General features: G+C 43.9%; 8 protein-coding genes across 11 annotated transcripts; 6 read left to right on the top strand and 2 right to left on the bottom strand.

The window, feature by feature from the left end:
• The first annotated feature begins 21332 nt into the window (after nucleotides 1-21332).
• LOC120837765 (ninjurin-2-like) lies at nucleotides 21333-38944 on the top strand. Its single transcript, XM_040207336.3, has 4 exons — nucleotides 21333-21611; nucleotides 24650-24916; nucleotides 36109-36263; nucleotides 37515-38944. Exons 1-4 carry the CDS (start codon nucleotides 21540-21542, stop codon nucleotides 37552-37554), a joined length of 534 nt encoding a protein of 177 aa, XP_040063270.2. The 5' UTR covers nucleotides 21333-21539; the 3' UTR covers nucleotides 37555-38944.
• LOC120837764 (kelch domain-containing protein 10) lies at nucleotides 37285-52914 on the bottom strand. The gene is made up of 8 exons (XM_040207335.3): nucleotides 52820-52914; nucleotides 52564-52688; nucleotides 52390-52474; nucleotides 47152-47306; nucleotides 45810-45946; nucleotides 41755-41906; nucleotides 39359-39406; nucleotides 37285-38101 (listed from the first exon to the last, which is right to left on the bottom strand). Exons 1-8 carry the CDS (start codon nucleotides 52872-52874, stop codon nucleotides 37749-37751), a joined length of 1110 nt encoding a protein of 369 aa, XP_040063269.2. The 5' UTR covers nucleotides 52875-52914; the 3' UTR covers nucleotides 37285-37748.
• Nucleotides 52915-53138: 224 nt separating this feature from the next.
• On the top strand, nucleotides 53139-54108 carry LOC120841500 (protein N-terminal glutamine amidohydrolase). Its single transcript, XM_040212403.2, has one exon. The coding sequence runs from the start codon at nucleotides 53264-53266 to the stop codon at nucleotides 53864-53866; it is 603 nt and encodes a 200-aa protein (XP_040068337.1). The 5' UTR covers nucleotides 53139-53263; the 3' UTR covers nucleotides 53867-54108.
• A 2117-nt stretch (nucleotides 54109-56225) lies between these two features.
• On the top strand, nucleotides 56226-58814 carry LOC120841489 (lysosomal alpha-mannosidase-like). The gene is made up of 3 exons (XM_040212393.3): nucleotides 56226-56410; nucleotides 57262-57364; nucleotides 58654-58814. The coding sequence occupies exons 1-3, from the start codon at nucleotides 56300-56302 to the stop codon at nucleotides 58812-58814; spliced, it is 375 nt and encodes a 124-aa protein (XP_040068327.1). The 5' UTR covers nucleotides 56226-56299.
• Nucleotides 58815-63572: 4758 nt separating this feature from the next.
• On the top strand, nucleotides 63573-112442 carry LOC120841464 (lysosomal alpha-mannosidase). Of its 4 annotated transcripts, none has more exons than XM_042286835.1 (22): nucleotides 63573-63700; nucleotides 64767-64872; nucleotides 67660-67775; nucleotides 69994-70044; nucleotides 70131-70247; nucleotides 73871-74077; nucleotides 76611-76668; nucleotides 76746-76785; nucleotides 76845-76914; nucleotides 77856-78128; nucleotides 82352-82478; nucleotides 87319-87395; nucleotides 89554-89772; nucleotides 95418-95536; nucleotides 97309-97407; nucleotides 100885-100966; nucleotides 102550-102636; nucleotides 104421-104642; nucleotides 107180-107308; nucleotides 107618-107862; nucleotides 112167-112310; nucleotides 112374-112442. In XM_042286835.1, exons 1-22 carry the CDS (start codon nucleotides 63584-63586, stop codon nucleotides 112381-112383), a joined length of 2715 nt encoding a protein of 904 aa, XP_042142769.1. In that variant the 5' UTR covers nucleotides 63573-63583; the 3' UTR covers nucleotides 112384-112442. The 4 variants fall into 4 exon arrangements, with proteins under 4 accessions (XP_042142769.1, XP_040068292.1, XP_042142771.1 ...); XM_040212358.3 differs by having other exon boundaries at nucleotides 112176-112310; nucleotides 112374-112441; XM_042286837.1 differs by lacking the exons at nucleotides 63573-63700; nucleotides 64767-64872; nucleotides 67660-67775 and adding an exon at nucleotides 68845-68942 and having other exon boundaries at nucleotides 112374-112438.
• Nucleotides 112443-117859: 5417 nt separating this feature from the next.
• LOC121046085 (chymotrypsinogen B-like) lies at nucleotides 117860-118649 on the top strand. Its single transcript, XM_040499806.2, has 2 exons — nucleotides 117860-118162; nucleotides 118329-118649. The coding sequence occupies exons 1-2, from the start codon at nucleotides 118063-118065 to the stop codon at nucleotides 118547-118549; spliced, it is 321 nt and encodes a 106-aa protein (XP_040355740.2). The 5' UTR covers nucleotides 117860-118062; the 3' UTR covers nucleotides 118550-118649.
• Nucleotides 118650-121448: 2799 nt separating this feature from the next.
• Nucleotides 121449-136889, bottom strand: LOC120841466 (eukaryotic translation initiation factor 2 subunit 1). Its single transcript, XM_040212362.2, has 8 exons — nucleotides 136741-136889; nucleotides 136195-136459; nucleotides 133550-133629; nucleotides 132475-132623; nucleotides 132294-132400; nucleotides 127264-127361; nucleotides 126046-126189; nucleotides 121449-121682 (listed from the first exon to the last, which is right to left on the bottom strand). Exons 2-8 carry the CDS (start codon nucleotides 136430-136432, stop codon nucleotides 121518-121520), a joined length of 981 nt encoding a protein of 326 aa, XP_040068296.1. The 5' UTR covers nucleotides 136433-136459; nucleotides 136741-136889; the 3' UTR covers nucleotides 121449-121517.
• Nucleotides 136890-137077: 188 nt separating this feature from the next.
• LOC120841469 (40S ribosomal protein S12) lies at nucleotides 137078-140047 on the top strand. Its single transcript, XM_040212366.2, has 4 exons — nucleotides 137078-137198; nucleotides 137389-137514; nucleotides 137606-137708; nucleotides 139838-140047. Coding segments are annotated over exons 1-4 (399 nt in total). The 5' UTR covers nucleotides 137078-137196; the 3' UTR covers nucleotides 140006-140047.
• Nucleotides 140048-142565: the final 2518 nt, after the last annotated feature.

Consider the following 142565-nt stretch of genomic DNA (forward strand, 5'->3'; position numbering starts at 1 on the left):
ATAAAAGTTAGGTAGAATATGGATACAATTATGGATATGGTCATGAATGCAGTTAGCAGACTCAATATGAAGAATGTGTGTTAGACCTACGCTCAAAGAAACCTGTTGCATCTATATTCATTCAAATTACTTCGCAGAACCCAGCGCTGCAGTCTCAGCTGGGAGTTCGCTGAATGAGTCTACCGAAAATGAGTGTAGACGGAAAAAGCAGTTTGATCTGCGACAATGAGCATTACATAAGTGACATGTCATTATTACTGTTACAGTGCCCAATGTTTCAAACTGTCAGTCGCGTCATTCTGTGAGTTCCCTCTGTACATTACACGGTTTGGCTCTCTCGAATGGTTTGCGAGAAAAATGATGAACTGGAAATATCTAGCGTAGTTATAGAAAAATGATTTCCAGAATCTTATCTCAGCATCGTAAAGAATATAAAAAGTTTCTAGACACAAGGTTAGTGCGAGAGTTAAATAAACTAAATACTTCGTTTTGCGAAACCATCCTGCCGTAGTAAACATATAAAGTTCCCCTAGGTAGAGCAGCTAGTCATTACGGATGATTGTGCCCATATCATACCATAAAAATTTAATTTGCAACCTACAATACTTCCAGACTCAACCAACACTGAATAAGTGGACCACTTGGCATTAAAGATTGGTCTCACCATGACTGTCTGCAAACATCTACATAATAATTTCCATGAACCTATGTATTTCAAGAAAATATTTGGTGCGAGCTGCTTAAAACACAATAGCATTTTTTAACACTAATAGAAAGCCTGTAGTGGGCCACAACTTAAGCAGTTTTCTCATCATTATCAAGAAATATTACACATATGTGAACCATGAATATAGGCCTGCACTGAATTGTTTTCTTAAGTTTAACGTGCTATGCTCTGTTCACTATATAAATCTTTGCAGAGCTGACAATGTGCAAGTTCCTGTTTTTTTATATTTCACATCTCCCGACTGCTGGGTGTGGTAGGTACATAAGATTGATGACACCAACGTAATATAATGATTATTTTAAGAATTTTTTGGGGTATAGCACGAGCAAAGCGATCTGCGGGAAGCTAATTCTGTGACTCCGTCGAACCTACATCCGCGGGCTTTAAGTTCACATGTTAATCATGTCTGCAGACTCCTTTTTGTAATTGGAACTCCATCCAACCCAAGATTTGAATGTTTTTTTGCATTTTAGGCTTAGTAGTGCTTTCGCTGTTCTATTAACAGGTAAGAAGAATGCTTATTTCAAGTGGCATACCTAACACCTGATGGCATGAGGACTCCCCTGTCGTGACGCTGTTCGAAAGTCACAGGCAGGGAGATACTGCGACGCTCTTGTTGCTGGGATTACCTCCCCCATGGTCCTGGCCAGACCACAGAAGAAGATTGAGTCCAAGCTTGTGACCACTAGGATCTCCAGATCTTGAGGCACCCAATGTGCGTGCCAAATAGAAATATTTTGTGTTTGCTTTATGTACGCTAACCTCCTGCTGACGACGAAGCACGGAGGAATTACAATGAAAAGTTGAGGCTGACTCTGCGTTATGAGTATTGCTCCTAAGAATTTTTTTTTTCGATAACGATGTAAATTTGTGCTTGCTTCAACTTTCTTTGTGCTAATCTAAGGTTGTTTGTGTTCGTCAATATTTTTGTTAGGTTGCAAACTCATTGCAGAACGCGACATTCAGAAGCGTTGAGTTTTTCTAGAGCCACCATTGTTTGTTTTATTTACAACTGGGGATTCTTCAAAAATAGTTTCGTAACTTAGTGTTGGTAATTTTAAACTGTTATTTCAATATTATTTGCATCATCATATTTGTATTTCGTATTATACTGTATTAGTATATTGTCACGGGTGGTGACCAAAAACAATAAATAAGCAAGAAGAAATAAACGTTTAATGTGGCGAACTTGGGCCAAAAATAAAAGGGTACAAAGATAATAACAGAGCGTCGCGGGCGTCGAAGTCGGCGTAACAGCACAGTCGAACGCTGGGGCGAAACTGAATCCTGCTTGCCAGGCGGAGCCGCTTTTGTACACGCGTTGGCTTTTGGAGCATTCGATGTAGAAGGTTCGACGCGTAGAACATTCTAACCTCGAATCAGCTAGACGGTTCTCGAATTCACCAGATCATCACATTACAGTGTAAACAAAAATGCGTAGCCGCGGCCAGGAATCGAACCCTGGCCCTTCGCGTGGGAGGCAAGCGCGATAACCGTTAGGCAACGGCCGCGCTGCCACCTTGGCGCGCGGCAATATGAATACATTGCGTATCTGTCGCAAAATTTGTATACACCAGTATTCCCCTGCAACGTTTCCGAAACTGAGGATCGACAAAGAATTATTGGCGTGTGATATGACACGAAATACGAGGGTGAAGCTTCCTTCACGTACACGCGGGACCGCGAGTCCCAAACATGACAAACAAGACAAACATACCACAACGAAGAACTACGCTGAATAAATGTTAACGCTCGAAGTATTGTGAACAAGATCGGACTCCTTGAAACCCTAATATTAACTTACTCGCCGCATATAATTGTAATACCATAATCATGTCTCCGTCCATAGATCGGCGATCACGAAATTTGTCCACCAGGCTGCCGAATTGTACGCAAAGATAGAGAAGGTCAAGGGGGGGGGGGGGGGGGGGGGGAGTGTCGCTATTGTATGCAACAAATCCCTATTGAGCAGATTGGAAGATATCGAGTAAATAGAAGGTGTCTGGGCATCAGTGGCCCTTGACAAGAAACAACGTTGTTATCGGTGTGGTTTACCGCCCCCCTCAAACGGATCTCGATTTTTTTTTCAAACTCAATGAGTACCTCTGTCGAGGTTGACTAAGTAATCGTAACCTCATAGTCACGTGCGACTTCAATGACCGCAACATCAACTGGACAAGTCATGTCCCTTTTTTTGAGCCTTCAGCAGAGTTAATGGTTGACATAGCACTTTTACACACCCTACGCAATTGGTTAAAGACCCGACACGAGAAAGTGGGGAGTCAGCATCAGCGCTGGATTTGGTTTTTATCAGTGATAGGCTTTCAAGTCATGTTACGCAGACTACGTTGCTCAAAGGCATATCTGACCACAAGGTAGTTTTGTTCAGAATAGCTGCCGAACTCTCTCCCCACAAACCACGCGAAACAACTTGGGTACTTAATTTTCTGCAGGACGTAGCTGTTCTTGACAGGTTAGACCTTTATTTTTCTGAGTTCGAAACAATGAGCGAGCTAGACTGCAATAGCGTGAAATTGAACGGCGTTTTGCAATGTTTTCTCTAAGTGTATCACAATGACTTGTGCGAACCGGCTTGGTGATCGGGACATGTACTTTTGCGTGAAGATTGGTGTATTTTGCTCTACCACAGTGTTTACCCTGCTAAAACCCCAATGAGGTTGCCGTATTGAATGAGTAAATAAAATACATAAATAAATAAAAACAAATGCACAAATTGCATGCTTAATAGGAACATAGCTGTTGTGGTTAAAAAGTTATGCTGTTTTTTTCCGTTATTAGATTTATTAAGTATTTCAGTATGGGGGCAGCTGGAATTTAAATGAGGAAGACGGGTTGGGGTGGATATTAGCCCAAAGTACCCATATTTTTTTAACCAACTCAACTGAAACGGCAGCAACAAGAGGAAGCTTCCGCTGAACAATACTTCATCATAACCGACATTGCTGTAGATCTGTCGATAAACCATCGGAAGCAGCTTTCACGTAAGCATTTTCTCAATGAATCAGTAATTGTTTTTTATATCAAAGCGATAGGAAAGGCTGGGGGAAAACAAAAGTGAAAAATCAGCTTGGCAAACTCTCTCTTCTCCAGAAATTGTACAATGAAAAATTAAGAAGGTAGAGTGTGCACTGCATAGATTGTGCGCCCAGGCAACATCTGATCGACGTGCAAAAAAAGGAAATAGCTGAACAAATAAATGAATGAATGACTGTGCGGGGCTGCATACGCGGCGTCCACAAAATATCAGAAACGGCCGTTCCTCTCGTTAGACCAAATTTCGAGGAGGCGACGAAAACGTGCCAGACATTGACGAAACGACGCGGCTTCCTCCAACTTTATAATTATTCACTTCCCGCGTTGGAGTATGATGTTTGTGAAGACTTCCGAAGGCGGAAAAGACGGTCACGCGTGGGTACAGCAACGGCGGCTCGCCAACGCGCAGGCGGTCACGGAGGAGGGGGGGCGCTAGCGTACTCGTACGCTCCTTCCCGTGAGGTCGTGGAGTACGTGTGCCGTGGATAGTAGACCGCGCGAAGCTGGTGCATATGCTCATCATCTGGACTCCCCTTGATGATACAGATGTGGCAGGAGTGAATGTCATGGCATCAGAAGTCGCCTTGGAACCAAGTGGGTCGCCTTCGAACGAGTGGGGTCCACTGATGGCCGAGGTAAGTTACAAGAACGGAGTTAGTTTACCTGGGTGGTGCTTACACATGTGGCGCGGATAATGAAGTCCGGTAAAAGGTACCCTCACTATCGGCACGCGGTGGTTTTGAATTTGGTTCAACTTGAGTTGTTGATGAAGACATTTCTCGCCGCGATACCGAAACATTCTTGATTTCCCATTCTTTAGGAAGGATAAAGCAGTGCTGTAGAAGCAGACTTGTACACGTAACTCAGCAACTCGACTCAAGTTACTGTAGCTTAACTACTTTTCTGAGTTATTTGGTAACTTTGAATTACTTTTTTTTTATTTACTTTAAGTACATTTCCCGAGTACACAAATTACAAATTACTTTCAAAATTTGGTAGTAGGTTTTCACTATCAGCAAACATTCGCGCACAAAAAAAAAGAGAAAGATGATATAACATTATCTAGTTTCTGTTCTGGCAGCAAATATATCGTTTATGTTTATTTCACAAGATGTTTCGCTATAACCCGAATTTGGTTGTACGTTATTTTTAGAGTCATCTTACATATCGTCGTGTATAGATCACCAACTAAAACCAGGCATCCTCCATTGGAGCACCTCTATTTTCAATGTTTTTTTTGTTTCTTCCCCAGACATCCATTGATTGGAATCGCCTTCCCGCACATAAAGTCTCAATAACTGACAGCGAATATTTTAAAACTGCAATTACATTTTTTTCCATGATGTTCCTTAGTTATGTTAGCACTCATGTTCTGCCTGGTTCACGTATTTTCTTGTGCCTTGTTCATTATTTTCATTCTTGTATTGATCTATTTCATTGCTTTGTTATTTCTTGTATTGATCTATTTCTTGTCTTCTTCATTAACATTAATGTATTTTTACTTGTTTAGCGTTGTATTCTTGTATTTTTGAATAACTCAACTATTCTTCTCTGTAATGCCATTGGGCCCTGAAAGTAAATAAATGAAAGTAAATGAAATAACACGATGTCGGGAAACCAGCTGGTATTCGCAAAGAAGGGGAGGAATTCAAGTCAACACAATCGAGACAGAAAGATATTTTTTCATGTCTCAGCGACGATTGGAACAGGACACGAAATGCGCAGGTCTGTCTCGAGTGCATTTCAATGTGAGGCTGATTAACTGCGCATTAAGTCAGCGACTGTCATTTCTTTTCTTCCTAAGCTCCGGAAAGAAGCACGTCGCGCATCTGAAAGGCTTGCTTGCCCCTCTTCCCCCCCCCCCCCCACCTCTTCCCCCGTCCCCCTTTGCCACCATGTCTGAAGTCTAGCTCATCAGAGGTGTTGCCAAATACTTGTTGCCATTACATACTTTATCCTCACCCAAATGAGTCAACAAAATACAGCACCCACTCCGAAGATTATGTGGTGCTGATCTGTTTTGCGCTTTACTTAAAAAATCGCTGCAAGAGAGCGACGCAAAGGTGACCTATTTGCACTGCTTTTTTCTGTCAAAATGCAGAATATGCAATTCTTCCAAGATTTGAAAATCGTTCACGAATCCTTAGTATTACCCCCCCCCCCCCCTTTTTTTACATAAAAGACAATAAACAAGCAAACAATGTGTGTAAAACCCGAAATAGTACAAAACCTCGAAATAAAAATGGTACATGCTCAGTACATCTACCAAAAACAAAAACAAAAATACTAAAGCAGAGATAATATAGTAAGGGCGCAGGCGAGCTGATGAATGCTAACCATGTTGAATAAACCTGAGACTGGAGCAGAAATGAACATGTAAGTTGAAGGAACAGAAAGGGACAGGACAACGTCTCTATTGAGACGTCATCCTATCCTTTTCTGTTCCTTCAACTTATATGTTCATTTCTGCCCCAGTCTCAGGTTTATTCAACATGGTTAATACTAAAACACATCGAATCAGAACCTTCAGACAACAACTTTGAGAACAAATTCTTCAAGCTAAAAAAAAACAACATTTTAGTGAAAACACAGGTCAGAAAATGACTTTCTTTATATCAGGCTAGCGTGATTTCGCTAACAAATCAGAGCATCTGTACTTTCTTACTGCCATAAAGAAATCTAAAAAGTAACTTCAAAGGGATTTTGATATTTTTACGGTAGTTGATAATTTACTCAATTACTTTGTGTAGCGTACGTTTGGGGGCGCTATTAACGGTCCGACGTCATAACAAGCAGTCCCTGAAATCTTTTTTGAACGGTAGCTTAAGTAGACAGAAACGCAAATGGAAAGAAGAGAGGGGGCACGCCTCGGTGCCGAACACAAAGAATGCCACAGTGAAAAGCAATCACTTGGCTTATCGCAATACTATACGTTCCTCTTTCATCATAAAAAGAACGCATCACATTTGTACACTAGCCAAACATCAATTTAGAATATTGTCAAAAAACACTAATGGGACGATCTGTTGGGTGTCCTTGTCCGATGTGTCGTCTTGCAACGTGTTTGGCTGGAAAGGCTCGCCTTTCCGGCCAGTTGAGCCAGTTGCAGGAAAGTTGCAGTGTCGTCTTGCAACGTGTTTGGCTGGAAAGGCTCGCCTTTCCAGCCAGTTCCAGGAAAGTTGCAGGTGTTGTCTGTTCCGCCGAAGAACTTTGTTGCCCTCGGTTCAAACTTTATAAGTCCTTGGCTAGGCCTCGGCGAAGGCTGGCCTTCTTAGCTCATACCTTCTCTTGGCTCTGACGACTTGGCCCTTTTGGAGTGGCGGCAGCGAACCCAAATCTCAATTGTCTTCCTTGTAAAATCACTGCATGCGAGCGTCCGTTTCCAGGGAGGGTAGATATGTTACTGAGTAAGCCCAGCAAAAAATCTTTGCGCGTTTCTTTTGCGTTCCTCAGAATTCGCTTCACCACCCACACTCCTTTTATCTGCTATACCGGTCGACCTAGGGGACTCTGGGCTTAAGCTAATATGTCTAAAGTTATACTTGCCCGGAAACAGGGCAAACTCTCGATATAAAAACTGAAGTCCTTTGTCTGTGAAAATTTTTAACGGGATGCTGTATTTCGCGAATATAGCCCCCGGTGTCTTGATGTCTGTTACTAACAACGTGTCGTCGAACTGCTCCGATTCTGGAATATTGGAGAGAGTGTCATACACCGATAAATACGATTCCCACTCCCCCTCCTCTCCCCCCCCCCCCCCCCCCCCCCCCCCCCACCTTCCCCTACTGGAGGACACGGACGCCCGATGCATGGTTCGCTGGGCTGATTGTGTAAGCACAGCGTCTGCGCACTCCGGACTCCTTGACGAACGCTGTAATGTCTTCATTTATCCTTGGTTAACATACGAATCTGCTTGCTCTCGCTTCGCGCTTATTGAGACCCAGGTGACCTTGGTGAACCTGCTTCAGCATCTCACCTCGCATGACCTCAAGCACCACAATTGTGTAGCCTTTCAGCAAAATTAATTTCACTACTCAAAAATCGCATTCGAACAGCTTCAACTTGCCCTCGATACTCGCACGGGTTTCCGGGCGTGTGTCCGGATGCCACATCTGACACCATGCATCGTGCTATACGTGCATCCGTGAACGATATTAGAGGGATGGTGAACCGAACATTTCAGTGTCTATAATAAGCGGCGCACTATCTTTTCATAAGTAAGCAGCCCCTGGTGTGCGCGAGCATACTCAACGAAATCGACGTCATCATATCCCCCATTCACGCTTAGTGGAATGGGGGATTTGAGGAATGGGGGATATAATGACGTCAATTTCGTTGCTTGTGCTCGCGCACACCGGCGGCTGCTGACTCATGGAAAGATAGTGCGCCTCTTTTTGTAGACACTGAAATGTTCGGTTTACCAACCCTTTAATAGTCCGACATCATGGCAAGCAGTCCCTGAAATCTTTATTGAGCCGGTTACTTAAGTAGTAACGGAAGAAAAAATAGAGAGGGGGGCGTCTCGTGCCGAAGAGAAAGAATGACACAGTGAAAAACCATCACTTGGCCTATCACAATATGATACACTTTCCAAATCAATAATTTCTACTCGACTCAAATCACGTTTAAGGCCGATACTGACAAAATTAACGTAACTACTATTTTTGAGTAACCTCTACATGTCGGTACAGAAGTGGTGCTATGGAGAACCGTACCTGGTCGGTTTTCATGAAGCGGTTAACGTTGCATAATTGTGGCGTCGCTTTATCTTATTGAAGTGACGACATGATTAGTTATTAACGCTAATGGTCCTTGCGTTAAGGGCATTTAGCTATTGAAAACCGTATTAAAAATCTTGTTCTTTTTCTTTTTTTTTACAATGTCATTAGTGCAGAGGAGCGCACGTAGAGCGAATTATGTTTGCGGTACTTGTGAAGTATAAATAGAGATGGCAAGTTCCAACCAAGCTGCTATAAAACGTTTTTCGGCCGCTATTGTGCTGCTGCTGACGTGACACAGGATTATGAACTTGTTATCGTAACCGTAGTTGTAATCGTAATCGTAAGTTTTAAAGACTCAGGAAAGCCACGGAACCGCGGAAAGGTGACAGCCCGTATTATAGAGGCCCGAGCTGCCGCGTTTAGTAAGGGTAATTATGGGATGATAGAAAATACAAGGTGCATGATTGTGCATATTGAGTGCACTATTTATGCTTCTCCATGCCCTGTCAAGGAATTATGCTTTTTGAACATCATGGTTCTTCCCCTAATATCTGGTCGGAAAGTCATTTAGAATGCCATACTTGAAAACCGGACACAAAATAACAGGTGCGTTGCAAAAAAAGAAAAACATGTTGAGACGTGGGTAATTTAGGCTAGTCATTTTTAGCTCCTATAGCTCCGAAACACAAGCTTCTGGGAATGAAAAAAAACTAATCAAAGGTTGGCGTTGCCTCGTTTTGTGTACGAACGTGGTCGAACTTCGACTGAAGCTACGCTGTCTGCCCAGTGAAGTCCCAGGCGACGAGTTTCCAAGGGTCCATGAATATTTCGTGAATGTAGAAGGCGAGGAAAGGAAATTTTGTCAAGCGTTGTAGAATCAATATCACAGCAAGTTCGTGACAAGAGACCGACTGCCTCACCGACTGTGGTTTCTTCATGCCCACGTGCTAATAATCGTTCCAGTCAGGGCATCCGTCTGCCTGCGTTGCCTGTACACGAGGAACGTTTGTCGAGACCGTCGAGTGTTGCGATGTGAGTCACGTCACCGTTATAGTCACCTCGAAAAGGGCTTTGTGCAAACCTCTCCGGCGGTCATCGATGTTCCTCGTGAAGAACTCTTCTCAAATTGACGCATGAACAAAGAATAGGCGGAGTCAACCATGGGTATCAGCAGAACCCGCGGAGGCTGTACGCGGACATTGGCCTTCCTCTCCGGAATTGGACAATTGGACATCAACAATACTTTCTGAAGTAGATGAGGAAAAATAGAGTGAAACCTTCGTCTCCACTCAAAACCAGGTAGCAGGAGGTGGTTTCCATTGGTGCCCAAAGCCGGCGGAAAGGAGGACACTCCAACGAGACGATCATCTGGGTTTCAAAATGTGTTACTATAATGCGACCCATAGACCAGGCAGAGACTGATGAGGGTGATGATGAGGGAAACCTGGGCCCAACATACCAGCGTCCAAAATGACAAATGATAATTATGAGAAAGTGTCTCGTGAAACTCAGTGTTCAACCAGACGACCGGCACAAGGTCCCGCTCACAGGAGGTCGTATTTTGGACCCCAACGTTTCTCGGGACTTTTAGCGGTTATCTGAATGATTAGCAGGCTCAGAGCTATAATGCCTAATTCATTTTGCTTGGTTGTTAGGAGGCGTGGGCAAACACTTCTGAACATACTTCTCAAAGAGCAAGCAGATGTGGCGTTTCAACAGAGAACGTAGCTTGCGCTTGAGCATCTAGAACAAGTCAGATAGATTCTGTAACGTCTTTTCGACCACTGTACTGTTCCAATGGAATCTCGAGATAAGTCTGGCACAGCAATTCTTGCACGCAGGATGGAAGTATATTGCATGCTCTTCCTAAAAGGGGAAGCTTGTCGCTGCTGTTGAGTGTCTCACGTAGCACGAGAAAGTTCTGAGAACATTCCGGGAATATTTAAAACAACATAGGCAACATTCTTGGAATGTTGCAAATTTACGTAAGAACATTCTATCAACGTTGTCAGAATGTGGCGCAGACACTTATCGCTTCCTTCAGGGAACGTTCTAAAACGTTCTGAAAACGTTCTTAGAACGTTCTGAGAACGACATAGAACATTACCAGAACATTCAATCAACATTCAAATATCCTAACAAGATTCTAAGAACGTTCTCAGAACATCCAAAAAACTTCTGCAACTTTCTTGAAAAGTTCCAGATTTATGCAGGGACATCCTTTCAGTCTCCTCGGAACGTGGCGTGGTCATCGCTACATTCAGGGAACATTCTCTGAGGGCTATTTACAAAGATTCCCCAACTACGACCTGCTTAGGCTACAGCCCCAATGAATCGTACTATTGGCGACTACAGCGAAATCGATGCCGCGTAGCGGCAACACCGAGAAGCTCAGGAGAGGAGGTCGTTTCGACTCTGTCGTCTGCTATCGCTGCTTGTTTTTGGTTCTCGTAGACAGCCCTGAAACAAACATCGTTCCCAGTAATTATTTTATTCATCCGCTCTTTCATTCCTACGCACTGACTAGAGGCCAGCGAACGTTCCTAGAATGTTGAGCAGCTTACATTGTAGGGAATGTTCGCATACGAACGTTCCTAGAACGTTCGCAGTCAACTGATGTGCCATAATGAGTGGCCCAGTTATAACATTTCGGCTATAACTGGGGCCCAAGGCAGAGCAGGGCTCTGCTTTGGGCCCCAGTTATAACCGAAATGTTCTTTTTTCGCAGAAACTGTCCGCTCTAAAGGAGGAAGTGTGTTCCATATATTTCTTAGTTTATCCAAAATATTGTTTCAATAAATTGTAAAGATGACTGATGAAACAGCGTTACACATATTTACATGTTGAAAGTTGTTCACATCAGAGATGGCAAATTTACTTTCAAAAAGTAATTAAATTACATTACTAATTACTTTTCTGAACACTACAAAATGTAATTAAATTACATTACATTTTGCCGCAGACTGAAGGTAATGACATTACATTACAATTACTTTGAAATTACTTTTACATTACTTTTTAATACCTTGAGGCAGTAATTCGCGCTCATTTTATTTACCGCATGCACCAACACAGTGTGTACAAAACAAGCCCTCGTTTGCAGACACGGCGCGTGTGCAGGAACCATATCCGGGAGAAGCGAGGCGCTGCGCATGCATAGTGCTGACAGCAGCGCCACCACAGTGATGTGACGTCATAGAGCTGAGTTGGTCTATACGTACCAAAACTCAGATCTTCCTGTTTACACCACAACAAACTTGTGTGCCTCAAAGTGAACCATACTGAACAGTGGGTTTCCTGGTGCACACAACCTAAAAAGTTAAACATGATGAATAGCTTCTTTAGATCTGACTCAGAAAGACAGTCGACTCACCGGTTTTGCTGTTCATTCAGTGGGGAAGGTTCTTACTAAAAGGGTAATATGCTTCCGTCTTCCCAATTTAGAAGTTGTAGTCCGTGTCAGTTTGTTATGTCGGGCAATGGCAGCTCGCTCTTACAAGGAGTCCTCACATGGAACATTTCCCTTCCGCCTCGGAATAGAGTCTAAATCTATTCATTCAAGAGCACTATACCCGGCAATAACTTTTCTTGGCAATACAGTGGAGAGGAGGAGAGCCCGCGCACTGCTTTATTCAGCGCTCAAAATGGAAGAGGGAACGCGTGCCTGTACCCTCCACTGCATTGCCAAGAAAAGTTGTCGCCGAGTATAGTTGACCTATTCTCGGTCATTCCTTTCAATGAGCATTTTTTCCGAAACACCCGAAGAATCCAACTTCCTGCGCATCGTCACACAAAGAGCCCGGATAATTGCTAAGCAGAAGCGTCGCCAGTTGAGGAATGGCGCGAGCTTCCTAAATTGTGTACTTTCCCAACATACGGTAGGCGATATCTGCTTTTGGGCTTGTTCCCCAACAAACTTCCAAAGGGAAGGAAGTGAGGCATACCGCGAGCGGTACCTGCTTTGCTCGAGGACGCACGAAACGTTCTGGGGCTTTGACAAGGCATTTGGAATTAACTATTTAATCCGGTCGTTTTTTGTTCATAATGGTCGAAGCTTACGGTTTGACCTTGCGTGACGAAAGTACAAGGTTGGGGATCTGTTTATCCTGTCCTCTCAGGTTTTAAATTATTTTTAACTCACTGGTGATGTGCCCGCCACCTTGTAGCCTATCAGCCATTCATCCCTAAGCTGACGCACTGTCAGCTTAGGGATGAACGGTGGAAGCTGCGTGTTTGTTGGAGCAGTCACTCGTCTATCATTCGCCACGTAGCCACGCTTTCGTTCATACCCACGCGTAGAGAAAGGGACGGGACACGTGATTAATAAAGGTGTTTGAATGGTTCTGGTTAGCTTACAGCTCCCACAGCACTGTCAGCTTAGGAATGAACGAAGTATAGTATCGTCGTTATGACGCGACGCCATGAATCAATGCGTGCCAGAGTTCGTAAGCCGTTGCCTTCCAGCAATGTCTGCACGCAAGCTTTTCTCCTTTGCCCTTCCAGCAATCCTTTGTGCGTCTGTCCAGCTCTTCGTACAAGGCTTTGCGCTAACGTGGCCGTCGATTATTTCCTCTGGTGCTTATCACAACATTTCACCATGCAATGTAATTTTTCTCTTCGTTCTTAAAGCTTGCAAACGAATTTTCTAATTTAGGACAAAGGTAATTTAAAAAATAATAAGTAATTTTCTCGAAATTGCTGCCTGAAAGTAATTCGTTACATTACTAAATTACTAGCACAGAAAAGTAATTCATTGCATTAATCATTACTCGAAAAGTAATTTAATTACTGTAATTCCAATACAGTAATGTCGTTACTGCCATCTCTGGTTCACATACATCAGAAATGATGTTAACTGAAACGGTGTTCCATGCAATGGCACCCAGAACACGGACGTTCCAGATTCTTCCAGGTAGCTTGAAGTCATCCTTGTGGACCATTCTAAAACGTTGTTATAGACACCACATGGAAACAAAAAGCGGTTAAGGAGCACATCTGGCTACCCCAACTTTTCTTGCTGCTGTGGTATTTATTTTCCCCCCACCAAAAAAAAAGTCTTTACACACCAAAATGGCCCGCAAAAATCAACGACTTGGCGTATTCAGCTGTAACTTGTTTCTTAGACGTATCGTACTGGCACAACTAACATACTAAACTTTCAATTTTCTAGTCCCAGTAGAGCTAAAATGCTAATTACAACACTGATTTCTTAGGGAGGCTGTAGTGAGGGTGGGCGCAACTCAAAACCTGGAGAGCGTTTGCAATTTAATGGCGGCGCCTGAGGGAGAGGATTCGTGAAAGGATATGCTCCAGTGTTGCCTTCACGAGAGCAGGCGCCCGCTCTGTTGCAACTCTGTTGCTCCATGCGCCTTTCCTCCTCTCGCCTCCCATTGCAAGCAACGAGCGGCTTGGCGCAGCCTCTCTCGCTTCCTTCTCGCTCCGAGAATTGCAAACGTCGAGCGGAGAAAGCAAAGTTGCCAGACAAGCAGCAACGTCCAAGATGGCGGAATTTACCATTTTTCGCGTTAAAAAAATACTTAACCTATCGCAACAAAACTGGTGGCTATGGAAAAGTAATCATTTATACCTTGTGTAAATTATTCAAGCACCTTAATGGGCTTTTATGACCCGAGTTAGGAAAGAAAACGACCCTTTGCCCCATAGACTCCCAGCAACATTTAGCAATTAAATGGCGTCCATGTGCCGTGATCGCCGATCTAGCAGTTGCACCCACCCTCACTTGAGCCTCCCTATGATTTCTCCAATGCTGGAGCGGCAGCTGTCGGAGGAAGATCGAACAACGTCCATGTTTGCCCAGTTTATTCAGAGATGGCGCCATTAATGCCGACAAGCTGCGCCTTTTCGGCGCGGCGGGCGTCACGCAATGGATAGTGATAAATAAAAACTGCTTAAAAAATTACTTACATTATTAACAATTGTTTCTTGTTTTCTGCATCTGCTTTCGCACTTTTGTTGGTCTCAAGAGACACGAGAGGCGTATTTTCGCCAGAAATATTGACGGCACGCGCCTCAATGCCCACGTTCACCCGTACCTGCCGGCATTGGTGGCGCCATCTCTGAATAAGCTGGGAAAGCATGGCCATCAATCAGCTTCCTCTGGCAGCTGCAACTTCACCACTGAAACAAAAAAATTGTTTGTTTGTTTTTTATTGAGAGCAGAGAATTGAAAATTTAGTATGTAAATTGAACCACGAAAGACGACTATTAGAAAATGTGCCAACATCTCAAAATAAAGATGCAAAAATGCGCTGAGAATTTTATAAGGCACAAGAAGCTTTCGCTTTTAAATTTAACAACATAGAAAATACTCCCTCATAAGATATGAAATCAGCATGAATGAAGAATGGCATGTTCTTAGTACGGTTGAGAGCGTTATGGTAGAAAAAGACCGACTAAAAGTAAACATTGAAATGCTGAGCAATTTCACTTTGGATAGAAATCAATGCGTCATCAACCTTAATTTAATCGATTGTTTTTTTCTTGCCACGGAGGTAATTCCCAAATTTCTGGGCATCCTTCTGTGTGAAGCTTGTCAGCCTATTGGAAAAGTAAAATTCTTTGGCGGTGCTGAACTTGCGTCGTAAGTTCTTTTTTACATCCTAAACCAAACCTTGATTACAGTTTCTTTTCTTTTCTTCGTTCGCTTAATTTTATATTTAAGAGGAATAGCTTCCCGGTTAATCCAATGATTTTGTTTACCTATGGGATTGCGCTTGGTTGGAACAAAGTTATCTAGGCAATAACTACATACTGACTCAAATTTGTTCCAAAAAACATTTGCATCAGAAACTTGAAAATCATCCAAACAGAGTGATCAGAGAGACCATGTTCAACTGTTACCATGCAGTCATTTACGTAACAACTAATAAAAACAAAATCTAAAATTGAGCTATTAGAACCTTACTCAGGTGTCACTTCATTTACTTGACCTAAGTCATAGGCAAATATAGTATCAAAAACAAGCTCAGCATTTTGGCAAGGTTTAGAAGATACATGTGAACAGTCAACATCTGGAAGATTGAAATCACCAACCACAAGAAACTTAGAGTTACGATGAGCAGATATGTGACTGTATACAGTCACATATATAGTCTATACGAAAAAATCAGGGGGAAAGGGGGGGGGGGGGGTGGGACCGGGACGCCTCTACACGGCGTATAAAATAACGTTATTTTCCCAACAGTTCACTTTCAAACATAGACTCTAGTGGTCGTCCAATTTGGTTTAAAAGTACTACGTCAATACATTTCTTACAACTGTGACATTGCCCCCACGGGAACGGCGGTTTCTGCGGAATATTTTAGGGGAATCAGATACCACAATGTCATTGCTGATGTTATCATGGAACCAGGTTTCAGAAATAACTCCTATATGGGGGTCGTGGCTGAGTAATGAAACTTTTAGCTGCTCTACTTTATTTACTATACTTTGGGCATTTAAATTGAGAAGCCGTGGCTGCTTCTTGGTAAAACTCGCGTCTCGTTATTCAACGGATTCAGCTTGTGTGAAATAAGGGAGTTCCACCCGTTTATTGGTCAATTCATCCCACACGTAGAACCGATTATTTGCCCTAAGTTTATCATTCACAAGCGATACCATTTTTCCTGCAATCTTGTCAGTCTTCACAGTTTCCCACAAAAGCTTAAGTTTAGACAAGCTACACTGTGAGTTATCATTTCTGATGTAGGTTTTAGTGCCTTTCAGTTTTCTGGCGTTTCGGAGAACGGCCTGTTTTTCAATGTAATCTTGAAAGAATATAACGATCTTTTTCCGCTAGTAATGCCAAGTCTGTGTATTCAAGCAATAGATGAACATTGTACGCCCAACCTGCTGACCAGCACATCAGAGATGACTTTGTTTCTCAATTGCCTCTCAGTTTTATCAGTTTTCCAAAGCTGCAATCTTCTTGTTTTGGACATTTATGCTCCTTTCAAGAGAAGTAACAATACTTTCGAAGGCATCGATCTTATCACCCTTAACCCTGAGTTCCTGCAGAAGCTTGTCTATATTATTAAACTTTTTGTAAAGATCACTGATCATACTTTCAGTTTTACCCTGTTGAGCTTGAATGCCAGCGATTTTAATGCGTATGGCGTTTTGGCCATCCAATACAGCAAACATTTCCTTCGTCGTAGGACCAGGAAACAAGTAATTTGCACGCATTCAAGCAATCGTATGCTATACCAAGACAAGTCCGTGGGCAGAGCACAATCAGAAGAAACGTATTGCTAGTTCTCAAGCATGAAATATATTGACTAATCTGTGCAAAAGAAAAAAAAGAACGAATATTTGGCAAACATTCTCCCTTCAGTCTCGCCGTGGCCATTCAATATAGCAGTAAATGTTTAAATCGTGGCGCATATGATGAAACTTGAAAATGAATGAGAACTGAAAAAAACCTCTGGGTTTTATTTAGAGCAAATACGATATAACTTGGTGGCTTGGTGTCAACCCGTTATCAATAGCTGAGAAGAACAACCCCTCCGTGTGCATTTTGGTCATAGACTTAGCAAATGCAGAGGTGCCCAGATGAATTGTCACCTAAAGCACGACCACGTTATCTTCAGTTTAAAGGGGAAAAATATCAAGATTATTTAGATCGTGTTGTAAAGATTGACTGATGCATTATAATTAAGTGAGCTTTTAAGAATGACGTAATCAGCGAGTCTAAATTTACATTTCTCATTAGATTAGTTCACTGCCAACGCCTACTAAATAGGTAACTTCTACTTTGAGCTGTTCGGACAAAAAAAAAACACACTATATCCAACTTCGTCGAGTAGTAAAATAATAAAAATTACTTCTATGGTAATCCCAATAGACCGATCTCACCAAGCGTTCCACGCATGCGTGGCGCCGCCATAGCTGTAGTTCGTAGGAGGTAAACGCCAGTTCACGAGACAGCTCATGCCGCCTCGTGCTCTGCTCGCGCAGACCTCCAGCAGGGTTGTCGCGCATGCAGAAAGACTACAGCTCCCACGATGCATGTCGGCAGCGGTGGCGTACTCAAACTAGCTGCTGAGATCGGTCTATTCGGCGGCCTATATGATGCTGTTTTGTCTTGACTGGTACTAGCATTGTTAAATTTTATAATTTATGTTGAGTTTACACCCGAACGCCGCATTTACACTGGCGAGTCGACTGCATCCGCAAAGTGGTTGTGAACGCGGTTGCTTAAAAGAAGCGGTACAAATTCACGCGCATTTGATGATGAAATCGAGCTGATCCGCTTCGCGGTTGCGATTCGAACGCCAGTGTGAGTGCAGCATAAGATCTGGAAGCGCGCTAGTGTACCCGTTATTTAAAGGGGGAGTAAAATAAACGGGAGAGACAACATACCGCTATCCTCTGCCGGGGATTTCTTATATTGCTTTAAACTTTATTGCCGCCATCACAAAAGCGTATTTTTCTGTCATAAATTCGCTTTAATTAATTAATATCAATATAATATTAGGGAGCAAAAAATTAAAAGTTCTTGCTTAAAGATTTTATTGGTATTCTGAACATAGCCTGACATTAGACTACATTGCTCTGTTTTCATTTGATTGTTTTCTTTTATAAAACTTCGAACTAATTTGACGTACCTCGATCAATCAAAAATGTTTAAAAATAATAATAAATGTATTAGGTTTTAGATAATACATTGTGGCTATATTATAGATATTTTTACAGAAGTAAGGTGGTAGAAATAAAACAATGTGTAAGTAAGGGCTGAATTAAGGAATTACTCAGAGTGGCATTCTTGGCTTCATTGCTATTTAATAACGTTGTTACTTAGCTAGAGAACACTAATAATTGTTTACATTTTCCCACCAAAAATAACATATTGCGGCTACAGGTTTAGAAGATCCTAAAAATTAAAACAATAAACTATATTTAAAAAGTTATTTATAGCAAAAAGAGAGCAAATTACTCTTTTGGAAACCTACATAAACACAAAGTTTTGTCGACTTTTTCTCCTATTACAACAAACGGGCATCAGGCCCACATAAATGTATTATTAGCATACCACGAAATATGTGGGGCTGCATTCTGATGTACACGTGATATTAAATCATCCTAGTTTCCAAGGTCGATGTATTGAGACCATATAATCTTTCGGGAAATAGAATGGCACAATCTGATATTGTTCTGCAACAATCTGACCCTAATTGAAAATTGGGGTTGTGAGGCCATTGTCTAATAAAGCTAAAGAGCCGAACGTAAACCTATGGGAGTATCGTGTACTCAGTTTTCGTACTACGGTTTACACCTAAACAGTGAACCTCCCGGTTCACTGTACTTCTTTGTGTTCACGCGAAAAGTGTTTTTATTGTTGCATGTCGAATACGTAGCCTGCCACCTGTGCGTATCTCGTCAACGCAACTTGCCAAAAAAACATGACTCATGGGAAACCCATCACGTAATACCATATGAAAGAATCAGTACGGTCTTGTCTCGTTAATATGGACCCCGTTCATATAAACACCATGCTAAAGAGAACAAAATTTGGGGGACCGGCCTTTCCTTTTACAATTCTACCCCGTTATTAGAGAAACCCGTAGAAAAAAACCTTGGTAAATATGCAGTTTTGGTCTCGTCAATATGAACCCGGGTTTTCTCATTGTTATGAACAAGTGTTTTTTATAACAATTCACAAATGCGAGAAAAACACAAGATACTTCAAGCCCTTGGGTGACATAGCACGTATTCAGCACTCCACGTCTGTTAGTTGTTTCTGCCCGTCCCGAAAGAAAAAAAAAAGGTAAGAATTGCGCACAAAATAATAGTTTGTTTTATTCGGGATTTCTGTCTAAGTGAGTATCTTGTATCATGCTCCCTTGTCTTGTCTACGGTAATGGATGATAAACAGGCTCTATGTTGGTTCTTGAAGTTCGAGTTTGTTATTATTTTGTGGTCTATAAATCTTCTGGGGAATTAACCAATTCTGCATTAGTTCGTCTGAAATGTTTTTTTTTTTTATTTACATCTGTTTCTCTTTCCCTAAAATTTTTCTGGCGTAGAGATAGCACTAATATTACCGATCCAAATTTTTACATTCAGAAAATGGGTACTGAGTTGAAATAATATTATTTTAACTTTTTTTTATTTCTTTAATATGCTCAGCAGTTGGCCTATGAGAGTATTCCAATTCAAACTGACAATATTATCTCCGATGAAAGTGCCTTATGCACTCCATCACCTGCATATTTCAACAATGGCAACATTACCGTAGATAATCGACTGGTACACAACTCAGGAGACCACCACTTATCGGGAGTCCAGCACGTACTACGCATATATATAAAAGTGAATCCTATTAATAACGTCGATCACGTTCTTGAATCACCCCTCTCTTTCCCGGGCGCAAACGTGTGACACTAAATTTAGAGGCACGTAAACCCGCACGGCAGGTAACACCCAAAGCCCCCCACGTGACCGAAGACATCCAGGATGCCACAGATCAAAACGTATTCTAAATACAACAAGATTTGTCAGCACCGATCACAAGTAGCAACTCTGCAAGCCGAGGCTTTAAGTTTTTGTTTTTTTATTCCACGTACTAACGGCGGACAGATGTTACATGCACGAACGCGAACAAACACAGCCCACGGGACACGTCTGTTTTGACAGGCCACTTGCGCGCGTAGGCAGCAGCAAAGGTTCAAGCACAGAAACAAACGTGGAATAGAAATAAATGGCACAAAAGCACGCGTAAAAAAGAGGCTAGCACCAGACAACCGGTTTCCGCCAAGCCGCGGACAGACACTGATCTCACGCTAGGGAATCAGGTGGTCTGGCCACGCAGCAAATCGGACGCCTTCTCTCGTTTCCCTAAAAGAAACCCCGCGATGTCCCTAGAAAAGGACTTGGTACCTAGAGAGGGAAGTTTTAAACCGGCTGCAGAAGCGTGCTCGTTACTCGAGAAAACAAATCAATTAAAAATACAATTACTCTCGCTTAAAAAGTGTTTAATTGGGTTATTTGGTTACTCGAGGCGAAAAGCAATTGGCCGTTACTTGAAAAAGTAACCGCTACTTTTCTGATTACTTCGGATTTTCAACACGACAAATTTTGGTGCCAGTTTGAAAACGAGTCTTTCGAGGATTCCTTAGTGGGAAACTTGTACGAAGGGCATCTTAGAAACGGAAGAAAAAGAGTAAGGCCCGCTTCAGACGGGGCAATTTCACCCAGCAACTTGACGTCGCGAAACCAGCAACACGGGCCGCTCGCTTTCACGCGCAGCAACCAAATGGCTACGACTTGCTATCATCATCATTCAATTTGATTATTTTTTTTTTTGCTCTAGTTCGACGCACATTCATTCTCCCAATAAAAATTGGGGGGCATAGAGTGTGCACCGGGAAAGCGCGCATTTATATAATCTTATAAGTATTTATTATTCTCATAATCTAGATATAAATAACCTGCGTTAAAAATTGTGTTCTAAACACATTAACCGTGTCCTGACTCACAAATAGCACAAGTATTTCTTCACAACCTCAGGGACTAATCAATTCCCTAAGCAAGTTTCTTTAGAAAAGGGCGTCTCCCTTTGCACCCCTTACACAAATGCCTGCCTAAATGTTGCCTTCGATAAGGCAGATACCAAATGTGTGCAGGTCAACCAGTACAGGCCTACGTACTGTATGACCTACATCGGACTCCTCTGAAACAGAACCAATTAAATAAAATGAAATAACGCACGAAACACACCAAAGATCTCCGGACACCTGCTGTCCCCTGCTAGGGAACCCTTATAGAGTTTTTCTCCCTCTCTATGCTTCTTCGTCCCTCGGACCTCCTTCGCTTTCCCCGGGTGATCTCTAGATATTCCCTAGGCGTTGCCGTGGAGGAGCGACCGCGTTGTTAGCGCACGCTGCCCAGCGCACACGGCGTGTTGTGGGATATCCGGCGCAAATTTGCCCGATACTCGAGTCCGTCGTTGCACAACCCGGAGGTAGTTTCGCGAACCTGGCTGTTTCCTGGACACCGTCACCATTGCACGCTTCAAGGTTGTGCGGGACGGCAGCGGCATGGCGAGCGGCACGGCGACGCTCAGCGAGGAACTGCGCGAACCTCCGGATCGGGGCCTTCTCGAACGAGAGGTAGAGTGGACCACCGCCAGATTTACACGCTTGGGCCAAACGCTCCACGAGAGAACGCTATCTTTAGTCTCTTGCAACAAGCATATAGGATCTGGAGCAGACGCTCCGGCTGCAGCGGGAGCTTCGTGTATATACCATCGATAACGCTTCGTTCGGCGTCTCGAAAGCACGCACAGCCGAAGCACGACGGAAGGCGTCTTAACCTGTCACCAACTATGGACGCGTGTATAGTTCCTGGCAGGATTAGAACGGCAGGGCATCTCCTTCAAATGCCCCATCTCAGGCACGGGCTCGTTGCCTTCTGTAGTGCTTCTGCTACGCGTGTGTGCACGCCTGAAGCTCACGGGACGCCGAAGCATTGCCGAAGCTGAGAGAAGCTCGCGCTGTAAGCGGGACAATTGAAGCACCACCCTGCCGATCTCATCCTGTGAGTGAGCATAGTAGTAGATATTCGAAACGCAATTGGTTCCAAGTGATCCATCGCCGCGGTGGTGGAATTGGCGGTCTCAGATTCCGCGGGAAGGGTGCGGGAATTGCGATGCACGACGCGACCGATTGTATGTGGCACACTGCCGCTTTTTTGTTCTATTCCGGGATGTTGCCTCGCCGGATCCCGTTGGCTGCTTTCCACAATTAATTAGCCCGAGGCGCGCGGACGGAGCGAGTGTACTTTATTCGTGTCGCGACTCGGGAATGAATTAAAGTCTATTTTAAATCACCAGAACCTGCGAGTTACAGCATTCGCGATACGATCGTGAAAAAGTATTTTGTTTGTATTAAGTGGAGACGTTGATTCACTTATATAAGCATACCGCGTATTGGTTCAGTGCTCGCACAAAGCTGTATGTCACCACGTGCTAACGGAAAAGAGGGATCACTCTAATTTACTTAAATAAGCACCCCACATCCAGGCCTCATTTGAGTCCTGGTGTGAGCATGATCAATCATGACTAAACATGATTTAATTTTGAGAGAACATTGTTTTTCTTCGCTTTATGCAAACTCTGTTTTTAAAACTGGTTGGGGATTACACTGAACTGGCGGTATTCGCACTAAAGGGTAGTGAAACAGTACTCCGTGATGACAGATAAATACACTAACTTTCCGTTGGACAGACTTTTTATATTTACTTTTTATGATGTGCTCACTAAACATACAAACCAGTGATCTCCCTACACTCCTAGGGGGGTGTACAACCCCCCCTCCCCCCCCCCCCCCCTCCCCCTTGTCTTTCTGAAGGCACCCTCTTAGTTCGCAAGGACTCCTCTATTCTCAATGCCCCGCCTAACTCCCCCCCCCCCCCCCCCCCCTTAAACATTTAGACACGCCCCCTAATTTCAATTCCTGGGGAAACCCCTGATACAAACACTTACACGAATTCTATGCCGTGTATAGGTTGTTATACCATCTTACATATACTTATACGTTTATTGGACACATTATTTTCTTTTTTTTCTGTAGAAAATGTTGGTTCACGTAAGATAAAATCAACTAAGGGACTGCACTCTCGCGCGGGGCCGGACGTTCAGTTCAAACGCAACAGTTCACGACACCGCCTCCGTACGATAAGAGAATTCCGGAAGTAGATCCAATTTAAGGGGTCACTGCGCGATGAGAGAGCGTCACCATGGCAATGAACCGAAGACGTCGTATGCATTGTACGGATAAAAACATAATGTAGTTTATATAAAAAATAAAAGAAAAAAAGAAGACACGAGAGGAAGAGCCTTCTGAAGAGATGCATGGCGCTCTGCGTGACTCATCGCCATCGGCGGGCGCCGCTCGGTCTGCGTGGGCGGTCGCCAAAGAGGTCGATGAGAGTCTGCGGCAGACTTCGCGCCGCCAGCTCGGACGCGCTCTCATACCGAAACCGAAAGAGAAAAGGACAAACATTGCGTGGCTAACGAAACCGAAACGTTAAGTGCGGTTGACAAAGTGTCCTCCGTTTGGGGTGGTTCGTTTTGCGGGATGTATTCACTCCAAATCTTTTTCTTAATGTTTGCGTCCGTCCTTCAGTTGAGATCGAATCGTGCGGCTGACCCGTAATTAGGCAAACGAAACGCTCATTAGGGCGCCCCTGGTGTCCGTCGTTTCGTTCGCCCCGCGGGAAATTCTTTGTGCGTTCAAACTGTTCAAACTGCTCCAGTAGTCCGTTCACCCCTAAGCTGAGACTGCGGTGGAAGCTACGTCCTCGCTGGCATACGCCACTCTTTCGCCACGTGGTCCCGCTCCCGCCCGTGCCCACGCGTAGGGAGCTGGGTCACGTGATAAGAGGGAGGGCGGTTGATTGGTCCGGCGGGCATGTAGTTCCCTCTGCAGTCTCAGCTTATAGGTGCAATGGCTGCTGTATATTGCGCTGCGAATCTTACGACTTCTACCTTGTACGTGTTTCGATATGCGCTAAGCGGGCGTGATCTTGACGAGCATTGCATATCACTAGGTGTATGATCCGAAGCGATACCCTCCATGGGTAATTATGCAGGTCACAATTCCCTTTGTTCGTCTTTTTAAGCGGCTTGTGACTTCGACAACCGGCACAAACACGCGCTATCTGAGGTCTTCAAAAGCCCGGTGATGAAGACACGAACTCCGGAGTGTAGCTGTGTGGCTCCACGGCCGTCCGGTTTGCCGTAGAAATCCCGTCCAGCGCGCTATAGTCCAGCAACGGCTGTACACAAAAAGCTTGAAATGCACGAGCCCTCACGTAACGAAAGCACGTTCTAAAATTACTTGCTCCTACCCCTGCCCGGCTCTGCCCCTGCCTCGTGTAGCCATGCACAAAACTTTGAAAGCGTATTCACGTGCCAGACGTCTATACGCGTAGGTAGAAACTTTGAGCGACGAGTTCGATGACATCAGACTTTTTCTCTTCTACTAATGCAACAGAAGACATACCAAGGCAACACCCCACAGCTGTTGTTGTGAACAGTAGAATAGCGTTTTCGATAGCGCCCATACTGAATGCATTTACATCAAATTCCACGAACACGTAAACCAAGATCCGCGGCCTAAACCTCCCTCGCGAACCCACCTTGCAGGGCAGTCCGGACAACGGCCGGGGATTCTCTGAGCCCCGGTTTCCCCCGATGAATCCCGGTAACTCGGACGGACCGGTCAAGCCCCGTGTTCGCTGCATGGACGTGAACCTGTACGCGACCAAGAAGAGCATCGCCCAGGGCATGATGGACATCGCCCTGCTCACTGCCAACGCGTCCCAGCTCAAGCACCTCCTGCACGAGGGGCCGGAGGTCAACCGCTTCTTCGGGCTCACCGTCGCCTGCGTGGCGCTCTCTATCGCACTTCAAGTATGTTCATAGCTTTCCAGGCGACAAGATTGCCGGGTCGGTGGGATGTGGACGTATGCGCGGAGCCTGAGGTTCCGTAGAAGAGAGCCACTGCACGTGATCAAAACCCGTTCCATAGCCCGGTAGGCAAAGATGTAACCGCCAAGATGGCGGTTAGCTGAAATGTCTATTGACCTTTGCAAAACAAAATGCCGTCACTGGGATAGGAAGGCTTGCGTTGCGCCTGACAATCGACAGAAGAGAGCAACTATACGCGTGCTCAGAACGCGCAGCCCAATATAGGCAAAAATGGCAGCCCGTAGAAACTGACTATTGGAATGGCCTCTACCGCTTTCCGGATACAAATTGTTCAGACATTGGGATGTGGACGCAGGAGCAATGTCTGAATTAGCTCAGGAGAGTCACTGCGCGTGCTCAGAACCTGCGCCCCAGCGCGGTAAACAAAGATGGCAGCTCGCAAGAGACGATTATTGGAATGGTCTGCATCTTACCATATCCAACGTACTCGGGTCGCTCTCTACAATACCAGCTAGGCGTCATTCTAACGCACGCCATGCCAGTTTCCCCACCATTTAGAGCTCCGTAAAGCAAGTCACGAGAAGAAACGGTTATGGAGCGAGGTCGCGAGACAGAACGGTTACCATCGGGCTCAAGGAAAAGCCTCGTAATTGGCCTCAAGAGCTGAAGTTATTGGCGCGGAAACGTCCGTATTTTTTTTTCACTACTTTCTGTAATTTGTTTTTGCATAGAAAAAAACTTTATTAAAAAAATAACGAAGAGGTTTACAATAAACAAGGAGCGTGTTGCTAAAGAGAAAAAAAAAATCACCTTTCTCCCTCTGTCGTGACAAGGCAGTGGTATAAATGTGATGCAGCGACGACTCATATTTCGTTTCACCGGACGCAGCCGACGACGAGCTGGTCGGACAAATCAAACAGTGTCCCAAGCGCAAATCACTGGGCCTTCCCTGTACATGATGATTGGTTCAGCGATGATTTAACAGGTACAGAAACGGGACGAACACCATGTTGGCGTGCTTTTGACGACAAGATTGGTCCAATCAGCTCAGCGTCGGCTAAGTAGAGATGCTCAGCGCTGCGTCCCACTCTTGGACTCGTTTGTATACGCAACAAAGCCACCAAACATCATTTGCAAGGTTGTTTCGGCCTAGTTGTTTTCAGGTTTATTTTGCACAAAAACACCGACGCCGCGCGTTGTGAAAAAAATGAATAAATAAAGTTAACTACTCGACCCATCACAACTCGTCGCGGTAGAGTAAAAACACCAGGCGCATCGTCTGTTTTTTTTTTTTTTTTTTTTTTTTTTTTTTATGCAGTGTTGTTGGTAACGCGTTACTTTTTTTTCGGTAACGTAGTAACCTACTCATTACTTTTTCAAAAACTTCTTTCCAAAACTTAAAAAAATAGACTTTAATTTATTTTTTATTTTTTTAGGAGCCGTATGCAAGTGATTTTTTTTATTTTTTGCGTTATTTTGCTTTTTTTCTTACTTGAAACCGTAAAAAAGATACGGTAATTATGTTCAGTGTCTGGATGGGCATTATGTTTCTTGAAATGTGGCGCGGAAGCATATTTGCACCGTCAAAACAGTATTCATAACGAAGTAAAGCAAGAGTAACGTGAGTTACTTTTTATCGGTAACGGTAACGTGTTCCTCTTATTTTGAGGTAGCGTAGGTGAGTAACGCTTTCCTTTTAATTGCAAAGAACGAGTAACGTATTTCGTTACTTTGTTTCAGTAACGCCTACACTCTCAAGAAAAAAGGGTGTAAAAGGGTGTATAGTTACACCCTTTGTCCCATATAATACACCCCAAAACTTCAATTCGACGTAGAGCGCCCTACAGTCGAACAGACGGCCCGAAATTTTGCGAGGGGCTTGATAGTCGTGTGGTACAACTTATTAAAATAGCTAATGCACGTGTTACTGACTACAAAAAAAAAATAATAATCGGGGTTTTCTTGGCCCTACTGTAAAAACTCGGTGTTTCCTTTATGTGGTCTTTGATACGTATACTTTAGCTATTCAAAAAGTTATATCGCACCGTTATCAAGCCCCTCGTAAAATTAGTTCGACTATTGTGCGCTGTACGTGGGAATGAAGTTTTGGGGTGTATAATATGGGACAAAGGACATAACGATACACCCTTTACACCCTTTTTTTCGAGAGTGTACAACACTGTTTGTATGTATGTCGCCCTCTTTTGCGTTCTGTCTCTCTCAAGGAAAGCCCGAAGCTCGCTCTTTTAGCCCCTGCTAACGTCGATCTATGTTTGACCACGTGATGTGACACGCGGGGAGGGAGGAACTTCGCACTCAAAAAAAGGGGCGTAGCCTTTTCACCCCTTATCATTAAACGACTTAATTTTCGCAAAAACCTAATTTTCGCGAATTTCACGAATCGCCTACAATTCGCGAAAAATGCGTCCCACGAACAATTCGGGCAATCTGTGAACGCTACGGAAGCTACACTCGATTCGCGAAAATTAGAACCCGCGAATAATTTCAAATTTTCAGCTTTGGCCCGATTCGCGGAAATTTGAGCCCGCGAAAATTAAGTCATTTACAGTATACGACACCCCTAAACTTTAGTTTGACGTACAGCGCATTGACGTTCAACCGACGCTATCAACTTTCACGAGCGGCTTCATAGCCGAGTTGTACTACGTATTAAAATAGCCTACGTAAGAGTAACTGACTGTAAAATAAGTTATCGGGGTTTTCTTGGTCCTACTTCAAAACATCGGTGTTTTCTTTCTGTACTCTTTGGTGCGTACTCTAGGTGTTTAATATCTTACATCTCACCGTCATCAAGCCTCTCGTAAAAGTTGGGGCCGTCAGCTTGATTTCAGTGCGCTGTACGGAGAACTAAAGTTTTGCGGTGTCGTATATGTGACAAGGGGTGTAAGTTCTACTCCTTTTTTTTTTTAAGTGTTGGATATGCAGCATTGTCTGTACTATACTCGGCATCCAGGGGCAAATGTGGAGTAAAAAAAAAAAAAAAGTGTTAGGGTAGTTCGCATCTGGTGCTTAGCCGACACGAAAACCGTATTATACGCTGCACACTTTGACAAATGCCTGCTTTCTTAGCTCACAGAGAAGCTGATGTCATACCGAAATCATCCCCAACGTACCCTTTCACTCGCGAAATTCGTCACGTCTGGTCATGACGAACGATCTTGAAAAACAAAATTCCTGTAAGTTCGCACCTATGTAAATACTCCGGACCACGTAAAATTTAAACTTTCGTATACAGTGCGGACTAGAATCCGTAAAATACGGTAGTCGAACAGGACCTTCACCTGCGACATCCAATCAGTGAGGAGACTAGCGTTGTGTGAGCTTTCGGCTGGCAGTCGGTGTCTTGTTCTCCGTTTTAGGAATGCGAACCGGAAACGGTTAGGTAGCAGCCATATATGAATATTCGACGACGAATGACGAAAATAATCCCTGGAGAAGGGAAACAAGAGGGACAAAGGACAAACACAAATTTCCAAACACAGCTAGGTGAGTGGTGCGCGCGACTGAAAAAATCCGCCTGGTACGGGTATCGAACCCGGGACCTCTCCATTACAGGTGGAGCGCTCTACCAACTGAGCTAACCAGGGGTTACCAAAGGTCCCGGGTTCAATACTCGGACCAGGCGGATTCTTTCGGTCGCGCACCAGTCACCTAGCTGTGTTTGGAGATTTGTGTTTGTCCTTTGTCCCTCTTGTTCCCCTTCTCCAGGGATTATTTTCGTCATTCTTGCCCAGCTCGCTTGCACCTTTGCATTTAATTTCATTATAAATGTAAATATTCCTCGTTTAAAAAAAATAGAAACATACAGCGACAGAGGCAGACACTGTGTTCTCTGTCTTCGTCCGGCTGGGTATCTATTATTTCGCGTTTTCCCAAAGGAGTTATGCCACAGAGGTTTCCAGAATCAGCTATACCTCCACTGGAGTAGGGAAAATGCCGTATGTATCGCAAACAAGGCTGAAACCGCCGCAAGAACCAGCCTTGGACGCTTTTTCCGCTACACGGTGATATACCGTGGAGCGCGAAATTACACATTTGGAACATCTACATTTTTTGCCGATTTAATTTTTGCGAATTTTGCACCCTATTAGCGCCAAAATGTTGTGGTTTCCGTTCGTGACGTCACGACCATAATTTTTCTCGCCGCACGTCATGCGGTGTAATCTTCGACCACGTAACATCAGTCGCGAACTACAACTTCGGCGGTGTGTGTAAAGATAACAATAGAGAAGCTTCTAGCTAGTCATCGTATTCTTAAACCATGCATCATCACTGTTGACACTCTGACATTGCGTTGATTTCCGTCGATTAAGCAAAAATAATCCAGATAACGACGTCACAGTGAGCGTTTGGCCAATCCTGAATTGCGACCGCAGCGACGCTGTTGTTCGTGCACGCCGCTAAGAGTCACACATATATCTAAAGAAAAGCAGTGCGTATTATGCTCGCGTTTCCGGCCTCGTGAGTCGTCCCCCATCGTTCGTATCTGCTAATGCATCAATCTAAATGCCGCCCTTCCCCCCCCCCCCCCCCCCCTCCCTGATGCTGAACCGAAATTTGGAGCTCACAAAATAAGGCTGGAGCGATAAACGGGACGCTGCAAAACAAAAATTAAAAAAACAAAACATACAGCGTTACCTCTCGGTTGGCCGTATTTTCGGAAAAGAAGTCCGCGATTGAACATGGCCGACGAAGCCGACGAGACCCGTCTCACTCATTCCCTTTCCTCTTCGCTTCGACCCCTTGAGGCGAGAAGGAGAAAAGCAAAGACGCTTCCCCTCATTCTCAACTGTTCCAGGGGAATCATGACGTCACAGTCTTCGCTCGATCGCGCCCTTCTTTTCAATAAATACGGCCATTTAAGATATCGATGTATGAGTGATGTTTTGAAGCTCGTCCCGCTCAACGCTTCTGTGGGATTTTCTTACGAAATCCAAATTTTGGTTCAGCGTCCCCTTAAATCCGCCCCTAAACCATGGTCTCCAAGATCGCCTGCGAACTGCTCGGAGGCCGTGCGTGAAGTTCCGGGCGAAATTTCTGAGGCCTTTGGAAGCAGACATGGATTCAAAAACACTCGAAGCACGGTGCCGCACAAACACCTACGGTGAATTGCCGTCATACGTCTGATAAACGTCCTGTATACCCGTGTGACGCAATTTCATTGTATGCGCAGCTGGGCGCGTCCGAAGCAGCCTTTATTTTGAGGAAGTTACATGCATCGGTGCGATACATGTAACTTGCTCAGCCGCAGGTTGCACCAACCTGCAGCTGAAGACGTGTAAACTGCAAAGCGGAGCGCAGAACACAGCCATTGGACGGCACGCGACCTCGAGCGAACTCATTTATTCTATCCCCTAATTTCGTACCAAGGTTTATTTCTAATGTCGCGTCTGAATCGGGAATAATCTCTTAAGACTCGATGCAAAATCGAAATAGTTTTTTTTTTTTTTCGCCGGAGGTTTATTTTTATACAACTCGCTTATAGTTGCTTTTTTTTTTTTTTCGTTTGCCTCGCAGCTGTGTTTGCGTACAATCAATACAAAAATGACAACATAAAAAGCACGATGTGTTAATCGCTATAAGTGCATACCTGCTTGAGCCTATCTTTTTTATACAGTAAGTGGTCGATCTGCCCTTGACGATGGCGATACTCGAACGCTCCGGAGGAATATTACAACCCTTGGAGAACGACTCCTAACCTTGGGCTTTCGACGTGCATCACACTGTAGCGCTTACACGAGCGCACGTCTGATCTATATCAGAACGAACAGGAGTGGAGACTGAGCCCAGAACCCCCGTGTTTTCCTGCGGGAGCTTTCGCTATGAGTACTCCGAGCTAAGTTGTGCTAGCAGACACAGCCACCTCTTTTTAAAGTACAGCACGCTTTTTTAATGAATCTCCCTATATAATATCGTAAAGCTGTCCGTCCTTCCGGGAATTTTCCGCTAGATTTAGCGGGGAAATCGACGTCAAGCGACCTATACACCGATTCAGTTTCCTCGCTAAATTTAGTGAATAGATTGGTGTCATGGGACATGTACATTAATTTAGTTTTCCCCTCAATTAAACGGGGTAATTGAAGTCACCTGACCTGTAAACCAATTAAGTTTCCTTCCTCAATTTAGCGGGGAAACTGAGGTCAGGCCACGTGACTTCATGTCGCATTACAATTTCCCTTTCCCTTTTAAACAAAGCTAAGCGACCGCTTCTTAAATACTGCGCTTAAAAATGGCTGCCATTTTTTTTTTTTTTTATAAGTTGTGTGCAATGCTATCGTCAAAGGCGCAGACGTGCGAGCTTAGCACTGCGGGATGTTCGTACAGGAAATCGCAAAAGAAAAGTGCATTCTAAAACTAATCCCAAACTCCCGTTCCTGCCAAAGCACTCCAACATTCTTGAGCCGAACTCGGACTGTTATAACATACCAACATAAGAAAAAGGTTCGTACAAAAAAAAAAAAAAAAAAAAAAAAAACGAGTTGATTACTGGGGTATCATTAACAAAAAAAGTCTACAATAGTAATCTTACAAGAATCGGAAATACGGAGGCGGTCAGGTTAAGCCGGGGTCATACTGCATGGTCATACATTATACAAAAGATAGTCAGCAAACACAAGTCACCGCAATATCCGAGGTTTGAATGCCGCGTGCCACGTTTCTCCTTGCCACTCATTGCCATGAGGCATTCTAAGCTGGGATCTCGCTGTGATTCGCGTTCGAATCTGTACGCTGACTGTCTTTTGTATAACGTATAAACAGTGCGACAACGGCTTTAGGAAACATCATTATACAAATAACTATAACAACACGATACAAAATATAATATGTCGAGTTGTCAGTTTTTTTATTCATCTTTTGTATCACGGCTCAGATTCTGACTACAGAAATCTGACGCTGAAACGCAAAAAAGGGGGCGAACGTAATAAAAAAAAACGCAAAAACAAAAACAAAACGTTCCGCACGCACGATACGCGTGAAGTCATATGCGCGCCTGCCAGTTGCAGGAAAACAAAAGCACTATTTTTTTAGTCGCTTTTCGTTTTCTCGTCGCTTTTTCGTTTGCCCAAAGTAAGTAATGAAACCAGTGAGCTTCATATTGCGTTTCTAAATCACGCCCCAGTTGACCGCTTCGTTTCTCAAAACACGACTCGCTCACGCCCGCAACAATGCGAGGTCAGCTGGCGTGCTTTGGCAACTGCAAGGCGTGCAGCGAAACGCACGCAAAAATCGTGGGAGACGTTGTACATCGTCGAGAAGAGGAGGCGAGAGAAGGAGCAGGTCAGGTCGGAACAGGCGGGTCAGAAAGAGAAGGGGAGAAGTGACTTCCACTGAAAGAGGAGTTTAAAAATGTTTGGAGAAGGGTGTTCTGCACTCTTGTCTATCGCGACGGCCGGCTTGTGCCATGTTCATATGTCACGCGTGAAAAATAATTTGTTTTAATTACTATTCACAGTACCGCATTCACGGTTGCAAGTGTGTGAACGGCGCTTTATAGTAAAGTTCCCAGCAAACGCCCTTCCTCAGTAGATCGATCGCGTCGTTTCTCTGGCTAAATGCCGAAAAACGGTGGAGAGGAGGAAATTAGCACTTGTGGCGAACAGGGGCTTGTTTTCCTTAACTTTCTGTAACCTATAAGGTTACTAAGCGGGTAAATTGAAAGGGAAACGCTGGGCAAGGCCTCCGCACTTTATTTCACCACGCGATTATAAAAACTGGGAGGCGAGTTCTTGCGATTCCTTATTTACTGTTTTATGGGTCAGTCCGAATTGTGCATAAATTAGAAAATAGTAAACTTAGGAAATACGTGCTACTAATTTTCAAAGATATTCCGACACCATCTCATCATCGTGGTCAAGCAGCTGTTTTCCCCGCTGCATCACGACCTGTTTTCACCTCAAGAAAAAAGCAAGTTTTGCGCGTTGTTCATACGCGGCGCGAAGTAGTGCTTAGGAGATTTCGTTGTCGGAAGAAAAAGGAATGCTTTTGGCGTTTAGAACGTGTACGTCTTGATAAGGTAACACATATCTAATCTCAAATTGACCTATATATATATATATCTTAATTGTCAACATAAAGGGGGATATTTGTAAAGCTCCGCGAGGAGCCGGACTACTTTTAGTACGGTTTTTAAAGTGTTATTTTATTAACCTATCAATTTATTGGCATTCATCAACAGTTAATTTCTTAATCCTTAAGTGCCTAAAGAGAATATATTTCCCACCTTCTTAAAAAAGAAACCACGAGTCTTGGAGGGAAATACTATATTCCCTTTTAATATCGAAGTTACATAGCTAGATATAATAAACATTTTGGGAAGTTTATATGCATGTCTCAAGGGGCCTGCAAAACATTTGTTAACCTGTACGAGTTTCTTTCAGCATGAGGCCCCTCTTATTGTAGGAACTCCGAAAAGCGAAAAGATAATTCACCAAGAAACAAGAGAAAATTCCCAAGATAAGAATAATTAAATCTCATTTAGTAAATACTGTGTACACTAAACAAGGATATCGTTCAGTTATAATCATACTTGTGATCTCTGAGTAAAGTTACAGGTGGGGACATTATTCCCTACGAGTATTTCGTGAGTACTTCTCCATGATCTCATTATTCATCTACGAGTCTACGAGTACTTCTCCATGATCTCATTATTGGAAGGACGCAGCCTCGAACTTCTCGTACTCCTGTACCAAAAAACATATATAAGCGAAACTACAGGGAGGGCGAGAGGTCACTATCTGGTTTTCAATACATAGATCTAAACAAAGTACGATGAGCTTTTCTGTCAAGCTCATGGAGATATTTGTGGTGCACCACGTGCGCACCCGCATTGTTGCGTGGCAAGCACTGATCTGCTGAAAGCATCGCACGTCGTGCCATCGCGCGTCCTGCCAGTAAAATCCTGCGGAACATATGCAAACACAACATTGATGCGTTTCTCTAGCTGACATGTGGCAATTTCGAATCTTGTTGAGATGAAGTGTAGCGTGTCGACCGTGAATACCTCCATCATCGCAGCACAAGGGCAACTTATCTTCAAACTTGAAGCTACCTATGCACGGTTCACCCCTACGCTGAGACTGCGGTGGAAGCCAGGTCCTCGTTGGACGCGGTCCTTGTTGGACTCTTTCGCCACGTGATCAGGCTCTTGCCCATACCCGCGCAGAGAGCTTTCAGGTGATGAATGTGAGGCAGCTGATTGATCCGGCGCAGTGTTGGGAAGTACAGGGAGTTCCCGAGAAATGAGAACCGTGTTTTTCGGCCGGGGTGAAGAAACTACTGTAAACGACTTATTTTTTTCGCGGGCACAATATTTCGCGATTTAGGTCAAAGTTGAAGTTTTGGAATAATTCGCGGGTTCGAATTTTCGCGACCCGGTGGGATCTCAATATAGATTCCAATATGTTCACATATTACTGGAATTGTTCGCGCGAAACCTATTTTTCGCGAATTGTAGGCGATTCGCGAAGATTAGGTCCTCGCGAAAAATTAAGTCGTTTACGCTATGTATCTCAGAAAGCTCAAACTCCGTGAGAATGTGACACTAGCGGTTGAGATAAAGCACTAATTTTAAGAACATGACGGTGAGAAAAACTAAAATTTTCTACGAGCCGGCATCCACATAAGCCTAATATCGTTAAAACAAGAATTGCCATTGTGGGCGCCGGTAGCATCTATATCTGTGAAAAAATCTTGTCAGCAAGAAAGGAAACAATTTTATCTATCTTGCTGATAAGTCCTTTTCACTAATATAAATTCCACAAGCGTCCAGAATGCCATTTCTTGTTTTGACAATATTAGGCTTAGGTGGACGTTGGCTAATGGATAAATTTCATCTTTCTCATTATCTTTCGATCCAGGTAACGTCATGTTCTCAAACTTTCGCGTTCAATCCCAACCGCTAGCATCACATTCTCGCAGTTTTAACTTTCTAACATGCATAGTTTGCTTAGATGGGCCGAAAAACACGATTCTCTTTTCTCGGGAACTCCCATGTACTTTGTGTACACTGTACTTAAAGTACTACCTTCATTAGGTTTATAAAACTTGTACTCAAGTACACTTTCTTAATGTGTACTTGTACTGGTGCTTTCCAAGTACAACTCCAAATTCAAAGCACGTTCATTCCCCGAATTCCGTGAAACCTTTTGCCATAGAAGCGGGGTATAAGGCCCCTATAAAGACAGCGGTGCACGCGCAGACACGTTTGCACACACCTAGTGTGGGCAAGCACGTCTGCGCATGTGCAGTATTGATAGCAGCGCCACTGCAGCGGTGTGATGTCACACAGTTGACTTGGTGTGGCGAAGGTTTCGGTATTATTTAGCCATTCAGTGGGTCGTAGGGAGACACCTCGAGGAGTCCGTAGTGTTCGTTCTTTGCCAAGTTACGGGGAAACAAAATATAGTTGATGTGCCGTCCGTCCGATAGAGTGGTGCTTACTCGCGTGTGCCTCGCCATATGGTCTCACTCGGCATACGAGCAGCTCACTCAAGTGCACTGGAAGAGAACTGCCTCAGAGGCCGCCCATAAAAACATTGCATCTAAGAAGCCTAAAATAATATGGATTCATAATTTGGATAAAATCTCACCCTGAATAAGTAAAAAAAATAATAATAATAAAACAGTACCGTGGAAAGCGGATTTGCCGTGACCGCAACCAGCGGTATCAGTTACTGTGTCATGCGAGACAGTAGCGAGTTTTAGTGTTGTGTGTGGGATCAGACGCAGGCACTGTGCGTTTGCGTTAGCATTGCGTGTTCCACACCGCGCGTGTACGGAGCCGTAACTGCCACCTTAAATTGGCGCTTGGCAACAACGCGCATGCGAAGCGTGGAGCACGCAATGCTAACGAAAATGCAGTGCTTGCCTTTAATACTAGAACTCCCTAGTAGGGGGGCCCTTGTGCTTATCGCCAATGTTTGATCAAGTATTGCCGTCATGTCTCGAAAGATCGCCCACCCTATTTTGTTATCATTAATCTCTTCACCATGGGTGGGCATTAGTCGGGAATTTTGGTTCAAGAACATTCATTTATTTAAATAATTAGAATATTCTTCTAGAGTTTTATCTGCTATATATCACTGCGAAATTTGAAAGATTTCCCACATTTCATTTTTTAATTTTCCAATAGTAGAGACTGCATTCCTGCGCAGGTACTCGTCGGCGTACTACTCATCTTCAATGGCCGTTACAACATCAACAAGACCCACCAGCAGCGTCGTGCCGAAACCCTCAACAACCTCGTCATTATCGGCGTCTTCCTCATCACAGTCATCAACATTTTTGTGTCTGCATTCAGTGGGCCAGAGTAAGCATATACAACTATAGACCTTTATCGTGTACTCTCGTTTCGCCCATACTGGAAGTGACAACAGTTCAAGATGGTGACGCTCTTGTGTGAAAAGGGTCTATACCGGGTGTTTTAGCAGACTTTCAAAAATTCCTATTAAAGCATTGTTAAAAAAAACACTTTCCGGGAACAGATGTTTAGCTACGGCGGACGTCAAGGATTGTGAAAACCGACGAATTAGTCAAATAATCAAGTTTTTAATTAGTAGAAACAAACCTATAATTCCAAAAACAAACTTGCTGAGTCATCAAGAACGCCTAGATTAGTCAATTTTAGGAAAAGTAAAGCATGTTTCAAGAGTGGTAGTGCTCTCAAGTTGCCACCTGTGCAGCAGGCATAAAGCTGGTGATGCAAACATGCAAATAAGAATATCCGCATTGCAAATATTGGCAATGCGAATATAAGAATATTCACAAACCTTGTTTCCCTGAAATTGAGTGGTTTATGCATTTTCAATGACGCTCAGCAAGTTTCTAATTAGAACCATTTTTGTTTTCTCAAATTAAAAAGTGAATTAGTAAATATTAACTAAACATTTCACTCAGTATGTTTATTGTAAACCCTGACATCCACCATGACTGAAAGTTCTTGAAACCTTTTTTTTTCTCCACCACTCTAACGGTAGGAATTTTTTAAAGTCTCCGCTGAAACACCCCATATATCATGCTTCATACATGATTAACAATAAAACAAGCAAACAGTAAAATCACAGGGGGCCATATGTGTAACATGTCATTGCGTGCAGCTTGATCCACCAAAGCTGATTATACTCCGCGACAACTTTTCTTGGCAATGCAGTGGAAGGTAGAGGCCCGCGTCCCCTCTCCCATTTTGAGTGTACGCAGGCTCTCCTCCTCCCCCATTTCCGGGGAGAGGAGGAGAGCCCACCAAAATTTGAAATTTGAAAAATTTGACTACAATAATCATAAACCCCAAGAGAAAAAATGTATAGGGGAGTTGCAGCAGTGAGAGGTCGGTATGACACTCTTTTAAAACAGTTTATTTGCACGCAGAGAAAATGTAGAAACCCAGTCACTGTTCTCAACAGTTATGAATTTCATTCTCAAGTCAATGCTGGAGCATACAAACCATGCAGGTCTCAATGCTCCCACATTTTTTGTGTAACAAAAGCTCCCCGGAAAAACGGAAGGCAAAGGAACGTAGCCCCACTCTCACGTCCAACCTCTCGTTTTTTTTTTTTCTCAACAGCACTCCACGCTGGGTCAGTGAAAAATCCAGAATACCCTGAGCAAGTTCAGTCAGTGACGTACTATTTATCGGTCCGCGCCTCCAACGCCGAGACAACGTTCGACAACTTGTCGAGCGGAACGCCATTTTCTTTTTGTCTCGACGTGCGGCCAACAAGATAGCACCGTTGCCCAGACCAGCCGAGCCGTACGTCCACACCGTTTTGAAATGTCATCTTCCGTGGCAAGCCGTCGTTCATGGCGCGAGTTTGGCAAGGAGAGACCTTGGCACGCCGGCCTGCACGAGAGGCTCGGCCGGCATTGTGACAAGCCACGGACATGAGTGCAAGAGGGCGAGCCACGCCATCTCCAGGAGACTGGGGACCGCCACCCAGACGGACCAGAGGCTGTTGCACCGGGAACTGCCGTCGACGGCCGTCACGCCGCCGAAGACGAACATCTGTCCGCTCTCGGACACTGCTGCGGAGTGGAAGTAGACTGGACTCGGGAGGGACATAGGCAACTTGGTCCACTGAAGTTTCCGCAAGTCCAGCTGCCACAGGTCATCGAGGACTTGGGTGCCGCTGTGGCCACCGCAAACGAAGGCACCTGCGTGTGGGTCGGTGTGTGATCGTGGGACGGAGCTTAAGAAAAGGCGAGGCAAGGTCTTAGTCGGTTTGCCGGAGTGACCTCTTTTTTAGGCCTCGAACTTGGCCTGTCTTCGTTTGGCTTGTACCTTGACGAGTCGTAATGTGGCTCGATTACAGGCGGGACAGAGTTTAAGAAAAAAGAAAAACAAGGTCCGAGTACTCGCAATTATTGTTTTAGTCTTTTCCAGCAAAGGTGAGAGTATTGATGCTTGACACTGTGATTTTTTTCTCCCCTTTCATGTCCTTAGGCAGTACCATTCTATAAGTCATAAAGATGCTGCCACGTAAGCTTTGTTAAGCAGAACAAGAGCTTGCCAGATTTTATTGTGATGTTTTCGCCTAACACAAGCTAGAGGAAATGAGCACTAAAAAAATATTTGCTCGACGGCTGAGACAAGAAATTACACATTGCTTCGCTGCCTCTTGCTGCTACGACACGCGGTTACTCAAGAAATAAAAGATGCCAGAAATGCCAATGATTAGCTTTTGCACTGCTGCTCCAGGCCCTGTAACTGTATTGTGACTTTACCTACAATAAAGGGGCCTATGAGGCATTTTATAATGCAGCTAGCACTGCCTATGAATGGAAATCATTGCCATTAAAGATACCATGAGATGTTTTATCTCGATTTAACCGATCATGGTCTAAAGGTACCTAATCTCCCATTTTTTTTTAGTTCTCCACATTAAAAGGTAGCACTGCCAAAAACCTAGCAGCGTTAACCTGGCTAGAATAAGTTGTAAGTGTTCTTTTGCCAGCTCATACCAACAATTTGGATAAATAAATGAATGTTCATCACAACCATATGCCTGGATTAGCAATGCTCGGAGAAAATGCTTTGCCCCAGATATTATTACAGCTTGGCGATTTCGGCCACTGTGCTAATTAGGCATGAATGTGAGCCTAAAGATTATTTAGTAATGGTTGATTGTTACCGTGGTTCCGGCCGTGACATGCCCGGAATTATTTGGACTCGCCCAGATCGCAACCAATTAAAAAATGCTTATCGAAATAAAAGAAAGAAAAAGAATTCACTCTTAAATCTTAAATTTCATAGCAGAAATCCCATTTCTGGCTCATTCTCCTCACATTCTAGCTCTCTTCTGCCCCACTACATGACATACAGTCAATATAATCAAACCCAAGATCATCTCATGGTCCCTTCAATAGAAAACAGAGCTTGAACGATCGATTTTATAAAAATGAGTTACTTACGGTCTTTGTACTGAACGCAGCTGTGACACCTCCGTTTTGAAGGGAAACCTGTAATAAAATTGTTAAAATATTTGAGTGCCTACCAAACATACATTATTTCTTAATTTCTTTTGATCACTCTTTCCTTGGTGGTTCCTCTATTCCTTTCATGGTCAGCTGTACCAGTCTTATTAATTTAATTTTTAGTTGTACCAAGAGCAGGACTGCACTTACACTGTGCTGCAACAGTTTTTCTCAATTTGTAGTCTTGCCGTGAACCTGACAGGCGCTAGCCCCGAGACCAATCAAATTTACTTCATTACGCTTCATTTTAGTGATTACTCATCCAGCTGATCAGATTAATACAAAGGGTGAGTGTAATAACCCAGCGATGATGTCGCCTCCATGACAGCAGCAATGGTAATAAACAAACGACACAACTGCATGTAAGACGTGACAAGTGTGTGTGTTCCTTTTCTTAGTCTTTTTCTTCTCGAGCACTGTTGAATTTCTACCATGTTTAATGTATGCCTACTGTCCCAATACTCGATTTTGTTGGGCAAAGTAACTACATGTCTTTTATGATGGTAGAATGGGGCTGAATTTGACCACACCAACATTCACTTTTTCACTCAACAAACTTTTCAATGTATTAGTTTGTACAGCATTAACAATACACAGTAATATGATCAAATGAGGGGAATGATTCAGAATGCACATTTAGTAAATTATAGAAGGGCCACTTTTGCCACATCACAGACTTTCAAGAATAATACCATAAGAGAAGCCTAAAACAATGTTCCAGTACATGATGTAAATAACAATGCTAGCGGAAAAACAAACATTTTGTATCAGAGCAGTCTTTCTAGACAATGAATTGTACAAATGCAAGCTACTAGTCTTATACAACCTGTAGTCAGAAAACCCAAACAGTCCAGAGCCACCCGATATTCTCTATAGTCTCAGTTTCAAGAAAAACACCCAATAATGTGGCTCTTGCTCACAAGTATCTGACAGTTTTTGAGTGTCAGTATTAAAGTAAAGAAAAAGCTTACTAAAGCTTTCTAATCAAGGGAATAATTAATTGATAATGAACATCCCCATCCAAGTGCCCGCAAGAATAACGTTGTGGACGCTTACAGCAGGGGTTCTTTCTTATCTTGAGGAATGCCTATCTCTCGTCTGACATTCAAGGAACCCCATCCGATCACGCCATTGATGCATTAAAGCAGTGTTGAAGTGTTGAGCACTGAACTCGCTGGATCCTGGGAAAGTAGCACCATTGTGTACCCTGCCTGCTAGCCAGACACAAACAAATATCAACATACAGACTACCATTCCTCGCAAAGTGACTGGTGTATCGGTTGCCATGGCAATCGCCATTTCGGTCCATCCGAGTCTTTCGAAGGATGGTTCTAAACCTTTGGCGCCAAAATCGCTACGGAGCACCGTCGTACCGGAAGCGTTCCTCACCACTGTAGGCGTCCTTGGCACTCTGCATGCAATCAACTTATCAACAGTGCTTATCTCCGCAGATCTCTTACAATGATATGGCTCTTCTTGGATGTTTCAAGAAAGGAAAATTATTTTTCAATGCCGCCAAGCATCAACGCTGCGTGCGGCACGGAGGTGTACGCTTGTTTTGGCGTGCGGATAGTAAAATCATGGTATATAAGAAACCTCTCCACAAAACTACCCGTCACCAGCGAATTTAGATCGGCTCACCCAGATCGAAGGGGTCAAGGAGAAATTGCTCATTTCACGGACCAAAATGACGACCATATGGTGGGCTTGGTGCTACTTTCCCAGGATACAGTGACTTTAGGTGGTACTAGTAGGTGCAAAAATATCTGTTCAATAGACCCTTTCACAAATTCGGTGCCATCTAGTGGCCGACATATCAGTCCAAATCGTAGTATGCTCCTGGAGGATGAGATCTGGCATATTTAAGATACAATGAATTTTTTTTTTACATATCCCGCTCTTTCTTTTTAAATTTCAGATTCTTATTTTTTTATTTTCGGGTTCCATGGTCAGTGCTGTTGAGGTCGTGTCAAACGCAAATGCGAGGTGCGCACGCAAGCGGTGGTGCTCGCGGTTATCGCTATCTATGCTTTAACAAGGTTTTAGCATATTTAATGTTTCTTGGATTTGCCATTTGGTATGCTCCCATTTGTCAAGGTCTTCGATATTAGCGGAAACACGCGAAAGCTTCAATTGAAGCTTAAAGAGCATATTTTTGTAAATCGAATTATCAATATGTTGAACCATCATGCAAGCCCTTTTGAATTAGGTATATCCGGGTTTGACTGTACTTGGAGAACCCCACGTTCCTTAGGAACTCGGGTTGAGAGCCCACGATCTAGAGAACTGTCCGGGGACGGCTGGCCGCAAGACCGCGGCCACCTTCTCCTCACCGTGGTGGGGATCTGCGATGCTGTTGAGCGTCTCCCAGGTGTGTCGTTCTGTGTGAAAGGCTGGCAGCTTGCGAAGCGACAGACTGCTGTGGGCGGTGCCACCGCCAAGGACAATGATGTATTCTCCGTGGGTGGCTAGCTCGTGCCGATACCTGCAAAGTGGAGATGCGCAAATGGTACCCAGAGGCGTCTTTCTGAATACTAACCACTTTTGCGGCGATTACTGTAATGACCAGCATATAATGCAGTTTTTTTTATTTGTTTCCACGGTTTTGGTCTGTAAAATTTGCGCTCGAATTATATGCTGATCCAACCAATTTTAAGCTTTTGCGGGGTATATGCGATTGAGGGTACGTGCAGTTTTGGTTCCCAGCCATCATCATCATCAACAAGTTGCGCGGTTAAGCGATCACCAAAAAGTTTTTGCCCCCTTTTTTCCCCGTCGTCGGCAAAGTCTCTAGTTCTTTCACTAATTCAAGCTTCAGGAAGCACAAATTCTGTTGAAATTATGAAAAATTCATCTAAATATGATGTAAAATAAATCTATGATCTGTTATGCGGATGGCTACACATAAAAAAGCAGATACTTGATGATTTCCTCCACACGTGCCTACTGATCAAACCCCACACATCAAACATTGGTCAAATGTATGAGTTAAGTTTATTCATCCCTCAAAAAAAGTTGTCTGTCGTGAACTGTCCAGACAGCACATGACACCTCAAAACAAAATTAAGTTTGTTTATCCAGCAAAAAAGTTGTCTATTAGCCCCGTTGGGCACGCTAATTAAAAAGACACTAACAACCCGCAAACACATTTTTTTTAAATATTTTGCCAGGGAACCTAATATGATGCCAGGAGACTACCCAATAAGTATTTTTCTACAGTCCCATATATTTTTATATATGGGACATGAGCACGAAAGTTTATGGCCGGAAATCACGTGGCCACACACACTCGCTTTCCCCTGCTTCTTTGGCATTGAAGCAGACGACAACGACAATGTTCTGTGTACTGTTTGCCGTGCGATTGTTTCGCACTTATATTGCTTCTGCTCAATATTCTGCACTCGTAGATCGATTGCCCGGTACCACGAATGACAGTTCTGAAGCAGCGGCCTCACGTCTGTCGCAACGTTGGTCCGTCGTGCACCACCATCGCATCGTCCAGCCGGCGGTACATCGCCATATTGAGAATGACGTGTACATGCAAAACTTTCTGGGATCTGCGGAACATCTATCAAAGTACTTGCAGCTTCTTGGAGGTCAATTCTCTAACTGACCAATTCTCAAACTGGCCAATTCCCTGCCGACTGTTTTCTTTGCGTTCTGGTAGTTGGGCTCTTACTGGTCATGTTCAAATAAAAACCTTGGCGAGCACAAATACCCTGTCAGTGTTTCTTTAACGAGCATTGGTGCACTGTGAAGAAGTCACACCCATGGAAGCGAACTCCACGAATGTTGCTTCTCTGCAGTGCATTGGTGCTCGTTAAGAAGTGCACTGAATGAGGCTGCAAGAAGAAAAAAGTATGAATTACACAAAAAAAAACGTTCAAATTATGTGGCTTTTAAATACATTAAAAACGTAGCGGGGCAATTAAACATTTTTAAATTTGTTTTAATCAACCAGAAGTATGAAATATAAGAGTTTCAATTATTGCGAGCCTACTGTATTATATGTGGCTTCGTATGATATGCAGATTTTTACCGGTTGACTGCTGAGTCATTGAGCTGTGGGATGTATGCATGATGGCTGATATTTCATATAAGCGAGGTATTGCGCATGGTGAGAATGCACCCCATAGCCCAGTAGAGAAAGATGGTAGCTCGCAGAGGACAATTATTGGAATGGTCTATACCAAGGTTTACTCGACTATTGCAGGAAGTCTTCCAAATTTCAATTCGGGAAGCTTCCTGGAAGCCTCGAAGTGCCAGCCAACATTTTTGCCAAGACGCTCAACTTCTTCATGGCACCAGATCAACATACATCTTTTAGAGAGTTCTTACTTTTTCAAGTGTAAAATAATTATATATCTCAGACCTCCTTTAAGTGACCAATGATGATCCGACGTAGATATATTTTTGGCAGTGATTATTTTGACATTCATTGGCAAAAATTAACTAGAAGCTTTATTTTAATGTCTGTGACGCCACTTCCAGAAAAAACTGAAAATATTTTTAAAACCATTACGACGTAAGACGTACGACGTAAAACGTATCACGCAAAATGTAAAAACAATTGACTGTAGATTTTATGACCAGAGCTTTTAAATCATGGGAAATGCAAGGAAACTTCTCAAAGTGCAACTCAACTATTGGGTCATTCGTAATGTTTGCTTGGTTGTGTTATATGCCTGAGAACAAGGCAAAGTTACTTCTCACAATAAATTTCACATTAATAACACAGACAAAAGGAGTTAACTGAACCTTTTAAGAAAGTCCGGTCACCAAAATTGAAGTTTGACTACTCAACAATTTGCTGTCACAAAATGTTGTATCTCGTACAACTGCAACACAGACTGTAATAGGATAATCGTTTGCATGGTGCGTCAAAAGTTTTGTTGTTCGTCTGCACCAATCAAAAAACATAAAGGAGGCAATTTTTGCATTTGAAACAATTTACCTAATGTCCCAATCATTTAGTAGTTACCCTACACTCGTCGTCATATATATATATATATAAATTAAGCAATGAACCTACGAAACCTAGGTAGAGGCCATATTCAAAACAAGATTTTGCAATTGTTTGAAGACACACTTGCGTGGTAGAGGAGGCATGGAGGCACAAAAATCATTTCAAACTCTCAGTGCTACGTAGTGCGTGCACTTAAATACATTTGTTACATGCAGGCAAGATAAAGAAATAGCCAGCTCGCCTTTCTTGCAAATTCAAAATCTTGAGTGGCAGTGATATTGTCCGAAAGAAATTTTTCAAATGTCAAGCACACACACACGCTGAATAGGTCATTTCTAGTGCCAAGCAGAAGCGAAGTTGCTTAGACAGGCGACAGAGCGATACCTTACTCCGTCAACGCAACACCGACAACACCAGCAGAAACCAAACAGAATGAAATGGCTACCACACTTACCACTGTGACGGCTACATTGATGGGGGACGTCAAAATGAAAAAGCTACTATTTTGAGAAAGACACAACGTCCACAAAGCCGTTACTTTGAAGGGGGACGTCAAAATAATTTAAAAACCATTTTCGTGTTTTACGGAAGTGATGTTACAGACGTCGAATAAGTTTTGGAGTTATTTTGACGACGGACGTCAAAATAGTCACCGCCTCTTTTTTCTTTTCTTAAATAATAAGCCCATGCTAAGCTTCACCTTTCCTATAGTAGGTGACAGGCCAAGTGTGTAGTGTACTGCTTCCAGCACGTGCTCGTTGCCTTCTGCCGAGCTTTGGCTTGAAGGCAAAGGCAGAAAACTCGTGCTGGAAGCAGAGCATTTAACGCGCTTTTAATCGCCGTTCGCACTCTTGCAACCGAGTAAGACAGAAAGAGACGAGACCGGTTTTTAAGTCCCTTGCAACCGCCTATCCCCAAATGCGCTGCTGCGGAGCAGGTCCTACACGGTCGCAAGAGACTTAAAAACTGGCCTTGTCTCTCTCCGTCCCACTCGGTAGCAAGTGTGTGAACGGCGCTTTTACCTATCACCAATAGGCATGTGTGTGTATATATATATATATATATATATATATATATATATATATATATATATATATATATATATATATATATATATATATATATATATATATATATATATATAATGATATTGAGTGAAGATTGACAAGTGCAGCCGTAGTAATATTGAGAACGAAGAGGGGAGAAGGTGATTATTGAATTTATAGCATTAAAGTTAGGGAAAGGGAAAGGGAAAGAGAGCTGGCGAAAAATTGGGCCAGGAGCGGGGATTGTATATATATATATATATATATATATATATATATATATATATGTATATATATATATATTCATTTCATCAGTTTATTTGTTTATTGAATCGTAGGAGAGAAAAACTAGGTCTGGAGACCAAGGTAGCCTGACCTGCGTGTGGGCTCCATGTCCGCAGGTAGCCTCTTCCAAGAGAGGTCAGCCAGGGAGAGTTGGTGCACGTCCATAGAGTATTCGAAGCCCGTCGTGCCTCCAAGCACGTACAGGTGACCCTTGAAGTAGCACATGGCCTGGATGACAGAGGGATGGGTTAGTATCAGCACTTGGTTTCTACATATATTTTCTGCTACTCAGTAACGTAAATAAAAAATGTTCCTCTCTTTCTGTCCCTTCAACTGTTTGATGTCTCCCTTTTCTTACCGCAGTCTCAGGGTATAATTCATTGTGGTTAACCGTCACCAGCTCTCCCGCACACTCACTATTTATTCACTAATATCTAACACTTTGATGAAAATAAACATGCATACTGTAAAATACCGGGCAACCACCCATTCAAAATTTGGAGATAATTGCGAAAAAATGGGGGATGGGTTCTTGTCGGGTCATCAATTTTACATATAAATGTACTGTACATATTTTCTCAGATCTTACAAATTTGGGAATGGGCGGATGCACGGTGTTCTACGCTAGTTTCCTGTTTTTGCTATTTTATATTTTAACTTAACATTAAAACATGAACTGGCATGAACCGCTATTTTTTTTCTTTTTTTTTTACTCCGAAGCTGGGCCATATTTGAAACCTTTTCTCCAAACAAGAACAAAAAGTGTAACGAAAAGATCAGAGTACATTTAAGCCATTGAATAACATGCGTGCCACAGCATCGGCCAGTGCTCGCGTAATTCACCATCGTCATGGCGTTGTTTCTGCACCTCCTCCCAAGAACAATTTCGAGGATTTTCACGCAATTTTCGCTTATGCTCTCGATTCCACTCCCGCGCCCGATCCGTGCTCCGTCAATGACGAGCCTCCTCGCCGAGCCGCAACCGAAAGTCCTGTTCTTCGAACCCGCCACAGACTTTCCGAGGTCTAGCCACACGGTGTGCAAGTTCGTCTGCTCAAATGGCCGCACGCGTGCACCGGCTTGACGGGGTATCGGCTATGACTACTCCAAAAGTCAGAACGACGGGGCATCTCTTTCGAACGCCCGTCCACCAGATGCACTCAATGCTTTTCTTCGAATGCCCGTCCTCAACGTGCGCTCACTGCTTTTCGACGCGTACCCTGGTTGCACGTGCACGCTCGGCACGCATTTCGCGAAGGACGACGAGTCAATACCTCGAGGAGGTTCCAAGTTACAGATGCCTCTGTAAAACATCCGGGTTTGACTCCCCGTAAAGCGGAACGAAGCCGCCTCCAAACCGAGAACGGAGGGGCAGCAAACACCCGAGCGCGATCCCTCGTCTGCCCCAGCCAAGGGTGTCTGTCTTCTCTTACCTGACCGTACTGTTCGTACGGGCGGTCCCCGTTGGTGGGAACCAGGTCCCAGTGCCTGGAACGCAGGTCGAACATGTACAGCCTGTTGGAGATCCGCTCGCCAAAGGGAACGCCTGTGCCGCCGTACACCAGTATCTTGTCGCAGTGTAGCAAGGCTGCAAAAAAAGTTCCGTGTCTAGAATTTTCTGTACTGCATTTCACTTCGAGTGCGAACAATAGAGTTATTGTAATAGGCTCGTTCGATTTACCCGTACTTCCAACACCGGTGCAGAAAAGTGTACGGCAATGTACTTCCGGTCGTATCTCAATACAAATACCGGAAGTGCACTGCCCTTACACTTTTCTGCGCCGGTGCAGCAGGTGAAGGTAAATCGAACGAGCCTAATGTATGCTAGAGGTCCAACTGGCGCGACTGTGCGGTTTCAGATTGAAGCAGACAGCAACCGGTTTCAAATTGACATCCGGTAATGCACTTTTATGAAAAACAGTGAGAGCATTTTCTCCCTGTGCTACTTATAAGATCAAATATCACAAATGATTTGTATGTAATAGATAGCTTGGGAGATTTCTCGGTCATGTAGATGAAAATAGTCATCAGTTACGGCATTTCTGTTTCAAATTCGCTGCATTAAAAACGGTGCTAAAAAGGTTTCCTACATGTATTTATGTCCACTGTCTGACACTGTTGGCACAAACACGGCGTCGGTACTTTTCTGCGTGGAGGTTTTCGTGCCAAAGCAATAAAGAGCATTTCAAAAATCAAGAGAGATGTCAGGAACTATACACTAACGCTTCATCTGTGCATGTAGATGATCAAAATAAAGTAAAGCCAAGTAATGAGTGTGGTTTGCAATAAACAACATTTGTTTTATTCACTCTGCTAATCATGCACGAGTGCAAAGGTAAGTTTGTTCTAGTATTCAAAACTCAAATCTGTATGCTTGAAAAATTTTAGAAATTGGAAAATGCCAGGAAACTCTTATCACCCAATAAATTTAGCACATAAATAAAATAAGAAACACTTTTCATAGTGCGCATACTTTTACTGTTTTACGCATTTGAACCGCTTGTAGATAGGGATCGTTTTAGTGGCATATAAACCTTGCAGATCATCAGTATCAGTATCGTTGACATGGGGGCACTCCTTGAGCAAGCCCTACATTCTTTTCAACTGTTACTATTGCTTAGATTCGTCGCTTGTACACACTTGCTGTGGAACATAGAACAGGGCTCGGAATAGAGGGAAGTTTAGCATTCCTCACTGATTGTAAAAATCCAGTAACAGACAATAATAGGGTCATGCTGACAACAAAAGAATCGGTGCTTTTCTGCAACGGGGGTTTATGTGCCAAAGCAATGAAGAGCATCTCGAAGATAAAGAAAAACGTCAAGAACAACGAACTAACACTGGGTGAGTATTTAGCTGTGCATGTATAAAATAAAATAAAGTAAAGCCAAGTAATGAGTGCGATTTCCAATATATAACATTCCTTTCATTCACTCTGCTGGTCATGTATCGGTGCAAAGGTAAGTTTGTTTTCGAGTTCAAAACTTTTATCTGCATGCTCGAAAACTTTTAAAATGGAAAAAAGTCAGAAAACTCTTACCACCCGATAAAATTGGCACAATAATAGAAAGAAAACACCCTTTATAGTGGGATTACTTTTACTGTTTTACGCATTTCAACCGCTCCTAGGGAGTCATTTCAGTGGCCCATATATCTCGCACATTGTTAATATTAGCGTCATTGCAATGTTGGCGTTCCTTGGACAAGCCCTACATTCTTTTCGACTTTTACTCCGCTTGTCTTTGCACACTTGCTGTGGAACATTGGACTTGGCCCAGAATACTAGGAAGTTAAACATTGCTCACTGATTGTAAAAATACAGTAACTAAAGCAATTTCACTTTTATAGTGTTAATAAAGCTATCAACTAATGGCTACGACCCAATTAACAAAGGCAATTCCTGTAATTATTTGGTGAAGAGACAAAATGCACATGCATTTTCCCATAGGAATGCAGAGGAGCACTGAAAAAGTGGACTGGTTGCCATCTGCTTCAATTTGAAACCGGAAGTGCCATAGACACCAGTTGAAAATCTAGCACACATTATAATAACTCTATGGTGTGAACATAGCAGAAGCTGGAGAAGCGGGCCCCAGGCTTTCCACGTCCTTGCTAGGCATGAGCGCTCGTACAGTGCAAGCATCCTTCAAGGAAACATGATAGTGCTTGCCGCTTCGGCATCACTCGCACATCAAGTGAAACAATCAATAGAAACTATACTAGTTTTCAATAGAGGCAACCTGGAACTCTTTTACCTAAGGTACTCCCAGCATATTTGCAACAGAATCCAGTGCAAGTCTAGAGACACAGTTTCAATAACAAGAGAGAGAAGTTCTACGTCACAGGACGATACAAACTAACCCAATGAGAAATGAGTTTGTAAAAACTTGAGGTCTCTGTCAGTAGGCTGATCACATAGCAAGAAAGAGGTGGCTCAGTCACACTTACAAAAACTCTGATAAACCATTTATAGATGACTAGATTTTTACAAATCACCAAAACACACCACCACAAAATATTGATAAAAAAATATTTGTAACTTAAAAACTTTTTTTTTTTTTTTATGAAACAGGTAAATTGAGACCTGGCTGCATTTTTCCTGAGTTCCATGTAATGAAGGCACAGAATTTGAAATATCGTAATGAGTCGTCCAAGGCACCATCTTCACCAAAAAAAATAATAAAATCCACCAATCAACACTCTTCTGATGTCCAAAACACAGAGAATATGTTGGTTTAAACAAAATCTTGAATGTGACACAGTTAGCAAAAACAAGCAATCGCTAGTTTTTCCTTCATTGCTCTTAGAACTAAAAACTATCCTCAAAATTGCTAGTGTGGTGGAATGTGCTCATCTAGAACATAGGTGGTAGAATGTGGTGTTCATCAATAACAAGTTCAAGCAAAACATAAAAAAGAAAAAAAAAAAAAAATTTACAAAGTCATGTTTGTGATAACTGTGTCGTGCAGTGCATAAACAAAATGTCTAAGGCATGGCTCGCTCATCAACTACCATAATATTTCGAGGAATAGCCCATCTAAAATCGAAAACCAAATTGGGAAAAAATAAGGAGTAAGCTAACTTCCGAGGTGCAACAAAAAAAAAGTTTAAAAAAATGCTAGTTTTAAATTTTGTGACCTACCAAACTTGTGAACGTAGGAAGGGTCGATGAGCCAGACTGTCTTTCCCAATCGGCAATGTTTCCTTATTTCCCACCGTGGCTAAGTAATACCATTAGACCGATGTTACCATCAGAAAAGGCCCTGCTGTAGCTATAAATGGGCTATCTTTCGGTGTTTTTGGAAAGACAGCAAATCATGCCATAAATAAGGGTGGGTTATCTTTCGGGGTGGGGCATCTCACATGATATTACGGTGCATAGATCATTGATGTCAGCTCACTCGATAGTATGTTTTTATAGCCTTCCCCTAGCAAATGTAGAGAGCTCGGCGTATAATAGCAAAACAGGTTCCTGCGCCCTTTTGCAAACTGTCACCTATCTCTCCGCGCCTGCAGATCTGAACCTGAATGAGCGGCCGTCGAGCAACTCCAACCAATCTGTGAAGTGGTGGAGCGTGCCTAACTGCTGGGAGAAGCTTTCTGCACAGCCATCAAACATTGGCTTGACTCCGATAATGGACACTCCACTGCCATCTTTCTGCAAACAAACACGGCGCAGAAGTATCATTATCGGGGGTATCGGAGGCGTTGAAACGAGCTGCTAAAACTCTATTGGCTCGTACCAGGGAAGCTCACTCTGTAGAAACTCGTAGCATTTCAGTCTCAGTATTTATGCTGCCATGCCTGCCCTGGCCACAACAGCAATCGCACCCATTTTGATACAAATCAAACCAATTTTGACACAAATGCCCGAGCAGAAAATTTACGAGTACGTCAGAGGCAGGTGAAGTTATCAGAAGCCTTGAGTTGCGAAGTTCCCACCAAGCAGCTGAAGTTATGATGGAAATGTGTAAAAGGTACCTCACTACGCAACTGGTGATGTGCTGCGTTATTATCTTGGCTGTGTCTAGAGTGCCGTCTGATGGCACTTTGTTCGCGCCTTCAAGTGCCACATGAAAGTGCTAAGCACAAGTCACGCTTATTCTGACATGTATTCCTCAGCCGCTCGCCGATCTTCTAATGTAAAGCGTGAGCGAGACAAATGCTAAAGAAGCGAGCAGCATGCTTTCTTATGCATGTTTATGCCTGCGCTGTGTAGGCGCACAATTTGCCAAAGTTTGCCGAAGTGGCTCTGTCTCGAAGATTGCGATTGTGATTTAAGATAAATTCAAGTTTAAATCTCATGTCCTCGAGGGGCGGCAAAAGCCTCTACAAAATATATATATATTTTTTTTTTTTAATCATAAAAAAATGGCGATGCTTCTTTCTAAGGCAAGCACTGGACCAAAATATTTGTGAAGGCATCGACTACTAACCAAGCAGAGATGTCATTATTTGGTTTTCAAATATTATTTGTTATGAAGAAAGTTTTATGAAATATGAGTATACTATAATTAGAAAATTTAACACAAAAAAAAAGTACATCGAAAGTAGGCATACTAATTTCGGCCACGAAGTGCAAAAACAAGATATTCTTCACTGAAGGACGGCGTTTGTTCGGTAGAAGCATGGTACAACGGCACTCGAATCCGGACGTAAAGTGCCGTCGGATGGCACTTGAATGCTCCGCAAGCGCGCCTTCGGACAGCCCTTTTGTGACTGCTTATTACTATCTTATGGAAGGGTATGTCACCCAGTTGCCTGTCAATGCAAGGTAGGGGCAGGCAGCGATAGCACAGCAGCGACATAACAGCGGCGTCGCTGCCAACTATCGGAGCTGATCCGTTTGCTGCCTTGTGAGCACTCGCAGTCTTCACTCTGTCTCGCTTGCCGAGACTAGGAGTTCGAAATTACGGATCCGCCCGCGCCCGCTATTTGCCGGGGGATGGGGCTAGCTGTTAGACTGTCACATTTCGGTGCAGTGACTGCTCTATTTCATTCCTATATTCTTTATATGAACCTACAATGGGCGCATGACTCTCCAAAAGGAGATAGGGGTTGTCAATTTTCAACTGTCAGCGTTCGCAAGAAATCAAAGCTCGAAATTTGCAGTCACGCAAGATCGAGTGAAGCATAGTACGCGTGCCGAAAGCAGAAGTGTGTTCACCAACCTGCATGTGACGCTAATTCCGACGGGACTTCGCCGGACATCTTCAGGTTGGTCCACCTTTGGGTGTATGCGTTGAATTGCCACAACTGGAAAACCAACAGACCTCATCAAACGATCGGAAAACGGACGCACAGACATGCACAGATTTTTGTCAACGGGCAGTCGATGCACTTACCTCCCTAAACAGAAAGCTGGTGGGGTCGTCGCTCCCATTGTCGGGGTTGTAACCACCGAATGCGTACACGTTGTTTCCGTCCGCCACGATCCGATGTCCGCTCCGGGGTTTGGGGACCGAGTCACCTGGGTGGAATTTTCGGGCGTCAGCGAGTGTTGCACCGCATCGCGGCCCGCGGTTTAACATTTTAGCCAGAGCTGAGGCTCCGCGTCATGTGACCCTTCTTTGTTATGAAACGAGGTGGCAAGAAACCTACCCTTTGATTCGAAAGTTTTGATCACCATCGGGCGAAAACAAAAACACGCCGCCATGTTGGCTCTTCCATGTGACTTGGCTCGGCTTGGCTCAGCACTTGATAAGGTTTTATTTAAAAAGCAGCTGACGGCTAACCTAAAAGGCATTTAGATTTACAAAAAAAAATTATGTGAGCATCACAGGTGTATTTTTATATACTACTAAATATAATTAAGTTATATATATTAAGATACCAAAAGAAGGCTTATTCGCAATTTTAAGAGCGATATGGTACCACGGCAAGATCAGTGCCACGGCACTTCATGTAAGTTTCGTTTTCATTCAGGCAAGACTGTCAAGATGGTGGAAAGCGTCCCACTTGTCGAGTTTAGGATCGGTGGCGGTTATCCCGTTATCCCTTGTGCGTGATAGGAGCCTTCTCTGCCTTTCCTGCCCATCACCTGCTATGGAGATGTCAGTGTTGAAGGATCTGAGTATTCCAGCGGCCGACGAATGTGTATACACTGCGTGCTATTGCGAAGAAAACGTGTGGAAGCTGTGCGAACTCACCCGGGCCACCCGACCCGAGCTGCTCGCACAGTGCTCGGTCGTGTTCGTCTCCAACCGCCGCCGGGCCGTCCCGATCTGGTGTCAAAAAAGCGGCTCGGACAGCACGGGCCTCTCGGTTTGGGACTACCACGTCTTCTTCGTCTACAGACCCGCGGACGGCAGGCCGTGTCAGGTCTACGATCTCGACACTACGCTGGACTTCCCGGTGGACTTCGCGGTGTACGTTGAGCACTCCTTCCACCCACAGACGAACCTGAGTCCCGAACTAGCGCCGATGTTTCGGGTGGTGGATGCTTCGCAGTTCTTGGACACTTTCGCGTCAGACCGGTCTCGGATGAGGGCTCCCGACGGGAGCTGGTTGAAGCCACCGCCTCGCTACCCATGCATCAGCACCCCTTCGGCGACGGACAACTTGGACGAGTTCGTGAGCGTCGACGAAGGGGTCGGGGTGGGCAAGGTGTACACATTGAGACAGTTCGTGCGTAAACTTGACGAGTGAATGCAGCTTCTCGCAATTTTGTGGAGGCGCAATTCAGTTGTATGTCGTAGTAAACCGGCAGTGTGGACCCGCGTACTGGTGGTATTCTTTTTGAAAGTGACGTCGCGGAGTAAAAAAGTAGGACACCTCTGAACTAAACAGTACCTTGGGAGACTAATCTATATTTTGCTGCTTAATCGAATCTAACAACAACCTGCCAGGAAGCTTTTTATGTCTAGAATAAAGTTGTATTCTATAAATATTATATGCCGCAGCATTTCTTGATTAGTCGTTTCCCTCTCTTAGCAGTGAACTGGCAGCCTCATTCACTAAAGGCTCTTTTACTCCGACGTCGACCGCGTGCTTGTGTAGGCATTGTAAGAGAGTAGGAAGGAAAGTGAGAGCCAATTGTGCACACGCACTGCGTGCATTTGTCACTGGCCCAACATTGAGCGTAGCCAACAAGGCGTAGCACAGCGGGCACCGCTACTGCTTGGTCGCAGATATCGAGTTCCTGCTCGCCAGCCAACGAAAGGCCCCCATTCTGCACTACACTATATTTGTTGTGCTCAGCGTCGAGGCAGTGACAGGCCTATGAGCCTGCACCCATTGATTGCCTCTATTTCCTCTTTTACATCGCCAACAAACACACACACTCAGCGTTGGAGTGTAACAGAGCCTTAACCCATACATGTGCAGGGGAACCCTTGAAAGCAAGCCTTCTGGAAGCCTGAAAGTGGTAGCCAATGTGTAGCTAAGAAACAACTTCTTCGGGATTATACTTGTAATTTTGGTGCCATGTTTTCTGTATAGTATATGGGTAAAATCCCGTCCTGGTTTTGTCAAAATTGGAGAAAACCAAAAACCGTGAATCGAAGTGGTCTTTGGATATGAGAAACCGAAGCTTCACAGGAAAAGTCCTTGTCCACGGCTTAATTTTGTTTTGACCGAGAACACATCCCGCACTCAGTTGGCCGTAAGGCATTCTCCGTGAACCATGCCCCTTGTCTCGTCTGCTTCTCTTATTGGTACCGAAACATTTTACAAGTATTCGGGTCATGCGCATGTTCCCCTGGAGGTTGGACTATCCCATGGTCATGTCCTATTTTCTCTAACGTAATGCCCGATAAATTCCAACTTTTTGTGCAACACCAAAAATAGACTCCTAATCTGCGGGAAACAAAATAGATTGCTTCAAAAACACCTCCGAATTCTGAACAAAATGAACCCCAAAACGTGGAACTCTAGTTGTAAGTAGGTCTCTTAGGAGAACATTGACTGCCACAGGCTTCCAGGAGGTCCTTTTCAAGTAGCGAAGCCGCCTTGGTGGCTCTCGGGTGAACCGCCGGCCTATGGGTTCCCAGGTGGCGAGTTCGAATCCCGGCCGAGGTGTCCGCAATCTTACAGAGGCTTCTTGCAGAGAAGGTGCCGTGTAACCGAGATTTCAGTTGCACATCAAAAGATCCCCAGGTGGTCCAAATTAATCCTTGGTTCTGGGGCAAGCCAGGTGCCCTTCATTGGTTTGACACGTGAAACCCCCAAATTTAACTTCGCCTCCTAGGGTAGTTCTTTAACCAGCTTGGATTACCTCCATGTTTTGTCTAAGGATATACCCTGTGGATTGTGTACCACGCCCAGCAACTTTGGCAAGACCTTGCATGTCTCTTCCCTAGTATATCTAACAATTTCTTTACACACTTCATCTATCAGGCTAGAGCTTTGCAGGCCCTATTTGAGAACCATTGTACTTGAACGCAGATCTTTACCAGGCAAGTTGCATGATGCACGAGAGGTACTGGACTGGTGCAGACATGCTCATAGTTTTCACCTCCATTCGGGGGGAAGAGCGAACGGAGTATTGAAACCATATGTTTTATTCTTTCTAATTTGTTCACCTTTCTTTTTACCTTGTTTGAAAACCTGTTTTAAAAATACTCTTCAGAGATACCTGTACCAAACTGTCCAAAAATAGCAATAAAAAAAAAGCAATGTTTAAGAAATTTTGGGCACTAGCCATATTAATTTCTTTTATCATGGCAACAAGCAGGAAGCCAGCATCTTCTCGGCTACTTTGAGACTGGTCACAATGAAAGCTGTGTTGCAGGCTCTGCTCTTTCATTGGCATCGGGTAACCACTGTGCAAGGTGAGAGTCTGTGTGAAAGCACGTCAGTATCCCGTTGCATTCCATACAGACCTCATATTCTGTAGTAAGGCTTTTCCAGCAAGCAAGCCCGTAGATGTTGCTTGCAAACCCGTGAAACAGTTATGTTGATTCCACCTGACCCCCGTGCGTCATACTGCATTTTCAGTGAAGCAAGTCATCCTTTTGTGTAGTGAGAATCATTTTCAGTTGGGTTCTGCTCCAAAAGGCTTTGCATCCTGCTGTGTGCTCGTGTTTCACGGTATCTGGAGACTTCTTGTAGTGCCAGCTTGGCATTCTGGGGGCAACAGTGATGCTGCAGCACTGGTCAGCATTCCTGCCGCTTTGTCTCTTGGCCGTTGGTGGCAGTCTGAGTGCTCCTAGGCATCGCAGGCAAGAAGGCGGTGTCAAATGCGGGCTTCAGGTGATTCAAGCTTTCCAATTTGTGGTATTATTACCGTAAAACACAAAGAGAGCACCCACCCTACTTACCCTGAAAACTGGGTTAACCGAAACAAGGGTGCTTGTTTGATGAAATCGAGTGCTTAATGTAAAATTAGCAGAATTCACAAGTTCGGGAAATGTTAATAGTGAGCGCTTGAACAAAGTGGGCACTTCCATGGTATTTTGCGGTATGTCAAAAAAAAATATTTTTACTGTAGCAGTATATTAACTGAATTAGTATTTCGTATGCTTATACCAGCATTGTAAGCATACTCCAACCTTTCATTATTAATGTTCTTACTATGCAGTAGGTAGAAGTCAAGTGCACCAAGGCTATGTTTCAGGAATGTTTGCTATACCAGCATGCTTTTATGAGTACTTTCTGCAACATTGTGAAGAAAATTGCACCAACCTGTCTTTAGAGCAAAAAGGATTGCTATAAGCCTGTTTCTCATGAACTTCATTTCAACCTGACAAAAGGCAAAACCTATGATCAGTGTGAGGGGATTATAATGTCAAACTAATGCACGTGACCCTGTCGTCAGAGCGAGCCTTTTCTGTAAGAATTTGTCACGTGACTTGCTCTTTTGGTTGGCTCATGCAAGTAAAAGCTTTTGCCCTTCGTCAACTTATGCTTAAACAGGGTATATATATATTGCATTAGCATTCTGACATATGGTAGTAAAGATACAAGTATTTTTTTCATAAGTTCACTTTCGTGTAGAGAGAGAGTCTGCCATATTGCAACTATCTGCGGTGTAGGGAGGTTCACCACCCCTTCCTTGAACGAAGCTGATGAATAGAAAGTGACTGAAAAAGAAATCTCTGCAGGGGTGCCCCAGCAGTGCCCCAGGCTACCTTAACGTTCACATCGTCTGCCACAGTCACAATGACGCAGGGTGGGTCGAACCCGTGGACATTATGTACGACAGTGGTGAGCATAATGAACATGCCTGTCGCAAGGCCATTTCATCCTCGGTTTCCTGAACGTTTAGCAATTTATCTTCTTATATATGTACAGGGTGTTTGGAATCGAGGAGTTTGCTGTAAAACAAGCCAAAAAAGATTGTCGCCTGCATGTTACGAGCTTAAATTTTTATTAAAGATGTATTTTGATGGTAGATGCTATCTTGTAAAGTTTGAAGGCATGACCTTATTTTTTTAAAGTTACAATAACATCTTTCACATTTTCAGTGGCAGTCTTTGGCGTATCTAGATGACTAAGAAGAAAGCTTGTAGTGCCCTCCCAATGGAGACCTGAAAGCAGGCGATGACACTGTCTGCTTTCGAGCGTCCATCGGCAGGTGGCGCCATGAGCCCATATACCGATGAACTGGGTGCATCAGAGCTTGCTACTGAAAATTTAAAGGATGTTGTAATTTTTTTCAAGAATATAGTTATGGCTTCAAACTTTACAAGGTAAAATCTACGCCTAGGACCCACGTTTTATGAAATTTTTGGGTCGGCATTTGCAGGTGCAGGTTTTTGCGGCTCATTTTGCAGAGAGTTCCTTGTTTCTGGACGCCCTGTATGTTAGCTGTTGAAATTAAAAGCCCCGCATAGGTGGGGCAAGTCATCGTTCGATTTGGAGGGTCCATCAATTACCACCAACTGTCTATCATATTTCGCATTAAATCTGCAATCCATTAACGATCTGCACTTGACAACCTTGACTAATCTTTCTCCTTTAAAAGTCTTGAGTTGCAGCAAAAGAAAAAAAGTAGAGTTGGTTTCAGAAAATCCTGAATTAGCTTAAGTACAAAAACTTGCTCTGTGTCTATAATTATAAGTGGCATCAGTTCAGGACTCCGAGTCTTTTTCTTCTCTGTTGGTAACACGAACGACCAACGTGGAATAGTAACGTCGAGGGCACGTGATTGCCACGAACAATTCTCCCTATATTTAGGAGAGCCTGGGACTTCGATTACTCAAATTTAAGCAAAGATCACTCTCACTTTTTTTTAGCTTGTGCTACGCATGATGATGATTTTGTCACTATCCCACTCTGTTTGGCCAATGCCGTTATTGTATGATATCACTAAATCCTCTTGTTTACAACTGACCAGTGCTTCATTCCAGGCTTCATATTTCTTCTCGGTAGTCTGTGCTGTTTTCGAGGGCTATTATTTCAATGATTTTAATGGAAACAAGATTGCTGCACAATTTGAAAACTCGAGTGACTCAAGGAGAAACCATAATATGTCCCTGTTGTCTGCTGTCCAGCTGTGCAGCACATCTACAACAATGTCATGGACAGCCTGTCTCGGTACCCCGAACGTCGGTACGTGAGCGCGGAGAACGTCTACTTCTCACGCTGGTTGATGGAAAACCAGAATGTGGGCAACCTGGCTACTGTGCAACGGCTGGTGGATTTGGGCAAGTGAAACAGTCTTTTCCATCCTGCAGGTCGTTGGTTCTCAAACTGGGTTCTTAGAAACCCAGGGGTTCCCCCAGTGCGCCCTTGCGGGGTTTCCAAGCACTCAAATTTTCACGGCTGTATCTGTCCCTACATTTTTTTCAAACTTTTTACAAATTACTTCATCGCCTGGCTTCTTTTTTTTCTATTTTTTTAATATAATATTTCAGTTGTGGATCAGTGCATGTGGGTTGTAGCACAATTCCCCCGGATGCCAAAATCCCTGTCTTGTGTCAACACTCCCCTCGAATATTGACAATCAGAGGGAGTGTCAATACTCCTGTGCCCCATTCTTCCGCTATGCCAGTGCTGCAATCCCCTTCATCACCTCTGCTATTTTGTTATTCAATCGAGACGCATTGTCTTCCCCTGTGATTCTGTGTCTGCTTGATGCCTATCAAAAAGCAAAGTTATAGGCTGTCTATTCGCATGCGAGAATAAAGTGTTTTATAGGGGCAATGTCTGTGCTACCCAAATGTCGTGAAATTGCTGGATCAACCTCAAGATCTCCCGAATATTCGGCTCGCCATTAGACAAATGTTTCTCGAGCTTCTCAATGGCGTGATCTTTCCTTTCCCCCTTCTTTTGCCACTTTCGGGCTTGGCCACCGTTAGACACCTAAATGAGTGTGACCCTTGTTGTTGCCATGTCTTGCTTGATGAGGTCCAGAAACGTGAAAACATTGGGATGTGCTTTGCCGAGGACATTGTTGATTTTTCTGTAATTGAAGAGTACAATTATTACAACTTCTGGCAAATAAAATATTTGATCGCAGAGTGGCAGAATTTCTAATGCTGACTGTACTCACCAGTGCGAAGCTTCCTTTAAGTTGTTTGTCCGGGTTCCGTCGTTTTGGTGGTGGTTCCACTGGTGGATATCGTAGCTCCCGAGCAACCAAGTGTCCTTGAAGTACAGGATGAGTTTTGGGATATTAGGGGCGGATGGTGCTGTAGTCTTCAAACTCTGCCAAGCGAAGTGTTCAAACGTGGGCGGGACGAACGCTTAAGTAATTGTCTGGTGAAGAAACATTGTTATCAGAGAGCTTCCTGATTGACTTTGGCAGGACCAAGTTTTTTAACGTTTTGCCAGATTGCCTGAGCAAAGTGAAAATGAAAACCCTGATGCCGATTGGCAGGAAACACGAATAGGAAAGCCTGGATGAGGGCCAGTTCAAAGTCCGTGCGGCTTATAAGTTTGTCAGCGAGAGGTAGACTTTATCAAAAGGTGCGGCAAAATTTTGTAGGCACGTGTCGGCATGCTGGGGATATTTTATTGGGTTGATTGCTTTGTTCCTACCTTTCCCATCTTTTGTTTATTCTTTGTTTTATGCAGAAGTAAAATTTCAGTGGCTACTCTGCACTGTGTTTGGGTGCTCTTTCCTCTAACCCTTCGTTTTCTCATGCTGTTTTTTTAAGCTATTTTAAACTAACTAGCCCAACTCCACTGCTTGTTGTAGAAAATGAAATCATGTGTCAAACTCTTCAACATTAATATTCAAACAATGCACATAGCCGCAGTTTTCTGGATTTAGCGGCACATTCGATAACAGAACTAGGGGTAAAGCAGGGAAAGCCAGTACGGGGAAAGGGGTGGTCCATGTGCGTGGTTTTGATAATGTGGGGGATTGGCAACGGGGGTTATGGGATTACATTATTTCGTGCAGTTACCCCTTTGAGTGCTGCGTTTTACTATGTTCAACAACTACAAACTAGCCCAGCTTACCACCTTACTGTGTTCCTGTCCAATAAATAAAGTGTTTCCCCAGTTTAAGCAGTAATTTAGCGGATATGAGCCAATCATTGACACACTACTTGTATAAGCCGAACACTTCCTAGTATATGCAGTATATTGTGGACAAGTTCTGTAGGTGCCTTCACTGCTTTGTTGTACCAATGCTGGTATCAGAAGGGGTTCTTTGGCTCAAGGTGCATGGGGGTTCCAAGGGTTAGAAAAGTTTCAGGACCTCTGCTGTAGGTCATGGGTTCTTAAACTGGATTTCTAGAGACTCAAGCGTTCCTTAGGGATATCCTCATGGGTTCTCCGAGCTCCCAAAATTTATCGGCCGTTCCTCCCCTAGGCAAAGCGTTTTTGCTGTTTAAGCACTTTTATGGTAGACTTGAAGCCACCCATTGATGCATAACTATGAGTCAGATGCTCCTTGGTGTGTGTATTATTGTTTACAAAGTCTAAGTTTCTACACATCTTTATTGAATCAGTGTCAAGAGGAGCAAGGGCTCCTCGGCTGCAGAAGCTCCTTGAGATTGTTTGAAAACCTCTGCTCTAGGCTGTTCTATTTTTTAAGAGCTGAACTTTATCTCAGGCATGTGCCCTTGTATAACTTGTCTACGAACCATGGCGATTTCCCACTTTCATCTCCCACCTGTCAATTGTCTACCTGTCTGATGATTGCTTCTCTTTAAACCACTTGTCTATGCATGCTTAACTTAAAGGGAGGTTCGACAAAATGAAACGTGACTTCTAATGTTTCAGCATGCTTCAGTATAAATCTGGCATCTTTGCTATGGGCAGCTGACATTCAGATGTAAAATTTATTTCGTAAGTTGGCCTCTTTACTGACTAACATAAAATAGCGAGCAAACACCTACGCAAAGGTTGGAGGTATAACCACGAAAATGGGTGCTTGTTAAGTCCGAAACCAGAAATACAGAAGGGTCATGCAGTTTTTTTTCCGATGGAATGGTATAGGAGCTGTACAAGTGTCTGGTAGAACCCCTAATTTTGAAAGCAGCGCTGTCACTTTCGTCAAGCCCACTTTGCGCTGGCGCATTTGCATCAAGCTTCACAGCTTCACACCAGTGTGCGTGTGTGAAGCTTTACTGCTTTGCGCCAGTATGTTTAGAAAAGCAGCTGATGCAGGAGAGCATCTCAGTTGGCTTGGTGGGATCGGAAGTCTGTTATGGTGGGCAATTATATGCTCCTTGACTATATTTTGAATGTTCCAAAAGTAGAGAATGGGCACTTATTGCAACATGGGTGCATGCCCCATATTTTAGTGTAATTGTATTTAAACCATGTTGCAACACTTTTTGGCTGAACCTTTGAACTATTTTCTTGAACCTTATGTCAGTTTTAAAGGGGAAATACAACAATTTTTGTACTTTTAGTAGATACCACTTGGAATTATTCCTTGACATTCGTTACCCATGAAACATGCGTTAGTGTTTTTTTTCCACACAATGGCAATCGCAGAAAAAGTTTGAGAAAAACGAGCAGCATTCACTCCCTCAACTCGTAGCTCAGAACAAGCAACCACGTGATCTGAAACCAATTATATGCCCCTAATGTTTATTATAGTCATGCGCTGGGGTTGGCAAAGCACAGGGCACATGCTGAGTTCCACACTTGGTTAGGGTTCAGCTATTCCCGCTATTGCGGCGATTGGTCATGAGTTGCTACCCAAACGCACATCGAGGCACTGATTGTCACAAGCTCAAATTGAGTGCTCACGCAGTGCTCGTGTTCGCTGTATAAGCTGCATTTGAATATCGTCACCGTGGGTGCCCCACGTCAACAATGGAACCCATGACTACGTCATTGAGTTTTGCGAAGGAGAGAATGAAAGAAAGTCCGCTTTTATCCTTTGAAATTACCTGGCAATAAAGAAGCCTCTTGGTCAATGCTGTTGCTTGCGAGTATACCTGGGTCCCACTACCTAGTCCCAGTAAGCTTGTGTAAAGTGAGAAACATTCCTACCCGATGTAAAGTGAGAACCATATAACAATAGTGTTATATGGGAACCCTGGACAGGCCTTGCTTGCTCATGTTGGTGTTGGCCGCACCGCAGCGAGGCTGTGGGAGTGAGTGTCAGCGATAAAGTACAGCCGTTGATCTCACGTCATAGTGCGCACGACCAATGGTGTAATACCACGGGGAATCGGGAGGAAGGTGAGCGGTGCATCAGCATTCCCCTCTCTGCCGTGTAAGAATGGGGATGTCATAGCAGGATAGGAACTTTGTATTAGCAGAATCTAGTAGGCATGGAGGAATTTCACGGTCCTATTGCATGCACAGCGGTGTTTCAGGGGAAATGGTGCAACACCCCCAAAGAAGAGGTTTATGGATGGAGATGTTGTCTTTTATACATTCAGAATTCTTTCACCTCATGTCATATTGCATAACATTTCAATGGGAACTGCCACTTGTTAATAAATGCCACATCAAGTATTATTGCACCTCCATTGGATTTGACTAAATGTCTAAGCCAGGCAATTTTTTAATGCAATAGCTTTATATGGGGGAACTCTTCACGGGCCCTTTTCGCTCATATTGGTCTCACCACACAATGTCAAAGTGTCACGTGGCACCAATTTTCCCAGCAGATTATTTGGCGTCACAGCTTTAAGTTGTGGTGTCACGTGACCTGGCACAACATGATGTCAAATCATACGACATCAGTCTTCGCACTAAACATATCATTGAGGGGTTACATGGCAGCAGAATGTTCCATGACACCGTGACGTCATATGATCACGTCATGTGACATCATGATAATTTCTGTGCCAAATTTAAAAGGAAAATTGATGTCACGTGACCACGTGATATGACCTCTGTTTGCCATCAAACACCTGATCGAGTGCTGTTGACCTTTATTGCATTTGACAGAATGTCTAAGCCGGGCGATCTCTTTTTTTTGCACCAGGACAACTTCAGTTTGTGGGGGGGGGCTGGACGCAGAACGACGAAGCGACCACCCACTACACGGCCATCGTAGACCAGATGACTATGGGCCTGAGGTTCCTGAACAACACCTTCGGCCAGTGCGGGAAGGTCACGGTGGGGTGGCAGCTCGATCCCTTCGGACACTCCCAGGCCTTTGCTTCCCTCCTGGCTCAGGTGAGAATGCAGGGAGAGGTCCGGTCCCGTTGGTCTTTGGCGAAGTTGTTTTACCGGCGTTTAGTTGATGGAGAGTCAGTTTGTCCTGTCATGGAGATTCACACTTTTGTTACAGCGGAGAAATTTTGCAAGTTCCCGCACTGTGATTCGCACAGATTTATGGGCCGGTTACTATGCCCAAAGCATCACGAAAGGTTGTTATAAAAACACCGAAATGCAGTCACATACCTTTGGAAAAAATCTTTGTTTGATTGCCAGGAATCGAATCCCTGAGTTCTCGCTGTATAGTCCGATGCTGTACCCCCGCTCCAGAGGAGCGGCTTATTTTAGTGTCATTACATCTGTGGGCTCTTGTTGGTGCAAAATATTTGTCGCCTAAATGTCAAGTGGGCTCACATAATTGATGTCACATGATCACATAATCACTGTTAATCAAGATAACACAGGCTATACAAATGTGTCCACATGACACCCATAGTAATCGTGGGATCATGTAAGGTATATGATTATGTAATCTTGTGACCAGCAGAGTTACATGATAACATTACCTCATCACATTATGTACCAATAGTTAGTTTGTGTGGTATGATGTCATTGTTACAGCGTGGTGTTGCTTGACACTGTGACAATATATGTGTTATCACTTGGGGATGTCACGTTACCACAGTAAACTAAATTTAATGGGAAAAACATTCTGCCTACTCCTGATTTTGTAAATAGAATCAAGGTGCTTTTGATTCCGGCAAGCCGGTGTGATTCCCATGTTAAACTGCATGGTCTCTGCACTCCCTGTAGCCCCAGTACAGTGAACAGGAGGTGCTTCAGTCGGCTGCCAGTTGTGTGACTAGCGGCCAGACAGGGCAAATTTGGGAAGGAGATGCCCTTTCTTTGGGATTAGTTCCCTTGAGGAGAATTCTACTTATTACATCAGTGTTATCAGGGCAATGGATCTGCGAGATATCTGGCCCTGCATGTGTAAACTGAGAGGAGTATTGTGTGCCGTTATTAGTGACCTAGGTGTCCCTTTGGGCTGTTTCCTTTATAGTATGGTATATTTTTTTTTCAGATGGGTTTCGATGGACTGTTCTTGGGCAGGGCACACTATGCCTTATTTCAACAGAAATCTGAAACTAAGAGGCTGGAATTCATTTGGAAGGCTTCGCCACTCTTAGGTCTGTTCACTCCTCTCCTCTCCTCTCTTCTCCACTGTAGAGCTTACACAGAGTAATTTGTATGAAGAAGCATTGTGAAGTGTAGCTCTGGACTTTTCATGCCCGAATTTGGCATGCTTACATTTTTTCATGAATTTAGGGGGAGAAGGGAGGAAGGACTACATCACCTTTACTAGCTGCTTCCTATCTTTGTTTGCTCGGCAAGCTAGGCTTTTGTATTTTTAGCTGTTTTGCAACATTTCTGCTTGCGAAACAAAAAGAAGTTAAGGATATGTAAATAAATGAAGCAAAACTGGGCATAAATGTTTCAATCATAGACTACCTAGAAGTTACTGACGGTAGATTGTTTCATTTGTAGAAAAACATGAGTGCATGATTGAGGAAACATGCTTGGCTGATCGGATGGTAAGATATCCCATCCAGGAAGGGATGACAACAAGTAGCCAGAGCAGCAGCAGCAAGTTTGCAATATAACCTTACACATAAAGACATTAAAAAATGTCCCGAGATTAGTGATTGCAGTTTTTTTTACTTGGCTCATTGGAATGTTTTTATTTTTATGATCTCCTTCATTTCTCAGTAAGTTTGCTTTCCACTTGTGTAGTTCAAGGGTAACTCATCCGTGCATTAATGTATCACTGATTGCAAAGCAGTGATACATTAATCATCAAACTCATCAAGGTTTCTAATTCTCCAGGATTGTCTTAATATTCGAATTTTCGAGTAGCAGTTCAGAATAATACGCTATTCATATTCTCTTCTAGATGGCGATTAATATTCATATTTTTCTAAGTGTTGATCGCGGCAGGCTAGCCCTGTTGAGCGTGCTTCTTACCAAGCACGGATGCAATGCGGAGAAGCCACATTCACGGAACCTGCTTTTGCGGGTGTTGCTTTTCCGCAGTGCATTGGTGCTCGGTAAGAAACACGATCAACGGGGCTATCCCGCCGCGATTTCGGAAAAGTGCAAATCAGAGTCGCCTGCTTAGGAAAAAGCTGACTTTCAAAGCGGGATGGTGCACGCTTGCACCTGGTGTATTCAGAAAGAGACGGAAACTTTGTAAATGTTTATGTCTCTAGAGTTTAAAAAAAAAAACTGGCTATTATGCAAGAGTATATATTAGGCAGAGCTACCCTGACAACCTTCGTTAATTATTCGTGATTTTCTATTTGGTTTTATCAAATTCGAGATTGAAAAAAGGTATATTTTCAGATAGCAAGAAGATTTATAAGATTAGGTGTAGCTTGGCATCCGTATAGGTTTAATTTTATGTCAAATCTGTTGTTTACCAATTGCCATCCTAACGTGGGCATTGAACTTTCTGAGGCTACAGTCTATGACTATGCTTAGATTCAGATTATACCCAGCTTACAAATGGGCAAATGGAAGCTTGGGAACAACTTTCACCAGTTCAACTGGGTTTTTGTTTAAGCATGGTGCAGCCATTAAAGGTTTGGAGAAACTAATATGGTATTCCGTATTTTATTTGAAAATATTCGGCCAAAACCATTCGCTTCATATTTGCGTTGCACTCAAAGTACAATAAACGCACATTCCTGTAATTCTCTGAACTGTTTAAGTGCAAGAATGTTAAGACTGGTTCACACGTTTGCATTTGAGTGTGATCGACTGCATTGCAATTGCTTGTGGCTGCTTACAGCAAGAGAACATGTTGGGGCCATCTGTTGGGTGGCGCTGGAACACTTCCAATCTCCGTATATATTGTGCATCATTCTTTCCTTGTGCGCTTGAAAAAATTCTGACAGTATTCTAAGCAGAATTCCATGTTTTTGGAGTTTATTTTTTATCAAATTGAGAGGGTGTTTGTTTTAGTTTATTTTTCCCGAAAATGTTGAGTTTATTGGAGTTTTTTTTTGTTTGATTCTCTATTCTCTGGAATTTAAAGCTTAATTTCGCAGTGTTTCATATTAAAAACAAATAAATAATATCCAGGTGTAAATGTATGCTAGATTAAAAAAAAACATGTTTGTATCAATTAATATTTCTTCAGCAAATCAACAAACTCCTGGAGGTGGTCTCTGGGAAGCTCGTATTCATCCAACCTATCAACCTACGCCGCGGCCGCGCAAGGTGGAATGGTAAAGAATCTAATAGAGAAGTTTCCCATTTTATGCAATCTCAATGGTTCATAGCTTTTCTGTTACAAAAACACTACCTCTCCTTCCTCTAAAGCACAGATAGTATGGCCCAAACTCGAAACCAAAACAGTGGCTTTTGTTGTGACCCGAAAGTACGACCTATTCTTCTCCTGAATATACCCTGACGAGATAAGCAGTACAAACCCTTTTTGCAAAGGTTCTAGACTTGAAATACTTGACTTGTTCTGGACTATTGACCCTATGCACTCACCAAACTTAATTGTAAAATACCATCTTTTTTTTTAGGGGGGGGGGGGAGGAGGGAAGGGCAGTGGCACATCAAAATTCGGAGTTATCAGATAAATTTGAATTAAACAAAATTTCAACGGCGGGTGTTTTTCTATGTTTTTCGAATTTATTTAAAAACACGGAACCCTAATTAAAATAGACCATTTCTTGTTAAACGGCATGGATTTGACCTCACAAATACTGTGAAACCTTCTGTCCAGTTATATATATTTAGATCGGAAGTGTCCCATTATACGTGGTTACAAGCTGTCCCAATGTAGTCAATTGCAGTCAAATGCGAATGTGTAAATGAACCTCATTTAACACTGCTTCATAGCATTGGCTAGTGGTGTCTGCAGCATCAAGCCTGATTGAACAGCCTTTATTTTTTTTCCTTAGGAAAGGTTTCCGACCTGCTGACAATCATCCTGTTCAACAAATACGAACCACCACCGTCCTTGTGCATCAACGACGTCTACTGCTCTAGCTACGACACTCTAGTCACCCGGCCCTCGGTGAGCATGAATGGACGGATAGATGAACATAGTTGAACTTTTGCGTTCCTCTCGCAAAGTTGTAAAGAGAAAAGTGTGTTTCCATTTGTGGGATGACAACCTTGGAAGGAAGGGTGTACAAGACGAGCAAAAATTGACGTATAGCTAAGTTCGAGATGTTTTGTTACCTTTTTTTTGTCTCCCTTACTGTTTTTAGCTCTTTTCTCCACCTCAATCCCAGGGTTCACCATTATGATCTCTTAATGCGAAAGCATTACCGTATTTACTCGCATAATAAGCACACTTTTTTTTCAGAAAAATTGGCAAATATTTGGGGGGCGCGTTCATTACTCGGTAAACTTTTTGCTATTGCGCACGTTGTGCAAATGTCATTTTAGGTACCAATATGACATGGCAGGGTGCTGTGTGGCACGTCTCTACTGACAAAGCGCACCCACGGCTGGTCGTGGGTGTGCCACAGTAACCATGCTCTTTAAATTGCAAACCTTTTTAGGGCACTTTTGGCTTGCCTTTCGCTGAAGAAAAAGCGCCCTACAATGCTCACCCAGAATGGAGAGCGACGCAACCCTTCTTAGGCCTAACCACTTTCACACTGTAGGAGTACGTCTGAAAGCGAATCAGAGATGACGGCGTGTTTGTTGACATCAATGCATCTGATGGATGAAGCACGTCTGGGGCTGGGCAATTCCTTGACCCCAGCTTTGCTAGGTGTGCGCACCGCTCGGGTTCACGGTTGAGCACTTCCATAACCGCGCAATTGCAGCCATTACGAGAGCAGCGTGGCTTGGCTTGGCGGCAAAAGAAAATTCGGATGAAGACTTGCGGAGCCGAAAATTAAAAGTCTGTTCATTACGCAAGAAAAAGAAAAAAGTCAAAATATTGTATTTAATTGCATAATGAATGCACTTGCATAATGAACGCACCCCTCACAACGGGCATCAATATTTGAGCTTTTTTTTTTTTTCACGCGTTATGAGCACATTTTTAATTTTAGGCTCCACAGTCTTGAACTGCGTCCAGCTTAGCTAGCCAGCTAGCCACCAAGCTTGCCAAGCCAATTTGTTTTTGCTGCCAAGCGGCCAGGTCAAGTCAAGCCAAGCCAAGCTACTCGTAATAGCTGCAATCAGGGGCGGATCCAGAGCTCCGTTTTGGGGGGGCGGAAAATTTGTAAGGATACTTTCTGCCATTCTTTCTTGTGCACCCATGTCCACCAATGTCAAATTGCCCACCGAAAAGGGGGAGGGGGGAGGGTCGACTATGTTTGGGGGGTGTGGCCGCCCCTGTCGCCCCCCCTTGGATCTGCCCCTGGCTGCAATTCTATGGTTGCGGAAGTAATCAACCTTGAAACCGGGAAACATGCACGCCTTGTGAAACTGGGCTCGAGGAATTGTCCAGCCCCAGACGTGCTTCGTCCATCAAATGCATTGATGTCAACAAACATGCAATCGTCTGTGATCCGCTTTTGGACAGTGATATTGCGAAATTAGTTAGGCCTTAAAATGGTTGCGTCGCTCTCCGTGCTGATTGAGCTTCGTAGGGCGCTTTTTCTTCGACAAAAGGCACGCCAAAAGCACCCTAAAAAAGGTTCACAATTTATAGAGCATAATAATTTGGTGCACCCATGACCAGCCATGGGTGCACCTTTATCAGTGAAGACGTGCCGCAGTACCCTGTCATGTCATATTGGCACCTAAAACGACATTTGCACAAGTGTGTAAATGCAAAATATTCACCTTGCATAATGAACGCATCGTTCAGATATGCGTCAATTTTTCGGAAAAGAATGTGGGTTCAATATGCGAGCAAATACGGTATTGATGCCCGTTGTGGGGGTGCGTTTATTATGCGAGTAAATACGGTAACTGTCCCATAAAGAGGAGCCGGCGTTGTTTGTAACTGCGAAAAACAACAAAGAAATTTCCTCCGCGGAATGGCTCTTGAAATTTCTGCGACACGGCTGGCGTGCCGGAGAGTTCTAAGTAATGCCACCCCACAAAGTGGCGCTGCTCCCGCGCTATGCCGCAGCTGCGCTCATTCACCGCTCCCCAGATCCCGGCAGGCCAACATCCGCAGAGGCTGTCGCTGGCCTCTGCAGAGGATAGTGGGGCGCGCAGCTTGTAGGAATACGCTAATAGTATGAATGCTTTCGCATTCCTACACGTAAGCAGTCTTAAATGTTTTTTGTTATATTTCTGGCTAACAACTTCCGTTTCTCCAGGACGAGCTGACCCGAATGGCGGATTTTATACTGGATGACATAGCGATACAGGTGCGTGAATCAAAGGTCCCTTGTGTGGTCATTTGCTCAGATGTGGCTGTAGCCTTATAACAGCTGCATTTTCGTGTCCTGTGCAGGCCAAAGCATATGCCACCAAGAACATTATGCTGACCATTGGGGGAGACCTGTCCTTCCAAAATGCCCAGAACTGGTTCAACCAGGTCGATAGTGCCATCAGGATGGTCAACAATGTGGTAACTGTTGACATTTTGAACTGACTTGTATGTGTTGGAGAGTGATGTGCTCATCTAAAACCAAGCAGTTTGCAATTTTTTAATGTTTCAAAGCTGTGATTTGTTTTTACTTCCTGAACTTATCCTGAACACTCTACTTACATCCTTGCAGCAAATGTTCAAGCAGTTTAACTCTGTTTATTATGCTGATGCGTAATCGAACATGAAAGATAGTCGTGGGAAAGGTGGCATCATTTTGATCAAAGCAGCATGAAAATGCAGGAGTCATTTATTCCTAAATAAGCCATTCTCACTAACTTAAAAACCTCGCTTAAGCACAGGAAGTTTGCATGGTCGAGGAATCCTTTTGGACCCTACATAACAACCTCTGGCGCCCTAGAGTATTCTAGAGTTTTTCAAGTCTGAAACAGAAGGGGTTTCTAGAAATTTTGTTTGAGAGTCAGTACCCCAACAAAAAAGTGGCCTTTTGTTAAATGTTTTCTAAATTTGGGCATGCCACAATACCACTTTATGATTGTGATGTTTCATTCCAAATGACAAAATTGAAAGCTAATATTGTGTCGGTTACAACGGCAGGAAAGAGAGACAAGCTACATTGCTCACTGGTGCACTCTTTTAATTGTATAGGAACACAGGGAACAACATCCATTAACATTTTATATGGCAATGCAAGGAAGCAGTTTATTAATTAAACATAACTGGATGCCCCTCAAGTAGTTTTCTGCAGATATTCGAATTTTCGAATAGTAGTTTCGAATAATATGCTATTCAATATTTGCTTCAAGATCAACTGCGATATTCACACTTTTTGAAGTGTTCATCGTGGTGAATTATTCCCGTTGAGTGCGCTTCTCACCGAGCACCTGTGCCGAGCGAAGAAGCAATACCGATGGAGCTTGCGGGCTCCGCGGTTCTTTCTTTCCCACAGTGCGCAGATGCTCGGTGAGAAGCGCACTCAACGGGGCTAGCCTCCCACAATTATGCAAGGGTATCTGTTGGGCAATGATGTCTCAACAACCTGTGCTCATCATTCATGCTTGTTGTTTTTTTTTTATGAAAGAATATTTGCCTATAAATTGGACAGAATGTTTGCATATAGCAAGCAAATTTATAAATCTTCTCGATTAAGATAGCCGCAACAATTTTGTTGTTTACATGCCACAGTTTGTAAATATAGCTACCGTAAAATACCGAGCATATTAAAAGTAACTGAGCTTAGATGTGGACAAGTGAAAGGTTGGCAACAACCTTCATGAGTTCAGCAGAAGTTTTATTTAGGTATGGTGCACATTAGTGCAAAGCCTAAAAAAACTATTTGATATTTCATTCAAAAATATTCGCTGCAAACCACTATATTTGCTTCAATCTCCAAATCCATGATTCGCACATGACGACCCTTAAAGGGACACTGACAGGGTATTTACGCTCGGCGAAGTTTTTATTTGAACATGTCCTGTAAGTGCTTGACTACCCAGAACACAATTTGCGACTTGAAATTCGTCTTTCCGCGCAAAAACAGCCAATCGAGAATTGGCCGGTTTGAGTCATGCTCACTCTCGTTTTCATAGTCACATGGCATTCAAACTACTGTAAACTCTTAATATTTGTGAGCCCTTATTTTTTACGAATTTTCTGAATTAAAAAATGTGCAAAATTTGAGGGCACCCGAAAATTTCGGTCTTTTAGAGTTTCGATTTAGGCGTCTGGTATTCACGAAAAATAGGGGTTGCGAAAATAAATTGTTTTACAGTATGTGTACAAAATATATTCAAAGTCGTGGGTTTTCTATGCCATTCAATATTAAAAATAGAAAAGAATATGAACTCATTTTTTGTAGCCTCGCAGAAGCTGCAAATATGTTTACTGGAAAGAAAATGTGCAACAGATCACAGGAAGTACATGTACACTTCACTCCCAGTATGTCGGCGTACCATGGGTAGACGACGCAATGGCGGCGCACGACGTATCAACGTTGCGACGAACGTGGGGCCGCTACTTTGGAACTGTCGTTTGTGGTAGTTACCAATCGATCTTCAAGCACAGAATCCCGAGCGGAAGGGGTATAAGCGCAGAACAATCACACGACAAACAATGCATGCAAGTTTGTCATCGTCGTCTGCTTCAAAAATCAAAGAAGCGAAGAAAAACAAATATGCAGTTGGATGTAGCCACATGACGTCCAGCCATGAGCTACCATACTTTTGTTCCGGTTTTGGTTTTGAGTTGTTGAGTTTTCTTATTTTATTAAAAATACACTTGACTCTGGAGCAAAATATTGATTGGGTAGTCCTGACACCTTATTAAATTGCCTAACAAAAAAATTACAGGAGGATGTTTAAGCTTCACATTTAAGAGTGGAATGTGATAGCTAAATATGGAACTCCCGCTTGTTTCCAAGCCTTTCAAGCATTTCTGCGTGGCCTAGTGGGTAGCGTATGTGTCTGGCTCGAAACCAAAGGGTCTTCGGTTCAAGCCTCTGCCTAAAATTTATTGAATTTTTTCTTTGAGGCAAATGATTTACTTATGAACCAATCAAAATGTTTCCGTCCCACCAACATTGACGCCCTTTAGATTTAAAATTTTTTTTTTTTTTTCGAAGGGGGGGGGGGGGGGGTGTTTGTCCTTTCAAAGGGCCCCTGAAAAGAAAAAAATGTTTTTTTAACCATCTGGTTGGGACACGCGTGTCAAAAAATTAATTTTGCACATGAAACAAATTTTTGAGATGCGATTTGGTCGGCAGTCACCTCCTTTCCACTTGTTTTCTTTCTCGGCATTTCAGGCGCGTGGAGGAGAGGTGGATTGGCTTCGCCTTCACGACTGAGATGGTCATTCCGGAATGACCTGTGACGTCATGAACTTCGTGCGCAGAGTTTCAAATAAATCTCTAACCTAACCTGTCCTAACCAAACTGTTTAAAAAAAAATTTTTTTTTCTTTTCAGGTTTTTTTTTAAGGCATCTTCGCCAATAGCACAGTGCGAGCTCAGTGCTATTGGCGACTCCAGCAAAATCGATGCCGCGTAGCGGCTATGCCAAGAAGTTCAAGAGAAAAGGTTGTTTCGATTCTGTCGTCTGCTATCGCTGCTTGATTCTTGTAGGCAGCATAGAAAGAAACATTGTTTCCAGGAACTGTTTTTATGCTTCCGCCGTGTCATTCCTACATACTGACTAAAAGAAGGTTATTGAAAAATAGCTTTCCTTTCATATGAACCACCGATTTTACGCTGCCATGCAAGAAATGTATGGTGGTCCGCATGCCAAACGACCTCCTTTCGTCCACCATTTTGCCTAATCAGTGCACCCCTATAGTTCGCTGGAGTCGCAAATAGATTCTGCACTGGCTTTGCACTATACCAGCACTCTGACAGCACCGACTTTGTGTTATCTTTGTGCCAAGATGCATGTGCAAACCTGCCATTAGTATATTAATGGGTGCCAAACCGTAATTAAAACCTTGGACAATCCAGACCGCTAGAGCACTGGGGGTCGACCTCATTTCTATTATTATTTTTTTTTTTCAGTTCAGACAAATGTTTTTTTTAGGTGTAGTAGTTTAAGCCATTGGTAATCATTTGCAGTCAGCAAAGCAATGATAACGAGGTTTGTGCCCACATGCTCTGCCCAGTCCCACAAGAAAGGCAGACGGGTGCGCATGTTCTACTCCACGCCACTGTGCTACCTGGCGTCGCTGCATGCTGCCAACCAGTCCTGGCCCGTTTTCCGGGGAGACCTGTTCCCGTATGCAGACAACCCCAACCGAGCCTGGACGGGCTTCTACACTAGTCGCCCCAACCTCAAAGGCTTCGCTCGCTACGCCAACGGATTCCTCCAGGCAGGGCAACTTTTGCTTTATTTTTGCTTAGTCTTTCGAAAAGAAATAACAAGGTATTTTTTCGTTTACATGTGTTTTTTTTTTTTTTTTTGTCACAACTATTTGTCAGTGCCTGTTATACAACAGCGCGACTTATATGTGTTTTGTTTTATAATTATTGATTTTAACTGTGTGCATGCAATGGAAGCCGTATTGACATTAATGACAAAAGGTGAACAACAAAACGCCCTCAATAGCTCACTCTTCTGATGGTCCAAAGACAGTTAGTTCTAAACGTGGTGGCATAGATATACGAACGCAGCGACTCTGCACACCATCCTTTTCAGCACTCCATAGCCTTGTCTTTATTACACAAAGGCGCAACTTACCTATGTACCAACTCTTTTATGAAAATGACCAATTATAAGGGGGTGTGGCCTATAGACCAGAAATATGGTGCATAATATTTATTTGCAAACATCTGCACTTCAGAAACCAGTCTGGCCATCGTGGGAACGCCTTAGCAAGGCTTGATTGTCAGGCGATCTGTGCGCACAAGCAGCGAGACGGCAGCTGTTCTTCATATAGTGTGCAGCACAACACTGTTAGCACTAAGAGACGATTGCCGGTTTCTCTCGTTTTTCTTTTAAAATAGAACGGCTGCCATGAAAACTATGCGTTGCAGAAAGTCCTCATTTGGAACTTTCTGCATTGGGGAACCTGCCGTAGAATTTGGCAGGTCCTCATTTGGGGACTTTCTGCCTTTAGGGACCTACCGTAAAATCCTGAGCAAGTGCTCACTCATAATTTGGAGATGATCATGTAAAACTTGGGGATGGGCACTCCTTAGGCTAACAATATGTAAAGATATGTCCTTTGTGTATTTTCTGAATGTTACAACATTGAGAGGAGGGCACTTATGGAATGGGCAGAGGCTCAGTATTTTATAATAAGTGGTAAAGGTTGATGCCTGTCAATACCTTGTCTGAGTAACGTTCAGAAAAATTGCAGACGAATTGTGTTTATGCCAACAGTTTTGCACAGTGTGTACACACCATTTTGCAAGTCTGCGTATGCTCACTTGACTCATGCATCTGGTTGCCAACCTGTGGTTTCTAACATGCATAAGTGATTGTGTAATTTCTACTGATTTTTATGTTTATTTGTATTTTCATGGGCCAATTTGATGGAGAGGTAGATACAATGCATTCTTTCCTGGCTGAGGCTTCAGCAGTTTGCACTCTCTGTGCACAGTTAGAATTAAATTAAAATTACCTGCGCAGAGCTGCAAAAACCTCTGTCACCCGCATATGCATTTCATATTTATTTTTTATTTATTTATTTATTTATTTAGGAATACTGCAGGCCAATTGCAGCCCAAGCGGGATTGGGGGTTACAAAAGTGGAGTCAAAAAAGCGCAACACCAGGTAATCCGTACTAGAGAACAAACTAGAGAAAAAAAATCAAAACCATAAGACATGTTTAAGAAAAAGAGTGACTGTGTTGCATCTTTAGGCGGGCAGCACAGAACATAAAAGATTGATTGCACAATCATTTAAAAAAAATATATTGAGACATGTTCAATGGAGAATTTCAGAACTCACAAAAATAACTGACATTCATTGGGGCACAGAAACATTGCAAAATTAAGACAGACATAATATCGTCAATACACAGGACAGTGGGAAAAAAATAACTGATATTACTAGACAAAACCAGGTCATAATGCAGGCACCAAACTCTGTGATACAAGACCCCGGTCAGCGGTCATATGCTCAAGTTAGTGAGCAGACTCAGGTTTGGGATATTGTATGTAACTGTAGAAAGAGCTAGCAGACATACAATATATACCGTATTTTCTGGACTATAGTCTGCACCCGGTGTATAGTCCGCAGGGGGAAATTTGGGGTCAAAAATAAAAGATTTTGCTTAGGTAGCCCGCACCCAGTGCATAGTCCGCACCTGGTGCTTAGTCGACACGAAAATCTTCTCATAGACGGCACACGTTTACAAATGTCTGCTTTTTAGCTCACAATAAAGCCTATAATGTGCATAAATCATCATTAACATACACTTTCGTGCACAAAATTTGTCTCATCATAAGAAACGATCTTGAAAAACATAATTCCTGTATAGTCCGCACGCGTAGATAGTCCGCACAGCCAGGAAGTTCGACTTTTAAACATGTATTGTCCGCGGACTATAGCCCGGAAAATATGGTACTCTTTTTTTATAACGTCCCTTATTGCATTATATCAATTGTAATCTTGTAATCACTACATTGTGATGCTTGTTAGCAACACCATGCTAAGTCACACTGCACTGGTGAAATTGCCTAACAACAAGTGGCAGATTCCATTTTAGTAAAAACTAATAACATTATGTAAACCTCCATGCAACAAAACTGAGAAATTCGACTTTGACTTTGAAGCTAAAACAGATATAGCAGGCAAGAAACTTGTAAACAAGCCTTTTCTCATTTGTATAATTCGTAGTAGTGCATTCATTCCTTTCATAGCGTACATTCATTTATCTGTACTTTATCGTCCACAGGCTTGTAAACAGCTCGCTGTCATCGGTGGTAAACGGGACACCAGGACGCAGCGACTGAGTATGACCTTATCACTTGTTCTATTAATACTGCTTCACTTCCTAGATGCACTGGTAAGCCTTTCTTACTCTCTTCAGAAGAGGCAGTAGCCATCTTACAACATCATGATGCCATAACGTAAGTGGAGCTCTATCGTGATAAATTGTATGAAACTTATCAACATTTTGTTCCTGTAGAGGCACCTCTAAGCATTCTGTGGCTGAGGACTACAGTCTGCTGCTCTGGAAAGGAATCGTAGACTGTGAGGTAAAAAATAATTTGTTAACCAGTCATATTATATTTAATTATGTGTAACATTTGATTAATTGAATAGTTATGTAACTGGTGCATTAGCATAGGTAAGCTTCTGCATTTTCGGATAAATCTGGTAAAATCTGAGAAGAGAGTGAAAATCAGGGACTCGGACCGAAAAATATAACGTTACAGTTACTGTTTCCTGCTGATATCGGTTTCGTTTGTTTTTTACGGTTTCGGTTACCAATTACATGTTCCTAAAAAATCTCTTTTTTTTCGCTTCCTCCAATTATTTGTTTTATTAAAATGCTAGTTAGCTGTTTTATAATAAACAGCTTAGAGTAGCCCCGAATATCCAACAACGGGACATTCGCAATAACAAGAACTCAAAAACGTTTTAGTACTTTTAATTGGTCAAAAGTTCCACACTAAAGTGGCTGACTAAAAACGAAGGAAAAGGGGGGGGAGGCAAGTTTTCTTGTTTTTGTTTAAATCGGAACTTGGTGAGTGCAACATGTCACCCGTCCAGCCGGCTCCTCTGTCGACCCGAGCGCCGTTGTGCCGGACCTGCAGTAGCCAGTGTGAAGGAACGAGGTACTGAAGGCGACACATACTGGATATGTGTAGCAATTATAGGAGTGTGGCAGATTTAGAAATGTAGACTTTTCGTTATAAGCTTGGCCACTGATTCCTTTTAAGTATTCTTAATGAACATAGATTGAACGGAAATGTACTGCCAGATGCATCACTCGCTCAAGGTAACCCTGTCAAATGGTCACGGCATTTGACAGGGTTACCTATCAAGTGTCGTGGCCGAGAAAAAAAAGTACCTAAAACGGGATTCACCCAGTTCCAATCTTTTTGCTGCATTGTTTTTATATTATTCAGTCACGCACCAAAACTTGTCCATATCTCTACCTTCACCTTAAAGCACTGCACTTGTCGATTGGCAGGCTGTGATTGGGTCTGCTGTGACCAAGCTGACGGGGCAGTCGGAAGCCAATGTGCAGTGGGGTTTCTGCCACGCATTCAACATCAGCCAGTGTGCCATCACCGAGAGCTGGGGAGTGCCGGGTCCCAACGAGCAGCACAGTGGGCCCACGGAACTGACGGTGCTCGTGTACAACCCCATGTCGCAAGCCCTGAGCACATACGTTAGGCTCCCGGTCAACGATGGCCACAGCTTCGAGGTCAGAGACTACCAGGGCCGGGACACCGAGCCTCAGGTGAGCCAAGATTCTAAACTTTTCTTGACATGACTCGACTAGTTCAGGAGAAACTTTTTGTGACATGGTTTGGGCACTTTCAGAAAAGTGCCACCCTTTATGTCTACTTCTCAACCAGCACTTGAGAACCTGTTTGTGACATGATTCAGGGACTCTCAGAAAATTGCCACCCTTTATGACTAGTTCTCAACCAGTACTTGAGAAACGTTTCGTGACATGATTTGCGTGCTCTCAGAAAAGTGCCACCCTTTGTGTCTAGTTTTCAGTCAGCACTTGAGAAACTATTTGTGACACGATTTGTGGACTCTCAGAAAAGTGACATCCTTTATGTTTAGTTCTTAATCTGCACTTGATAAACTTTTTGTGACATGATTCAGGCACTCTCAGAAAAGTGCCACCCCTTTATATCTAGTTCTCAACCAGCACTTGAGAAACTTTTCATGGCATGATTTGGGCTTTCTCAGAAAAGTGCCATCCTTATGTCTAGTTCTCAACCTGCATTTGAGAAACTTTTCGTGACATGATCGGGCTATCAGAAAAGTGACACCTTTTAGGTCTGTAGCTGTCAACCAGCACTTAAAAAACTTTGTGACATGATTTGAGCTTTTTCAGAAAAGTTCCAGCCTTATGTCTAATTCTAAACCAGCACTAGAGAAACTTTTCAGGACGCGATTCAGGAACTTCGAGAAAAGTGCCACCTTTTATATCTAGTTCTCAACCAGCACTTTTTTGTGATATGATTATATCTAGTCCTCAACCAGCACCTTTTTGTCATATGATTCGGGCACTCTGAAAAAAAAGTGCCACCCTCTATGTCTACTTCTCAAGCAGCACTTGAGAAACCTTTTGTGGCATGATTTGGGCACTCAGAAAAGTGACACCCTTTATGTCTAGTTCTCAACTAGCACTTGAAAAAGAGAAAGGAAAAATTTTAGTTTATTGGAGAAACAAAGCTTCTCTTACCAACTAAAGGTTTTCTTGTGTAACATGCTTGGTTTTTGTTTAAGCTTTTTACTTACTTGCGAAAAAGCATAGTACCTATAAGTATGTCAACTTCCCATGATTCCTTTTAGAAGCCTGTCAAATCATTGTCCATGTGTAGTGTTTTGTGTGTTCCTGCTGGCAGTTGTTTTGACATGTGATATTGCAAGAACACTCATTTCATGGTTTTGTGTGACTCCATCTGCAATTTGTGTAATATTTTATGTGCTAGATGGCCATTTTTGCCACATGTACTATGTACCATGGCTTTCTCTGTTGATATGACTTTTAACAAATGGGCTACTTGCACACCATTGCCTTGAGTGTTGCTTAACCTTTAATCATATGTCGGTTTCATGTGGTTTTCTATACTAATAGGAAAACTGCTACATAACTTTTTATGAAACATGCTTCCATATTTGAATATGAATAAACAGTGATTAGGTATTGAGCTAAAACTGAAAATGAATCAGTCATACTATTATTTAAATAACCTTGAATATATCAAATTAAATAATTTCCATAAAAAAATTAGATGTTTACAATTCTCTGTAATGCTGAATTAGAGTGCAGCTCTTGAGGAGGAGGAGGGGAGGGTATGGAGAGGAGGGTATCCTCTCCTCCCCCTTTGTACTCTTTCCTCCTCCCCCTCTTCCATCCTTCTCCTCTCCTTCTTCTCATCCTTTCTTCCTTTCCCTGTCCTCCTCCCCCTCAGGAGTGACCTTCGTGACATCACTCGTGACCTTCGTGACATCACATGTGACGTCACTTGAGACGTCATTATGGGAAACCTACCATAACGCAACGCCCGGTTACGCTGACGCCGCTCGAGCCATAAACGGGCGCCTAAGAGCTCCGCTCTAAGATATGATACTGTAGCTGTATTAGAAAACGTGGCATTTGTAATAGGTTTAGATTTGTTTTCTTTGTTAACAGTCCACTTTAATATTATCTTTATAAAACGTTTCATAATATCTTTATTAGATATTTAAGATTAAATGTATGCAGACAAAATTATGGAGACTATTCCTTATCAAGAGAGTAATATAATGTGACATCCTACATGTCCACTTTAAAATCAAATTCTCCTCCCCCTCTTCCATCCTTCTCCTCTCCTTCTTCTCATCCTTTCTTCCTTTCCCTGTCCTCCTCCCCCTCAGGAGTGACCTTCGTGACATCACTCGTGACCCTCGTGACATCACATGTGACGTCACTTGAGACGTCATTATGGGAAACCTACCATAACGCAACGCCCGGTTACGCTGACGCCGCTCGAGCCATAAACGGGTGCCTAAGAGCTCCGCTCTGAGATATGATACTGTAGCTGTATTAGAAAACGTGGCATTTGTAATAGGTTTAGATTTATGTTTTCTTTGTCAACAGTCCACTTTAATATTATCTTTATAAAACGTTTCATAATATCTTTATTAGATATTTAAGATTAAATGTATGCAGACAAAATTATGGAGACTATTCCTTATCAAGAGAGTAATATAATGTGACATCCTACATGTCCACTTTAAAATCAAATTCTCCTCCCCCTCTTCTATCCTTCTCCTCTCCTTCTTCTCATCCTTTCTTCCTTTCCCTGTCCTCCTCCCCCTCAGGAGTGACCTTCGTGACATCACTCGTGACCCTCGTGACATCACATGTGACGTCACTTGAGACGTCATTATGGGAAACCTACCATAACGCAACGCCCGGTTACGCTGACGCCGCTCGAGCCATAAACGGGTGCCTAAGAGCTCCACTCTAAAATATGATACTGTAGCTGTATTAGAAAACGTGGCATTTGTAATAGGTTTAGATTTATGTTTTCTTTGTTAACAGTCCACTTTAATATTATCTTTATAAAACGTTTCATAATATCTTTATTAGATATTTAAGATTAAATGTATGCAGACAAAATTATGGAGACTATTCCTTATCAAGAGAGTAATATAATGTGACATCCTACATGTCCACTTTAAAATCAAATTCAATTTCTATAGCTCAACACTATTTATGGTAGTTTAATCAGGTATTTTGCATAAGAATAAAAAGTAGCTATAACATAAAGCTAACTCAGCATAGAGCTCACAAACATAACTGGGGCCCTTCTGTGTGGTGCATCAACAAAACTGAGGCTTCGATACAATTACATAATCAGCTTCATAGAGCAAAAGATTAACTTTAATCTGTAACACGTAAAAAAATAAAGGTTTTCATAAATGCACACATGTATATATACTGGCTTTCTTGCCTAAAAAAGCAAATCTTGGTTTGGACGGGTGTACTGCGGAGAAGCAGCAGCTAGGGCACCTTGAAGGCACGCGTGTCGCTTCACCACTGCACAGCCGTGTCGTGGGAGAAGCGCACCTAAAGAAACTAACTGTGTATTGCTAAATATTCACTAATACTAGACATTCTCAAATACAGCTCTTCGAATCTATGGTCGAGCTAAATAAATTCAAGTCAATATTAGATGGTTCAGGGTATTCGCTCATGTCTAATTTCTTAAATGACATAGCATTGTGCTAAAATGAGTCCCTTAGTGATTCTAGAAGTTGTAGTCACAATATCTTTGGTCATGCACTCCTAAATGTGGACCATAACTAGAACCTTAAGGGGGAGCACCACCTTAAATTGCAATTTTTGAGAAAAAAACAAATTTTCCTATTTTTGTGTATTGTGGTTCCACAACTAATATTGTATACTCCTGCAAATTTTTATTGCAATATCTGAAGTATTTACGGAGAAATAAAACATTTTCGGTCAGCCAACGATGCAAAATTACGTGTTTTTGAAATGTGAAACTTCTGTTTCCTGTCTTTGTTTCCTGTTTTGTCAGGACAATGTGCGTACACACTGTGCTGCTGTGGCAATGGCTGCCATCCACTCCTGCGGCTTTTCTGTGGCCAGTCGTCCACCGTACTTGCCGGATCTCGCCTCATCAGACTTCAGTCTCTTGCCCCAGCTGAAAAAGAAACTTTCTGGTGCTTGCTTTTTTGGCGATGACGACATCATTGATGCTTTGACCCACGTTTTGGTGGACCAAACTTTCCCCCCCCTTTTTTTTTTTTCATGGGGATCCAGACACTGGAGCCCTCTTGGGCAAAGTGTGTGGACCTCAAAGAGGACTACTATGTCGAAAAGTAACACAAGCTCTTTCGCTCTGTCGCCTCCTGGGTCAGGCTGATAACTTTTGGGATGCTCCTTGAATTGCTCTCAATGGCCACTTCAATTGCGTGACTTCGTTGCAGGTAACGCCCCTCATCATGACAATTCCAAACATCCCGGACAGGAGGAGCTGTGCGAGGTCCGAATTGGTGATCCCTGTGGAGCTTCCACCCCTTGGGTACACCACATTTTATGCCACAAAGAGAGCAAGTAAGCTGTTATTACTTTATGGATTAAATATCTTTTCAGGGCCCAAAGGCATTATAGAGGAGAGCAGATACAAAAAATAGGTATAGTAAAACATGAACAAATGTACAACATTAATAGTATAACAAGTAAGCAATCAAACAGGTTGTGGATAATTGCAAAAGTGGTTAGTGATAGCATTTCGACACAGATGAGCGACAGTGACAGTAGCAGCCAAAACATGGAGGTGGTTCCATTCTTGTGCTACTCAAGGAAGGAATGATGAGTGAAATGTCATTCCTTATAAGCTTGGAACCCCAACACTGATCATTTGCATGGGATGAGATGTAAAAGAAAAGGGTTATCATCTGATTGCTTAAAATGAAATTATCAAAAAATAAGTTTTATGGAATACCTAAGCATAAATGTGAAACTTTATGAAACAAAGAGTTGGAAAGCCATTTTATAAACAACAGCTTCACAGTGACATTTTAGGTGTCTTTCACAGTACTGACTGCAAATTTTTTTGGCCATAAAGCATAGCACAAATTGGTACAGAACGTGCTTCAGTTTAATGCTCTTATTTCATTGAGTATAAAAGCTTTCAGAGTTGTAAGGCCATGGCACGTGAAAGCTGAAAGAGCTTAGAAGCAAAAACCAAATATTTTGTCGTAAACCTTTATAGCTTGCTAAATAAGTTTTGAAGGTTTGGTACGAGACCATTGGAAAGTAAAACATATGTTTTGTTCTAGATCCCCTAGAGGTGGATGACCTATCTAGTCTTTATCTTTTTTTCAAGGTCTCTAAGAGTAATTAATTCAAATGAGCATTAAATTTGGAAATCACCAAAAGACATAATGTGGCAGAGTCAAGTTATGTTTTTTTTTTGGCAGTTTTATTATTTAATTAAACTGGAACAGTTATCTAGGTGTCTATCTGGAATATTTAGTGCAAATATATATATATATATATATATATATATATATATATATATATATATATATATATATATATATATATATATATATATATATATATATATGGGTGGTTTCATCTCAAATCGTGCAGGCAAAAAGGGTCGAATTTTTAATTTCGATGAAAAAAATATATGTTATGGCGCCGTTTCTAAAACCGCAGTCGACACAAACCGCAAGTTCGTCGGATTTTTTGTTCTCGACTTATGAATTTTTAAAGAGGCCCCGGCGAAAAGCAGTGTTTTTCACACCCGTCGTGGGTCGGATGTTTCGCTTGATCTCCCGCCATGGATTTTCAGTCCACATTATATTTTCTTTTTTGAAGCACTCTGTGGACATATTTAAAAGGCTCCAATACCATGAAATAATTTTAGGCCTTTTGCTTTTTTTCTGTAAAAATGTCAAAAACGCCTCCTCGGTCAATTGTTGACGAACTTTGACAATTAATTACTGGCGATCTACTTGGGTTACACCGATATTTTTTATGTCCACGGAGAGTCCAAAACACGCTCTTTATGTTTATTATAAAATGACTCGGCTGTACAAATTATCCTTTGTGGTACGTTTACGTTAATATCAAGCAAAAACCAAAAACTACCATTTTTGAAATAGATTTTCTCAAAAAACCCATTTTTTATTTTTTTTATTTTTTGTTCAAATGTAGATATGATAGTTGTCTACAGGAAAATTAAGCCTAGAAAGTGTATATTTTGTTTGTATGTTCTACATTTAAGCATCAATATCGTACAAAAACGTGTTTTTACGGCTCGAAATGGACTTGCGAATTGCGCGTCTTCACGAGCTTGGAAATAGTTTTTTTCTTTTTTTCAACGTTCCCACATAAAAATGAAATACAGTATTTCCACCCTGATATATTTATTGATTATTTAAATTTTATTATAGGCGGCAAGCTACATCGGAGGTGTTCCAAAAAGAGAAAGCAACACTTCTTAACAGACCAGCAGGTGTCGTAAATTTTTAACGTGTAGGAGTCGGCAGACGTCTTATTGATTCGGGGCCCTCATTGGCCTGCATGAAAGTCCAGCCATTTCTAAGCCAGCAGATGACAACGACCTTTCGCGCTCGTTGTGTTAGATGGGACGGCCCGTGACAGTAAAGCGAGCAGCGCACCCTGTGTCACGAGGAGTGAAATGGTACGATTGTGTCGTTGACGGGGCGAACAGTGACAGCCACCCAGGAGGAGTCTGTCAGAGTATTGCACAAGGGAAAGCAAAGGAATCGTTGCCTGAAAGGATGAGGACACCACGGCCTTATAATGTCGACGGTCAACAACTGTTCTGCCAGCCAAAGCAACGCCGCGTGCGCGCTAAAACCGGCGGCGCGGGACAGAAATCCCGCAGACGCACACACGAAGATGGCCGGTTTCGTTAGGGATGTGGGGAAATTTGAAACCAGCCATCCGTGCATGCGTGAAACGATACCGCCTGTTTGCCCGAGCTTCGAGCGCCCTATCCTTACCTTGAAACGGCCGTGCTCTCTCTCTCTCTCTCCGGGGAGATCCGATAGCACCGAAGAGTTATCTATTAAACTTGAGGAAGAAAACGAGAAGGGAGTGTTTAAGTTTAATTATCCCCACCAACCCGCTCGTTCTGTCCTTATAAAGGGTTATCTTTTTTGGAAACAGCAAAGCCCGGAGACTGGCATTAAAACGAGCGTGTTGGTAAATATACTTGTGTTTGTATTCTGCCCGGAGACCAGTTGGGTCGAAGTCAGCCTCCTTGTCAGAGTGGGCTTCTCCCGAGATGAAACGTTAGCGCCGGCTGACGTGTCCTTTTGAAAAAGGGAAGGGGAAAGAGAAAGTTTGAGTAACTGCAGAAACTACCTCGAAAGCTCCTCTCCCGATATGAAGCTTGAAGCATAGTCTCGGTTACCTTCTCGCGCATCGCCTGCTCGAATCTATTCTTCACTTTCTTTCGTACAGCCACTGTTCCGCACAGCCGTCGTGGATGTGCGTAATAGAGGGAGGAACAGATTCGAGCATTATCTGGACGCCGTCATCCTGCCAGACTTCAATGGCGTGGGACCGACTCGTGTGTGTTTCTTCGCCCCGCTGAACTTTGTTTCTCGGGTGTGGTTTTTTCTGAACTTTTTTTTTTTTTCAATGTTTTCATACTAACTGTTTGTTAGCACTGTTCAGTTGTTGGGTTTACTTCGTGATGGCGTAGCGGCGTGGCGGTGATGTAGAGAGCGTGTTCGCACGCATTTGGTTGCGTCCCGTTTAGGGAATGCCCGGAGGAGTTGGTTTTTGTTCTTGCCATGTGCGGCTAAGTTTTTCCGTCTTTATTAAATTTTTTTTTTTTTTTTTTTTTGTTTTACCTTTACATGCCGTCGACTTCTTTGTCTGACTCTCCACGAGGCGTGGACCAATCGCCTTGCCACCGCTCGAACCTAAATACTTTTTTTTTTTTTTTTAACGCAATTTTTGTTTAGATCGGCGTTGGGCAATTTAATTCCTATTTATTTATTTTTATTTCCTACCCCTCTCCATGACACACTTTCTGTGTGTTTCGGACCGTTTCTGTGTCACCACTTTTGTGTATTACGGAAGTGAAAGGACATTCCCTGGTGACCTGTGCGATGTGCGGTGAACAATCCCCAGTGTTTGGTTTCGTAAAAAATTGTATATAATATATCGACGATGTGGTGACTTTCTTTGTCTTAGTAATATGACAGCTAATAGCTAGTCGTGCTAGTTTACTTTGAAAGGTTTATAAATCGAAACAATACAACGTCTGTGCCTTTTGATTATTGAAAGTCTACTAGGCCTGCTGATTTGGTTAAATATGTATCTCATGGTTCCCGCTCTTATCAAAACATACATAAATATTCAATACCACAAAATCCGTCTATAATTGATTACAAAATGCAGAAGAAAATTCAAGAAAACGTTTTCACAATTCATAGAGACGCATGGGTCGCTGTGTCTGACTTAGGTCTTGCAAAACAAAGGCGTCTTTTTCCAATACTGAGGCCTAAATATAAAACATGCAAACAAAATATACACTTTCTAGGCTTGATTTTCGTGTAGACAACTATCATATCTACATTTGAACAAAAAATAAAAAAAATAAAAAATGGGTTTTTTGAGAAAATCAATTTCAAAAATGGTACTTTTCGGTTTTTGCATAATATTAACGTAAACGTACCGCAAAGGATATTATATACAGCCAAGGCATTTTATTATAAATATAAAGAGAGTGTTTTGGACTCTCCGTGGACATAAAAAATATCGGTGTAACCCAAGTAGATCGCCAGTAATTAATTGTCAAAGTTCGTCAACAATTGACCGAGGAGGCGTTTTTGACATTTTTACAGAAAAAAAGCAAAAGGCCTAAAATTATTTCATGGTATTGGAGCCTTTTAAATATGTCCACAGAGTGCTTCAAAAAAGAAAATATACTGTGGACTGAAAATCCATGGCGGGAGATCAAGCGAAACATCCGACCCACGACGGGTGTGAAAAACACTGCTTTTCGCCGGGGCCTCTTTAAAAATTCATAAGTCGAGAACAAAAAATCCGACGAACTTGCGGTTTGTGTCGACTGCGGTTTTAGAAACGGCGCCATAACATATATTTTTTTCATCTAAATTAAAAATTCGACCCTTTTTGCCTGCACGATTTGAGATGAAACCACCCATATATATATATATAATGTTGCTGTCCCAAAATCTGGGCTGCCCATCAAAAGGTGCATACTTTTTCAAACATAACAACATGTCTTTATGATGTAGCATACTCCTGAAACCTTCATTTCTCAGTCAAAACTCTAGAAAGAAGGATGATTCTCTTGTATACATGACAGAAACTGAGATTGATACTGGACTCTTTGGTGCAATGGGGATTCATAGGCAGGAGTGTTTTGTTTCAGAGCCAGAAGCACAAATTATGGAGCGAAATATCAACTTCCTTCAGCTTGAACCCGAGTATAGGTTCATTGAAAATGATGTGAGTATTAATCATTAGAAGTCTCAAAGCAACAAGTCTGGGCAACATTCATGAACATTTTTTTTTTAGTTACTTCCAACCCTGACGATCGTCTCTGTATGAAGAAAGTTAGGGGTCTACAGTAGAACAAGTATGTTCTGTATCTCTACAAGACATCTCATATATATTACTAAAGAAATGCTACCTGACTCATTTTTGAAAGTGTCTTCTGAATAGTCAGAAAGTGGAGAAGGGTTGGTCACTATTTGCTGTATTTCCCTTCCACCCTTTGGAATGCTGTGTCGATCACAGGGCTTCTGGTTTTCTATATTTGCGACAACCATGCCACTCTGAATATTTTTTCTAATTATATGTGGAAAAATAATGTAATCCAGAATTGTATAATCTACTTTAAAATTTTAGAGCGCAGCTCTTAGGGGCCCGTTCCCGGGTTGAGCAGCGTTGGCGTCGCCGTCGGCGTAACCAAGGTCACCCCAAGGTCATGTGACCCCCAAGGTCATCCCAAAGTCACCCCTAGGTCACGTGACCCCCCCCCCCCCCCCCCGAGGTCACGTGACCTCCCCGATGACGTCATCGTCACTGATGACGTCACCGGCATCCGCATAGTCATCGTCATCATCACCGATGACGTCATCAGTGACGTCACTGATGACGTCCCCGGCATTCGCATCGTCATCGCCATCATCACCGATGACGTCATCAGTGACATCACTGATGACGTCACCGGCATCCGCATCGTCATCGTCACCATCACGGATGGCGTCATCAGTGACGTCACTAACATCCGCATCGTCATGGTCATCATCACTGATGACGTCATCAGTGATGTCACTGATGACGTCATCGGAATCCGCATCGTCACTGATGACGTCATCGGAATCCGCATCGTCACTGATGACGTCATCAGTGACGTCACTGATGGCATCATCGGCATCGTCACGTGACCCCCCAAGGTCATGTGACCCCCCCAGGTCACTTGACCCCCCCCCCCCAGTACCCTTCCCTCCTCCTCCTCAAGAGCTGCGCTCTAATTCAGTGTTACAGGGAGTTGTAAACGGCTTTCACTTTTTTGTTTCATCACTATACCATAGTTTATTTTGTTTAAACAATTGTCGTTTTAGCTCTGACTGTCTATCTACTTCCTGAGCAGAGTTATTTTAATTTTTGGTTCCATGCTGGCTTTAGATGAGAAAGTCTGCATCTTTGGCATCCGAAAGCTGTATGTATATGATATAATATATTTACATGTCAGCTGTTTTCAGAGCGACTTATTTTGAACATATACTATAACAAAGTACTATAACAAAGTCCGAACAAATTCTACAATGAATCAGCATAATTTATTCATGTTGTAGTATAAAACAGCCAATGGGCCTATTTAGTAATGCACCTTGGAATGCAATGGCAATGACTGCAAGAGCAATGTGTACAACATAACTACTATCTGAGGCATTATAACAATTTCTGCAATAGTATACTCATCTCTTCTTCCTCTATGTGCTTCGTTGCACCTTACAATAGGCCACGGAGGATGCTATGAGCCATCAAAGCCGATCCAATGCTGCGTGAGTGTCATGTGACCTTCAGGAGCAGCGTAGCGACCACTGATCTCTATGACAATTGCTGGATCGCGCTTCCCCGCACCGAAAATGAGGCCACTGTTGGCCATCTTACGAGATATGCTCTAGCGCTGTCAAGCCTAGACAGTTACCATGGTTACCGTGTGTAGGTCACGCAGAAACAGAGGCAAAGGTCGCGTGACTGCTGCCTTGACAACGCTTCAGCGGCACTGGTAAGATGGCCGACCGGTGGCCTCAATCGCGCAATAGGCTCAAAGCGGGGAAGCGGGATCCAGCAATTGTCATAAAGATCAGTGGTAGCGACGCATGGACCACATGCCACATGATACATTCCCAGTGCTGGACTGGCTGAGATGGCTTATACATGGTACATTGGATTCATACGCGAGCTGAGCAAATGAAATCGGTCAATTGTTAAAAGTTTATCAGCTATAGCAACAATAATAGTAACTGGTATGAAAAAAAAATTGCCCTGAAGGTGAACGGTGCAATGTCCAACTTAATAACTTATTCTTTCACTTGAGGTATGAGGCAAGCTTTACATCTAAACTGAGAGAAAAGGGATGACTTTTTTGCAGCGTTACCGTTTAGAGGTAGATATGACCACGGGCCTACTGCTGCACATTACGTTCCTTGGACTGGAGTTGGCCATGAGCCTGAAGCAGTCATTCTACGTCTACAAGATGGCCGTTCCAGGGCACCAGTTCACTGTGTCTGCCGGAGGAGCATACACCTTCCTGCCTGACAGAGACGAGCCCTTCGACCTGGGAAGCCACGTCACCTATCGCATCGTCAAGGCAGGCATATGCATATTTGAAGGCCTAGTGCTTGCATTGAGTCTTTAGGCCCAATGGAATTCGGCCTAATTGAGTTAGGCCTAACTATTAGGCCTAACACAGTTAAACCCAAGCAATGTCGCTAAAACACTCAGTTGGGAAATTCTCCCTTGAAACCCGCGGCCGCTCGCGTCTACTGAGACCAAACTAAATGCAATAACAGCGCTGCCCTTTAGCGACAAGTCCAAACATGAAAGTTGATTTACACTACCGCGAAATGGCACAGCGAGATGGCACCACCAGCCCTTGCATGTTTTAGCGCGATTCGACCTGAAGCAATACGTGCAGCTGTGCAGTTCCCAGAGTGGCCTCCGCGGGAGAAATGGTGGCGTTGTGATTGCATTTAGTTCGGTTCTCGAGTATAGATCGGACTCACTTCTTCAAAGCAGGCTGTATGATATAGTTTTCCAACTGAGTTGTTCTAGTAATGTTGCGCCCAAGGGAGTGCCAGCAGTTTTGTACAGTGTGTTTGGAAGCACTATTCGGGTGAAAAAAGTTTGTATAAATAAGACAGTGAACGGAGTGCATTCAAACTTTTAACGAGGATGGCTTTTGGCACATGGTTACCAAAATACCAAAATTTTACGACTGTGAGCTTTAGAAAAAAAAAATTAAGTCTCAAAAAACTTTTTTTCTATGCACAAGAAGGAAAATGATTAAAACCATCTGGCCGCCCCCACTCACGGTATCACACACGCTCGGATCTGCTGAATCTGCTTTCGAGTGTTCATATAAAAAAAGCTTTCACATTTTTATTTTCGCTGTGTCTAGATATCGAGCGCCATCCGACGGCACAACACTCGCACCTTCAAGTACCGTCCGAAAGTGTTAAGCACAAGTCACGCTTATTCTGACATGTGTCCCATCAGCTGCTCACCAACAATTTGTTTTAGCATAAAGCGCGAGCGAGACAAACGAGCAGCATGCTTTTAATGTGAAAGCATTACCTGTCCCATGGAGCGAGCCAATGTCATCAGTTTTGAAGCCGTGCCAAATGGCACCTTAACTCCTTTCTCCAAGTGAAGCCGCTCCCAGCTTTGAAACCATATGAAAAGCCTAGCGAAACGGCACTTAGTTTCCCCGATCCCAAAGAAGCAGAGTGAAGCTGATGGATTTTGGCTTCGGTCCCATTGGCTGGCGCACGTCATAGTTCCAAGGAACGAGGCTCCCATTGGCAGCTGCGCGTCAGTTTCAACGACCGCCACCCCATGGCGCTGCGTGTCCATGCCGTGAGTGCGCCAGTAACACAAAGCGTCCAAGGTCAGGGTTGCAAGGAGAGCTGGGGGAGCGTGCATTCGGCTGGCGCAAGTACGCCGCAGATGAAACAAGAAAGCAGAAGAACGGCAAGCATGCTTTCGCATTCACTATTGTGCCTAGGTGTACCTCGAGCTTTTTTATATATATGTTTATGCCTGTGTGATGCAAGCTGCACTATCTTCTCAAGTTTGTTTAAGTGGCACTCTCTTAAATGTTGCGATTGTGATTCAAAATGAATTTTAGTTTAAACCTCACATGCTTTAGTAACAACCGCAGCTTCTGCAAAATAAAAAAAATTAAAAAATATATATATTTTATGCATGGGACCTAGATATTTGTGAAACCATAGGCCAGGCATGCTAATCATTACGCTATTGGAACGAGTCAGGGATGTCCCTCTTTCGTTTTCAGATATTACTTGTTACTGTCGAGACCAGTTATAACAAAGGCAATGGGAATCAAAATTCACTTAGCTATATCCGCTATTTCGTTATAACTGACTCCGGTTATAACGAAATGCAAAAAGGAATGGGAAATTGTGATCGCTTCGCTTTAGTCACTATTTCGTTATAACCGACTTCATATAACCGGTGTCGACAGTATCAAGAAAGTTTTATGGTATTTGATTATACACATAATTAGCAAATTTTACAGAAAAAAAGTACAGCGAAAGTAGGCATGCTTTTTAGGCCTTAAAGTGCCAGAAGCAATACATTCTTCACTAAAGGACGGCATTTGCTCGGAAAATGGCACTTGAATGCGGGCATAAAGCGCCGTCGGATGGCACTCTAGGCACTGCGTTTTATTTTATGTTGTGCCGTCTTGCAAGGACTTCTTGACTGGTTTTTCATTTGCACTGAACCTGAGCGCACTGAACGTAGTAACTTAATGAAACTTTTTTTTCTCTCGAATTTGGCTTTATTTTAAAAGTTATAGGCAAATTAAAATTACAAAAACAAGCAAAAAATAACCTCCTTCATGACGTTCTTGGTTGCTTGAGTGGCCGTGAACTAGAAGAGGGGTTGTGAGCTCAGCGAGCGCTCACGGCTGTTGCACTACATGTCGACGGCTCGAGAGGGTGCCACTAAAGCATGTTGTGGCTAGGCTGTATGAAGCGGGCAGCCAGGGCGGCTCGCATTGCATTTGCTGCGCGATTAAACACTAATTTGGCATGACGCTTCATTGGCCAAGAACGACAACAGACACGGGGTAAAGATCAGTTCAGAACGGGAGCCACTTCGCGCTGCCAAACCGCAAGCCACAGCTGCTCGCCGAAGGCCTCGGGAACGCTCGGAACCAGTGGGATCCTCCAGTTCATACGACCGCAGCGCCGCCACGTACATCCGGGACCTTTCTACGCTCGTTGCTCGTCGGTGATCCCACCACACCTTTCTAGTATGCGCCGCCTTTTCCACCGCTTGGTGGCGGGTATGTCGACGGGTCATTTCTTGTTTCCGTACTTTCTAAACTGTGTTTGTTTATTTTCTGATCTAAAATAGTGAACAAAAACTACTTTTATAAGTAATTGAAACTGTTCGCGCCAATATATTTTGAATTTCGACTAAAAAGAAGCTTTTAGCGGCTCTGATCAGTAGTAAGCCCAGACCCAGTACCAAAGACTTCACATTTCGCGCGCTTTCGGGTTTGCGGGTTGCTTCTGTAGGTGGAGGAGGTTTCCACGTCGTCCAGTTAAAATATGACGCACTGATATTTAGTTACTCTCTCCGTGCCTGCTGCGTTGCCTGAACCCCAAGACGTGGAAATCGCGATAAGGCTGAACGCTTAGATATGATTGCAGGGCCCCTTTAAGGAGCAGCATTAACCTGATGGTTTTTACCATTTTCCTTCCTGTGCATAGGAGAAAACAAGATTGTTTAGGTCCACGTTTTTTCCTCAAACCTACACTGATGAAATTTAGTATGATAAATGCACCACCTAAAGACATCTTTTTGAAAAGTTTAATTGCGCTCAATTCGTTGGTTAATTTACTAAACAATGTTTACACCCGAACAGTGCTCGAAAATACCCTGCACAGCATGTACAGTCCTGAACGAAGGAAGCGTGAACGACAGTGCGACAGCCTCTCGCGCTTGTCGCTTCACTCCACAGCCGTCAGCGGAAGCTCTCTCAGAGCTTGTGGTATGCTTTCAGAGTACAGTCAAACCCGTTTATATCGAACCCAGTTAATTCAAACTATCTCTTATATCGAACTATTTCTGAACACACTAGTGGCTGCGATGAAAATGCACAGCGAAAAATGTGGTTACATTGAACAAAAATTGCAGCGTCTCCCGATACGTCCAAGCTGCCAAGAGCGCCATTTTGATCTGCAAGGTGGCTTTTTTTTTTTTGGGGGGGGGGAACGAACGTTGAGAGGGCGAGCCAGTGACACCTTGGAAAACGAAGAAGCGGCCACTGAATAGCTGCGTGGCGCATCCCTCGTGGAGTACAGACGCTCGTTCGAGATTAAACAACTTTTCTGAATGTGGCATGCTTGTTCATTGTCAAATTCATTAAAATTTTTATATTGAACTGGTAGACGATTTTTAGCGAGTTCTATTTAAATGGGTTTGACTGTAGTAACGCTGCCAAGTGGCCTGTCCTTTCAATAAATAGAATTCACGCCGATTTGTTTGAATGCTTTCACCACATTGACAATGTGGCACATGCATTTGGTATGCCCCGCGATGACACGTAAAGAATTTTTATCAGCCGCACATTTCTGTGCCAATCGTAATGTTACTGGAATATCGGTCTAAGGCTGATTTTGGTTTATTTTATGCACCATTACTGGACATGCGAAGCATGCATGGTGTATTGCCAACTTTGCGATGAACGCCAGATATGGTGAAAGACTGAAGCAAATAGGGGCGAACTTCATTTATCCAAAAGGCCGTCCACTTGGCTCCATCGCCACTCTCGGAGAGCATTGCATGCCACGCAAGAGCTTCCGCTGACGACCGTTGAGTGACGCAAAGAGGGCAAGAAACTGTTGCTCTGTCGTTTGCATTTCTCCTGTTTGAGACTGTAAACTAAAGCTTCCAACTCACTTTAGACGGTTTGCGAAAATTGGTTTCTCAACGTATCGCGCTACGATTTATTGCAGACGTGCGGCTGGGTGGTGAAAGCTTAGAGTGAAAGTATCAAGAGATGAACTTACCTCGTTCAAAAGAAAAAATGAACTTGTTTCGGGCTATCTACAGCGGCATTTGCAGATGGTGCGTGCCATTTATGCAATGATGTTGATAAATGTCGGAAGCGTTGATGACACCCCAGCATTGAGCTTAGCAGAATAATCTTGGAAAGTTCTGAGTACACTTCTTCAGCGTCGTGTGCGTCTCTGTATACAGAGACGCACACGACGCTGAAGAAGTGTACTCAGGACTTTCACAAGATTATTCTGCTAAGCTCGATGCTGAGGTGTCATCAACGCTTCCGACAATTTTCAAAGTGCGATATTATTTTGAATAAACTAATTACAAAAATAGGCATTTAAATCCCCCAGAGCCACCTACTTCTTGTGTGGAGATGATCGACTGAGGTGCTGTATCCTCTCATATTTAACATCTACATGTCGACAGCACGTAGAGGTCGGAGAGCACCGTCATGGCACGGTCTGCGAATGCCGCCATAGGTTGCCTGAAAACAGGCACGTAGCCAGGATTTTGTTTCAGGGGAGGGGGCCGCCCATTACAAAATGCTGTATGAGGGGGAGGGGGGAGAGGAGGTCCCAGCAAAATAGGAGATTTTGGGGGGAAGGAAGGGTAGGGGGCTTGGGCCCCATGGCCCCCCCCTCCCCTGGCTACATGCCTGCCTGAAACAGGTTCTTTTTTTTTATGACCGAGGTAAGTTCATTTGTTGATATTTTTACTTGAAGCTCCACCACCTAGCCATACCTTTGTATCAAATCACAGCCCAATACGTTGAGAAACCGAATTTCGTACACCGTTTAATGTTGGTTTGAAATGTTATTTACATGCTGTAGAAAAGAGAGAATGTAAACTTATTTTTGTTATAGCTGATCACAAGTCAGAGTTGCACTCCATTTTCAAACAGCTAATCACGGCACGAGTTATTTATTTGTGCAGCCATCCGAGACTTTTTACTGACAGTGGCTAAAGAGGCCCCTTGAATGCTTTAAAAAGTGAATTATGGCCCCCCTTTGTCATAGTAAATAATTTATTGCAGCGATAAGCATTTGGTGAGGCTTAGAAGTGATGTTCTTATAGGCTTTATTATATCCAAGAAAACTGTTGTAGAGTTCGTTGAAAATGACTCTCACACTGATCCCTTTGAGGTAAGAGCTTGCTTAATTTGTCTCTTATGTTGTTTTCTAACGGTTGCATCAGGGCAATCATGTCCAAGAGATCCACCAGATCTTCAGCCACTGGGTGTCTCAAGTCATTCGCCTTTACAAGAAGTCTGAGTTCATTGAGTTTGAGTGGATCATCGGGCCCATCCCAGACAAGTAAAGCACCTTTTGTAGCGTTAGCTACACTGGCCGAGGTTCAGCAGTTTCACGTGGCCCTCATAATGAGCCGTGCTCATAATGCGAAGCGCGCGGCGGCGGAGCTCCGCATAATGAGCACAGCGCACGGCACCGCGCACTCCGCATAATGAGCACAGCTAATTATGAGAGCCACGCGAAGCCGCCGCCGCGCGCTCCGCCGCTGCCGCGCTTGCCTTACCCGCCTCGCCGGTCTGCGCATTCCAGAGGAGTGACATCATAGCCGCGGCAGACGCACTGGCGCCGCCGCGTGCCCAGCTGTGCGCCTCCATTGCGCAGTAGCCAAGTCTGACGCTGCATTGGAGATGCTTGATAGCGCCTCTCATTTTGTGCGCATAAGCTCACTCTGCGTATATCCTGGCATAGCCGAGCTAAACCACCGCAATTTTTTTGCTTGTACTTTTACTAGAATTTGAGCCACTTTTGAGATAAAAAAGGTGTTATAACTTGTTTTTAGAGCGCAGCTCTTAGGCGCCCGTTCCCGGCTTGAGCGGTGTCGCCGTCACCGTCTGCATAACTGTGCGGTGCATTATGGGACGTGTGACGTCACTGATGACATCATCAGTGACGTCATCGGCATCTGCATCGTCGTCCCTGATGACGTCATCAGTGACGATGACGATGCGGATGTTGATGACTTCATCAGTGACGATGACAATGCGGTTGCCGATGACGTCACTGATGACGTCATCAGTGACGATGCCGTTGCCGATGACTTCGTCCGTGACGTCATCGTTACGTGACCCCCGTGAGCTCACGTGACCCCGGTGACGTCACATGACCCCCATGAGGTCACGTGACCCTCGTGAGGCGACGGCGACGCCGCTGGGACTGAGGAGTACCAGACAGGATGAGGAGGCGAGGAGGAGGGAGAAGGGATATACATTCCCCTTAGTACTCTTCCCCCCTCCTCAAGAGCTGCACTCTAATCCGGCGTTACAGGGAGTTGTAAACGGCTTTCTTTTTTTTTTTTGTTCTAAAGCGTGCGACCACCTAGAATTTTTTAACTATACTTTCACTCACAAAGGGTGACAGGAGATAAATGCAGAAATGTGTACCCTGCAAAAAGCAAACTCTGATAAACACCAATTTCAAAGAATTGGAAATGGAACAAAAGTAAACTCTGATGAGTACTGAATTTGTGATAAATATAAACTCTGAAAAACACTCTTCATTTTACCAAAAATAAACCCACAATGTTTGTCCCGATTTTATCTCCTTTTAGCACCTATTGCTTGTGTGTGTGTGTGTCAATAGTGACTTTAAGAGAGGCGTGCATATCAATATTTGATCCCCTGCTGCTAACATAAAGGCTTCTGTATAGTGAAATGGGCATTTTTGCTCCAAACTTTTGTAACTTAAATGGGGTTGCACTGGCGCAAAAATAAAAGGAATAAAATCAATAGCCAACATAAAAGTGTACCTGCTTAAAGAAAGAGCTTACGCAGTTATACCTCACTGCATTGAAATGCAGTGCAAGCTTCTAGCTTAAGTTTTTGTGCTTTTTAAATCGGCTAGCACATTAACTTAGAATTTTTTTTTTCACTGGTTGGAGTTAAACTTCTTCTAGGAATGTATGTTCCACAACAATTTCTTCACTTCGAATAAAATTACTTGTTCTAGCAGTAAATATTGATGCACTGAAGAGCTGAAGTTAACTTTTGATGCATACACGCATGCACAGTCTTATCTCGGCAATGTTTTCTCTTCCATGCATTTTCGTGGGCACGAAGTCGCGAGAACATCGACATTGTGACTAGGTATGAGACGCGGCTGGACAACGGCGACGTCTTTTTCACCGACTCCAATGGACTCGAGACAATCCAGCGCAGGTAACTACACCTCATTTCACCATACAATGCACCGCGGAGGATGCTAGGACCCATCAGAGCCAGTTCAGTGTTGTGCGAATGTCACACGACCTTCAGGAGGGGTCATGCAGGGTGCGCAGTCGCACGATACATTCACAGTGCTGGGTTCGCTGGGATGACTTGTAGAGTCTGCTGCATAATCCATCATAAAGTGTAACATACAGTTGAACCCGGATATATTGAATTCAAAAGGGATCGTAAAATAGTTCTGTATATCGATAATATGATATACAATAAAAGTTAACTTAAGCTCCAGTTAAAATTTCTGCGCGTCTCTGCTAATATTGAAGGCCGCGACAAACGGTACCTTACCAAATAGAGCCTCCAAGAGCCGCTAAATACAGTAGAGCTTAGTTGGTGAAGATCACAAACACCGCCGCGTTTACGCGACAGTGTTTACGCAGCGCCAACAACAAAACACGAAAATAATTAAAAAAAAAAATGAAATAACGGAAAAAAGCTAGCAGCATAAAAAAAAATATTGATCCATAGAATAAAGTTACAGGGGCCCTGCAAGGATTTTTTTACTAGTTTTAAATTTTCACCGAACGTAGTAACTTAATGAAACTTTTCTTTTCTCGAATTTCACTTAATTTTAAAAGTTATACGAAAATTAAAATTACAAAAACAAGCAAAAAATAACCTACTTTATGATGTACTTGGTTGCTTGAGTGTCCGTGAACTAGAGGAGGGGTAGTGAGCTTAGCAAGTATTCACGGCTGCCGCACTCTGTGTCGATGGCTCGAGAGGGCGCCACTAAAGCATGTTCTGGATAGGCTGTATGAAGCGGACAGCCAGGGCGGCTCGCATCACATTTGCTGCACGATTAAACACTTATTCGGCATGACACTTCATTGGCCACAAACGACAGCAAACACGGGGTAAAGATCAGTTCAGAACGGGAGCCATTTCGCGCTGCCATACCGCCAAAAGGCGAAACTGCAAGCCAAAGCTGCTCACCGAAAGCCTTGGGAACGCTCGGAACCAGTCAGATCCTCCAGACCATACGACCGCAGAGCCGCCGCGTACATCCGGGACCTTTCTACGCTCACCTCTCGTTGGTGCCTGATCTCACTACACCTTTCTAGTATGCGCCGCCTTTTCCGCTGCTTGGTGGCGGGTATGTCGAGGGGTCATTTCTTGTTTCTGTATTTTCTAAACTGTATTTGTTCTTTTTCAGATGTAATATAGTGAACAAAAACTAATTTTATAAATAATTGAAATGGCTCGTGCCACTTATGTTTTGTATTTCGACTAAAAAGAAGCTTTTAGCGGCTCTGACCAGTAGAAAGCCCAGGACCAAAGACGTCACACATTGCGCGCATTCGGCACCGCGGGTCACCCCCGTAGGTGGAGGAGCTTTCCGCGTCATCCGGTTAAAATATGACGCACTAATATTTAGTTACTCTCTCCGTGCCCGCTGGCTTGCCCAAACCCCAAGAGACGTGGAAACCGCAAAAAAAAGGTAGACGCTTAAATTTGATTGCAGGGCCACTTTAAGCAAGCAACAAAAAAGAAACCTCACTAAATTCAAGCAGCAAAAAAAAAAGAAAAAAAAAGAACGGGCAAAGCAAGAACGCAAAAAGAAAAAGGTAAACAAAGGCATTCAAAGTGCAATTGCTCAACCGTTGTTGTCAACACTCAACTTGCCGAAGACTTTTTTTTTTTTTGCTTATTTTATTTTGGGGCTAAGTCGCGCAGTGACAGCGGTGTTCGGGGAAAGAGCGCACGCTACCGTTCTGACAGCAAGCACCCCCTGCCCTCCCTACATGCTCGTGTGCCCTTCCACTTGTTTTTGCCATCCTCCACTTTTTTTTTCTTTTCTTTTTACAAATGCTTTACTCTATTTTACTTTTTTTTTTTACAATTGCTTTTTCGCTGCGTATCTGTACGCCTATGCTGGCATAGCGGTCCGCCAGCCCCACAACGCGAGCTATGTGCTCCCCGCCGGCTCAATTCGAACGTGGGTGAAGCGACTGCAGAGGCGGCCGTGCTTTGTTCACTATATCGAGTGTCTCCGCCAAGGGAGGCAATGGGGGCAATGGGAGTTCGATACAGAAAAACAAGGCTCCTATACTGTGATTTCAAGCGGATGTTTGGACTGTTCTATATAAACAGTAATTCTAAGTACCCGGGTGCGATATAACCGGGTTAGACTGTATACCTCTTTGTAACTCTGCATGGACACCTAAAACCCAGAACAGTCGGTATGCTCGTACAATGATTAAGAATTGATAGATATTAATTAAAATATTGGCCTATTTGATTAGACTTTTGATTAGAAATATTCATACAAAAAAATAAAAATATGTTTATTTTCAATTTCATAATATATAATTGGGCAGAAGTCAAACATTTCAAAGGAAAGCTGCAAGTTTTCTGCACTATGTAACGGCAGTAAGATTGAACACGACGAACAATATGAAGATGAAAAACTGCACTTGATCTATATTATCAAAGAGTGAAAAATATCATAATTGTACATTCAGCATTTCCCTTCACAGATGAACAATAACAACTCAACTAATGTAATAAAAAAATGGAGAATCAGACGTTGAATGTAAAACTAAAGCAGATCCTTAGACTTGCTTCTCTGTTAGAGTTTCAGGAAACTAAATTAATATGTATATTCACAAAGTTTTTCGATGTTTACTCAATGCTTGTTTTTACAAACCAGTGTAATGTCATTATGTGTGCTTCTTCGGTGGCACTGGCGTACTGCGGCAAAGTAACAGTGGTGGTGTTAAGGTTGCTGCTTTTCCGCAACACATTCATGTCGCAGGACAAACACAAAAGAAAAGTACTTTTTCTGGGTGAATGTTTGCTTGCATATTCTATTAGAAAAGTTGTAGATTTGCTTTTCATGATCAGAGCAGCACCATTAAACTGACTAAACTTCTCCCTGTACTTCATCATGCAAGAAGGGCAGACATTGCAAATGTAGCTCTCACGTCTTGTAGAAATTATGTAATATTTCAGAATTGTATGACAATTTAATCCGATACAGGTCAGTCCAGAAAGTTACTTCATTTCCATGTCTAGTAACACAAAAAAGTTTATCCACAGGGTGAAAGCACTTAATTTTAACTTGTACAAATTAAAGTTTGGGCAATCCAAACAAGGCTTTCTTTAACAAACTGTTCAGATTTCATACTTAGTTTCCTGTTCTCACATATTATGATTAAATACGTTGGTAGGTTTATTGAGTACACAAAAAAGTAATGTGCACTTGGCTGCATCCAGAACCACAGTAGTGGAATCAGAACAGAGGCAAAAAACATCTTGAAGTGTTAATTGTTATTTCTAGGTAAAACTTTTACTGTACATCACTGTTATGGCCATTTATTATGAAGGCAGGAAGCTATAATAAATTTGTTTTACATGATCATGTCTATCACTGAAATGGTAACTGAGACTTTTTCACATTATTTTGTGCAGGTGGGTGAAATTGAATGAATCTGTCTATCCACAGTCTGTGGCATCCAATTATTACCCAGTGGTCTCTTGGATATACCTCAAGGTTCGTAGTTTTACCCTTTGCTTTTTCAAATGAATTACATTTGATGGAACTTCTACAGGGTCTCAAAGAGACTGATTGATCTTAGCTGTAGCAACATTATTCATGACTGAGCAGTTGTCGCCATACATGTATGGCGGTGATTACACATTACACACCTACACATAAAATATTGCACACTGCGGGAGGTGTTGCTGTTGGTTATGTCTTTGGCAAAGTATAAACATTATATTTGCACGGTGTTTCGCTTTGCTGGGCTATTTATAGCATGTTGCATGTTGATCCAGCTCCTCGCGTGACTGAATTCGGCGAATAGCGGCGCTGCGCATTCGCGCTCCAAAGCAGGGGAACGTATGTCGAGGCGCGGGCAACGTCTGCTTTCCCGCACAACTTTTTATCCAGCTCCTCACGTGATCGGATCTCGGCGAATAGCGGCGCGGCGGCACGTGGAAAACAGACGCACAACTCCTAGCGCTGACGGACACGCAGCGCCATAAGGTTGCCGTTCGTTGAAACTGACGCACAGCATCAGTTTCAAAAACCGGCCACCCCATGGCACTGTGTGTTCGGCGAATGGAAGCTTGGTTGACGCATGTTAGCCAATGGGATCGAAGCGGTGTAAATGGTGCCGTTGCTGTTGATGCGTGCTAGCCAGTGGGATCGAAGCGGTGTAAAGATGGGATTGAAGCGGTGTAGAAAGAGCCGTTTGGCGTGGTTTCAAAGCTGATGACGTCGGCTTGCTCCATGAGACAGTTAATGTTTTGACATTAAAAAGGTAAGCAAAGGCGATGAAAGTGTGATTGCACAACCATTGTTGTGGACACACTTGACTTGCAGAAGACTTTTTTTTTTTGCTAATTTTATTTTGGGGCTACGGAGTTGCGCACCATCAGCAGTGTTTGGGGAAAGGGCACAGGCTACCGTTCCAACAGTGGGCACTCCTTGCTCCCCCTACACATACTCGCGTGCCCTTCCTCTTGCTTTTGCCATCCTCCACTTTTTTTTTCATTTTATTTTTCACGGTTCATTGGTTTTCTTTTTTCACAATTGTTCTTTCGCTGCATATCTTACCGCGTGTACGCTGGCTTGACAGTCTGCCAGCCCTGCAACGCAAGCGATGTGCTCGCGACCGGTGCAATTGGATCACGGGAAAAGCAACTTGCGGCCGGGCTTCGTTCGCATATCGAGTGTCCCTGCCATGGGAGTTCGATACAAAAAGACAACGCATCTATAGTCATTTTCAAGGGAATGTTTGGACTGTCTGATATAAACAATAATTCGAAATACCCAAGTGTGATATAACCGGGCTCGGCTATATTGATTATTTCTCGATCCCTCTAGCTTTTTTGGTAGCATGAAACAGCTACACATTCACAACTACGAGTTGATAGCCTTTAGAAATTCTGATGCATTTTGGTCCGAGAGTCTAGTAGGAGTGTGTAAAAGACAAAAATAAGAAAGGTTCCGATCAGTACAGGTTGTGCGACGCCAACTTGAAGCGACTCACGCTTGGTCAGTAACGGATTTTTACATCAATCTACAATTTAAAAGTTGGAACGGCTGTTATATGGGTGGTTATCTCGCAGGGCCAGACGAGGAATCTGCAAATGACGGTGATCACAGATAGGGCCCAGGGAGGTACTAGCCCACAGCAGGGCTGCTTAGAGCTCATGGTGAGTGAGTAATTATTCGGTTGTTTTAATCTGCTGATTTATGAGTGGAAACACAGAGTATTATAGCTTGCTTGCTTGCTTCCACGAGACGATTGTAACATTACGAAAGAGTGTCTTGTAAAACCGGGTATGCAGTTGCTAAATTTAGTAAGCCCAACTAATTAATTACTAATTGTAAGCAGAGAAATATGTGTATCCTTCTGCTGCATGCTCCGTGTCTTCAAGCTTTGTCCTTAGGTATATATTTTATTTTATCAACTTAAAAGGCTTCTCAGCGGACAGGGTTTTACAAGTTATGCCCCCCCAAAAAAAAGATAGGAGAAAAGAAAACGGGGGAAATTGTGTCACGGGGGTAAAGGTGTGCAAATATTGAATTTTTTTATTTTGAATTAATAGTGAATATTAAACTTTGACTTCAAATCGGATTTGAATATTTTCAGATACCAATATTTGACATTTAATGTGCGTTGAGAATGGTTTCATAAGAAATCACAGCTAGACATATTTTCTAGAAAGCATACCTATGAAAAGGAAGAGTTTATTCCGTGAGAAACAGGCCCTGATGAGTTGGATAAAGCTTAATATGGCAAGCAAAGCAATGACCGCCTTGGGTATATGAACACAGCTTTAGGTTTACTTTTCCACCACTGCCGTTTTAAACCTTGGGTTAACAAAAAATAACAAATAACCTACAATCAGGTTACAAAATAGACCATTGAACCAACCGAGGTCCTTTCACACTTCAGCTGTTTCTCCTAGCACGCCGATGCAAAGCAGTAAAGCTTGACGAGTGTGCACCGGTGCAAAGTGGTGAAACTCGACGGGAGAAATTTGAGAATCCACCTTTTTCGGAAATATGGGTTCGAGAGTAAATGAATTTGGTATCCTTCTTCTCATCCTGCTGGTCATGCAGAGAGAGAACATGGATTCTTTGTATCAACATCAAGCCAAATATAATAAAAAATAGGGACAAAGGCGATCTTTGGGGGAGCCGTATCTAGGTCACAGCGTTTCATTGAACCAAGAAGGTGCAGCTCATGTTTTTGCATACGAATGTAGCAGGGGCGTAGCCAGGGGGGACGGGGGAAGGCTAATGGGGCTTCAGCCTCCTCCGAAGTCTAGCCGACCCTATAATATACACATGCATTTTGACCCCCTCCCTCCCACACCCCAAGTCATGGAAACCCCAGCCACCTCAGCCCCCCCCGAAAAAACTTCCTGGCTATGCCGCTGGAATGTAGCCTTATCAGTGGCATCACTAGGGTCAGCAGTACCCGGGGCGGTGGCCCGTTACGACACCTCCCCCACTCATGTCCAGCGGTGACTCCTCCACCTCTTTTAACTGCCCAGCCGCACACCCCTGAGCACCGCACCCGGGGTGGTCTGTTACACCCCCCCCCCCTCTAGTGACACCACTGAGCCTAATAATGCAGTTAAACATGTCAGAGAAGCCTTTTGAGCACGTCCTTTTCAAGTCACTCAATCTCAAACCCCGTCACGCACCTACGGGTGGCGGCACCTATTTGGAAAAGAGCGGATTCGCAGTTTTTTTAATATACAACAAAATTGAATCCTTTGAGAAGAAAAAGTGCACTGCAAATCAAATCAAATAGAAAGCAGCATTTGAGAATTGTTTGAAGTTTCAAATGTCCACTCACATCTAATTGTTTTTGTTGGGACACCCTGTAGAAACAGAATGGGTGCCTCGGCGGTACATGAAACTGATCCTTGGTCTCGGAACTTGAGAATTTTATGCAATTGATGCATTCTTTTCTGCACATCAGCTGCACAGGAGGTACTTTGTGGACGATGACCTCGGTGTACAAGAGGCCCTTGATGACCGTGGTGCGGGTGGAGAGGGCATTGTGGTCAAGGGCAAGCACTTCGTACACCTGGGAACGCCCCGGGAGGCCTTACTGGTCAAGCGCAGGGCCTCACTGCAGCAGGTCTACCAGCCTGTGGTCTTGTTTACACACACACCGTTTGCACCGATTCCAAAGAAGCAGGTATGTCATTAGCAGCGCTCCATCATTTCAGTGATCGCTTAGTCGCTCGTGATTTCAGGCTGTATTTTTACAGCGAGGCTGTTATGCGCTAGGATCTGGAAAAAAAAATGTGTCCGCAGATGTTGACAGGAAACTCCCCATTAATTGTGGCAATTATGAATGAATAAAAATAAAAAAAGTAGGCAACCAGCATGAGTCAGCCTTCCTTGGCATTATTAGATAGTGAGGTCCTGATCCCTTGTTATCATCTCTAGGCATCGTCCTCGATCGATCGAGGTCATCCTAAAAGTCGTCCTTGAGGTCGTCCTAGATGTCGTCCTCTAGGCATCGTTCTAGACGTCAAAGTTATAACAGCTTCGCTGGTCCTCCATTTTCACGTGAAGTGGAAGGGCTCTGCAATTTTTTTAAAAGGGCACTAAAGTGGTTCCTGAGATTGTCTATGGTCATAACTGAATCTATGAGCTCCAAGCATTCTAGAAAACCCAAGATTAGATTAATACACGTCCAATTTCCCATTTTTAGACAAAATTGATGATCACAACACCTTACTTTTTCTGCTATTAGGTGCAGAATCCAGATGGCACCGTCAAATGTGCGAAAACTAATTGCGAGTGATCGCATCTCTCGCGGCAAGGGGGATGACCAATGGCAAACTGATTTTTTAAGTGTGCAATTTGCACACGGGGTGTGATTTCTCATAATTAGTTGTTGCATGTCTGATAGCGCCCTCTGGTTTCTGCACCCAAATGCAGAATAGAAGGGCGTGTTGCAATTTTAGATGCTGTTCTTATTAGGAAAATCGGACGTGTATCAGCCAAATATTGTTTCTTAAGAATACTTAGATCCATAAATAGACTCACAAATAAACAATCTCAGAAGTGGTTTCAGAGATTCTTTATTTATGACCATAAATAGACAATCTCGGAAACCACTTCAGTGCTTCCGGTCTGTGGCAAGCCCAATAACTCTTTTTGCATTGAAAATGGGAGTCGTAAGTCACGAGAGATCACTTGTCACCATGAGAGTACTAAGAGCAATATTTCTGATGGAGCAAACCAAAATATTGTGTAAGCAAAAGTAAACAAATATAAGAAAAGAATGGGGTTTGTCTGCCATGAAATATCATTCACAAACGGAAAGGAGACGAGAAAACACTTACCATTCATATCATCTGCTAACGAAACGGGAAAAAAGTGGACCGTTTGATACAAATTTTTGTTCTGTGGGCTACACGATCAAATGTAAGCTTAAACTGTGAACATCTGCTATTGAATGAGGAAATCATCTTACGTTTTCTTTCCAAATCTCGAGTTGTTTTGTTGCCTTGCTGCAATTTACTCGTGGATGAAGAAATGCTTCGGACAAGCACACCAGCAGCCACAAAGCCTCTCGACAAAAACCCCGAGACTAGGACAAAAAGGGACGGACAAACACAACGAAATGTTTAACCACCACCAGCTCATTTGCACCCTTACCTTTTGTTCACAAAGCCTCTCTTACCTTCTTGCTTGGTAGCAGCATTGACAATGGGGTGCTTTCAAAGCTGAGGACCCCATTTTGAAATGCAGCTGACCGTATAATAAACACATGTATTATGCTCCCACTCCCCAAGTCGAAGAGATCCTAGCCATCCTAGCTTCCTGTCCCTCCCTCCCCCCTCCCCCCCCAAAAAAACTTTTTTGGCTTACCAAAAAAATACTGCCCAATCATAAACATGCAAACAGACAAAACGTTTCCTGACTGGCTGATAATGCTTACCCAGCAGAAATCTGCGGTGTCCCCTCCTGTAAGCAGCAGAGAAGGCTCTAGTTCTCATCAATGATTGAAATACAAGAATCAAAGAAAGAATCAAAACACTTAGGGACAAGGACAGAGAGCACAGCTCTTGGACTAAACATGGGTTGAAGAAACGGCGATCCAAAAACAAACACACAAAAATGCAAAACAAACATAATCGTGCACAACACAACATGCAAAAAAATTAAAAATCCCGTGTCATGAGCGTGGGGTATAGCGTGTGCCTCAAAAACATTTGTTGTCTTACTTTTTTTTTCTCCCTGATACGGTTTGGTAGCTGGTGCCACCATTTCTCTCCCTCGCACTCTACATTATCTTCCACTCCTTGTCTTTTTCTCTTGTTCTTTTTGTTTTGGTAAATTTCTTAGTTTTTTTTTGCATTCTTGCTTTTTGTTTTTACGGTTATTGTCTCATCTTATGAGTGTTGCTTGTTAATAACCTGCTGCCATCGTTTTGTTCTCCCCACTGCGCTGCACCGTGGGAGTGTCAATTCAATTGGCGCGATTTTTGCAAGGGTTCCATTCGCACACTGCACGATCTAGGAATAAAAATTCGGTACCTCGCTTATCTCAAACCTCTGCTTATCTAAGCTTTTTTCTAGTTTTTATGACTTAAAGTTAAGGAATGTTCACTGTATCTGAGAGAGTAATGTCTAACCTGATAGTATATTTGCCGCTAATAAAGTGACATTAAAGGGAGCTTGTGAACAATCCTGCACTTTCTTTTGGTCAAACGTGCAGCATTCTGAACTCCGTGCACACCTGCCCGAAGGACTGCACCTCATGAGCCTGGAAAATGTCGCCGAGGACCAGGCCTTGCTACGGCTTGAGCACACACTTTTCGAAGGGATGCTGAACACTTCCATCACCGTACGTGATCAATTTCTTCACAGTAATGTGCACTCTACCGCTGCAATCGTAATAGTGATTTCCTGCTTGGCCAGAAGCGTTTTCAGGAACTGGCCTTGAGGAAAACTGCCACATCGTCTGCTACTTATCTTGCGCCCTTTACCCCTTCACTAGGAGGCTAGAAAATCTCTAGAATCGCCTAATTTCTGCACACTCACTGGTTTCCATCCCCTTACGAGCTTTGTTTTTGTAAGCATCTGTGCATGCATAAAGTCCTTGTGGAAGGACCTTCAAAGTGACAGTGCCGCAAAACTGTCCGTTTGGTCGCAGCACTTTCTCAGCTCGTTCCTGGTGGTGGACATCAAGGAGACGGTCCTGTCCGGCCACCTCTACCTGACGGAACTGAGCAAGACCGAACACGAACAGCCCAAGGCCACCCGCTCTGTGGCCGCAGTGCCGGTGAAGACAAGCTTCCAGGAGCTGAACAATGTCCTCGTCACCTTGAGGCCCGGTCAAATCCGAACGTTTCTCGCTAAGCTTCAGCCCTTTACCGGGCCCAGCAGAGCTGGTGCCAAGTAGGCCGTGGCACTTGCCTTTATCCCGAGCTGCAAAGTAGTTATCCCGTGCATTTGTACAGTTTTATTGCATTTATGGTAAAGTCATAAATTAAAATGGAAGCGGAATCAGTCTTTGTATGCAGAATCGGGACAGAGGAAAAACATTTAAAAGATTAAGGAAAAAAAAAAAAAAGAGAGAATCAATGGTTAAGTGAAAATGGTTATCTGCAAGGCCTTAAAAAAATGCAACTAGTTTTAGAAAAGTTTTTTTTTTTTTTTATAGTCGTTTTTTTCAATGTCATATACTTAAAACAAAAGTGCCACGTGCAAAACATGCCACTTATTGTGTTCCCACGTAGGTCTGTGTTTTTTTTTTCATGTCATTGTATATTATTGAAAGATTGGTTACCCACAAAACGGGAAAGCCTTGGGTTTTTGTGGAAAGTGGTCTTGACCTCATTTATTTTAAACTGTGCTATGGATAAGCAAAACTAGGAGAGTAATCCTTGAAATAAGAAAACGGCAGATGCAACATTTATACAACACTCTGTTGTAATGTTGGAAATAAACACAGTGGTTTTGGTCACTTATTTCTTCATTGCTGCTACTGGGTGAAGGTTGTACAGTAGAATCTCGTTAACTCAAACTCTCTTAATCAAACTCGCGGATAATTCAAACTAACGTGCAGGTCCCGTCCTATGTGTTTCAACCCAGGCAAAAATCGGTCCACTTTCAGCTGGATTATGGAACTGCACATGAGGCAGTCCAGCTGCATTCCAGCTGGGTCCAGCCGGGTCCAGCTGCCTCTTTTCCAGTTCCATAATCCAGCTGGAAGTGGACTGATTTTCCCCTGGGGAGGCAAGAAACTCCCGGTAATTCGATCTTTGCATTATTAAAAAAAGTTCTGGCCCCCTCGGGTTTAAATTAATGAGATGCCACTGTATTTCCAACTCCCAATGAGTCATTCTAAAAATAGTATTTGAAAAAATGCGAGCAGTGCATTTGTTAGATGCCTTGTGGCGAAGCTCATTTTCTTTACCACGTTGCATGTGCGTGCATCGGTGGAAGAACAGCCTTCAGGAGGGAGGCATATGCTTGAGAACAGTGGACATGGGTTGGTCTCTGCAAAAGCTGCACCTCTGTCTTTTATTGAGAAATTAAAAAGTATAATAATCCCTCCCAAAAAAACACACAAATACCACTATATTCAGAAGCTAAGTTTCTTAGTGAAACGCTGACTGCTACTCTAGGGCTTCAGAAGGTTTCTTTACAAGCTTCGACCACCTATGCGATTTGTCAGGGCTGTACTTATTAAGGCAAAAGCCTTATGTGCCTTATCGTTAAGTCGACCTTCAAAGTCCTTAAGCGAACAAAAATGAGGAAAATATGCCAAAAGTCCGTCAAAAGTGCTCCATCAGAGAGCGCGCTGTCTTCGGAGGTTCGCTATCACCGGGACCACAACCGACGCCACAATCCGAGTGAGCCAATGAAACGGCGCCAAAAGTGCATCGTCAGAGAGCACGCTGTCTTCGGAGGTTCGCGGATGCCACGATCTGAGTGAGCCAATGAAATGGCACCAAAAGTGTGTCGTCAGAGAGCGCGCTGTCTTCGGAGGTTCGCTATCACATTTACGTGACCACTCAGGCGAATTAGAGGCAAGGAAATTAAGAAGGGTGACAAAGCGAATTAATCTTGGGGATAATATAAGAGACCCTGTAACTTTTAGGTTTTTATGCAGTGCAGTAGATGCAGCTGCTTCGAAAAAATGTTGAGGCCGGGTTTGGATGTTTAAGATATATGCTACAAGGTAGCACATTGTAATTTGCTTCCACTTTTTTACCTATTACGCTAAATTTTGTTCCACTGCTGAACACTGAGGGTACTGATTGTGGAGCATCTAGAAATCTTAGCAACAGCAAACACCGAAGATGCCGTCAGCCTTGTAAGCCCACAAATTCTGTACATTTCAAGTTCTTATGCTTTGTAGTATGTATGTGGTTTTAGACTTGCATGTTTCAAGCTGTCAGCTGTTTCAAAAGTACCAGGTCTGTGGACTTGCATCGATTACCAATGCAACTGCTTCGTTCAACTGGATGGCTGAGTTCATTAAAGCACCACTGCTCAAAGCCACTTGAGTGAAAGCTCGTTGGCGTGAGTCGTGAGGTTGACTTGCATGTTTCTGCAAGTTTTTGTTTGAATGTTGTGAGGTGCTTTCATCTAGTTTCTACTATGTGGAACATGCCAAAGACCCTGGTTAGCAGTTGAACTGGGCTAACTAATGCGGGAATGCAAGTTCGTCTGCTTCTTTTGCCAGGGTTGTGCTGACGTCAGAACGCCAAGCTCCGAATAAAGGATAGTGGGTAGACATCAAGGCAGCTAGCTTTGAGGTCTACCCACTATCCTCCAATCAGAGCCAATCAGTGCTCAACATTCTGACATCACCACATCCCCTTCAAGAAAAGCAGACAAACTTGCAGTCCGCATAGGCCCTTATAGTGATAAATGAAACAAGCTCCTAAGATCTCTTTCAATTTCGTGCCGTTTAAAGGGGCAATGCAACAATTTTTGTACTTTGTGCAAATACCGCTTAGAACGGATCCCTGACGTTAATGACCTATGAAACACACATTCGTTTTTCACCCCACACAATGGGAGTCCCAAAAAAAAATTAAAGAAAAACGAGCAGTCAGAACAAGCAGTCACGTGATCTGGAGCCGATTATATGCTGCCAATGTTGATCATAGCCGCGCGCTGGGGTTGGCAAAGCACAGGAGACGCGCTGAGTTCCAGACACTGCTATGGCTTGGACTGTAGTCGTTGCAGCGATTGGACACGGGCCACTACCCGAACGCTTCTTGAGCGAGTAATTATCACGAGCCCACGTCAAGTGCTCATGCAATGCTCGGGTCCAATCTATGAATCGCATTCAAATATTGTCATTTGGGTGTACTTCAATCCCTTGTTACGTCATCAAATTTTGCAAAGAAAAATTGGGTCGTGTGTGTGCTTATACAGCCTAGAACTTGGTCTGCCTCACAGGGGCGACGAGTCTCCCAGCTGTAGATGAGCAATTTAGCCAGTGCGGTACATCCGCTAGCCTGGGGTCTTTAACGTGCACCACGCAGTAGTGTTACACGACCGCACGCCGGTACGATGCTCATCCAGATCGAAACGGGCAGGGGTGGGGCTCGAACCCAGGATCCCTGGGTTCGAGCCCAGGAGCCCAGGATTCAAGGATTTGTCCTTGAAATACACTGTAACAATGGAGTTTCTTGGCCAGTGGCGTTGCGGGCGAGTATCCTTGAGTCCCACTAGTGCCAGTAAGCTCGTGTGAAGTGAAAAACATTCCAATTGAATATCGTTGCACCGCCCCTTTAAAGGGAGTATTCACTGGATGCTATATCTCGGAACACTGTTCACTGGGCATGCTCAGAACAAGCTCACACTTATAGGTTCCCAAGACTGGCAAATGCGATGGTGCGGCATGCACGTTGCAAAAGCTCCATGGAAGTTTGCCCTCAGCTCGCACCAAGCAGTTACACACTCAGCTACGTGCGTAGCTGCTCCTAGCTGCCAGTGGATACCTTCTATTGGCCACTCTAAAAAGTCTGCATAATGAAAGACACCGTGGAGATTGCGGCCTTAGTAGTACTTGTATGCCTCCAGCTTCAGACCTGCATGTTTAGTGCTGTCTTTGCTGTCTTCATGATGCATCATCTTGGGGTAGACATGGTATTTGTGCACAATAGCCAGCACCAGAAATGTAATAGAACTTGTAAGAAAATGATTATTAGAATTTTCATTTATTTCATGGTGTTGACTGTTTATCATATAGGTAAAGAACACCAACTTTGATGGTATGACTGTGCACATTGATATGTGCAAAACGTGCCATTGAACTGAAAAGTCAATAATTTATATATTGTTCGCTTTCAATCAACTGTATCCGATTGTGCAAGTGCATGTTTTATGTGCTGGCTGTTTGGCCATATATTAAAATGTTCTCAAAACTTTGAGGAGAAGCACCCATTTTTAAAAACGGGATTTGGAGTGCTTAGGACAATGATGCCTGAACAGAAGTTAAGTTTTCTTAAATTTCCCTCCTTCCTTTAAAAGAAATAGTTTCTCAGGACAAGACATGCCCCTGTTTAGGACATCTCCCTGTTTTACTTATGACTGAACAGCAGTAAAGCAAGCAAGCATGCAAAAAAGACTGCTCAGGCAAAAATTATAGAATAAAAGCAATGGCACCATTACTGCTTCCTCTTTCTCTTTCTAACGGTCCTTGCTGTTTGCTTGTTCTTCTTTTTTTTTATATTGAGCACACAAAGGCTTCTCAGACAAGAAAGAAGACAAGGAAGAAGCAATGGGACCCTGCAGCTGGCCTGGACTTACTGTTCTGACCGCCCTAATTGTGGCTCCCAGAGGCGGTCGCGCCTGCCGCACTGCCCAGTTCCCCATCCCCGGTAACTGTGGAGCCGTGCCTGCGTCCAGCGGGGCTTTCGAGTCTCTTCCCTGGGTCGTCACAGTCCAAGTTGAAGCACTTGCTGACGTCCATGATCCAGAAGACCTTCTGCCGTGCCCCAGCGTGCCCCATCCGCAAAGCGTAGTCTCCGGCAACTCCCGTTCCTTCAAGGTTTGTGCGGGGTTTTGGGAGAAAGTCTTCACATTGACAAATCAGCTTCCCAAGTATGGGCCCTAGGTGTCTTGAAACACCTTGTAGTCTTCTAGACATAAAGAAGCCAGCTTCCCAAGTATAGATACTAGATGTCTTGAAATATCTTGTAGCCTTCTAGACATTAAGAAGCCAGCTTCCCAAGTATAGATCTTAGATGTCTTGAAACATCTTATAATCTACATTTCTTGTAATATCTTGAAAAGCCAGCTTCTCAAGTATAAGCCCTAGACGTCTTGGAACATCTTTCAGACTTTTAGACATTGAGACACCAGCTTCTCAAGTATAGGCCCTAGATATCTTGAAGCATCTTGTCTTCTAGACATTGAGAAGCCATCATCTTAAGTATAGTCCCTAGATGTACGTACCATATTGCAGTCTTCTAGATATTGAGAAGCCAGCTTCTTAAGTATAGGCCCTAGATGTTTTCAAACACCTTGGTCTTCCAGACACTGAGAAGCAATCTTCCCAACTATAGCCCGCAGGTGTCTTGAGACACCTTGTAGTCGTCTTCTAGCTTGGCTAACATACCTTCCTGTTTGGACTACAAGATGTCCTGAGGTGTAACATTGAAGTCTTCTAGTCGTCTTCAGAACTTTTCTGCTGTCTTGCAGATGTCTACAAGGGAGTTTACTAAATACCTTGCAGCCCAAAAGTAAGAAAGCATCAGCTTGTAAAACGTTTGAAGATGTCTGGGGCTAAATGGTACTAACATCTTGCCAAGATGACTACATACTGCACATTTTGCCAAGAAGTCTAGTAGACTTTGTTGTTCAGTAAGAGGCATGTAGAACAAAGCACTTGAGGAACTGTGAATACATCATGCACAAGATTATTTTTCTGAAGAATAATTCCACCAATATGAAATTATGAGCCTTGGATGCAGATGGGCAACAATGTGTTTAGCTGCCCTGCCACATTATGAAGAAATAACCAGGGTTATGGTTTTAACTGAAGAGATTGGTAATTATCCCACTAGGACACATTTGGCGTCTAGCAGGACCCGCTGCCCATGGGTGCAATTCTTTGCATAGGACTAGAGAAAAATACTACCGTAAAATACCGGAGGAGTGCCCACTTCACTTTCACTGAAAACTGGATTAGTCTATGCTCGTTTTCACCTCAAGAACCGCAAAAAAAAAGACCGGCCTTTCGCAAAGGATTACTGATTTTCCACTTTACGTGGAGAAATAAGATATATGCCGGTGCATATTAGATTAAATATATGCTATCTTATCAAGACATACCTGTTTCGAAAGCTTTTTTCTTGCGGTGAAAACAAGTATAGACACGGGCGCTCAACACATCCGGTCAAATCGAGCACTTAACATATAATTTGCAGAATTCACAAGTTTTGAACATGTTAGTAGTGGGCGCTTCTGCGCTATTTTACGGTATGTAAAACTGCGAGCTGTAGTGCAGAAAATAAAAAGAAGTATGGTGGTATAGAAAAGGAATCTCATTTTCGCTTGCTTTTGGATATATACAGAAACAATTATCTCACAAGGACAAATGAGAGTTATTTTAGAAAGGACTTTTTATTTATGGTACTTACAATATTAAGCAAAATAATTGGCTAAACAATGTAAGATTGCTGTGTATCGGTAGCTCTCCACATAGGCAAAAAGGAATTGACACATGATAAAGAAAAGCACAGCAGTGTAGACAAGTCAGAGGCATATCGTCCTCCACTCAGTTGTCCTACCGTCGAGAACGGTTATAACGAAGTCAACAGGAATCGGAAATTGCTTCGCTATATCCGCTTCTTCGTTATATATGAACTCTTACAAATAACATGAAAAAAAAAAAAGATAACACAGGTTATCACGGGCACGTTTATTGAGCCTGCAGAAAGCGAGGCTTCCCTGCATGCGCACTCTGCTACATCGAAGCCCCTCCTCACCAACTGCGAGAAGCTCCGATTGAAAAAAGATTCTGCTACGTACGGACCGTGTCGACAGCTGCGACGGCCCCGCGGAGGACGCTGGCGGTGGATGGCATTCTTTATGTTTATGCACACTCCGTCGAAGATGGCACGCTTTTGATTCAAGGAGAATTGCCTTCATCTTCACCGCTTCAAGTTGTCGGCGGTGATTGGACTCTCCATCGTTGAGTATCGACGATTCATAGAATCGGTGCTTGAGCGAAGTAGACTTCAGCGCAAAAGCGACCTCACCAACCAAACTCCAACATGGATCAAGAAGCACGCACAGCACCGAGTTCACGCTCAAGCTTGTCTGTCGTCGGTATAGAGCGCCTAGATTTAAGAGATGGGGCAACTGCTCGATTGGGGTCATGTGGTTTGCGGGCTGCGTTTGCAAAACGAGCTGCAGCATGCAAGGAGTCAAAACTCAAAAGCGTTCACCTTCTGCAAACGTGTCCGCCTCTCCGCCCAGTTTCCTCGCCACACTGGCCACGCGACAATCAAATGCAGGCATACTTACCGCTCCCTCTCTTAAATCTAGGCTCTCTCTGTCATATCCGTCAGAACGTAAAGCACCGGAACGTTGTTGCTAGCGCTCCAAACACCCCTATCGGCATGCCACGACAACATCTCGGCAAGTGATGCGGTAAAGCCGCTTCCCAGATAAGGAGCGGGGAGCTGACGACATTGCAGAGACTGCCGCCGGCGGCCTTTTCAGCATCTTTTGCAGCCTGTTCTGGGTGGCTTCTTGGCTGCAGCAGCAAAGTGCGGCGGTCCGAGACTTAATAAAGTCTGCAAATTTTTTTTTTTTAAATTATCACAAACTTTTGCTATATCTGCGGGAGTTGCTCAATTTTCTTCGCAAAAAAAAACAAACACAAATGCATCAAAAAAGTGCAAACGAGAATGGGAAATGGTGATCGCTTTGCTGTAGCCGCTATTTCGTTATAACCGGTTTCGACAGCACAAGCTTTTCGCGCTGCACATGCCGAGAGGCAGTGTCATACATCATAGCCGGTACCGGAGGTTTAAATGCACACATTTATAGGACCAGCCTCGGAGATTTTTTGTCCGTGGCACGTAGCCTCAATGACAACTGTCACGGGACACGTCACTTGACTTCATTAGTCGCATGGCACTACGGCGTATGGGCTGTGGCGTCACAGCATCACCGAGTCACTTCATACGTTCGCAAAACCCTTGTAATGTGCCCTTGAGTGGCATCCTCACTCTGCACGCAAAAGAAGGAGGGCGAAGAGGCCCCATAAACGCTATGCACTTAGAAGGCCTTTGGGGAAATGCGACAGAGACAGCGATTTATGAATATCCGCTCCTTTGCAGACGGGGTAATCTTTCTTTGGCCCACATGTATCACCGTTTCCTAGTATAACTGCCTAACAAGCAGTAGCCTAAATCCGACTCTAAAAGGAACCTCCTTCTTCGAAGGCGCCGCCCACTCCGGACTTCTTCTTCGGCCACCTGGCGCGCGTTGCCGTCACCCACAAGCTGACCTCGACGTGTGCCGGAGTCGCCGTCACGGGACGCCACATCCTCACAGCCGCCCACTGCCTGTTTGCGCCGCGCTACAAGCCCACTTACACCGTCCTGAACCGGTCGCACACCACAGGGATGCGCAAAAAGGAGAGCGCGGGCCTTCCAGTCGCCTCTGCGGTCTTTCATCCAGGGTGCAGTTTCCATGGCACCTCGAGGGCGGTTAACGACGTGGCGGTCCTGGTGCTTGCAAAGATCGTAAACACTGTTTCGTTTGTCTTTGCCGTCCAACTCAATGCTACTCTAACGTGGGTTACTTGAATTTGATGTCCCTTGCATCAACTGCGCCTTACCTTTTCTAACTGCACCTGAGGCAAACTAAGATAGTGCATGATCTCATTTCATTTAACTTATTTTCACCTTGAGGGCCCAGTTAGGGCATTACATAAAGGGGGGATATATATGTTATCCAAATCAAGACAAACAAGAAAAGGAAAAAATACAGTCTAATTAATAAATCCAGGTCAAGCTCATCAATCATACATAATGGCAACAAAACACTAATGACAAGAAAAATTAATCCATAAGCTCAATAGAATAAATACTTCTGGGTCTACGATGGTGACAATGGAGGATGGTCATGGTAGGCTGTTCCAGTCGCAGATGGCTTGAGGAAGGAAGACTGATTGGAATGGGTTTGTGGAACCAGAAATAAGTTTGATTGTGCAGGAGTCGTTAAGGTGAGAAGATGTTCTGTCAGGAGGTGATAACAAAGAGTTCTTGAGGTCAGGGCAATGATAGTAGACTTTATGAAGAAGACATAGGCGAGTGAGTTTTCTGTGGAGTTGCAGAGGGCAGGGTTAGTTGACTTTTAGAGCGCAGCTCTTAGGCGCCCGTTTCCGGCTTGAGCGGCGTCGCCGTAACCGCGAGGTCACGTGACCCCCCCCCCCCCCCCCCCCCCCCCGAAGTCACGTGACACCCCCCCCCCCGCCCCGGAGCATATTCAAGAATGAGGGGAGAAGGAGGAGGAGGGGTCTACCCTCCCCTCAGTACCCTTCCCTCCTCCTCAAGAGCTGCGCTCCAATTCGCCGTTACAGGGAGTTGTAAACGGCTTTCACTTTTTTAACATGGATACACCGACAGAAAAATCATAGGTGGACAAGTTGAAACAAGTGGCCCAGTTTTGTACTGCCTCCAGGTGGTTGATGAGGTAGGCCTGATGGGGACTCCAGATGGAAGCTGCATATTATTTTAAGGTCAAACGACCTAACCTGTTGGCCTAACCTAACTAATCTCAACTCCAACTAGCCTGTGGCGGGCAAAAATTTCAGTAGAAGTTCCATCTCCATGCACTCGTTGCCTTTTCCCGGGGTTTGGCTGCGAGTGAGATAAAGTGTTGTCAAAGGCAAGATGCTAGTGCTGGAGGCGGAGCATCTACCAAATTACCAACCTAATCTACCGACCTACAGCTCAAGCTGTTGTAACTTGATTTATTATAGCCCACTGGAACTCCAGGCATGCTTCCTAACCATAGACTAGCCCGTTAATTGAAATCTGTATCTGATCTGTGCAGAGCGCAAGTCGTCTGCTTCTTGAGCCGGAGTTGCGGTCCCGTCAGAACAACGCCGAGCTGTGATTGGCTTTGATTGGAAGGATAGTGGGTAGACCTCAATGCTAGATGCTTCGAGGTCTACCAACTATTTTTTTCAATCAGCCAATAGGAGCTCTGCGTTCTGACATCATTGCAACCCCTGTGCAAGAAGCAGACAAACCTGCGCTCCGCATTACCCAACCTCAGCTATCAAAACATACCCTAAGCGAATTATTATTATTACTGCAGTTGGATATAACATAAGATCTACAGAGGATCCACCTCCAAACATGCTCGTTTCCTTCCACTGTGCCCGCTGCACGAGTGCCAAAATGTTATCTAAAGTAGAGCGCTACCGCCAGAGGCACAGCTTCTACTACATAATCTTAAGTTGCAACAAACCGGTGTACTATATAGCATAACGAGAATCGGCAGCACAAATGCTCCACTTCCTCAAAGCTTCCACTAAGCACCATCTGCCTTCCTTGGCCGGACCTACGCGTGGCTGGAACGGTGCTCTGGATAACCAGGAACGAGATGCACTCTTCGATAGCTGGGCACACCATACTCTACCCCACGAGGGAATCCGTCCAGCTGGTCAACTGCTCCCTCCTGGCTCACATGGCTCAGGATGAAGGTGAGACTACGATCGGGCTTGACACGCGTGCGCCAGTGCAAGCTCGACGCAAGAAATCGGGCAATTCTGAAGATGTCGCTCGAATATTAAACACCATCTCTGAATTATCCGAAGTGTGAGTTATTCACACACCTCTACAATTTGTAGTCGCTCGTCGTTTCTGCAGAAGCACCCGAGGGCGAGGACCTCTGTGCCCTGAGCAGCGGCGGACTTCGAGACACGGGGGACCCTGGGGCGCCGCTCATGGTGGACACGACGCAGGGCTGGGCGCTTGTGGGCCTCCTCTCTTGGCTGGGCGACAGCCAGACTCTGTCCACCCTGGCAGTGTTCACAGACGTCCGGTCCCTCATGCCCTGGCTGCTCGAGACTGTCTTCAAGACTTTCTGAGCCCCCAGTTTCGAGGCGTTACCTCCTCGAAAACCTGCGCTTCGTTGCTACGCGAGGCGCTTTTGTTGCTAGCGCATCATTAAAGCGCAACCGACGTAACTTATGCACAATGATGTCTTGTCATTATTTTAAAGCTGTGAACAAGGACGGAAAACTGCAATTCAATGGATGTCCAGTCTCCCTAACTAAAAATTCCAAATAAAAAAGGAAGCGCAATATTTAACAAACAAATAAAAAGACACATCACTGATTTGACAAAAAATACCATAATGTGCAAAACGAAGAACTTAAATGTCCGTTTGGCTTTGTGACTGCAAGCACTAAGGTTTGTTGGAAAAATCATAGAGTCTGCTAAAAAAGCAGAAACCATAAACCTCAGCGGCTAGAGAGCAAGAACGTTTTTACGATTTTTTTCACTGCACAGCAATGATAAGGACAAATATTTTTTAAGTAGCATTTCAATGCTAGTTTTGAGCAAGTACTTCTTTTTAATGTCCCCACTAATGCTTTGCGGATATTGGATCTTGCCGAGACTGCATAGTTTTATATAACGTGAGTGATGTCGCCAGTTGATTCAGCCTTCTCAGCACTAGCCTGCTGGTGCCATGCTTTGATGTTTACTGCTCATGCTGCTTCAATGAGGTGCCCATTTACACTGAAGTTCAGTGTTCCTAAGGCCTTGTAAATTACTTTCAAAGTTTTGCAACCCCCAACATAGCATAAACATCAATATGCAATGAGGCTGGCTGCAAGGATGTTAAACCCCTTAAGTGGGAAGTAATCCTTGGTAGTGCGACCACGGCTTGGCGAGTTTATTTTTTTTTTTTCTCACAGAAAAAGTATTGAAAATTGTTTTTGCACTAAAAATTTTAATACATTTCTTTTTGATGTGAAGGAATAATGCATTGCTTCTTGTGTTGCAGTACAGAGATGGGGAGACATTTTAGTTTCAACGTTTGATTTTGCATCGCAGGTCATGGATACAGGTATACTCATAAGTGGGTCAGGAGAAAAAATATTTCCAGGTTTGGCTCGTGAATGCACTCGAGGTTTCGCTGTCACTGAGCATGTACTCACTTTCGTCACATTGCTGAAATAACGCTGTGATTTGTGCGTTTGTCGATGCCTTTCGCCGCTCCCGAACATCCCAGACCATGAATGAGAACAAGGAGAGCTATTTCCTAATAAAGCAATCAAATTATATCACCAGCCAGCGAATGCAAATGAACCTAGACGTGTCTGGCAGCACGTTCAATAGATTGCAGGACCTATAACCTTCGCCAAAATTGCCACACATCTCACGGCACGCTTTCTCCGTTCAAAAGTAGTGTTGCGCGTTTTTAGACATGCTTCCCATTTCAGGGTCAAAAATTAAAAACGTTTACAACTCCCTGTAATGCCAAATTAGAGCGCAGCTCTTGAGGAGGAGGAAGGGAGGGTACGGTATTCCCGCTCCTCCTCATCCCGTACCCTCTTCTCCTTCTTCATCTACTCCTCTCATGCTCCTCGCCTCCTCTCCCTCCTCCCTCTCACGCGGTGCATTATGAAAAACGTACCATAATACAACGCGCACGTCACCGCGGTGCATTATGGGACATTTCCCATAATGCATTGCGCGGTTACGCCGACGGCGACTCGTTACAGATACGCTGATGGCGACGCCAACGCCGCTCAAGCCAGAAACAGGCGCCTAAGAGCTGCACTCTAAAAAAAGGCACGTCCAAATACGCACTCCCCTGTTAAGGGGCTAAAGACAGCTTCCTTTTTTTGTTTACTCCACGGTACAGCTTCCACACTCGTCAAAACGTTTTCTCCCCTTCACTTGTGTGAATGGTTTTTAACTGCCGTCGCGTGGTGCTTGAGAGCTTGGCAATCTGTTCCTGGGGGTTCCTCCTTTCTTTCAATGCCATCTAATTTGCACTTGTTAATAGACACATTAAAAGTTATTTTCAGCATTCGAATGACGGCACTGTGAAATGCAAGTTTTTCGTGTCCACAGTCTACAATTTTGGTTCACGTGTATGCGAGTTTGTGGAGGGTGTCCGCATGTACGGTCGTCGACAGGGCGACAGTGGTACACGGGAGCTTCAGTTGTCTCGCTGGGGGGGGGGGCATCGATGGCCGAATGGGCCAGCGCAAGACAGATAAAAGCACATGGAGCGAAAGCTCGTGCTGCAGAACCCAGGCCCATCCTGGGTTTCATCCCTGCACCGACCCGTTTTGATCTGGATGAGCATCGTACCGGCTTGCGGTCGCGTATCACTACTGTGTGGTGCACGTTAAAGACCCCAGGCTAGCGGTTGTACCGCACTGGCCAAATTACATGTCTACAGCTGAGACACCGGGCGCCTGTTGGGGCTGACCAACTTCCGGCTGTATAAACACACACACACAACGTAATTAATTGTCTCGCTTACGGCATGAGCTTCCTACCTTCGACAATGCTTCAACCTCTGGTACAATCCGAGCGCGTGCCCACGGCCAAAATAAGGCGGCAGACACGGACCACATGCTGGAGGCAGGGCGTCTGAAAGACACCCGCTGCTATTCTCATTCTGTGAGTGACTATGCGGAGCACAAGTTTGTCTGCTTCTTTTGCACGGGTTGTGGTAACATCAGAATGCCAAACTCTGATTGAAGGATAGTGGGCAGACCTCAGTGCTAGCTCCCTTAAGGTCTACCCACTATCTTCCAACCAGAGCCAATTAGAGCTAGGTGTCCTGACGTCACCACAACCCCTGCAAAAAGAGTAGACAAACTTGCGCTCCACATAGATTGCTAATTTTTGTCTATTGAATCTTGCTGCCGCACAAAAACACCCGAATCATATTTTTCACCATCCATCGGTTTATCGCCGAGAGTAAATCTGGCGGCAGAAAGCAGCCCATGAGGCCGAGAGTTAACTGAGGGCAGCTTGGTTTATTTACGACGGAGGGGTCGGGGTCTCGACAAGGGGCCGCGGCGGAGGTCACGCCTCCGCGATGACCACGTTGTCGTCCTCGCCTGCCTCGGAGCCCGAGCCTGCCTCAGCCTCTTCGTCGTCGTCGTCTCCGTCGATCTCTGCGTTGGCCTGCTCCAGCCGGTCCAGCTGCTTGGCAAGCTCCAGTTCGTCCGTTTCCGTCACCACCTTGGGCTGCACGGAAAGACGTGATGCAAAGTTACCGTACTCCCTCGCAAAATAATGGGAGAATTAATGGACGAAAAATGTGTTGGTACGGGTCGAGATTAAAGAAAAAATAAACATGTAAGACGAAGACGACACAACCGTATCTTTCGACTAACAACAAACATAGGAATTCTAAAAGTGAGCAGCCGATTAAATGCGAGAAAATCGAGGAAACAGAGGCTAACTATGAGAGGAAAAAGGGAAGATACAATAGGATAAAATGTGTAGTCAGGCCAAGAGAGTCATCTCTGATTTGAGAAATTCAACCTCTGTCTTTGTCAGAACCAGTGTTGACCCGACTGCATTGTATCATATTGTATCTTCCCTCCTTCCTCTCTTAGTTACCTTCTCTTTTCCTTGATTTTCCCACATCGGTTGTTCGCCTTCAGAATTCCTATATGTTTGTTGCTAGTTGAAAGATGTGGTTGTGTAGTCATTGTCTTGCATGTTTATTCCTTCTTCAATTAGGGTGAGAAGTGGGACCTCGAGACTTTCTTTTTATTTATTCCACAATCCTCGTCACATTCCACTGTAACATACAATTTTTTGTGCATGTTTCAAATATGCAATTAGATTTCAAATGGCCCTACTAGAATATGATTCACAAGAAAGTTTGAAATTTTTATTACCATAGATTACCGCGCATCCGCTCATTCCACACCAAGCGCCCATTCCCAAATTTTTAAGATCTGAGAAAATATGCACAGTACATTTATATGTAAAATTGATGACCAGACAAGCACCCATCCCCCACTTTTTTGCGATTATCTCTAAAGTTTGGTTGGGCGCTTGACCGGTATTTTACGGTAGGTCCTTCCTTACAAGTCCATAGTGCAAAATTAATTGAAAAGTATAAAAAAGAATTCTAGAACTGCAGTCACCAAGAAATGCTTTGTGCAGTGATGCTATTTTAGAGTTTGCCTTTTACATTTCGTCTGTAAATCTAAGTATGTTTAGAACTTGCAAAGCGGGCCTGGTATTTACTTTGAAGAGTAATAACTAATTACATTGCATAAAAAGTAAGAAAAATAGTGTCACCACAGATCTCTATCCTTCCCGAACCAAATAATACCGAAGTTGTCGTGATTGCCTGAGGCAGACCCAAAAAAGACCCGTGAGGCAGTGGCTGCATTCATAAAAGTACAAGCAGAAATAAAGTAAGACTGGGACCACATTGTGAGTGTCCAGAGAAGGCCAGGGCTGTCTGTAGTCTCGGGATTTTTGCCCCGCATGCCTCTTGACCAGTCTGTCCACTGCCTCGCTGCTATGGTTGCCATCACTATGGCAACAAAGCATCTGCCGAATTGACACACGTGCAAATGCGGCGTCTGAAAACAGCAGAAGCCGGCACCATTTTCCAAACATTACAGTCTGCTAACGTGAAAGTGGCAACACAGCCCGAGGCTCCAAGCTAAACCTCCAAACAGACTGTGCGATGCGCGGTCACCCATCACTTTGCTCTGCTTCACCTAGTGAGAATGGATTGGGTATAATCTTGGGCCGAAGCTTGCACCAAGCATCGTCGGCACTGCCAAGGGTGACTGGTGACTGGATCTGGCTCTCAGTGTCGACTGCACCAGTGCGTCTGGTTTTGGCTAGCACTGCCACATTGATTTTGAGGCGGCATGCAAAAAAATGCCATTGACCATTGCTGGCTACAGAGGCTGCTTCGCCCGTGTGTGTATATTCAGCAGTCGCTTCGTTGCCATGGTCATAGGGGACGGGCTCTATTGCGCTGAAGGTCATGTCGGTGTGGCGAAATCAGGTGTGCTTAGGCTCTTTTGCCGTGCTTTTCGACGGGCGGAACGTGAACAAAAAGGGCTTGAAATAGGGACCTAGGGCACGAGGCTGATTTTCTCAAGAACCTAATATTCCGACAAAACTCCAAACTCCAGACTCCAAAATCGACCACGAACCCCACAGAATGTCACGGGGCAACAGATTCTGTACATACCTTTATCCTAAATGTAGGGTAAAGGTAAATCTGGCATACTTGTGATACAGTGAAAGCTCGTTAATTCACAACTCATTAATTAAAATTTTTTGATAATTTGAACCAATTGCCATGGTTCGGTCACGCTACATAGAGAAAAAAAACCTGTTGATTCGCGCTCGAATTGTTTCTGACACTGATAATTCAAACCACACGCCGCCATGCATGGAGCTTTCCCGGTCATGAGATAGGTGATACGGCGAGAGCCGCTTGCCGGAAACGCGAAAGTGTTGTCAGTATCAACTGTGGGCCAATAGGAATACGCACAAGGATATTTGGAACAATGTCGCCGGAAGTCAGAAAGACCAAATGGGGCATGTAGAGTGGTTTCTTTCACACTTTTTGAAGCTTCCCACCTCCCTTTGTTCTTTTCCTACGCTTTACTAGTCCTGCTTCCTTCTTCGTTAAGCTGGGCCCACTGAGGTTGAGCCATTGCGCTATCACCGATCGTTTCATTTGTACTTTTGACTTGGCTGGCGGTGTTGGCCGTAGGAGCGGGCTACGCGCTTTGAGACCACGATGTCGCCATCGGGTGCACTGGCCCGAGGAAAGTATTACACCAAAACGCTCGGAGAGAAAGTGGAGATTTGGCGTGAAGTAGACGCAGGAAAACCGAGCAAGGTCGGGATTGCCAAGAAGCACGAGATCCTGAGAAGTATGTTGTCAACATACATCCGCAGCAAGAAAACAATCACGTACACCTATGAAGCTGAAGTTTTCACCCACGACAGAACAAGACTTTGCTCCGTCACACACCCGTATTTGGATAAAGCGGTCACCACATAGGTTAAAAACATGAGAAGTCAAGATCTTCCTCTCGGTGGCCCCATCAACATGGCGAAGGCAGCCGAGTTCACACTGCACTTGAAGCATCACACCTTTGCCGTGTCTGAGGGATGGTTCCATCGCTTCCGTCGGAGGCAAGATCTCGTCTTCCGTACCGTGTCTGGAGATGGTAAAGACATGAGCATGAAAACATGCATGATGTGGCAAAATGGAGCCCTGCAGGGCCACCTGGAGAGCTACATGCCGCACGACATCTTCAACGCGGATGAGACCGCTCTATTTTTCAAACTCTTGCCAGACAAAACGATCACAAACAAGGGAGACAACTGCGCAGGCGGGAAGCAAAGTAAAGAATGTGTCGCTGTCTTGCGTCTTGACAAATAAGACTGGAGTGGAGAAGCTTCCCATGCTCGTAATAAAAAAGTCAATGAAGCCTCGACTAACAGGTTCTGCTCATCGTAGACAACTGCTCAGCGCACAAGGTTGATGTGGAGCTGAAGGTGATTAAACAGGTGTTTCTTCCACCAAACACGACTTTGGCACTCCAGCCCATAGACCAGGGTGTGATCAAGAACATCAACTCCTACCACAGATGTCACATGATGGAACGAATGATTCTTTGAGTGGTCAAAGAGAACCAGGCTTATAACGTGACGCTTCCCAGAGCCATGCGCATGCTGGTCCGCGCATGGGATCAAGTCACTGCCGCAACAATTGCGAACTGTTTCCGTCAATCTGGTTTTAGTGTCTTGGGCATGGAGGTGACTGGCGGCGACACTGGAGGGTGCGAGGTTGTTTCTGAGGGCATATGTGATCTGCTGCGGGATGCGAGTTTTGCTGAATACATTGATGCGAACAGTAGTGCGGTGATCTGTGGCACTATGACAGACGAAAACATTGTCGCTTGAGTAGTCAGCGAACCCGCCGCAGAAATGGAGAACGACGACGAGGACGACGATGAGGAAGTGAAGGGAAATCCCCTTCAGCCATCCGCACCGGAGGTCATGGATGCATTGAACGTCGCGCGTCTTTTCTTCAGTCTTGATGAAGACAAAGAGAATGCCTTGTCTTTGGTGAATTCCCTCAAACATAAGCTGATGACTATCACTTTACAAGAAAAGAAGCAGAAGATAACTGATTACTTTGGACAATAAAGGTTTGCCGTTCCGAGCGTTTCCTGTGAAAAAGTGGCCTTCTTTTTTCATTTTTCGTTAGTTTGAAGTTTGTTTACTTCAAATTTCTTTTTAGCATCTCCATGCAATTCCCACTAACTAACTTTTACTGTATAAGCACTAAGACGCATTCAAATAAAATACAAGATAACTTTTTGCGTCCAAAGGCGGGGGTGACAAATGGTACGGAGAGACGTTTGACATTTGTAGTACCACTCCAACGTCTCTCATCTGTGTCATCTTTAGGGGAAGTGTTTATGGATATGACAGCATACAACGCAGTCATTCACCATCCTTGTGGATGGTCGTTTCGAGGCAATAAAAGGTTTGTTGCATAAAAACCTAGATGGAAGCTAAAATAAAAGAAACGCAAACTCACCGGGTTCTGCACAGTGAAGACACCACCAGCCTTCTTGATGGTCTCCTCAATCTTCACGATAGCGGCATTGAGTGCATCCAGGCCTTCTGTCCGGTCCATGGTAGTTGTGGTCATGACGTAGACTGGGGGTGCGATCAGGTTGATCTGCACACACGGGACCTCTATCACTCTCACTTCATCGCTATCTCTGTCCACACGGTACTAATCACATATTCACTTCTAGTTCGTCCCAAACAAATTAATGACCATACTGAGCCAATTAGCGAGCTTGAGGAAAAACATGCAACTGCAGTGTAGACTGGGAACTTTTATTGTAAAACTGTACCCAAAAATGTTTGCTTACTAAGGTCTACTATACCTTTCTTTAAATGCAATACTATATAGCTCTGGTGTAATTTCAGCACTCTTCTGGGTAGAGCCCTATCGTATTCTGCAAAGATTCAAACTACCCCTTTCAGGCCCTTCACAACTTATTGGACTTATTCGAAAATCAGTCCACCGTGGGTTAGCCCCCTGGTTGTGCAGGAAGTAATCACTCGTGATTGGCCGTCACACATTTGACAAAACTCTGGTTTCTGTGCCAAATCACAGAAAAACGGGTGTGCCACATCTTTGATCCTGCATTTAATGGGGAAGCTGGACAAGCATCAATGTAATCTTGTGTTTTTTAGAATGCTTTGAGCCCTTAGATTGAGTCACGACCATAAATAGACAAAATCTCAGGAACCTCTTTAGTGCCTTTTGAAGGCAGCAGGAATTTGATTTTAATCTCCTATACATTTCTCTTTTTTCATGTGTCAAGAAATGACAGTTCAGTCAGCTCAGTTATTTTATGGTAGACAACATGTATCACCAGCAAATAGTCGAATTTGTGATGTAATGATGTTAGGAAGGCAATAGATGCGCTCTAGTAAAAAAAGCGGAGGGCTGAGAGCAGGCCCCAGATTTGACAGTTACGACAAGTGAATATCTCGAACAAGACCAGCTGTTTCCTACTCAGAAATTTTCAAAGATCCAATCATTCACTACTCTGTCACTTCAAAAACATTACAATTTTTTCATGGTACAACTGTGCAAAACAGATGCTACTATGTAGCAGAAGATTTATAAAAAGACAAAAAATCTCTATGATGAGGGAGTGCTCCCTGAAGTACGAGTGTTCACCGGTATTGAACGGCACGGCAGAGGCGCAACGGAACAAAGCCGACATGTACGTACCTTGATGGGCATATCTTCCGTAGACAAGGCCATTCCTTCTCGCAGAGCATGCTTGACGGCGTCGATGCCCTCGTATTCGTAGCAGGACACCTCAATGTCTGAAAGGAGAGTACACAAAGTCACAAAAAGCAAAGACACACTGTGTCCTATGACACACAGCACAACCATACAGGGAAGGCAACCTTGAGAATCGCCGTCTCGTTGCAATGTGGACACGTCCACTTACAATGAGTTCCAAAGCTTTGAGAAACGCAGGCATATACTAAAAGTTGAACGTCTTTTCAGAAACCCTTGTAAGATTTCTTTAAAAAAAAAGCAACCTAGTTGATCACCTAGATTACTTAGAACTGTAGAACTACACTTATGAACTGAGGAAGTACAGACACATGTCCATAAGGTTTGCCATGTTTAATTTTTATTACCTCTTACGATTATAAGAAGGCAAGTCTCAAGCTAAGAGCTTCCTCCAATATGTATCACAACTGATAGAACCCCAAACTACACCAAACGCAAGGACTTTGTGTCCTTGTGTTTTGAGCGCTAAAATGTATTCCAAGTTCCAAAACCAACTAGCTCAACACTCTACTCTACACCAAAAGGTCATGTTCGAGCCTTTTGAAGATGTGTCAACAAAAGTGTGCAATGAAAATGCGTTATTCACCAATCTCCTCCCACTCTCGCCATGTCCTACCAGCTTCGAAGTCTCTGACTTTTCGAAGCTGACTAAGCGATACCCCTTGTTAAGGGCCTAGGAATCGCGATTTTTTCAAAAAAGTCACATTTTTGGAAAATAGGCTGACCAGCTTTTACAACTCATAAAGAATGCTGTCCAAAAATTTTATTCCTGTAAGTAAAGTATTTACTCCGAAATAAATTATTTTCGACGTGCTGGCGGCCGCACGTACGCGCCGGCGACGCAGCCGATTACGAAAATGTGCCATTTTCAAAGCACGCTCCCTCAGCGTTTCTTAGGACTAGCATGGACAGGCCCCCCTCGTTGGAATGAGCGTCTTGCCCTCTTTCGTTCTGTTCGCAGCATTGTTCGCGATATCGCGCTCACAGACCGTAAAACCCCGTAGAAAATATAGCTGTGCACGCTCTTATTGGTCAAGCAGGCAAAACAAGAGCTCTGATTCGCTAGGACGAGCCACGTCACGTGGCTCGTCCTAGCGAATCAGGAAGCTCTATTGGAGATCGGCATACAGTCAGGGAGCTACCAAGCATCATACGGAGAGAGGGCCACCAAGATGAAGGTTGCGAAGGCCCAAGTGAAAGCCCTCGAGTCCTCCAAGATGTCCCACAAAAAAAGGAAGATGGAAGCTGTGGCCAAGGCACAGAGGGACTGTGCAGAGGAAGGAGTGACATATGCCCCTGGAGCAATTTAGATGAAATGGCAAGCCCCATCTAAACTAAAACATTGTTCGAACTTTCAAACCCGTTTTTCTCAGCTTCATGTTTTTACCATTTTTTCACAGCTCTAAAACTATCGTTCGATGAGTTAAACGCCCCCAAGTCTAATGTATGGCATTTTTGGCATGAAATTTACTGGAGAACTCGGCTATGCGCTTACTTTTTGCAAATTGTTATTTCTTCACACAAAAATGTTGACGTTTGTGAAACAAGAAAAAAATTAAAAATTCATACCATTATTGAAAGTTAATTTTTACATGAAATATGGCCTTAAAAATTATTTCAAGCCTACTACCGATTAGTTTAGTCATTCAGCATTATATCCCAGCGAAAAAATTGTGCCTTTTTATTCATATTTTGAAACTATAGTTTTTTTCCTTTGGCACGGCTACATGTACATCTTTTTCAACGAATAAGGCTGTAACTTGTCAAAAAATAAACCTTTTGGGTTGAAAGTTGGTGTGGCCTTCCAAGTTTTGACGTTTAACATACCCTAAAAATTTCATTGACCTGGCACAAATACTTAAAAAGTAGACCCACCAAGGGAGTGCCTCCCCTTAAGTGAATGAACATGGAGTGAGCCTTAGATGAAAGTTCAGCGAGTGGTTTCTCTACCCACGTCCGTTGCGGCAGTTGTTGCGGTGCGGGCCCCTAAAAACGGAACAATTTTTCGTGTTCTGTTTCAGCCTGACTTCACAAGCGGCAAAGGCTACGCCCCTACTGAGTCAGCAGAAAGGTTGAATCGAGGTACGTGATGATGAACTGTTGGAGCACACTTCTGTAAAGAGCTGGTACACACGCTTCACTCCACTGCCCTAATTGGCTCACGGGGCTGTAACATTCGCTAACAGTAGTCCCTGTTCAAAAGTGATTACCGTCTAGCAGCTGCTACGTCATCTTTCCAAGTTCGCTGTTGTTTGGGTGCGCACTCCGAAGGATGTAATAGAACCGGGGGCTGCGTCGGCGTTTGGCAAGGACTCGGATCGAATCACACGCTTTGTGCCCAAGGATGGACGGATGAATGGATGGTAATGGCTATGCCCTTCGTAACGGGCGGCAGCTTGCGCCACCTAGCCTAACATTTCGTCATCCCCCTTTTTTTTTTAATGATTTGTAGAAGTACATAGTAACCCGCCAGTGTTGCTTGATCGGTCTTGAAAAGGGACTATTGCTAAGTTGCATTCAAACGAGGTATGGACGCCGCGAGCGGCCCTCCAAGACCGTCGACACCCAGATATTTTAAATACATTTTCTGTGGTTGAATACTGAATTGAGACGTGATCAATTCATTTTTCACCTTCAAGTCATGTATTAGCTAAGAACAACAAATGACGTCTAATCAGTGACTCGGAGGAACATGATGGTTGGAGAATCTGGAGTTACATTACTCCTTGCGCCTTTGCGTCCAGTCTCTTTAAATCCGTGTCTTTAGTGTTTCGGCAGTAATAAAAGTGACATTTCATGGATTACACAATCGGTATTAATGAAGATGCTCTTTGGAGTACATGCTCATTTCCTCTCAAATATTCCTAGTTCCGTGCCGTTGGTGCGCAATACAGGTATATAAAGAGCGAGGACATCTCAGAAGTGGCCGATTCTTAACGGCTATTTTCCTACAGAAAACAACCGGATTTTGAGTTGTAAATATTTATCCCACATCGTCATGCATTAGGTTGCATTTCCGAGAAAATCTATGTATTTATTACAGTGTTGGAAGTGCTTAAGTACATTGTGCTTAAAGTACTTCAAGGAGGTTTAGTATATTTGTACTTTAATTGAAGTACATTCTCCGAGTACGTACTTGTACTTTACTTGAAGTATTTTTTTCTGGAACTTCCCTAGGAAAGTACAACTCCTCACTTCAAAGAACATTCCCAAATTTGGTCTTGTTAAATTTGTATCACGAAACAATACTTTGTCAACTCCGAAGTCACTTGACATTGTCCAATATTCGCCGAAATCTCCAAAAATGACCGAAAATGATCCCAAGACCTTTCCGGAAAATTCCAGGCGACATTGCAACGAGCGGAATTGTGGGGCTGCTCGTATGAGCAGCCCGACAATTCCACTCCCAGTGATTGTACTTCGTGCCAGCTCAAACTCTTCATACATCCTGGCAGTGACACGATTCATTCTTTCTCATCGTTAGGAGCTCAGAAAACACACAAAAATAAAGCGAAACAAAAAGAAGGTCATCATATACTCTCTTTTTCTTTCCTTCTGCACTCTCTGGGTTCCGAAATCACAAAATGTTTAACAAACATCAACTTCGTCTTTTCCTCTTGGATAATTTCACGTGTTATACATCCCAACGTCACAATGCATAAAGCAGACGCTGGGGGGGCACCAGATATACCCGGAAAGGTCTATTACCCCTGAAATAATGCATAACATCTCGAGCGATCTAGTAGATGAGCTTCATCTTCGACTGACTGTCCACATGCACATTCTGGCAAATCCGCACATTATTTTCGGAAAACGTTACTTTCGGAAATGGCGGCGAATATTTGATAAAGTCAGGTGGCCACAGAGTAGTTTGTTTTACTCTCGCTAATAAACTCTTTTAACACAATAAACTTAAAAGGCATCTATTTGTATCGGTCTTACAGCTACCATTACTTCAATGCGCCGTCTCCTTGCGTTTCTGGTGCAAGTTGACAAAGCACCATTTTGTGAAATTTAACAAGATCAAATTTGCGGAATGTACCTACTTTGAAGTTGAGATTTGTAGTTTTCTCGGAAAGCACCAGAAAAAAAATACTTTAGGTAAAGTCTAAATACGTACTCAGAGAATGTACTTCAAGTAAAGTAAAAATATTCTAAACCTAATTGAAGTAATATTTGAAGTACAATGTACTTAAAGTACTTCCCAACACTGCCTCTAAGGTTTGGTCACTATGCAGTACAACACTGATCCAGCACTAGTTCAGTGCTGGAAACAGCACAAACTTTAGCATTTATGCAGCACTTTCTAATACAGTGCCAATATAGCAAAGGTGACTGGCTTCAGAGTCATTACAAGGTTTCACAGTGACCTATTCCAGTGACTTCCTTGTTTGAAATCAATGTGCCTGACGGTGTGTGCTAAGAAAATTGTTCAAGCACCGAGCTCGCCCCAATAAAATAAATCTTGACTTTCTCGGCAACAAGTTATCTTGCTGTGACAGCAGAAGGAACCAGACTCGAAACCAAGGGCGCTTTTATCGCTACCATGGGATCTTGCAAAAACTTGTCTCACTGAGGCGGCCACCACGCGGTATTGCAAATAGAAAACAAGAAATTTCAATGGTGAAAGGAGAGAAAACAAGGCTAAATCAGCACTAAACCAGCCTTGAAGACTGGTACACTCAGGCAATGCCTGAGTGTACTAGTCTTCAAGGCCTGTTCACATGTGCAGCACAGTGCTAACCCAATACTAGAGACGCAAGGCTGACTTTCAGCTACGTATATCAGCGCTGCACCAGCACTTCGTTGCCGCGAGACCCCACCTTCTCCTGCCTAGACACACAACGTAGCACTAAGTGCCGAGTGCTATCTCCGTGCTGCTCTGGAGCTGTGGATGGGGGAACCGGCGTTTATGAAGTCGTAATCAATGCCAACGGACTCCCTCGTTCACTCACCGGCCCTGATCTTGACAGCCTGCGGCGTGAGCCGGTGCTTGATGTTGGTCAGCAGCACCTCCCGTGTGTTGGGGTCCAGGTCGCACTCGTCCAGCACGGACAGGTCACTGGAACCAGATGCCCTTTGAGAGAAAGGTTGCGCACGCGACCGCAGGGAGCCCGGGCGGTGGCGGGTACATACGTGACGGCCAGCTTGAACACGTCGTACGCCGCCGTGGTCTTTTTGAACTTTTCGTCGAAGTACCACGCCGTCTTCTTGTACAGCTCCTCCAACTGGGCGTCTGTCTCGTACTTCAGCGTCTCGGCCACATGCCGCAGGATGCTGTTGACCTGCGCAGACGACGACGACAGTGCCATTAGGGAACGTGGCGGCACGTCCTTAAGGCATATTTACAGTCTGACGTAACGTGCGCGTCATGGCGACGTCACATTGGCGAAGATGAAGCACTTTATAGGCACTTTCACGTTCACAAACACGAGCCATCTCTTGCCTCCCGAGAAACTTTCGGTCGCCCTGCCTAGGGGATGTGTTACTTCGGCATAATTAAAATGCTATGTGAAAGCTGATACATCTGATTTAAAAATAATTATCAAAATTTTTCTAAACTTCTATTTAAGGTTTAATTTATTTTTTAAACTTTTTTGTAGATTGATGCTGCTTGTGGCGACGACATATGCAAAGGTGGAAACCGCTGACATATCCAGTCCAGTATAGTAGTTTGTCTAAGGACCCTGGCGGAGGTTTACGGGTGTAGCACGCAAAGTTGTTTAGAAGTGACAGACGGGAAATGGCTGGGAGTGGTTTATGTTTGCGCTGCAGCTGATCGTGGTATGGAGATGCCCTTTTATTCTTAGCTTGCTACTAGCGGTTAGTTTTAGTTCCGCTGATTAGAAAAAAATTTCATTGCAATGTTGGATATTGTTTAGATTTGTGCAGCTCGACTGCATTGGTCTTGCAAACTTCCAAGAAACAATTAAACAATTTAAAACAACAGTCCCAGAAGTAGCCGTTTCCACTAAAGTCTAACTTTTACTCCGATGCTTTACAAACTAATGATTGACCGACGAGGTGAAAGTGCCTTTCTAATTAAGAAAACCTTCTGTACAAGCCCGTGTGGACACGACATTGCTGTCGGATTACCATTACGTGCCCACACCAAATCTGGGCACATATTAGAGCCACAGTGCCTTCATCTTCCGCTTTTCCTTCCTTATAACCATGGTTACGAGAGAGCGGCTGCTGTAGGTGCACTTACGGCTTTTCCCCTAGCAAACTTCTCCTCGCATTTCGTGATGTCCTCCGGAGACACCCGCCGCTTGGACAGGTCGATGTATCCTGGGGAACAGAGGGGGAACGCCGCCAGTATGAGCTAGCATGACACACGGCTCCATTCGGCACAAGTCAACGTTACTAGAACGACCCAGTTGCGCAACTTCTCGTAGACGCTGCTTCCACGCACAGCGCCCCATCACCGACCTCCTGTCATTCGAAGGGGCAAAGTCTTTTGGAGACGGTTGTTACAATTACTATGGTGTCTGGAGCGCATCTTCAACTGGTGTGCTTACCGCGTCAAAAAAAAAAAAGTTTTTCCTTAGAAAGTTTGCACTCAGTGCATATCCCCCCACCTGGTCTGTGCAAAAAGTTTGATATGCCGCACACCTCGAAAAATGCCTCCTTTATGGACGTACAAAGAAGCTTGTATTATTTGGATATCGTCATTAACCCTTCCGGTGCCACATCCGAGTATACTGGGGCGCATTCTCGCGTGGTTTCAGTTTCGGTATGCTCCCTGCCCCTCCCAACTGGGCAGTCATATTTTTTTTAATGTGCAATAGCATGTATGAGCAAGTGATGAAAGCAATGTTTTACCTTGTGGTGTCACTTTTTGATGGCAATTTTTTTTGTCCGTTCAGGTGACTTCCGTTTCGCTATACTCCTTCAATGTTACAGGATGGCGAATCTGTCGTTCAACCTTGTGCTTCATCGCAAACACAGAGACCTCGGAATTATTAACGAACTCAGAATTCGAAGGCCTTGAAAACAAGGGAGTTGCAGCTTCGAATGAACAAAGGCCGAGTAAGATCACTCAAAAGAGTGACCTCGAGGTGCGTGGTTAATCGAGGTGCCACTGTAGAGCGCACCGTTTCAAAAAATAAAATTAAAAAAAAAAAAATATGCTCTACCTTGGAGGCATGCAGACATCAAGTGACTTTTTGTCCATAAAATAGTGTATTTTATAAATAAATATTGGCACGAAGCAAAAAAACCAGCGCTCAAAGGGTTAACATAACCTCTCATTCACAAAATCTGTTACGTCCCACCATAATAAACTATCTAGAAAAAATAAATCCTTAAACAGCCAGTGAACTATTGTCCGGAAAATACAGGACATGTGTTTTGAGCCAAAGCCTCTAGATGATGCTTTACAAACAACAGCTGTCGACCTTGAGGGGGACAAAAAGGGGAGGGGGGAGTTGCCTTTCCAAGGGTGTTCTGCATATGAGTTGACTAGTAACACTGACACAGACCAACAACTTGACACTTTTACTCCAAGTGTTAGTAGTGCTGACTTTTAAAAGGGGGAAAGAAGCACCACAGATTTCCTTTCTACAGGTGAAGGGAATAAATAAACGTGCTCAGTAGTACTAAGTGCACCCTGTAGTCCGGATCTACTTCAAATGGCAAATTCAATATTGCTGATTGCGACCAGCTGGCACTGATTCCCCCAACTGGTCAGTTGGCGGATTTTGTTCACAAAAACACAAGCGTGACTTTCAGCGGACGGCATTTACGAGTTTGGTTGGAGCGTCACAAATTGGCAGATGGCTCGGGTGTTACATGAATTGAAGCGAGGCTTTGTTTATAATGCAGCAGTTCCTTTGCAAAGAGAGAGATCATGATATATCTACGAATCTGTGATTAACTGCATCTGGCTATGACCAATATTAAAACCGTATTCACCCTCTAGAATCGGTACAGTTCATAGCATGCACCGTATAGGTGGCAATGACACCTAGATAACATTTATGTTGGTGAAAATGTTACTCACAAGGCTTGCCCTTGAATTGCTTAGCAGTGTTGGTGGTCATTCCTCCTCTTTACCTCCCGAGAGTGATTAATTAGTGGTGCCTACGGTTTCATTACGAGCAATGAAATCATCCGTGTGGCTGATGCAATGACGTCAGTTCAGGCCACATAATGACGTTCACAATAGGATGTACTCGTGGCTCCACTTGATCTGTCATGCATGTGTCTTCAACACGAGTGGATGCTAACAGCGAGTTTCCCATAGCTTTACTCAAATAATAAACAACAGTGACACTAATATGTCGGGTGCTGCGAGCAGCACCCACACACGGCTTGCGTCCGACGTCATTGCATCATGCCAGTGGTCACCTCCAATTGCTCTTGTCGAGGAGAAGAAATCTGATGGTGCAGAACATATGCTACACATGACGCTCAGCAGCACGGCCATTACAACGGCAGGTGATGTGACGTCGGTGCAAGTGTGGATGGCGTGCACATGACGTCGTCACTCCATGCTGGTGGCCAATTCTAGTTGTTTTCGCTGGGGGCAAACCCGGCAGTGAAAACTGTAAACCGCACAAGACACGCTCAGCAGCAAGGCAACCGCAATGGCAAATGATGCGATGTCAGTGCAAGAATACATGGCTTGCATGTGTCACCGTCACACCATGTTAATGGTCATTTCCAACCGTTCTCGCCAAGAAGAAAAAAAAAATATGATGCGAAAAATATATGCTGCGGAAGTTAGGTGCTCATCAGCAAGGACACCAAAATGGCAGACGATGAGACGTCAGTGCAAGCCGTCTAAAAGCAGGCCGGCCGGCAGAGTAGGGTCAACTCAGTGTCGAGGCCCGAATAGAAAGGTTGTCCTACCTTTGTCCTTGTCCACCCTGATGACGACGACGCACTCGTTCCTGCCGACGCGGATGAGCTTGTTGATGGATCGGATACGACGCCTGGACAGTTCCGAGAGCAGGATCATGCCCTCGATGTCGTTGTACTCGAGCAGGCGCACGTAGGCGCCCATCTCGGCGATCTGTCGCACGTTCACCATCACCACATCGTCGGGCTCCGGGTATTTTTGAGAGTAGAAGCGACACGAGATCGGCATGTTTGCAGCCGGCTTGTGGACAGTTCACTGCAAGAAGGGAGGCGGTGGATTCGTTAGGGTACGGCTCCGCAGAGCCGCTGCTCAAGTTGCCCATACTCCGTCGTCTGCTCGTGATACGCTCTGGGAACGAAATAAAAGTACTGGCATAAACGGTTCTTACACGCGTCGGTTGCCGTGATGGCATAGTACATTATTCGTCTCACCAGCTACCCAGCCCACATGCCAACATGTCCAGCGGAAAAGGCATACGTTACTCGTGTGGGACCTATTTCGAGATTCAGACGTACAATTTGATGGGTTGAGCTTACCGTATGAAGTAAGGGGTTGTCCGGTAAAGTGTATTTCATGCACACTGGAATGGTTATCGCTTTTAGACCAACATGTGGCAGGGAAAGTTTGGCTCTCTTAACCAGACTTGCGACGGAAAACCGGAGAAATTTACGAACTCAGACGTTTCAAGCAGGCCGTAGCTGCGTAGCTTGTCACAATTAAAATGTGAACAAGCGTAATTGAACACAAAAGCACAAAATAAATATATAAGTGAATGTTAGTAAAGTAATAATTTATTGTATAAAACATTAAACGTTTTATATATAAGTCGTTTTTATAAGTTTCGGTTTTATTTACGAAACTCGTGGCAGCTCTGCTCCTCCGCGCCGTATGAATCAACATTCCTTTTCATGTGCGATCACCGCGAGTGAAGACGCTCATTTTTCCTATTTCGTAGAACCTCTCTATCGCCGAGGACATATTCAATCCACGATATGTGAGTATGATTTACGATATACCAATTCTTCCTCCGCCTTCCTACGCTCGTATTTATGACGGACGACTAGTGATGACTTCAAATTTGCGGATGAAACTTGATCCCGTCGTGCGGCCCCATGCAACGCTATGGACGTTGTAAAGATGGTGTGTTATTAACCGCGATCATACATTTGTTTTAACCATATTAGGGAGGCGGTAGCAGCGAGTGGTGAACCCATGGACGTCAACACAGCCCTCCAAGAAGTGCTGAAGATGGCCCTCATGCACGACGGTCTCGCTCGCGGTCTTCACGAAGCAGCCAAGGCTCTGGACAAGTATGCGATCTTGACCTAGCCGCGATCACTTTCTCAGCCGCGCAGTTGAAGAACAAGGCTGTCAACGTGACAAATCATTTACTTATTTTAGGCGGCAAGCTCATCTGTGCGTCCTGGCCAACAACTGCGACGAAACCAGCTACGTGAAGCTCGTCGAGGCCCTTTGCGCTGAACATCAGATCAACCTGATCAAGGTACGAACGCACCTCCTGTCATTGCTGTGCAGCAATTTGCTGTTATGAGCTCTTCGAGATCTTGGCCCCCTTTAACGCCTGCCGCAGCTTCCCTTTGCGGTTGGGGCTCCATATGGCACGTGTGGAACGTGTGGTAACTACAATGTGGGAACTCGCCTCATCACTTTCTTGCTTCGTTGGGAAGACTCGGAATATCAAAAGCGTGGCGTTGAGATCGACGTCACTCGTGCCTTGCATTCGTAGTAATGCGCATTGTCACATACCGCACGTGGCATCGCGTTCTTCATAATTCGTGCCCTTGTAGCAGTTGGCGAGCTGTTGCAATGGTTCTTTACTGTTGTATATTAAAACCTGCAGCAGGTGGTTTTACCAAGAGGTAAGGAGCAGAGGCTGTGCACAGGCAGCGATAGCCTAGCAGACGAATGTTTGCACGTAAACATGCTTTATCCACACAAGCTTTCTGTTGCTCATATCGTCATAAGATGCTGAAAACCCCTGCAGCCGGCTCTCCCATAATATTAAAGAACTGGAGCGGTTCACTTATGAAGAGAACACTGGAATGTGTGTGCTGTGCGTCGTCTGCTTCAGCACTTTTCGGCGTTGACTTGGTGCGCGAAAAAACTGTGCAGTAGCAATTACCACGAAGTAATATCGGGTTCGAATTTCACAAATTTTATATTGCATAGCTGGACATAACAATACTACCACACGAGAGTGAAAACCCTGGAACAAATTTTTATTTAGGAATTTTTGAAGAGTGGTCTATTTTTCTTTCTTTTTATTTTCTTTTGTGGGCATTGTCCTTTGTTGTCATGTTCCTGTGGCACAAAATCAATCTAGGCAAATATTTGCTTTCATGATCACTTTGTGCGAGTGGTGAAAATCGCCAGACTAACACTACTTGTGGCCAGTGCAATGCCACGCTAGAAGTCTTTTTTTATGCCCCTGTGCACGACGACCTTGGCGGCAAAGCCACGGAAAGAGTGCCCTACAGCCTGCTCTGGCCACAAGTTGGGGAGGTTAACTCTGCTCTGTATTCACCTGTGTCTTCTGTAGCAGTTAGCTCATGGAGGCAAAAGAGAGTGCATGCCTTATATATTGCGTTATGCGCATGGGTCTTTACGTGTAGCAGTATTTATCGAAATCAAGAAAACTGTGTCATGGTTATTTCCAACGTTTTTGGACAATGTTTTGATGTCTATTCCTTCAATGTTGTAGGACGACAGTTCCGAGCCTGTTACTTGTCGCCACTTTTGTTGCGACGGAAGTTGTTGAATACTGATCAAAAACTGGTTATGGGGTGTATGACAGGCTGGAAATAGAAGAAAACAACACTGGTTTTTGAATGCCCAGTTATCAGTGGGGTATTGCCTTTGGGGCCTAGGTTTGTGACCCTTGTTGTGTGATGTCAGGTTCATATTTTTAAACTTTATTGTGAGGGCTGTAAAAAACACTTAAGGGGCACTCTGCCAATTTTATTTTGTTTGCTATTAAACTTGCTGCATTTTTTTATAGGCTTTACTCTTCCCGGAATTCTTTTTAGTTTATCTCAATTGAGAATTTTTATTGAGTAAGCAGAGGACGAGGTCAAACCAACATTCAAATTTCCCCACACTTTTTAGTGTCGCGACGTCACTGGCAGGCAGATTTGCAGGCCAAGCAGGCTGTCTAAGAAGACCGAGTATGCCAGACATTTTGTTTTCTTGTGCTCCTATGCAAGGGCTGGAAGATTCATTTCACATTATCAGACCACTCGTTCAATTGGGGACTAGTTCTTCACTCCAAGCGGTTAACCAGTGTCTGCTGCCGGACACGGGTTTACAACATGAAACACGCTCACCATAAAAAAGAGGAAAACCTTTTATTATGGTGAGTGTGTTTTTTATTTCGTGATGCCTCGTCTTTATTTCACAGTACATCAGTTGAGAGTCTTTGCTGCATGTTCTCTTCCTCACTGCTTGTGTGCTGCTTTTAATGCAATGTTGTGGCAAACTTTACCCCTCCACTTGTGTTACCTTCCCCCCTCTTAGGGGTAGCTATGCCATGCCCGAGCTTCCACACGAGATCCTAGTTTGCTTCGGTCGGAATGCAGTGTTGCGTGAAAGAGGTTTTTGGCCATCTTGTTGCAGGTGGACAGCAACAAGAAGCTGGGCGAGTGGGCAGGCCTGTGCAAGATTGACAAAGAGGGCAAGGCCCGCAAGGTGGTCGGCTGCAGCTGCGTCGTGGTCAAGGACTACGGCAAGGAGACCCAGGCCCACGACGTGCTCACCGACTACTTCCAGTCCAAGAGGGGCTGAAGTGGGGACGCCACCAGCTGAATAAAACTCGAAACAACCCTCTCTTTGGCCGCATTCAGAAATTTACTCTCAATCTTGCTCCAGAGTAAAGATTGTATACCTGGGCATTCAAAACTCTACTCAGACAGTGTCCGTGTCGTGTTATCGCAGGATACGATGCAAGGAGTAACTCTGATATACTCAAATATGTACCTTGGGTGTTCAAAACACTACTTCCTTCTGATGTCGGCCTATCCGCATTTTGTTGTGCTATATGACCCGCAGGAATGACTCCTACTCGAGCAAGATGTAGAATGTGGCCCTTGTGCGTGGCCAAGAGCCCCTGGTTGCTGCAGAAGAAAGGACTGGAAGCAAAAATTTAGATGGACAGCATTTGGGAACAAATTGGAGGGGGTGCGACCGTACAGGACAAGTTTGCCTATGTTCAATTTGTAGTGGTAAAAGCATCAGTGTAAAAAATAACTGTTCTTGTGTAGTGAAGGTTGCGAGAATACAAGCTCTAAGCCCCTTGACATGTCCACGGTGTATAAGTATTAGTGGGGAGGCTACCTCTGGAAGCCATTCGTCTGTGTAAATGCAGGAATGGAAATGCAATGCCGTTTGTGCCGTGAATGAGTCTGCTGCATCTTGCACCAAAGTGACATTTTCACTAAATTGAGCCACACCTGCGCCAAGATGGGAAAGAGACAAAAAATTTTATATTATTGGTCGACTTCAATATTTAGAGAAAAGGAAAATGGTAAAAATGTGTATATCGGAGCGTATCTACTTGCCGTAAAGTTTGAGTTTGTTTTATGTTGGGTCGGCGTAAGTTGCAGGGGAGCACCTGCAGCAACAAACAAGTACTAAAAGTGCAAGTCACAGGACACTTGCTGCACTTGATTCGTTTATTTAAGGAAAAGCCAGGCACAGGAAGTTGGACAAATGCCATGGTGTCGCACTTTGACGCTGATTGGTCCCATTGGCTCGTAGCAGCGACTGCGCTGTAAGGTGAAAGAAACTATGGAGACTGCTCGTCAACTGCGTTGGTTGGCCGATGCGCTGGCGGATTAATCGCCAACATCATCTAAATTTCTAGACGACGTCGGCGACACGAGGAGCTAAAAGTTTCGAGCAAATAGTATTGCCAAATTGTAGAATGGAGGCTACTGCGATAAGACAGAACCAGGGTCTTGTACTCCTGATAAGTTTACTTTATTATCATGTCTGCTGCAGGCCTTTGCTGCCTCTCACCAGCGTGCATGTGTCAAACTTCACCGCTTTGCACCAGAGAGCTAGGTGCAACCGCTGACATGGGCGAGCACTTGGGTTAGTGCAATAGACTCGGTAATTACGCTCGGTACTATTCTGGGTCTACTTTTTTTTGCCTTGATGGTACTAAACATTTTGATCCCCTACTTTAAAAATCTGCACAGAGAAAAAAAAGTGGGTGTATGGTTGAATAAATGGTAGTCGAGGTAAGTCGAGTTCGGTAGGTTTGTAAAACTTGGGGGACACGTTTTTGTTGATACTAGCTGGTTTTAATGCGAAAGCATTAACTGTCCCATAGAGCGAGCCGACGTCATCAGTTTGAAGCTCGAAAACGGCACCTAGTTTCCGCGATTTCGCCTTCGGTTCCATTGGCTGGCGAGCGTTGATGGGGCTCCCATTGGCCGTTGCGCTCGTCAGTTTCCATGACCGCTCACCCCACGGCGCTGCGTGTCCATCAGCGCGCCGTTAATACGAAGCGTCCAAAGTCAGCGCACCAAGGTAGGACACGTGCTGACCACTGGCGAAAAGTATGCAGTCAATGAAAAAGGCAGCGGACGAGCGGCGTGCATGCTTTTGCATTCACAGCTCATAAGAAGTGCTTAGGTGTACCTAGAGCTTTTTTGCAGTCACTATACCAAACTTATAGGTAGGGTGTCTGAAGTCACCAGGCTCAATCTAAAATGAGCCGTAAAAATAGACGCCTCCACGAAGCAATCCAAACTTTTCGTCAAAGGTGATTTTCACCAGTCCGTTTTTTCTTATAAAATACAAAGCGTAGCTCCCTTTCTGTAAAAAAATGGGGCCGAAAAATTTGCCAAGGTCAACAGCTGGCAATGACGCAGACGACCGACTCGAGCGGCGGGGTGCATTTGGCGCACATATAGATAGATGGCGCTACCTCCTTATCGAGACTGCTTGGACGACCGTGATTTACTAACATGAAGATCATCTTTTTGTAGTGTACCTTAGGTTCAAAAATAAACGCGGACAATGAAAGCAAAACTTGATGTTAAATAAAAATAAAACTTTCAGCCTTTCCACTCAGGTGAAAAAGGAGGATTAGCGAAGCTGTGCTATGGTAGCAATAAAGTAATGGCTGGCTGCAAGTCGGCAAGCCAGAGTGGAAAGGCTGCTGCCATCTATGAGCAACGGCGGCAACCAGACAACCGGCAAGTCTGGTTGCCACTGTCGCTCATAGATGGCAATAGCTGTCCAGAGTTCTGTGTCGACATTTGTTTGCTGGCAGACACAATACTCAAGAAGCTAGCCCTATAACAGCTCTGCTGCAAAAATGCGATTGCATAACGAC

This window comes from Ixodes scapularis, unplaced genomic scaffold (assembly GCF_016920785.2).
Source record: "Ixodes scapularis isolate PalLabHiFi unplaced genomic scaffold, ASM1692078v2 PGA_scaffold8__174_contigs__length_109621045, whole genome shotgun sequence".
NCBI lineage: Eukaryota > Metazoa > Arthropoda > Arachnida > Ixodida > Ixodidae > Ixodes > Ixodes scapularis.

What these genes read in the sequence shown, in the direction of transcription:
- LOC120841500 (XM_040212403.2), top strand. Translation starts at nt 53,264, where the DNA reads ATGGAGATGTCAGTGTTGAAGGATCTGAGTATTCCAGCGGCCGACGAA.
- LOC120841466 (XM_040212362.2), bottom strand. Translation starts at nt 136,432, where the DNA reads ATGCCGATCTCGTGTCGCTTCTACTCTCAAAAATACCCGGAGCCCGAC. An exon ending in GGCTGTCAAGATCAGGGCCG is followed by an intron (nt 127,362 to 132,293) that starts GTGAGTGAACGA and finishes CTCTCCTTTCAG; the next exon opens with ACATTGAGGTGTCCTGCTAC. An exon ending in CGGAAGATATGCCCATCAAG is followed by an intron (nt 126,190 to 127,263) that starts GTACGTACATGT and finishes CCGTGTGTGCAG; the next exon opens with ATCAACCTGATCGCACCCCC.
- LOC120841489 (XM_040212393.3), top strand. Translation starts at nt 56,300, where the DNA reads ATGCTGCAGCACTGGTCAGCATTCCTGCCGCTTTGTCTCTTGGCCGTT. An exon ending in GTGTCAAATGCGGGCTTCAG is followed by an intron (nt 56,411 to 57,261) that starts GTGATTCAAGCT and finishes AAATCTCTGCAG; the next exon opens with GGGTGCCCCAGCAGTGCCCC. An exon ending in GGACATTATGTACGACAGTG is followed by an intron (nt 57,365 to 58,653) that starts GTGAGCATAATG and finishes TCTGCTGTCCAG; the next exon opens with CTGTGCAGCACATCTACAAC.
- LOC121046085 (XM_040499806.2), top strand. Translation starts at nt 118,063, where the DNA reads ATGCACTCTTCGATAGCTGGGCACACCATACTCTACCCCACGAGGGAA. An exon ending in TCACATGGCTCAGGATGAAG is followed by an intron (nt 118,163 to 118,328) that starts GTGAGACTACGA and finishes TCGTTTCTGCAG; the next exon opens with AAGCACCCGAGGGCGAGGAC.
- LOC120837764 (XM_040207335.3), bottom strand. Translation starts at nt 52,874, where the DNA reads ATGGCGGCGTGTTTTTGTTTTCGCCCGATGGTGATCAAAACTTTCGAA. An exon ending in GGAATTAGCGTCACATGCAG is followed by an intron (nt 47,307 to 52,389) that starts GTTGGTGAACAC and finishes CTTTTTTTGCAG; the next exon opens with CCTTGCTACACTGCGACAAG. An exon ending in CTGCGTTCAGTACAAAGACC is followed by an intron (nt 38,102 to 39,358) that starts GTAAGTAACTCA and finishes ACCCACACGCAG; the next exon opens with GTGCCTTCGTTTGCGGTGGC.
- LOC120837765 (XM_040207336.3), top strand. Translation starts at nt 21,540, where the DNA reads ATGGCGAGCGGCACGGCGACGCTCAGCGAGGAACTGCGCGAACCTCCG. An exon ending in GGGGCCTTCTCGAACGAGAG is followed by an intron (nt 21,612 to 24,649) that starts GTAGAGTGGACC and finishes CCCACCTTGCAG; the next exon opens with GGCAGTCCGGACAACGGCCG. An exon ending in CGCTCTCTATCGCACTTCAA is followed by an intron (nt 24,917 to 36,108) that starts GTATGTTCATAG and finishes ATTCCTGCGCAG; the next exon opens with GTACTCGTCGGCGTACTACT.
- LOC120841469 (XM_040212366.2), top strand. An exon ending in GCAGCCAAGGCTCTGGACAA is followed by an intron (nt 137,515 to 137,605) that starts GTATGCGATCTT and finishes TACTTATTTTAG; the next exon opens with GCGGCAAGCTCATCTGTGCG. An exon ending in ATCAGATCAACCTGATCAAG is followed by an intron (nt 137,709 to 139,837) that starts GTACGAACGCAC and finishes ATCTTGTTGCAG; the next exon opens with GTGGACAGCAACAAGAAGCT.
- LOC120841464 (XM_042286835.1), top strand. Translation starts at nt 63,584, where the DNA reads ATGACTATGGGCCTGAGGTTCCTGAACAACACCTTCGGCCAGTGCGGG. An exon ending in CAACATCATGATGCCATAAC is followed by an intron (nt 76,786 to 76,844) that starts GTAAGTGGAGCT and finishes TTGTTCCTGTAG; the next exon opens with AGGCACCTCTAAGCATTCTG. An exon ending in CTCGAGACAATCCAGCGCAG is followed by an intron (nt 97,408 to 100,884) that starts GTAACTACACCT and finishes TATTTTGTGCAG; the next exon opens with GTGGGTGAAATTGAATGAAT.